At 50.2% G+C, this 144,179-nt stretch overlaps 1 protein-coding gene across 1 annotated transcript; it reads right to left on the reverse strand.

Annotated features, from left to right (window-relative positions):
- Positions 1-13,494: 13,494 nt before the first annotated feature.
- Positions 13,495-110,605, reverse strand: LOC144732312 (RNA-binding Raly-like protein). Its single transcript, XM_078613782.1, has 9 exons — positions 110,153-110,605; positions 107,171-107,333; positions 49,223-49,301; positions 40,723-40,773; positions 29,526-29,710; positions 28,003-28,116; positions 16,908-17,086; positions 16,333-16,386; positions 13,495-14,895 (listed from the first exon to the last, which is right to left on the reverse strand). The coding sequence occupies exons 1-8, from the start codon at positions 110,255-110,257 to the stop codon at positions 16,348-16,350; spliced, it is 915 nt and encodes a 304-aa protein (XP_078469908.1). The 5' UTR covers positions 110,258-110,605; the 3' UTR covers positions 13,495-14,895; positions 16,333-16,347.
- Positions 110,606-144,179: the final 33,574 nt, after the last annotated feature.

The following is a 144,179-nucleotide window of genomic DNA, read 5'->3' on the forward strand; positions in this document are numbered from 1 at the left end:
AAAATTAAAATAATAGAAATAATAATAGAAATAAAATAATAAATCACGACGTTTCGGAGGCAACACAAGCCGCTATTATTAATTTATTTATGTGATTATTATTTTATTTACAATTTTATTTCTATTATTACTTCTATTAATCTTATTTTTATTTTTTACCTACGTGACTTTACCGAAAAAGCCTAAGAGTTATGAATCCTTGCAGTCACGAAAGCTTCAAATCGAGAATTAATACCCCAACAGTCTGTTGAGACTATATGGGAGATCTTCGTGATTTTTTAGTTGCATGCGACCAGATTTTTCATAACTTTATTGACACCAGAAACGGGTTTGGGGCGCGGCTCTAACTTTCCGGCTGTTTGTAATCCCAATCGAGTAATTTTAAAACGTTGTGGACCCTAACGCCAGCACACTGCGCCACGTAGTATGACAATGGTCACTGCACGCGCAGGAATAATCAGGGCAGTCGCTGGAATTCGAACCCTGAACCTCTGCAGCAAGTGCTACCGCAAGGCAATGTCCCCCATCCAAATCCGGAGGAATGCGGTGAAGGGAATTCAGAAATATATTTTTGGTAAGGGGCCGTCTATAAATGACGTCACGCACCTAAGGGGGGGGGGGGTCAGACATTTGTGACGATGTGTGACGAGGGGGGGGGGGGTGAGAAATGTGACTTCACATCAAAATGCGCAACTTTAAATAAATCTTGACAACACGTTCTACTTAATTGAATGGACTTTTTAATAAATGTTTTCTCCTACAACATCAAAGTGCTGCGCCACATTAAATACGCACTACAATGACAATAGTTTAAAGCGATTTGATGCATGTTTTATTTTTTGGGGGGGCGGGGGGGGGGGGGCAGAGTTTTGTGACGTCATATTTGAGGGGGGGGTCTGACTTTTTGTGACGCCGTGTGACGAGGGGGTAAAAAATCGTCAAAAATCGCGTGACGTTATTTATGGACGGCCCTAACGTCGTCTTCTGGGGTCGTTTTGTGACACAAGGTAGTTCGCCGCTAGCTGGCGAGAGATCCGCGTGGATTTTTATATTTTATAAACTCTTGCCATGTCATTTGGAGAAATAAGTAACACATAAAAACAACAGAAAGTCTGAATGTTGTTTTGGATTTCGATTTAAAGCTTTCGTGACTGCAGGGATTCATCTTCTTGGTTCTTTCGGTAAAGTCACGTAGAAGGGAAGTAATAAAATAATAAAAATAAAACAACAAAATAATTCTCACGACGTTTCGGCCACAACGCAAGCAGCCGTCCTCAGGTGAAAACCAGGTCTGTCGAGGCGATAGCGTCTGAAACGTCGTGAGAATTATCTTGTTATGTTTTATTTTTATTGTTTTATTACTTCCCTTCTACGTGACTTTACCGAAAGAACCAAGAAGTTGTTTTGGATGTTGAACTTCTTTCGCACCGTACGTAGCCAACCACTCTAATCCGAGGTGCGGGGCGGGGGGGAAGACAACAAACTGAACACAAAAAACAGTTCTAAAGAAACGAGTTTTCAATCGAGATGATGATGATTTCAAAGTGCATAGCTCCAGTGGCTTCTTAATATCGAAAGCAAGAGCGTTCCAGACGGCCGCAGAAGTGTCTCTGATAGCGCGCAATGCCGGTTGACCGCCTTTGCTCCATGGCCAGCGATGCAAAGTGTAAAGACGCTTTGTGGACAGACGGGAAGAAACACGCGCGCACACATACACACACAGTCAGCGCTAAAAAACCCATCCTGACGCTAATTGAGTTGCATGCCCACCCACAAATGCAATTTCATCAGACACAGCCCCACGCAGAGACTCAATATTGTCGGGGCTGTAAGCTGCAGGGGCGGATGCAAATTCTTAGAATTGAGAATTTTTATTGTTTATGTTATTTGGCGGTGGGGGTGGGTGGGTGGGGGGGGCTGCGGGGGGCGTGCAATGTGAGTGGGTGGACGAGCATAGTGGAGCATAAATAAAACCCCAGAAAATGCAACAACAAAAAAACTGCAACATTTAATAAAGGCAGTTTGAGAACATCTGCCTCGTGGCGAGCCGTGCTGCAGAGCTTGCATATAAACACGATGCGCCGGCAATGCGGCGTGACAAACGAATTAATAAACATGCGACGGCGTATACATTTCGCCGGCGCGGGTGTTGCTGCTGCTGCTACTGTTGTGGTTGTGGTAAATTTTCTTCCGCAAGCAAATTTTCAATCATTCCGACGGCGGCAATGACCCGTTAAATTTGGTGCGGGTCACCGTTGTCGGCCGTGGTCAATCGACGCGGCTGGATGGACGTGTCCCGCGATGTGCGAATCCACTTGGCGCCACACTGCGGCACGCAAAAAATAAAGGGCTCGCCGCAATTGACGTTCGAAGCGGCCCCGGTGAGCACGGTTGGATACGTATGGTGTGAACGAAGTTCAGCGTAGGGTACATGCAACTCTAAATGTTTGTCAGAAGCACCATGTGTGGCCTTGAAAGAATGCATACAGTATATGGCCCTTTTCATAACAATAGCCCTGGTGCTGTGAAGAAGGGTTATTGCCCGAAACGTCGCCGATTATATGATTTTTGTGAAGGCCACACCACGTGACAGTGTGCAATCTTATTGAAGAGAGTCTCATTGTCTCGCGAAGTGACTCATTTCCGCGTGCATTGAAGAAAAGGGACATTACTTATGTATAGAAAACAATCGTCTAGTGTTGTTTTCTTTTTAAGGCCTTGGTGTTGTTTACAAATGTGGAGTTGTGTGTTTGTTTATTGTGCTTCTGCACCACTGCCAACGCAGCAGCAGCACATCGCGTGTTTAGCTATGAAAAACACGGGTTGTTTGTTTGGTTAATTTTAGTTTTAGAGTTACTTGAGTTGAGTCGTTTGTTTAGTTACGAAACGCAGGTTGGACTCTGCAAGCAAGACAGAAGGGCCAACGGACGAGACTGAGGACTGAATCGCAGGCAAAGGTGCAACATCTCGCGCTTCAGATGCGCTTCCGCGGCCGTCTGGAACGCTCTTCCTTCCGATACCAAGAAGCCACTGGGAGCTGTGCACTTTTAACATCAAGATTGACAAACTCATTTCTTTAGAGCTGCCTTTTTGTGCTCAGTTTGTTGTCCTTCACCCGTACCTCCGATTAGCGCGGTTAGCTTCGTGCGATGCTAAAGAAATCCAACACACGCGCAAATGTCTCACCTGAGAATACAAGTTATGTCCACACCGTTGAGACGGGACCGGCTTGTGGGTGTCGGAGCTGGATCGATAGTTGCGTCGTATGACCACGGAATTAACACAGACTGCGTAGGAGGCTTTTATTCAGTACTGGATCGATCACAGATGATGATGATTATTGTGATGCAAAGGAATATTACGTTTCAACCGTGTAATTCACACGAATAGAAATCAAATGTCTTGAATGAATGGCTTGTACCTCTATGGACGCCGCAGTCGAATATAATCACCTTGATGTCTGGGCATACACGTTAGGGGCCGTCCATAAATGACGTCACGCGATTTTGGACGATTTTTTACCCCCCCCCCCCCTTCGTCATACGGCGTCAAAAAAAGTCAGAGCCCCCTCAAATATGACGTCACAAAGCTCTGCCCCCCCCCCCTCCCCCCCAAAAATCAAGCATGCTTCAAATCGCTTTAAACTATTGTCATTGTAGTGCGTAATTAATGTGGCGCTGCACTCTGATGTGTAAGCAGTCACAGTTTTGGTAAGCCCACAGGTTGACCCCTAGCCAAAATGAGTAAAAAATAAACGTCGCTGGTGAGCTTCTTTGAAAAGGGAGAAAGACCCAAACGATGAACCCCCCCCACCCCCGGTCCGTGAAAAAAATTGTCTTCCACGAAACTTTAACCGAAAACTTTTCACGAAATTTTCTTGTCATGACAATATATATGTACCGCCTCACTCGCACCTCCAATCGGCACGTTTGGGCTACGTACGGTGCGAAACAACACAACAACCGCCATTCGCCACTAAGTGGCGGTGACGTCACCACTACGCTTGTGCCAGGCTAGGTGCACGTTGAGGCCACGTGAAGTGTCGAACGCCCGTCGGCAGGAGGTCACGGGGCAGACCCAGGTGCCACGGGTCGACTGTCTGAGATGACAGATGAATGACTTACTGACGGTGCGAAATAATTTCGACGCACATACACACGCACCCGTTGCGAAAAACATTGCCACTGTTTCCGTGCGGCGTCTTGACATGTAGTCGCATTTAATAACAATGTTGTTGTTATTATAATGATGCACATTTGTGTATGGGGAGCCAGGAAATGATCAGAATTGCAGGGCACACGGTCTTTGCTAGGCAGCAGGGGGTAATGGCCTGGTTAGAGAAGTGAGTTTCAAGACAGACTTAACTCTTCCTAACGACTCTGGCTTATTAGCGAAAGGCACAACGTTGTTCCAAAGCCTCGGAGCTGCACCGGCAAAAGCCCGATCACCCACCCACAAGACATGCTTAACGATATCTAACGACTCCGATTGTCTTATTAGCAAAATGCAAAGTGTTGTTCCAAAGTTTGAGAGCTTCACTGGCAAAATCTCGATCACTCCGGGAGGAGAGGCTTGACCTCTGAGTCCTTGGAAGACGGCGATCCCGAGATCTCTTGACACCTCGTCGGGGTATAAAGATGGATCAGTTCCTGCGAATATTGCTGGGGCTAACCCGTTCAGTGCCCTGTAGGTCAAGCAAGACGGCCCAACACCATTCTTCACTCTCTCTCTCTGTGTATGCCCGTGGCTACTGACCAGACACGGAGTCGCCTTGCGCTCCGGTCTCTTTGAACAGTGACTCGCAAGAAACAAATATCGAGTAAAAGATGTGAAGCCCCAGCGTTAAGACGCCATACCGATGCAAATTGCTGCGTTGTGTCGTATAAATAAGCATCCATTATTTTCATCAAATCGTTACTTTCCTCCCCATCCCCTAATAAATGTCTACAATTCATCATCGAATAGCGGGGAAGCGAGGGAGCAATCATTGCACGCGACAAATACGATTCAGCAAAGGGAGGCGAGACGGTGGCGACATGTATGCACGTTGAACTTCTTTCGCACCGTATGTAGCCATCGGTGGTCACAGTGGGGGAAGCAAGGAGGGGGGGGGGGCTAGGGGAGGGAGTATTGGTTAGAGGGGAGGGGAGAGAATGGAGGGCACGTTTCAAATCGGACGAGCGTCCAGGAATGATCGATGGCCGGTGCGGGGTCAAATCACGCCGTGCTATCTCCCCGGCGATCCTTGCCCACCGCGCGCGCTCTCTCGCTCTCTCTGTCTCTCTCCACTTGAGGGGGGCTGGGGGGTAGGGGGGCAGCCGCCACTTTGATTCATGAGAACACGCGGCACGTGAGCGCGCGCCCAGTCGGGCTGATTGGCCAACCCCATTAAGAGTCGCCCGCCGCGCACGAGGTAAATGGTGGCGTGGGTGGTGGTGGTGGTGGGGGGGGCAGCCTTTTCTTCATCCATTCCTCATCACCGGGCGACGCCGTTTTAGTTGCAGGCGTCCAATAAGCCGGTGCACGGGGTCCTGGTTGTGGAGGCGGACACATCGTGCCCCGGTCTAATGGGTCTTCCCGATTTGCTGCGACAGCCGGTCGGTGCCGAATTTATTTTTTTTATTAAAAAAAATGTTTTTGCCGTGACACCGTTCTGGTGTGGTGGCAAATTGATGTCCTCTCGCGTGGGTTCCAGAGTGAGATTGGGAGGGAAGGATTGGGCAGTGTTGCTATGGGTTACTCTGTATTAATAATGGAGTACTTTAGTTATGGGTTTGGAGCGGAGGCGCAGCGGTTTCGCGATTTTTTTTTTGCCGCGATGAACTCAAAGCGAGTGGTGTTTCTTTTTTAAATCGCCGACGACGGCTATCGTCAGTGGCGAGCGATATCTCATCCGGTTTTCCGAGCACCCACATTCACATCTGCCTGCACTCACTAGCGTGCTACCCCGTACTGACCAGAGTGGTGAAGTATGGCCAACAACACCCCCCTCCCCCCCAAGAAAAAAATCCAAAGACCTCCCGTATAGCCTGAACAGACTGTAGGGGCAAGTGCTGTTAGCGGGCACCTATGAAGGCCGGCACGGCACACGAGGGGGTGGGAGGCCAACACCACATCCGGCCGCCTTCATCTCCCTAGTGGCAGAAGCCAACAATTTCCCGAGCTCTGCGGTCTTCTATATTAAGGCGTTCATCGGTCCAACGTGCGGAAAAAACTCACGCGTGCAAGGGGGAAACGCGCTATCCCCAATTCTGACGGAACCGATGGTGGGGGGGGGGGGGGCTCCACAATGTTGCTGTGCTGCAATCCTCCTGTCGAGTCAGGAGGATGATGACACCTCGGCGGTCACGGGGAAGGGAGTCTCGCAGACGAAATAAAAACCCCTCGCTGCCCTCCACGAGATTGCTCAGTCACAGACCACCGTTCGACTTTGTCCACATCTGGGCGAGTTATTTGCACGACAAACACGGGGTCGTGACGAGCGGCGATCGCATTTGCGCAGATGCCGTCGTGCGGCGATGAAACGCCTACATATGTAACAGCTGCATGTGTAGCAGCTGCATGTGTAGCAGCTGCATGTAGCAGCTGCATGTGTAGCAGCTGCATGTGTGGCAGCTGCATGTAGCAGCTGCATATGCTACGGGCCCCGCACTTTCAAGGGCCCCGCCTTAAATCCTTTCAAGCTATCAATTCCGGTTCAGTGTTTCTGCACTTGCTCTATTACTGTAGTACTATACCGCCTTCAACTTTTATGAACGACTGGGTGTTTAAAGTTAGCGATTTATCGTATTATCTGGCTGTGTAGAAAAGAAAATAGAGAGGTGGAGGGGAGGAAGGGGGGTGGGAGTGGAGGAAAGGGGGGGGGTAGAGGCAAAGGAGGGGGTGGGGGTGGAGGGGAGGGAGGGGACCGGGTAGGGGAGGGGGGAGCAGACAACCGGCGCAAATGAATGAGGGTGACACGTGGCGCGTCGCGCGCCCGTTGGGGTTAGTAAATTATTGAATTTATTTGAAACGTATTTACGACGCATCGCCCCGCTGGGGCGCATACGTCTCGTGGTCGAGGGGGCACGTGCCTGGGTCCCCGCGGCCCGGGGTAGATCTCTCCCCGGGGCGGTTTGTGAATTATTCACGAGCCGGCGAAAGCGGTGACGCCAGGAGACACCTGGCGAGACTCGAGGGGAGACGCGGTGGAGCGAGTCGCCGTGAACGCATCGGGACGTTCTCTCTCTCTCTGTGGAACGGCAGAATCACAGTGAGAGCGGCGAGAGGTCTAGAAGTGATTTCTTCCTGCACAGATGAGCGCAAGAGGCGATGCTCATCGCCCCTTCACTGCCCCCGAGCCGGTGATGGGAATTCCACATTCCTTCCGTCACTATCTTAAAGATGACCTAAGCTACGAACTAAACAATTTTTTTTATTTTACCGGGTAAGGCCCACTGAGCTATGTAGCTCTATTTTCAGAAGCCACCTGGCCACAAATGATAGCCCAACGAAGTGGCTTATCACGTGGACATTTTTAGCAACCAAATACTCAGAACGCGTGTCTCTGAATGCGGAGGGAACAATCGGACAACCCGGATACCAAAATCCACGCGACCACGGGGAGAACACGCAGATTCGAATCAAAGTCAGGATCGAACCCACGACCTCCTGTATACCGGGCGAAGTTGTTAACATCTTGCCACCGTGAAGCCCCCTTCTCTATCGCCCATTCTCATCCCTCCCCTCGTCCCTCCACTCCTTCCAGTCCATCTCATACCCTTTCGTGATCCCTAAGTATCGCTGTCACTCATTCCTCAATTCTTGTAGCACGCCCCTGGCCTACTACATCATGTAATGCTGTCACCGTTTTGCAAGCCGTGTCAAGCGCCATGGGTGATATAAATATAAATTAGATAGGACAACCACCGTTGCCTTTCACAAAATGTATTTCTTCCTGCGCCTGGCGCGACCGTTACCATCGCCAATGAAATACAAAAGGCGTGTCCGCAAAGTGTAACAGGATCCATGCGTGCGTATGATTTTTCGTACTTAAAAATATATAATAATCAGACATCGCCAACGATGGTTTAGATCATCGTAACCCTCCACGATCAATCCACTGATGGATAAAGAATCCCCCGGCGATGAAATACAAATTTTCCAGTTTAACACGGAGGCTTTCGCGACCAATATTATTCATAATAAAGTTTTTGGGTTAGATCGCGTTATTTATAAATGTGTCGTAACCCTCCACCACCCGACACGGCCAATCAGCAAAAAAAGTGTCACGTTGACAAAAGACAAATAGTTCACTACTTTAGCCCACCAGTGAGTTGAAGCGTGAAACCACAACATTTTAAATTTTTGATGACGACGTTTCGCTGGTAATTGCACCCAGCATCATCGGGCAATTCGCCAGAATGTTGAGGCTCTGCTCTTGCTCCCGGTACAAATTATCCGTGAACGCACCCTGCGCTAAGAAGCCATGCACGCGGGCACGATTTGTCGTCCTCGTGTTTGCTCGCTGCGCGCAGCTTAGGAAAAGTGCCCGCGGGATTCTGGATGCATCGTCAAAGACAGACAGCTTCGTTTGCATAACGAAGTGGGGGGGGGGGGGAAGTTGTGAAACCTACGCGCGGAAGAGGCCCTCCTACTAGGCAACATCCGAGAGCAGCCACCCACGGAGACCTCATTTCGTTAGTTGTCACCCATCCGCGTGCGAGCCAAGCCCGATGCTGCTTAGCTTCAAGCGAGCTGACAAGGCGACGCAGCAGGAGGGGAGCTGTAATGAAGCCACGGGACGGCATCCCGACCATGCCTCAACCCCTTGCTCGCTTTGACGTCTGTGGCGATGCATTTCTTTTTTCAGTAAAATATTTCGGGAGGTAACGAAGAAGAGAGTGTTTGCTTCATTTTTAGACTTAAAACTTTCGTGAGTGCAGGAATTCTTGTTTCTATCGGTAACGTCACGTGATTTTGCCGAAAGAACCAGGAATATGTTTGCTTCATCGCAGAAGTTTTCCGCTTTTGTGTTTACTTGAGTTAACTCAATTAACGGATGTTCTGTTTGGGAGCGGTGGTGCAGCGGTGGAACGAACTGTGCCACGAACCGCGTGATCCGAGTTCGATTCCTGGCCACGGCTACCATCGGTGATATTTGAACTTGTCCTGGGCTCCTCCCCCTTTGCTTTCTTTACCCACCGTGGTGAAGTATGGTCAAACACGCCCCCCACGACCCAGTGGCATGGCTGTGAGTGTGCAGGCGGTGCAACTGCAACGTGCCCGACGGATCGGAGGCCTCGCCAGCCACGAGGCACCACTGACATGACCCACACGGCGCGAGGAGACATTCATCTAGCAGTGGATTGGCAAAGGGTAAACAATAGTACCGTAAGCCTGGGACGATTAGTCAATGAAGTTGATTATTCGATAAAAAAAAAATTGAGATCCAGAATTTTGTAGAATTTACTTGGGCTCCTTTAAAATAAATAATGTAAAAAAAACTTTTTTTTTAACACGCTTTTATGAAATGTACTAGTAATGGCAGAACTCCACGACTCCAGGAAGTGGCCCCGAAGCTTGCCATAACGTAAGAGACCGTGGTGATCTACAGCCAACGTTATTTGAGCGTGGACAACTAGACCCAAGCCGAAACATAACATATACAAAATAATGTTAACAAAAAAATGTTTTATGATAGAATATAGTATTGTCATCAGTATGACATAAGTATACCAAGTTTGCAGTCAATACCACATTGGGAAGTGGGTTAAAATTGAGTTACAAGATTTGAGGATACAACAACAACAGAGTGAGTTTAAAGAAAGCGTGCAATCCAAAAAGCCCCCGGTGGCTCGCCTCCGAAGGCAGGAAACCCCCAACCGCTCGCCCCGGCGTGACGCCGGTGACGATGTGGACGACGTCAGCCCCGCCCATTACCTCCCGTTCAGCGGCACACGTGGGGGGAGGGAGGGATGCGCGACTTTACCCCACCCCGCCCCCACAATCATTGTCGTGTTTTCCGATTTGTTGCGAGTAACGGAACCCCCCACCCCACCACCACCCCTAACCCCGCCCACTTCTCCCCCCACCCCACCCCCTCTCTTTACCCCGCCCACTTCTCCCCAACCACACCCCCTCCTCTTCCCCCACCCACTTCTCCCCCCACCCACCCCCTACCCCGCCCACTTCTCCCCCACCCCCTTCCTTTACCCCGCCCACTTCTCCCCAACCACACCCCCTCCTCTTCCCCCACCCACTTCTCCCCCCACCCACCCCCTACCCCGCCCACTTCTCCCCCACCCCCTTCCTTTACCCCGCCCACTTCTCCCCAACCACACCCCCTCCTCTTCCCCCACCCACTTCTCCCCCACCCCACCACCACCCCCTACCCCGCCCACTTCTCCCCCACCCCCTTCCTTTACCCCGCCCACTTCTGCCCCCTCCCCCTCTCCGCAGGGAGGGACGCGAATTAAAAAATGCGCGTCGGTAATTAAAACAAAAAAGGCACATGGCAAATTGGGTAATTAAACCAAGGCCGTAATTATAATAGATTCAAATATGCTCAAAATGTCCCCCCAAATATGTTGCTATAAAATAGATTTTGTTTAATTGATTGTTATGGTTGTACTTTATTCATCCCTAATCTCTGCCATTACATATAATGAAAAAATAAAAGGTAAAAAAGAAAAAAACAGAGCAATGTAATACAATACACTATTAGACATTATTGTAAAAAATAAATAAAAGTCCATCCCATGTGTTGGTGATTTTTTTATATTTTAGGCAGGAAATTCGTTTTCAAATTTAGATATTTTTTTTCTGAGGTTGGACCCCCACACCTTCTGGAAGATTCGGTCCCCCCCAATGTTGACTCCATGGCTACGGCCTTGAATTAAAGGCCGTGCCCCATTTGCCTCGCACGTAACGCTATTCGCTATGTATGTGGGGAGCGGTGGTGTAGCAGTTAGCGCGCTGCGCTATGAACCCGGCCACCCGAGTTCGATTCCCGCTCAGCGGCCAATAACCACCAGTGACGATTATCTGAATCGGTCCCGGGCCTCCCCTAGGTCGACTCAGCCTCAAAATAAGTACCTGGTTGCGGTGTGTAAACATCGCGTGGTGATGGCCACCCACCCCCTCGTGTGCTGTGCCGGCCTTTATAGGTGCTCGCTAACAGCAGCAATAGCCCCAAACAGTCTGTGAATACTATACGTGGGGATATTTTATAGCAATGGTGTTTGATGAATTGTTACGATTTAGAGAGTCGTGATTTCATAAAAAAAAATATATATATTGCGTGAAATTGTGGTGCTTCGAGTGGGCCGCGCGTAAATTAATTACAAGGCGAAAATGAGAATAGGGTTTACCCTTTCTGCCGATAAAACAGCTGTTCAAACACCAAATAGAAACATTTAGCAAGGAATCAAGTGTGCCGTTAATGACACACGGTCGTTGTGGTGAACATGCATGCAAACAAACATTGTCTCATAATAGCTGCCATTGTCTTTCAAACTGATTGGTCTACACCAGAGGCGGCTTTCTCTAGGACACTAGTGTCAGATGAGAGAGGCGAACAGTACAAAGGGGCCGTCCATAAATGACGTCACGCGATTTTGGACGATTTTTTACCCCCCCCCCCCTCGTCACACGGGGTCACAAAAAATCAGACCCCCCCTCAAATATGACGTCACAAAGCTCTGCCCACCCCCACAAAATATAAAAATGCTTCAAATCGGTTTTAAACTATTGTCATTGTAGTGCGTATTTAATGTGGCGCTGCACTCTGATGTTGTAGGAGAAAACATTTATTAAAAAGTCTATTTATTTAAGTAGAACGTGTTGTCTATATTCATTTAAAGTTGCGCATTTTGATGTGACGTCACATTTCTCAATCCCCCCCCCCCTCGTCACACATCGTCACAAATATCTGACCCGCCCCCCCCCTAGGTGCGTGACGTCATTTATGGACGGCCCCAAAGACAATGCACTATCAGGACATTTATAACTCGAGGTGAGCAGCTCCAAAATTAGACATTTTTTGCAAGTATCAAAGTATGAAAAATCATCGGTTTTTACTCTTTCTAGCAATAAAACAGGTATTCAGATTTCGATTTAAAGCTTTCGTGACTGCAGGGATTCATCTTCTTGGTTCTTTCGGTAAAGTCACGTAGAAGGGAAGTAATAAAATAATAAAAATAAAACATAATAAAACAATTCTCACAAATTGTTTTATGTTTTATTTTTATTATTTTATTACTTCCCTTCTACGTGACTTTACCGAAAGAACCAAGAAGAGGTATTCAGATGTTTGGTGTTTGAACATCTGAACACCAGTTTTATTGCCAGAAAGGGTAAAACCTATTCTTAGTTTTAATACTTTGATACTGGCAAAAAAGGGTTCCGTATTATTCTCTTTGGTTCTTTCGGTAAAGCCACGTAGGTATTAAAAAATATATATTTTACTGGTAGGAACCTCCTGGTTACACCAGCCCACAGGGGATTATTGTGTCCGTCCGTCCGTCGTGCAGGGAGGGGCTGGGTGGGGAGGGTGGGGAGGGGCTGGGTGGGGAGGGTGGGGCCGGGTGGGGAGGATGGGGAGGGGCTGGGTGGGGAGGGCGGTGGGAGGGGTGGGGTTGAGTGGGGAGGGGCTGGTCACCTCGTGGTGCCCTTATAAAACTCAACGTTTAACCTACTCACGCCGGCTTGTGCCCGCCCTCACAGTCGGGCATATTTGCGGAATACACCACGCCGCCGTTGACCCTGGACATTGACAGAGCAACCCAACGTTCCTACCAGCTTCATACGTACGTGACTTTACCGAACAAACCAAAGAGTATGGATTCCTGCAGTCACGAAAGCTTCAAATCAAGGTTCCATTTTAATTATAAGGCAAGTTGTAAATATGGAAGATCGTTTTTTTGTTGCAGGCGCGCGATTTTGCTGCGCCCATCTGTGCGGTGTTTTTCTACGCCAGAAAAATTGTAAATTTAATTGTGTGTGGTTGGGGGGAATATATGAAATAAAAAAGTGTGTATTTTAATTGATTGACACATCGTTCGTAATTTTTACAATAATCTGAGCTTAAATAAACAAATGAAAATGAGAAATGCACAGCCCTTGATTAATCCAATGGCCTATCCACGGCATGTCTGTTATGTGGGTTATTTGACCATACTTCACCACGCCTGGTCAATGCGGATTGGTGAAAAGTTGGGGGGGGAGGGCGAGGGATGGTTCTGATTCACATTTCACTTCGCCACTGATGGTAACCGTGGACGGGAATCAAACTCGGGTCACTCGCTTCAAAACGTCTTGGGCTAACCGCTTCACCACCGACTCTTTGCCCTCACACTGAAAACTGAAATGTAATCGTTTTAGCTCAGACGATGTACTTGTGTGTGTTCACAAATTGCTGCCACCCCCCCCCACCAAAAAAAAAAGTACACACTTAATGAAACGCACACTCCCGTGTCAAAATACCAAATAAAAACGCAATCAAAATCACTCGTGTTTTATTGTTCACGTTTGTTTTTATTATAAGTTGTTTATATCATCGTCGTTATGAAAGGTTATAAATACGTGGTGGGTATGTTTCAAATACAGCACACACACACACAAGTCGCACATAGTCATGAATGAAACCCAACTAATACCATATTTTTCCACTGCATATCCGAGCCATGCCAGGGTCCCTGCCAAACTAGCCTGGTGCAGCCAGCATGGTTTTTCCACTGCACAACCGAGCCATGCCAGGACACTGCCAAGTGAGTTTGGTGCTGCCAGCATGTTCTTTTCCACTGCACAACCGAGCCATTCCAGGGCCCTTTGGCAAACTAGCCTGGCACAGGCATAATTATTTTTTTCCACTGCAGAAGCCGAGCCATGCCGCAGAGAACACGTGCGTTGAACGGGCACTCGACGCCTTTCCGTGTTGTTTAGAACGTAGTAGTAGTAGGGCTTTGGCGAGCAATATTATTCATAATAAAGTGTTTTTTTTTTGGGTTAGGTACTTTAAAAATAACATGTGTCATTAAAACCGCCACCACCCGACCACACAGCCAATTAGTAAGGTTTGTCACATAAACAAAAACGTGCCAATTATTTGCTACTCCAGCACCACAGGCGTGCTTGAGGACTGTTACTCCAAAACATTTACAATTGTTGTAAATGTGTGCACGAGTGGTGGCGGGTTTAACGACACGGATTTATATTTACGTGATCTAACCCCCCACCCTACCCCCAAAGAAAGAAAGCAAAACCTTTATTAATTCTGAGTTGTACTTGACTGACGTCTCACGCACTTGCACACGTCATTAGCCCCGCCCCTGGCCCTGCTTGGCCACCGAACCAGATTGCAGATGTCTCTTTTGTGAGGCTGGCATTTCAATGTGTTGGTTGCCTCGTGCTGGTGTGGTTCGGGTGTGGCCGGTGTAAAAAGTGTTGCGTACGGAGGTGAAGAATTATTATTCCCTTAAAAAAAAAAGGCTAAAGGATGTGGATAGAGCTTTGTGGCGCCTGGAATGAAGAAAATAACCCGTGGAAATGTTAACACAATTCTAAAGACATCACACACACACACACAATGTTGAGACTACAGTTGTCAAAACCGTAAGAAAAACAATTTAGAATGTAATAAAAAAAAACTGTGCCTCCTTCTGTAAGAAAGTAATTCTATCAAGTTATTGTTTTTACGACTCAAAAAAAATCTTTGTTTTATTCGTGTATCTTGTTGCTGCTGTAGTTCATCTTATTTTTTTACGTCAATGTCTGCTTTTTTCTATTGGGGCCTAGTCACGTGGTGGTATTTTGCGCCGAGTAATCGACGTTTTCCATTGGCGACGTGCCCCCCAAACCCCCCCCCCCAACCCCCCCAGGTCTTGCGCCGGAAAATCGTGAACCTCGGGCGCGGATCTGTAAGGGAAGTACAAAAGAAAAAATAAGTTGGACACGCGAGCGAGCGGCAGTCAGTCAGAACGCGTTCCCGTTTCACCTCGGGGAGAGACACTTTTTTTTTACTGTCGATCGCAGACGACACAGCGGCCGTTCGCTCCGGCCGCTTTAGCGCTCGCCGTACGGCTGCGCCGGAGCTTCTCGCAGCGAAAACTGCGGACGATGTTGCCCAACGACCGTGGCACGACCCCCAAAACAAACAACACCTTTGAGCGCAGAGTAAGAGGTTGATTAAGAAACGTAACGACGGCACCGTCGTTTTAAGCAGCGGCTTTTTTGGCTGCCGATCGAACAAAGACGGACGCCGCATCGCGCGCTCTCAGATGCGCTTCCGCGGCCGTCTGGAACGCTCTTCCTTCCGATATTAGGAAGCCACTGGAGCGATGCACTTTTAAATAATCTGGATTGAAAAGCTAATTTCTTTAAAACTCAAATGACTATCTAGTGCGGTGTGTAAACTCAACCACCGGGGAGACAAAGGCGGTCAGGCATGGTAGTGTTTACACACCGCACCGAGTACTCATTTGAGGCCGAGTCGACCTAGGGGAGGCGCAGGACCGTGAGTGGGAATCAAACTCGGGTCACCGGGGAAACGCAGCGCGCTAACCGCTACACCCCCCCCCCACACACGTGCGCACACACACACACACGTGTGCACACACAATCACACGTGTGTGTGCGCGCGAGTCTAATTGACACATACTCGCTGGACACAAACCATCAGCCGACCCTCCCTCCCTGTAGAGGTTGCCCCCTTCCTTGCGCCCCTCCCCCCCTCACTTTCCATGCCACCCACCGCGCCTCCGTAGAAGATGTCACTACGTGCAGTGCCGGCTTAAGCTAGTGCGGGGCCTGTAGCATTTGTTATATAAAGGGGCGCTAGCTAAAAACAACCCCACAAATATTAAAACACACATTTTTAACTTTCATAGTAAAGTAATTGTATTTTTTCATTTGCTATACAGCCAGATAATGAAACAAATCGCTAACATTAAACACCCGGTCGTTCATAAAAGCTGAAGGCGGTATAGTGCTATAGCAATAGAGCAAGTGCAGAATCACTGAACCGGAATTGATAGCTTTCAAGCATTTAGCGCGGGGCCCTTAACACATAATCCTACACCGTCTACGATGGCCGTTTAATGTTGAAACGCCGCCGACAGGTGTCAAAAATGTACCAGTCGCGTCCTATTAGATCAGCGGAGGAAACTGGAAACTTTGATTGGCATGGCAGGCACGACGAGGCCATGTGGCATTTGCCTTCAGCTGCCACTTCTGCTGTTCATAGCTGTGCATACAAATGCATTGCACGCGTGCGCGGGGGTGGGGGGGGGTGAACTATAACGTATACGCGGTGATTCATTAACGAATGCAATGAATCGGACGTGATCCGTTTACCCGGAATCGCAGCGGTCACTGTATTCCATCCTGGTCGCATGTGTGGCTGTTCGTCTGTGAGGAGGAGATGTAAAACAAAAAGAGGGTAACGATTAGCAAATGCAAGCGTGGACAAAATATACGAAGGAAAAAGGTTCGCCCACGGCAGCCTGTTTTGGGGGGGTCGGGGTGGGGTGGGAAAAGTGCCGTTAGCGAGCAATCGATGAAGGTTCGATTATGGTACACGTGGCCGGTGGCTGGGCAGCACCACGCCCGGCCACTTTTGCCCCCCCCCCCATCGCCGACGTTTGCCATGACGCACCGGGCGCTCGGTTAATGCTGAGTCGACCTAGGGGAGGCTCAGGAGACGTTCGGATAATCGTCAGCGGTGTCGTGGAAACAATTAAGGAGCGCAAATCAGAACGGCGCGCGATGTAAAGGCGCTGGCGTGAAAAATAATTAAAGAAAAAAACTACCGCTGACAATTAACTCGCAGAAGCTGCAAACTTTTGTAAAAAAAAACATTCTTTGGCAGCGCATCGCAACACGGACTTGATAGGGGTCGTCCATAAATGAGGAGCCGCGCGTCACCGCACCAGGCGCTGCTCCCCGGAGGAGCGAGGCTCGGCGAGGCCGTGGTCCTCTCCCTCCGCGACCGCCGAGTTCGCGGCGTCGCCGTCGCTGCGCGCTGCCGCCGGCGCGTCCGCGAGCTTGGAGGCCCCAGCGGTGCCGGCGGCGGAGGCGGCTCCCGCGGAGGAGGAGCTACACGACAGCCCTGCTCGCACGCGCACACACGCGCATGCACACACACACACGCGCACGCATATGCGCACACGGCAACACGCGCACACACGCACACACACACACGCACACACACGCAAGTACGCACACACGTGCACACACACACACGCGCACGCACATGCGCACACGACAACACACGCACGCGCACACACGCACGCGCACACACGCACGCGCACACACGCGCACACACGCACACACACGCGCACACACACGCGCACACACACACACGCACACAAACGCGCACCCACATACGCGCACGTACAAAGATAACAAAGATCCCCCGTATAGCCTTAATAGACTGTAGGGGCAAGTGCTGTTAGCGAGCACCTATGAAGGCCGGAACGGTACACGAGGGGGTGGGTGGCCAGCACCACGCCCGACCGACTTTGTCTCCCCAGTGGCGATGTTTACACACCGCACCAGGTACTCATTTAAGGCTGAGTCGACCTAGGGGAGGCCCAGGACCGGTTCAGATAATCGTCACTGGTGTTGGCCGTGAGCGGGAATCGAACCCGGGTCGCCAGGTTCATAGCGCAGCGCGCTAACCGCTACACTACCGCTCCCCATCACACCGCGCCAGGTTCTTATTTGAGGCCGAGTCGACCCTGTTGGACGCCCAGGACCGGTTCAGATAATCGTCACTGGTGTTGGCCGTGAGCGGGTAATCGAACTCGGGCCGCCGGGTTCGCAACGCAGCGCGCTAACCGCTGCACCACCGCTCATCTGCCCGCGCGCACGGGGATCGTGAACGAGGTGAGCGGGCAGCAGTGTTGCCGAAACACTCGACAGCGGAAAGTTACGAAACACAATCTCGCTGTACGTCGCGAAAGAGACCTTCTACAACCCTTGTATCAAATGCGCTGCACGTGGAGATTCTGTTGAGCCTACTTCGCCACGCTGGGTCGGCGCGGGTTGCTGAACGGGGTGCGTTGCCCCAGGACCTGTTCACATGTCAACGCGCTATCGACGAAAGCCGAGGATGGGATTCGATCTGTGGCCACCGCGTCGCCTTCTGAGCTAGCACCTCCGATGAGCGCGGTTGGCGAGGTACGGTGCGACAGAAGTTCAACACGCGGTGCCGTAACACACGAGACAATTCTCCGAGAATCGCACAGACGGGAAAAAAACAACGAAACTGATCCGGGAGCCTCAACACACAAACCCGGACTCGCTTCTGAATCTGCACAACGATGTCCGCGTCACATCCCAGAGAGTCGGAGGATTTGTGGCGAGTTGCTCTGGCAAAGTGTTTTGCGAGAAAATGTTTTTAATTTTCGATTTAAAGCTTTCGGTAAATTCACGTAGAAGAGAAATAATAAAATAATAAAAATAAAACATAATAAAATCTTTTATTATATTATTTTATTATTTTTATTATTTTATTATTTCTCTTCTACGTGACTTTACCGAAAGAACCAAGAAGATGTTTTTAATTGTTGTTGCTAGTTTCGGTGTGAGTTGGTGTGTGTGCAGTGTGGGGGGCGGGGATGCGGGTGGGGGGGACTGGAATGACCACCTGTTTATGGGCCGTCCATTAATGACGTCACGCGGTTTCGGATGATTTTTGACGAACCCCCCCCCCTTCGTCACACGGCGTCACAAAAAGTCAGACCCTCCCCCTAAAATATGACGTCACAAAGCTCTGCCCCCCTCCCTAAATAAATAAAACATGCTTCAAATCGCTTTAAACTATTGTCATTGTAGTGCGTATTTAATGTGGCGTATGCACTCTGATGGTGTAGGAGAAAACATTTCTTAAAAAGTCTATTTCATTAAGTGGAATGTGTTGTTCATATTTATTTAAAGTTGCGCATTTTTTTGTGACGTCAAATTTCTTAACCCACCCCCCCCCTCGTCACACATCGTCACAAATGTCTGACACCCCCCCCCCCCTAGGTGCGTGACGTCATTTATGGACGGCCCCTTAGCACTTAGACGGTCGACGATACGTTACCGCCCGTCAACTACAAGTCCAGCTCCTGGTCACCGATGACCACTCTGGCCACATTCAATTTGATCCGCCACTTGATTTGGCGAAATGCCACCTGCGAACATTTACGAATCTCAGTTTGCCAAGTGTGGGAGAAGTACAGCCACCTCCGGCGTGAATATGTGGTGACATGTCAAGCCGCCTTTCGAAAAACAAAAACAACAGATGTATGGCTTCCTGTGTGATATTTACATTTTTCCACGGGCCGAATTTATAAACAAGGGCTTATCCACTACTCTGCTAGCGTGCCAAATAATTGCTTTGTCTCAAGACACAATGCCAGTTGAACAAATTCAGGATAATATAACAGGATGTATATATATATAAATACATTTGTGCTTGACCTTGGGGTTCTGAGTGGATGATTTGTCTCATTAAAATGATTCCGAAGCACAACTGGGGCGAAAGTGGAGGAAAACACTGGGAGAATAGCAAACATAAAAACAGCTACACGACCGTGTAATTTAAATAATTTCAGATGCTTAATTGACTAGGCCATTAAGCAGACTGCATCGCAGCTGAAGGCTAACCTACATTTTGCACGGAAGATTAAATTGCCGACCCAAAAAAGGCTTGGATTTACTTTTTCTTCGTGTTGAGCAGTTTGGCAATCGAGAGGAGCTGCTGTATCAGCAGGAAACAAATAATAATAATAAAACAACAGGTAACCATGCAAAATGATTCCCTTCACATTACAGACGAGTTGTTCTCATTACGCTTTGCGGCTGAGGGTTGAATACGCGCGAACGCTTTAGCGCCGTGAGGACGTTTTTTAAAAATACGATCCAAAATGAGCGCAATTTGAGCGTGAAAGTTCCGTCGCCCCATTGAAGACCGGGCCACACTCATCAAAAGGCTTGCCCAAAACACGGCTGATCAACAACAACAAAAAACCAGCACTAAAAGGTTCGGCCTTGCAGGACGCGCGCCCAATCTGCCAGCGACGACGCCGTCGCACGCGACGGGCGTATTGATCGTAACGTTAACTGCGCTTTTAATGTGTCCATCTGTGAGGCGCCCTGTGACAATGCATTGTGGGCGTCGAGTGGGAGAAGTCAGTGCCGCAAAAAACGTTTGACTCGACCCGTTCTGTCCGTGCGGTATCGAGTGTTTGCTCACCGCATGCTTGGTTTTTTTGCCGGGTTTTCAGGGTTCCACTCACACGGCCGATAACGCCTTAATATATGGAGGACTGCTGAGCTTGGGCATTTTTGGCGTCGATTCAAAACGCCTGGCTGCCATCCAGCCCGTCTGTGGTTCCTCACGCCTCCGAATGATTCCCTCTGTTCTAGAGCGAGCGAATGGACACTGCGCACGTTCCAAGTTGAAATCATAACAACAATTTTTGTTCCGCCTGAGGACGACCGCTTGTGTTGCGATCGAAACGTCGTGATTTATAACCGAAGAGTATGGATTCCTGCAGTCACGAAAGCTTCAAGATTGAACAATTATAATTATCTGATGATTCACTGGTGAATCAAAAGGATAATCAATGAAATGTCAATAACTTAAAACGAATCGAATCGGGCAGCTCTTGACTGCAAACGCGAAACAGACCTGGGCACTGGTGTTGTTAAAGTGCCGTGGTTCGTCTCTTCGTGAATTTAGCAGTTTAAATTTTGCAGTTTTATTTTTTTTAAATACCAGTGAAGGGTCCTCGGACGGGCAAAGGGACAAATTGACACGATGTAATATTTTAAATCGGGCACAGAAATAAATAATCTATTGGCACCACCGAACAAAAACGAGCGTCAGCATCCAAGGATGTCTCCTGCAACGGTCACACGCTCGCCGACTTTCGCTGCAAAGTTTCAAAATTGGCACTTTAAACAACAACAAATGTAATTAAAATGTGATTTCAGTGGCTACGAAGCACCCTATTTTTTTGTTTTGTTTCTAAGAATCGCCGGGGTAATGTGGATTTACGCGTGAGAAGTGTTTTTGTCGCCGCAGTAAAAATTGCGTCTTTCGGCCGTCAATTTGTTTTCGTCGCAACGGTGAGAAATGAAGGCGGCAATATCAGCAGCTCTCGCGAGTAAACACAATTGTGGGGGGAGAAAAAAAGTTACATCAAATAACGAAATATATATTTAAAAAAAAACGGTGAAGAGAAGAAAATAACTGAAATAATAAACACCGAAAAAGAGACACTGCGCTATTCGGCATCTCAAACCGACGTGATAAATAAGAAATAAAATACGTGGATGTCTGTTTTGCTGCCAAAACAAAATAAAATGTAATTTACTGTCCTTCGGCCCACGGGCCCTGCTGGCCCCAGTGTGTTCCAGCGACGTTCATGGGACGGTGACACGGCCCAAAGACCAGCGCGCTTGCCCTGTGCCATTGCAAGCGTGATGCAGTTCGAGCCGGCGACCGACCCTGGTTAACCCTTTCCCGTTCAGAGGCAAATGCAAGTTGCGGGGTGCGGGTCCCGTTAACCTCTGAATCTCGGGAACTCGCAAGCGGCTCGGCGTTGATTCAATTTTTTTAGAGGAGGCGTAGTAACGCCGTTGTTTTTAAAGACGTTGCTACTCACCGCATAGAGCCACAGTGACACGACCGCAACTCTATGATAGCTGGCAACAATCTGGGCCACACGCCCCTCCCCGCTTGGCCTTGTGGGAGCCTCGGTACCGATAAAGTGACTTTATTTTCGTTTTTCTTCCGGTTTCGATTTGACGATATGCACGTACGTCGTCGGAACTGAAGGGGAAGAAAAGCTGGCCAACCGAAGCTAAACTCCGTCTGTTGCATAGTGGACGAAAAACAGTACGGTCCATATTTTGCCAAATATTATAAGTCACTCAGAAATGACCGATTTACTCGAAAGATTATTTGATTTGATCTCACGGCGTGGCAATTTCTTAAATCCGCTCAGCCACCTCCGTCCACCCAAATCCATCAGCAGGTCACGTGCAGTGGAGTTCAATGTGGGTGTATACTCCCGTTACTTCTAAGGCGTCTCGCCATCGTGGGAGAGGCGACCCAAGTAACTCCTCTGGAAGGAGGGGGCCTTTCTAGAGCTCGTCCGAGTGAAGATCCTTCTGCCAGCATGGAATGCAATCGGGCCACTGCAGGGCTCCACCTTTGCCCACATTTTACGACCCAAAATGCACAGCGAACCACGCATGGGGCAGCGGTAATGACCGGCACGGCTCTGGAGAATGTTATTCCTTGCCTCATTACTCCGGGGCTGCTTGGGAAATTCCTTTGTGCCTCGATTATAGAAAAAAAAATGTTATTAGACTGGGGCTGCATGGTGCTTTGTGCCTAATGGCTCACCGTTTTATTATATTTCATGGGAGCTTATGAGAACCGGGAATTCGATCATGCCACACACACACACACGTGTGTGTATTGATATACGGTATACACATATATCAAAGGTTCATTGCTGACTTGCATGGCATACCGAGCTTGTGCGTGTGTGTCTATCATTGTGAAGCAGTGGTGTCGCGGTTGACTCATATCTGAGCCGGTTGTGGGCCTCTCCTAGGTTGACGCGGCCTCAAATGGGTACCTGGTGCAATGTGTAAACATCGCCACTGGGGAGACAAAGGCGGTCGAGTGTGGTGTTGCCCACCCACCCCTCCATCGTGTGCTACGCTGGCCCTCATACGTGCTACTCGCTAACAGCACTTGCCCCAAGAGTCTGTTGAGGCTACACGGGGCATCTTTATCTTTGTCTATCATTGGAAGCAAGGAGTCGTTCGCATTCCGTACAGCTGTGGAAAAAAAACCACTGCGCCGGGAACTTCTTCCTTCAAAAGCACCAGGGCGAAAAACGTCGGGCGCCAATCGGATTAGCAACACGCGCTCACTGCCCGAAAACGAATGGCAGACAGCTGTGGAGCACACCCGCGACAACCTGCGCAACGGCCCGTTAGGACCGTGCATAATTTTGACCTTTCGAGGCATAATCTGCAATTCAATGTATCCGCTGATGTCAACCTATTCATAACGTCAACTGCGGTGAAAATGTACCCCCACCCCCACCTCCGCCGACTCGAAGTATTCCAAGCGCGAACTCTCCAACTGCGAGTCAGTCGGTCTCTCTGCCATTTCTCTCTCTCTCTCTCTCCATCTCCTCTCACTCGAGGAGATCGCATCGCTCGAAGTGCCGGGCCCCTGCAGCGACAGCGCAAACGGCTCAACCACGACAAATGCGACGCGGCACACCGGCGGTGTGCTATGCGCACTCGTCAATGAATCAACGATGTCGTACTTTCCGCGACACCGATTCGGGATCGCAATGAAACGTGCGTTCGGAGTATTCGGCCGCTGTGAATTTCCACACGATCATCAGCCGCCTCTCGTCGGGCGATCGTGTGCGATGGCCAGGACGATCCTGAACAAAGAGCTGTTCAGTGGGGCTTTACCTGCTAAAATAATTAAAAACGAATTGATAATTATTTTTTTTACCCTTCTATCTGGCAACAAAACTGACACCTTTTTTTACAAGGAGTCATGTTTGCATAGACCACAATACCTGCAGTCATAATGCAAACAAAAAACACAACTCTGATAATGTATGCACTGTCCTTGAAGTTGATTAGTCCACACCCGAGACAGTATTCCTTAGAGCCTAGTCTCACATGGGTTGGACCAGATGACGCCAAAAGGGGAAAAAACTAATTGTTAGAAAAGTCAACAAAAACCTTGACGCTGTGGCACAACGAAGCACGAACGGGTGGGGTTTTCACACAATACCAGTTTTCTACCCACAACGCCATGCTTTGTTGATAACATCATCATGCCGAGGGGTGGGCATGGGGGGATTATTTGCTTCAGGCCGGACAAAGCGCGTTTGTCTGCGCTGATCGTTACACCCCGACGCAAACTGAGCGCGTTCGTGTGTGTGTGTGTCTGAGAATGGCGCATTAGAAATCCAATTTCCTGACGATATTGTGTTCGTTTGGACGAAACGTATGGGCATTTTTATTCCACTCTCCCCTCTCTCTCTCTCAGTTCTCCCTCTTTCATCTTCTCTTCTGCTTTCTTCGAATAATAGAAAATACATCTCTTTGCGGGGTGTTTAGAATTTCAAATTTGTAATTCATATTCATACATTGAATTAGAATGTTTTCACATTTGTTACGAACGAGCAATTGCATTCATCTATCCAAGGAGTATAGAAGCATTATTGACAAACAACAATAACTAAAATTTTGATTTAAAGCTTTCGTGACTGCAGGGATTAATATTATTGGATCGTTCGGTAATGTCACGTAGAAGGGAAAAACCGCCACTTTAAAAAAAAATTCTTGCTGTGGATTTCACACCTGATGATGATTGCTTGTGTTGCAGTCGAAACGTCGTGAGAATTTTTATTGTTTTATATTTGTATTATTTTATTATTTCCCTTCTACGTGACTTTACCGAAAGAACCAAGAATAACAATAACTCGCTATATCTCGATTTATATCTGTCGTATGTTTGGATGGAGAGCCTCTTTCGCAGCCGCACTATATCCGAGGTCATTGACGCTCTCGTGTTATATATATTAGATGGTTTGGGAAATGGGCCTTTTGCACATTAGTACTCTCTTTTAGACAATGGACACTGATGATGGGTCAATGCCTGAAACGTCGGCCTATTTTATGTTTGCCTGCGCAGCGGTGGTATTCGCGAGGAATGTGGCGAGTTGATTTTTTTTCTAATTCGTGCTTGCAGCCCACTGCCAATGGCAGTCCCTTCACTTGTTAATTTTTGTTTCTTTTTAAATTGTATTTATTAATTCCGGAATTCCAGAATTGACGTTACAATCTCACACTGCGGCACATGCCTCTTGCGCATGCAGGAGGCTGACAGAGGTCCGTGCCTCTGCGTATCTATAGTCAGTATTACAACAACAACAAGCTACGCAAAGGTAAATCAACAAGGGCAGGCCACTCCGGCAGAACACACCAATGCATACATATTTTTTAAACAAATTTGGCTCCTATTGATTTCAGCACAACATGCCACAGAGGTCATTGGTGGGAATAAACATAGCAATTTCTGTCCACAGTCATACGATCCTAATCGTTTACGGTAAAAAAAAAAATTAATTTTTTCCCCCCTTCAGGTGTGGCTATGGACTATGGGGAGGGCAGGCAATCGTGCGGGAGAGAGAGAGCCGGGCGCGTTGTTGTTGTTGTTGTTGTTGGGGCGAAAGAAAAATGACCAAACGGGCAAGCCGGCCGTGTCCATTTTTCAAACGGTGGTGGGGGGGGGGGGGTCAAAAATGAAAAAAAAATCATCATTAAGAAATGAAATCGATGAAATGACAGCCGTTTAATCAGCGTCGCCCGAGGGCCTCGTGTTTCCCCCGTAAAAGATTGACAGGAAATTTAAAGGGGTCGCTTGAACCTCTCGCAATGAACTGAGAAATGGTAAAAAACAAACAAAGACAAAGATACCCGTATAGCCTGTGACAGACTGTTTGGGGGCAAAGTGCTGTTAGCGAGCAGCGCCTACGAAGGCCTGGACGGCACACGAGGGGGCGAGTGGCCAGCACCAACGCCCGGCCGCCTTTGTCTCCCTCGTGGCGATGTTTACTACACACCGCACCAGGTACTCATTTGAGGCTGAGTCGACCTAGGGGAGGCCCAGGACCGGTTCAGATAATCGTCACTGGTGTTGGCCGTGAGCAGCATCAATAACCGCAACCGCTCCCCTCGCTAGCCTCTACGATAGCGGTTAACAAAAAACACACGCGCACATGCACGCACGCACGCACGCGCACGCCACCTTCAAAAGAACACAAAACCACCAGGAGGCCTTTCAATTTAAATATGCTTTCACAATGAATGTTCTTGTTTGCGAGCGAACTCTTTTCGTTTCGTCTCCTGGAGTTGCTGAGCATAAAAATAGGCGACGACGTCGTGTCGTAATTCTATCCAACGGAGAGAGACGAAGATTGAAAGCTTTTTCTTTCACGTGCGTACACCGGCTTAAATCCCAAGTCTCCTTTAAACAAAAAGAAAAAAAGATGATTACGATTTCTATGGGCACTTTTAATGTATCCTCATCATGTGCCATGATTAATACGCTGCTGGACGTGGACTTCCACTGATTTCGCTGATCCTTAAATTGTGTAGCTTAAAATAAGATATGAATAAAAAATATATATAATATATGTGTAATGACAGTTGAGTCAACCTACTGTGCGAATGGACTAGTGGCCACGGGAGGTGATGACAGGGGAGTCAGCCTGCAGTGCGAGTGGACTAGTGGCCACGGGAGGTAATGACAGGGGAGTCAGCCTGCAGTGCGAGTGGACTAGTGACCACGGGAGGTAATGACAGGGGAGTCAGCCTGCAGTGCGAGTGGACTAGTGGCCACGGGAGGTAATGACAGGGGAGTCAGCCTGCAGTGCGAGTGGACTAGTGGCCACGGGAAGTAATGACAGGGGAGTCAGCCTGCAGTGCGAGTGGACTGGTGGCTACGGGAATGATCGTGAATTGGAGCATGACCAGGTGACGGAAGAGGACGGTGGAGTCTGCCGGTGGAGCGAGCGGTCTAGAACCAGCGAGAAGGTTCGGGAATAGGGGCGTGGCCTCGGACCGTGTATAAGGGAGAGTTGCGTGGGAGACTCGGGGATGTTGCAGTGGGGGTCTCCGCCTGTTCGAGTGTGAGCACTAAAGAAACCATCTCAAGACAATTGCGTCCAAGTCGCCATCACAATTGTATTTGATAATCCACCGTCGGATGAAGGTCTCTCAACGCTGTGTGGCTCCAATTGTTTCTCCATAATCTCACCAATGCTCGTCAGTGCAGCCGGGTGGCGGTGGTGGCGGCTACGCACGCCTGTAAATCCAGCGCTGTGGAGGACGAGGAGTTGGTGGGTCGCACAAAACGTTGCGAAACTCCATTCCCGTCGGGCACCGAGGAGGAAACCGTACTCTGGCTCGCCAGGAGAAGGCGGTACGTGCGGTGAAGTGAGGACTAATATCATCAAGTTCCTTCTCCATTGGGATCGCGTGTTTCCACCCTCACATGCGTTGGTTTTCTCGGGGCTGCTCCGGTTTTCTCCCACGTGTGTGATTGGCTGAAAACATCTTAATGTGGAGAGGACCGTAAAACTTGGGCAATTGACTCGCCTCCTGGCCGCCACCTTCGCGCTCGTCTGTGCATGAACGATTACGCTTTATATTTACGGAGATAAAACAAAAACTAAACATGATGTAGGGATGCCAATTTCACATCTGCTTCGAATCACTTCCATCCTGCTCACGTAATATGCCTTTGTGACACACGTCGCTTTGTGATGTCAATATTTCTGGGACAATCATACATTCCGTAACGAGGCCAGATTTTCGGATTCATCCGTAAATGGGGGAGGTGGGGGGTGCGCATCAACATAACATCAGCATCCCATTTTCATCGAGGATCAAATCCAATCCTCGCAATCGCAATCCGATGCACGCACGGCGAACACGAGAACCGATTACTCGCGGTGAATTCGAAACGTCGTTTTTTTTACACGCTTTTATTTAACTCACTCTGTCTGTTGTATCCTCAACTCTTGTAACTCAATTTTAACCCACTTCCCAATGTCGTATCGACTGCAAACTTGGTATACGTATGTCACGCTGATGACAATACTATATTCTATCATTAAAAATAATATATATATATTTAAGCAATGTTTGTATATCTTATGTTTCGGCTTGGGTCTAATAGTCCACGCTCAACTCACGCTGGCTGTAAATCACCACAGTCCCTTACGTTATGGCAAGCTTCGGGGCTACTTCCTGGAGTCGTGGAGTTCTTCCATTACTCGTACGGTACATTTCATTAAAGCGCGTTTTAAAAAAAGTATTTTTAAATATTACTTTTTTCTGTTTGCCTCGTTTATCGCGAGTTTAGTTTTTTGCGTCGCCTTTCGGAGTCGGCCACGCGCGAACCAAACCCACCGTTCTGAGGTCTCTGCTCCTTCTCGATCTTCTCCAGATTCTCCAGGAGCGAATCGATGCGGAACTTCACCTGCCGCAGCTCCCCCTTGATGGCCTGCAGACTCAGGGCCCGCACTGCCAGAGGCGCGCGACAGAGAGAGAGAGAAGCAGCAGGGAGGCCACGGCAGGGATTACTCAGACACCATTTGTACCGACGGCGAGGCACGGCGCACTCGCGGCACAAGCGGCAGAAGTCGCAACCGGGTACCCAATACCCCTACCCGATACCCGGCTACCCGTACCCGGCCGGGTAAGGGTACGGGTACCCATTTGCGACCCTGGTGCATCCGGGTACGGGTATGGGTAAGGAATCAAAACCCGTTTGCGAGCTCTGACGGGCGGTTTCCCCACCGGGATATTTGCCGGTTCGAGCCGTGGAATAAAACAAAACCGTGATGCGCCAGGCCTCACAAGACATCGGAATCTGGCACAGGGGCTGGACCGATTGGAGCGCTCATTTGCGTGTGACGCCACCAACGGCACGGCACGGGCTTCTGCCGTGGAAAAAACAAGCCCAGCACGCCTCTTTTGGACCCGTGCTGAGCTAGCTTGGCACAGCCCAGGCGTGGCTCAAGCAGCGTGTCAGCAAACAAAGGGGTAGAAACTCACACTGCCACCCACCACCCAGCCGCTTGCACTCCGTGTGGTTTGGCTTCCTGGAAAGTGAGCAGGACCAATCGAGCAATCGACGGACCGACCGTCCGATTGTGCCACGGTGGCGAGATATGATCTCTCGCGCCTGGTATGCAGGAGATCGTGGGTTCAATCCCGACCCTGACACCTGCTGTATATTTGGGAGTTTGCGTGTCTCTCTCACCGTTGGTGGCGTGGATTTTTCTCCGGGCCCACCAGTTTTTCCCTCCACATTAAGAATCAACGTGCGTTAAGAATATTTGTCTGTTATACATTTCCACGCGATGAGCCACTCCGTTGAGCTACCATATGTGATAGCCAGGTAGCTTCTGAAAAAGATCTATAGCAGCTCAGTGGGGCCTTACCCGGTAAAATAAAAAATTAACCCGTAAAAACAAAGTTTTTCACTATAAATCCTTTATATGCGTGGCGGCTAGAGTCCTCTCGTCATCTGGCTTGAGATGGCTGCCACCATTAAGCAATTGGTAATTAAATATACAATTTTTGTTTCCTAAAATGTTGAAAATTTTGGAAAAAAATTTTCACGAAAATAAATAGTCACGCACAACGAGTCTGTGTGCAAAATGTCAGCTCGATTGGATCGCGGGAAGTGGGTTAAAAAACGACCGAAATATTTGCACGGTCGTAAGCGCACAAGCAAGTGAACTTAATATAAAGGATTTAAAAATAGTTTCATAGATCGGATGACCGACCGACTGACCAACTGATCGGCCAAGCATCTGCTGCGTCGACAAAGAGAGAAAGAAAGACAGCGCTTGCTGCTGGGGGCCAGGGGGGTGGGGGTTGCGAGGGAGGGGGGAGGGGGCGGTGGGAGGGGTGGGGGTGCTCACGTTTTGGTGCGGGGGCCGCGGTGCCAGTGATGGTGGAGCGTGGGCCGCCCTTCATGGGGAAGCCGCCCTTGCCCCGGCGTGGCGGAGCCGGCGCCGAGATGCGGGGCCGCTTGGCCGGCAGCAGGGCCAGCGGGGGCAGCGGCGGCAGCGGCGGTGGCGGTGCCCGCACGGGGAACTCGTAAAGCCTGGCGGGGCGGCGGACGGACGCAGCGGCTTTAACAACGGCGGCAGCAGCAACCGTCAAACCCGGCGAGAGCTTACCGAGCGAGCCGAATGCGGCGACTTGATGAAAAAAATGTAAGCAACATTTTTCTATTTATTTTGCCAGGTAATGCCCCTGCTGAGCTGTGGACTGTAGCTCTCATTCAGAAGCGACCTGGCCACAGATGTTAGCTCAGAGAAGTGGCCCATCACGCGGACATTTACGGCAGGCAAATACTGGAAACGCGTGATGTTGATTCTAAATGTGGAGGGGAAAACCGGAGGACCTGCAGCGAAATCCACGCGGCCACGGGGAGAGAAACACGCAAACACCAAATATACAGCAGGCGTCAGGGTGGGGATCGAGCCCACTGCCTCCTGTATACCGGGCGAGGTAGTTAACATCTCCTCGCCACCGTGGCGTTTAACAGCAGCCTCCAGCGCAGTGATGCCGCACGTGGCCGTTACGAAGCCCTTTGTGATAGGGGCGCAGCCCCGCAAACTGCCGGCTTACGCCACCCGCTGGCGGAACGGACTCCACTACGAGAGGGAACTCAAGAGAGAGAGAGGAGAGCGCTTCTAAAATGCGCATCGGAAGACGTTTTGAACGGAGGTGTGAGTACCCATACTTTACCCCACCACGTGTGACGACTAACTGTGGTGCACTCTTCTTGTTTCTTTCGGTAAAGTCACGTAGAATTGAAATAATAAAAGTAAAAATAATAAAATAATTTATTTTATTATTTCAATTCTACGTGACTTTACCGAAAGAACCAAGAAGATGAATCCCTGCAGTCACGAAAGCTTTAAATCGAAATTGTGGTGCACTCATTTATTCAGATGCGAGGTGGGGGGCGGGGGGTTAACTGATGCACAGTGTGAGCAAAGCAATTGCAGGGTTGCACCTTTAACCTCATCCAATTAACAAAGCCAATATTAATAGGCAGAATATGCTTCTTTGGAATGGCGGTACCCGCATATAAGTGGTACACACCACGTGCATAAGATACTCTTGAGTTAAAGAATGTTGTTAAATTAAATCTAGAAATCTATTTATTATCTTTAAAATATATATTAATTCGTAAATGTGTTTTTGGTGTGAACACACTGACATATTTAAAATAACCCCTTTTCAATGATTTTTAAAAAAATATTAATTTAATAAGTTGCGTTTTTGGGATAAAACAATTCCTGGAATCTACGACACCTTGAGACGACTTGTGAAACACGTTATGTAAGTTTTAATTGTAGTTCCGGGATTATTAGCATTGTCAACCGTGAACGACAAAACAACACTAAGAAAACATTAATATCTAATAACAACGTTTCTGGCGATGACCCTTCTTAGACAATATCTTTCATAGACTTATTTGCGACATGCTCATTTATTTGGCCGAGGCGTTATCTCCCCCGCCTGCGAGGCAGCCTTAACAGACTGTTGGGGCGAGTGCTGTTAGCCAACACCGAAGGCCGGCACGGCACACGAGGGGGTGGGTGGCCAACACCACGCCCGGCCGCCTTTGTCTCCGCAGTGTCGATGTTTACACACCGCACCAGGTAGTCATTTGAGGCTGAGTCGACCCAGGGGAGACCCAAGACCGGTTCATATAATCGTCACTGGTGTTGGCCGTGAGCCGGAATCGAACTCGGGTCGCCAGGTTCGTAGCGCAGCGCGCTAACCGCTTCACCACCGCTCCCCACGTACACACACAAACACACGCCAGGTACACACACATCCCACGTACACACACACAACCCACGTACATACACACACACACACGCGCGCGCGCGCAGACGCACACACCCCACGTACACACACACACACACACCCCACGTACACACACACACACAACCCACGTACATACACACACACACGCGCGCGGGCAGACGCACACAGACGCGCTGCGTGCAAACACGGCGGAGGGCCGAGCCGCCCCTAATTTAAATGTAAATCTCCTGCTCGCCTTCTTCGCGTGCCGAGCGAACCAAACAAAACGGAGGGAGCGCGCCTTCCCGAACAATGGGAAACGCGGACCGCGAGCGAAACCGCGAGACTCACCGCCGCCGTCGCGAAACGCAAATTATTTCTTACAATTGTGTACCGCTCGGGCGCAAGAGAGTTCCAGAAAAAAATATAAACAATCGAGGAGGAAGGAGGGAAATAAGGTGCGTGGGTTGTTGTTGTTGTTGTTGTGGCTGTGATGGTGGTGGTGATGATAGGTGCTGGAGAAGAGACGGAGCTGATGTGGTACAGGAGGATGTGGGGCTGGGTGGACCAGCGGTGTCAAGGTCGGCCTCTGTGGAGGAGGAGGCTCGTGAAGGACGCCGCTACTGGGCAGTCGGGAGGCAGTCGCCCTCCAGCAATAGCGGAGGTGCCACGCTCACAACAACGACCGAAGCACCGGGCGGCTAAAACGGTGCAAGTTTGGCACAGTAGGGGGACACAGGTGGTGCATCTGCCAGTTATCTCCGTGAACCCGTGGAAGCAGGATCTGACCTGTGACCTGTCAGCAGCAAATCATCGACACTTCACGTGGCCCCAAAGTGCTCCTCGCCTTGCCAAAGCGCCGTGGTGGCGTCACCGCCACTTAGTGGCGGTTGTTGTTGTTGTTGCTGCTGCTGCTGTTGATAGGGATGCAGCGGTGAAGGCTGGCTAAGCTGGCTGTCCCCGGGAGCCACTCTCCTGCCAGTCCGGGAAACTTTTAGACTCTTACCCACGCCAGGTGTGCCAATTAGCGCCGGGACTCGACGGCTCGCCAATTAACCACCTCTGTTCGCCGCACCCGGCGCGTGGGCTCACGTAGCCCGCCCCCCACCCCGTCATCCCACCTGTATAGGGTCATCCTCCACGACCCTGATGCCTGCTGTATATTTGGAGTTTGCGTGTCTCTCTCTCATCATCATCACGGTAGCTATGATATGTTAACTACCTCTCCCGGTATACAGGAGATCGTGGGTTCGATCCCGACCCTGACGCCTGCTGCATATTTGGAGTTTGTGTGTCTCTCTCATCATCATCACGGTGGCTAGAAGATGTTAACTACCTCTCTCGGTATACAGGAGATCGTGGGTTCGATCCCGACACTGACGCCTGCTACATATTTGGAGTTTGTGTGTCTCTCTCTCATCATGATCACGGTAGCTATGAGATGTTAACAACCTCGCCTTGTATACAGGAGGTCGTAGGTCCGATTCCGACCCTGACGTCTGCTGTGTATATTTGGAGTTTGTGTGTGTCTCTCTCCCCGTGGTCGCGTGAATTTTTCTCCGGGTCCTCCAGTTTTTTCCCTCCACATTTAGAATCAACGTGAGTTCATAGTAATGTGGCTGCTATAAACGCGCACGTGATGATAGGCCACTTCGTTGAGCTATCATCTGTGACAGCCAGGTCGCTTCTGAACAAGAGATAACGCAGCTCAGTGGGGCCTCACCTGGTAAAAAAAAAAATTGTGAATAGTTCATGTACCTCTTAAATCACGTGTGTCGTAGAATGCATCATCGAGCAGTTCGGCTGCTTGCTGCGCCTGTGCGAACGGAGTTGTGATTCTCTTACTGCCGTACAGTCAGTCCTTTGTCACTCCTGTATCGCCACTACTTATTGTTCTGATCGACGTTGTGCCTCGATGCCTCCGCCCATGTCACGCGTTTGTTCCACTAAAACCGACTCTTTCACACTCTCACCCGTCCAGTGTTCAACCACCGCTCTGCAGAACCCAGCAACTTCAACGCCATTCCGCTTGCTTCGCACTTGCCCCGCTCAATTCCCTCGAGTCCCAATAGCCTTGCTCAGTTAGACAAACGTGCTTGTTCGCTTTGGAACTTTCCTCCCATTAGCCTCACGTCAACATTCTCCCGTAACCTGGCTCAGTTCAATGCGCGCGCGAGCTTTAATTTGCCGTACGATAATAATAATCATTGCTCTCCGTCATTGGCCACGCCGCATTTGTTGACCTATGACACCCGTGCTCGCACCTCCGATTAGCGCGGGTGGCTACGTACGGTGTGAAAGAAGTTCAACATACATATACGTGCAAACATTTGTGCTAACAAAACTTAAAAACGGCACCCCTTGGGAAGGCCTAAGCAACGTTTGCGGCACTCAGCATCCGGAGCGCTCCGATTTGGTGTTCGGTTCGGGTCGTAGTAGCGCGCGTTGTTTGGCGCGACGTCTGACGTTTCGCTCCACATTATGGGAGCCTCCTCAGGACCCAAATGCAGCTATTCGTTCTGAATTATGCGCCCGAAAAAGCTCCCGGCACGTGGAGCGAAACGTCGGTCGTCGTGCCGAGGAGCACACGCACGGTTCGACCTTAGAACGCACCGCAAGCATTGAACCGTTCTGTTCCTAGACCCCACCGCAGCATTGTATCGTTCTGTTCCTAGACCCCACCGCAGCATTGTATCGTTCTGTTCCTAGAACACACCGCAGCATTGTATCGTTCTGTTCCCAGAACACACCGCAGCATTGTATCGTTCTGTTCCCAGAACACACCGCAGCATTGTATCGTTCTGTTCCCAGAACACACCGCAGCATTGTATCGTTCTGTTCCCAGAACACACCGCAGCATTGTATCGTTCTGCTCCCAGAACACACCGCAGCATTGTATCGTTCTGCTCCCAGAACACACCGCAGCATTGTATCGTTCTGTTCCCAGAACACACCGCAGCATTGTATCGTTCTGTTCCCAGAACACACCGCAGCATTGTATCGTTCTGTTCCCAGAACACACCGCAGCATTGTATCGTTCTGTTCCCAGAACACACCGCAGCATTGTATCGTTCTGCTCCCAGAACACACCGCAGCATTGTATCGTTCTGCTCCCAGAACACACCGCAGCATTGTATCGTTCTGTTCCCAGAACACACCGCAGCATTGTATCGTTCTGCTCCCAGAACACACCGCAGCATTGTATCGTTCTGCTCCCAGAACACACCGCAGCATTGTATCGTTCTGTTCCCAGAACACACCGCAGCATTGTATCGTTCTGCTCCCAGAAGGTGCCCAGCATTTCGCTGCACGCGCCGTGAGCTTATTACCCTTTCACAAAATCAGAGAGCTTCCTTCCCATTCATTCCCCGAAGAAGCTGCCGGCACGTGGTGCCAAACGTCGAACTTCGTGGCGAACAACTTCTACGCGACTGCACGACCGGACAGCGCGCCGGAGCGCTGTGCTTTGAGGGCTGCACCACCGGGGAACATCCTGCGGCTTGGCGCAGTCTCATTTCATGGTGACCCCCGCGTAGCCGAATGGCCTCGATGCTCTCTTGGCCATTAAACACGCGGCACTCCTTCCCAGAGAGGCGATGCTCTCGCGTCTACGAGGCTGCTGCTCGGCTTTCAATTTACGAGCAGCACGCCGGGTTAAGTGCGCGCCCACGCTTTGCGCACGTGTAGGCTGGGATAGAGTGCATGGGGGTCTGGGCGAGGCGGGGGGGGGGGTATCCGAGTGGGGGGGGGGGGGTATCGGGCTGATCGCGAGCGAGTTAGATTTGCAAAATCCATCATCGCGTGAACTCCGGTGCTCATCCACGACGCAGCAGCAGCAGCGGATTTTGGCTCAGCCATCGAACAAAGGTGGTGGTCACCGCATCGAACGCCGCTTTCCAGACGCGCTTCCGCGGCCGTCTGGAACGCTCTTCCTTCTGATGTTATGAAACCACTGGAGCAGTGAACTTTTAAATCATCATCTAGATTGATGGACTAATTTCTTTAAAACTACTTTTTGTATTTCGTTTGTTGTCCATCCCTGGCACCTCCGATTAGCGCGGTTGGCTACGTACGGTGCGAAAGAAATTCAACACACACGCAGTACAACCGCGTGTGGAAGGACCCTTCACCGTCGGTCGTAAACGCTACGTACATCATGATCATTGTTCGCACTTTCGCTCATCGCCCGTTGTCAATCCACTGCTGCGTTAAGGCCTCCCCCCCACGCTGCGTTACGGGGCCGTTGTTTGACCATACTTCACCACGCTGGTCAGTGGGGTTTTGCAACAAACCAGAGAGAGTCACGTGCCCGCAACGTCTGGCAAGTCGCTAGAATTGGTTCAAGCGAGTCTGGACTCTTGCTGCTGATGATGATGACGATGATGAGACACTACGTCAAAACCGATACAGAGTTTGCTTGTACTGAACAAATAATGAAAATTATGAACCACAATAAGAAAGGCTCTGTGGCTGACAGGATGTGTAGAAAAAAAAACTATTGTTGATGTGCGCTGATGAATTAACACGGGGCAAGGGTGAGCGTCAGACTGCAATGGAAATAAATTCACCTTCCCCCCCCTCACCGTGATGAGTCTGTACCATTACCTAACTCAAGAGGTGGCAACGCCGATTGGCCACGGTGGCTAGGAGATGTTTACTACCTCGCCCGGTACACAGGAGGTCGTGGCTACGATCCCGACCCTGACGCCAGCTGTATATTTGGAGTTTGCGTGTGTGTCTCTCTCTCTCTCCCGGTGGTCGCGTGGATTTTTCTCCGGGTCCTCTGTTTTTTTCCTCCACATTTAGACTCAACATCACGCGTTTAGAGTGTTTGGCTGCTGCTATACATTTCCACGTGGTGCACCACTTCGTTGAGCTATACTCTGTGATAGCCAGGTCGCTTCTGAAAAAGTGATGTATAGCTCAGTGGGGCCTCACCCAGTAAAATGAAATAAAATATGTTTTTGTTTAATAGTTTATAGTTTACAGCTCCCCGCAGTTTGGGTTTGATAGTTGGCATTGGGGAGGTGGGAGGGGGGCAGGTGGGAGGAAGGGAGGGCACTGATGCATGGAGGAGAGAGAGAGCGAGATATCTTTCGTTTATTGTGTTACCAAATACGTCGTCGGCCGTAAACGTGCACGCAGACACATCTCCCATTCTCCGCGTGCGCGCGCCATCGTCAACGCCGTAAGAACTCGCGCATCACGGCGAGAAAGCGCCTGGGTTTGATTCCAGACCAGGGGCGCCTTTCCGCGTTGTGTTTAAAAAAAAGAAAATTTCGTATTATCTTATCTAGGATTTTAGACAATAGCGCTTTTGTCAAAGCGTTCGTTTCTCCATTTCAGTCCGCTTGTCCTGGTGATGGTCGCAGTGGCAGCGTGTTGAGTAAGGCTGTCCAGACCTCCCGTTCCCTGGAGACAGACTCCAGCACGACACTACGAGGAACTAAGAGTATGACCATCCCACTCCCTGCCACACCGACATCGCACCTGCCACTCACACTTTGTCTTGCGGGTGGTGGTGGGCCCACAGTATGGTGCCACGAGGCTGTTTCGAGCCTGGGCCCGACCGGGTTGCGTGGGTCACCCGCCCACTAGGCGCTTGCTTGCGACCACCACCCCCCCAGGCCTGACTCCAGGAGTGTGATGTTTGTATTGTTTAATCATTCGCGAGAGGATTTTTTTGGCCCGTTATTTTTCTGGAATCTCCCCATCGGACCTGTTCGCCAAGGGAGACCCTACCGGGAGTACACGGCTCCAGGCGACGTACGTCTGAGGGTCGTTGGGACACACAAACCCCACCATGAAAGTGATAAATTGTACATTAATATCGTCTGATGGGGACATGCGATGGGGTTTGAGTGTTGGGGGGTAGGGGTAATAGATGGCAAGGATGGGTGATGATAGGGAAAGGGAGGGGCGAGGTTAGGAAGGGAAAGGGGGAGGATGGTGAAGGGTTTAAGGATGAGGGCAGGAAGTAGTAGAGGGATACGCTATTGAAAGAATACGAGCCTTTTTGTATGGTTTTCCCCACCTGTCCCACGTGAGTTTCCTCTGATGGGGTTCTCCGGTTTCCTCTCATTGCTAAAACACCCCCCCCCCACCTCCCTCCTACCCACCCACACAACTTAATTGGTGTTGGCAATACATCCCAATGTAGCGGGACCTTCCTGAAAAAAATTATCTTCTAATCTTTGAGACTCAGCGTGGCTGTCCCGGAATGAATAAACAAACGAGCAAATATGTATTGCGCTAACACAAGAACAACAAACAACATCAGTATTTGCCAGGCGCCCAAAAGAAATAGCGGCCTATTTCCTCTCGCTCACGTGAAACATCAGCCAATTTCAGCAACGGCCTTAAGAGAGATAAAAAAAAAACCCACACACATTCAGAACAATTTCATCCGGCACCAGTGCTAATATAATTGCTTAATTTCTGCTAATGCACTGGGGAGACCATTTATTGCACGATTATCTCAGGAATGACAAAACGTTCCGATCAGTCGGCCGAAGCGATTTCCCCACCTCTGCGTTGCATGCAGCGTCGCTCTCCGCAAAGGGCGAGCGCGTTGGGAACGCTTCGCCCGTGCCGGCCGGGGCAGGGTTGCCTTTGGGTCGACCGCCCACACACCGCCCCTCCGATTAGCACAGTTGGCTACGCACGATGCGAAGAAGTCAAACATACATACACACTGCTACCCATAGATTAACACTGCCTATAGACTCAACTCTGTCCATAGATTAACACTACCTATAGACTCAACTCTGCCCATAGATTAACACTACCCATAGACTCAACACTGTCCATAGATTAACACTACCCATAGACTCAACACTGCCCATAGATTAACACTACCCATAGACTCAACTCTGCCCATAGATTCAACACTGCCCATAGACTAACACTACCCATAGACTCAACTCTGCCTATAGACTAACACTACCCATAGACTCAACACTGTCCATAGATTAACACTACCCATAGACTCAACACTGCCCATAGATTAACACTACCCATAGACTCAACTCTGCCCATAGACTCAACTCTGCCCATAGACTCAACACTGCCCATAGACTCAACACTGCCCATAGATTAACACTACCCATAGACTCAACTCTGCCCATAGACTCAACTCTGCCCATAGACTCAACACTGCCCATAGACTCAACACTGCCCATAGACTCAACACTGCCCATAGACTCAACACAGCACCTCTGATTAGCACGGTCGGCAACGTACGGTGCGAAAAAGTCCAACCATAGACTCACATCGACATACATACACATACCCCGTCCACCCGTGATATATTTTGAATCTCGGCTCCTCCGCTAGCAATCTCCTGGAGTGCCACACCAAGACGTTCTCTTGCCACTACTCTCACCGTGTCTCTCTCCGCGTCATTCCCCCCAGCGTGCATTGCGCCTCCACGCTTCTTTGTGCACTTTTCATTTTTTCCCGTTGCACCGACTTTGTCACCATCTGCGTTTTTTTTTCTCCCCGACGGAATTCTGCCACGTGTCATTATAATTATACACCGTCGTTGTAATGGGGATGATAGCTTACAGCGCCTCTATCGATCCGTTGCTGGATGAAGGCCTACCCACGCCTCGTCGGGCACGGTGGTCGTTTGACCATACTTCACTACGCTGGTCCGTGTTGGGTTGACGAAGCGGAGGGGGGGTGGGAGGCCAGGACCGGTTTTCAGACATCACATGCCACTGAATTAGCCGTGGCTGGGAATATCATTTTTTACCATTTGTATGTTGCCAGCTAAGGCCCCACCGAACTATGTAACTCTTGTTCACTTGACACTCATCATTTGTGATAGCGCAACGAAGCGGCGTATCACGTGTGGATGTAGAGCAGCCAAATACTCTAAACTCACGTTGAGTCTAAATGTGGAGGGAACAACTGGAGGACCCGGAGAAAAATCCACGCGACCACGGGGAGAGAGAGAGACACGCAAACTCCAAATATACAGCAGCAGGCGTCAGGGTCGAGATCGAACCCAAGATCTCCTGTATACCGGGCGAGGTAGTAAACATCTCCTAGCCACCGTGATGATGATGAGAGAGAGACACGCAAACTCCAAATATACAGCAGCAGGCGTCAGGGTCGAGATCGAACCCACGATCTCCTGTATACCAGGCGAGGTAGTTAACATCTCCTAGCCACCCTGGAGCCCGTTTTGGTAGCGCGGTTGCGCAAACAGCTGCGCCACCGCTCTCGAGAAAAACAAAAGCGTCGAGCGACTCCGCAGGACGCAAGCATCTCGCGGGGAAGATTGCTCGCCATTAAAGTAATTTCCTCGGCGAGGAACGCTGGCGTCTCCAAATGCTCCTGCCATAGAGGAGGCCAAATGCACCCCCCCCCCCCCCAAGATTGCCTCCTGAAAGCTCCCTCTCCCTCTCTCCATCGCTCTCTCTCATGGAAACCCTTCTGCCGGCAAGAAATTGCAGGGCTGCACCTTTATGCTTATTTTGGAGAAAGAAAACAAAACGAGGGGCTGCTGATGATGATGAGACGGCTGTGAACGCGCGGCGATCTGGAAGCATCGGCGGCCGAAAATACTCCACACGTACAACAGGGTCGCCGAAGTGCAAATGTGAGAATATATATTTAGCATGGATGATGGAGCGTAATGATAGCCGCACATACATGCATGCATGCTGTCAATTAGCCAGCAGTTGACTCTAATTCAGCAGGGTCCCGCATTGGAATGTTTGGCCAATTTCAAGGTCTTCCAAAGACAGGCGAATGCCTCCCTCTCCCTTCTCATCTCACTCGACTCCCCTCCACGCACTCTCCTACCTCTCCCCTCTCATCTCACTCTACTCCCCTCCACGCACTCTCCTACCTCTCCCCTCTCATCTCACTCTACTCCCCTCCACGCACTCTCCTGCCTCTCCCCTCTCATCTCACTCTACTCCCCTCGACGCACTCTCCTACCTCTCCCCTCTCATCTCGCTCTACTCCCCTCCACGCACTCTCCTGCCTCTCCCCTCTCATCTCACTCTACTCCCCTCGACGCACTCTCCTACCTCTCCCCTCTCATCTCACTCTACTCCCCTCCACGTACTCTCCTACCTCTCCCCTCTCATCTCACTCTACCCCCATCATCACCCTCTCCGCTTCATAAACCAATGCCTTTTGTCAAGAGCTTGGTTGAATGGAGATTTGAGCCGTGAGCGTCTGAAGAGCCGTGTCAGGTAAGTGTCGGATCAGCTCGCCCGTAGGATAGTCTGCCCTCGAGTCTGCACATTCACGGCCGCGTTGATTTCTCACCGATTGTAGAAATCCTCTCGGTAGTAGTCGTAGTCAAAATCAAAGCTGCTCCTGCAAATGGAGAAGGGGGGAGGGAGAACAAGATTACAAGCCTGTCCCATTAGACACAAGCCAATCCACACAGTGAGCCCACGATTCGATTCTAATGGCATCATGTATTGGAGAAGGGGGGAGAGAACACAATTACAAGCCTGTCCCATTAGACACAAGCCAATCCACACAGTGAGCCCACGACTCGATTATAAGGGCATCATATATTGGAGAAGGGGAGAGAGAAAATTACAAGCCTGTCCCATTAGACACAAGCCAATCCACACAGTGAGCCCACGACTCGATTCTAATAGCATCATGTATAGGAGAAGGGGAGAGAGAAAATTACAAGCCTGTCCCATTAGACACAAGCCAATCCACAGGGTGAGCCCACGACTCGATTATAAGGGCATCATATATTGGAGAAGGGGAGAGAGAAAATTACAAGCCTGTCCCATTAGACACAAGCCAATCCACACAGTGAGCCCACGACTCGATTCTAATAGCATCATGTATAGGAGAAGGGGAGAGAGAAAATTACAAGCCTGTCCCATTAGACACAAGCCAATCCACAGAGTGAGCCCACGACTCGATTATAAGGGCACCGTGTACATAGTTCGTATGACGGATCACGGCTCGTACCAATTACTCGGACGAACTTCGCGCAGTCCAACACAGCCCAAACAGCACGGCCAGGAGCTGAGCCAACTTATAATGCGTCAAATCCACGAGATAATGACGTATTCACAGCTGCCGTGTATGTATAATGTATAGGGTGTCCGAAAACGAAAATGCAAAAAATAACATTTAATCGTTTTTATTGTTATTCGAGATACTGACGTAAATGTAATATGAATACATGTAATAGGAATAAGTTTAAGTTTATTTTTTTGTATGGTATTAATTAGATATTCTCAAATTAGAAATAAACTTCTACATGTGGTCCATTATTCACTATAATTAATCTAATTCCGCGTTCAAACTCTGAAAACATATTTTGTAACGCAGCTTTAGGGAAGGGTGATGATACAGCACTAACAACAATGCGATGTGTAAGTTCTTCAAGGTTCCTTGGTTTGCTGCTGTAGACTTCACTTTTTATAATAACACCAGAGATTTAAAAACCCTCTAATAGTATTAAGTCGGGTGCACGGGCGGACTCCGCTGTTCTGCATGACGTCCGACGTTTCGCTCCACGCGCTGGGAGCTTCTTCAGGAACTGAGTGGCGCGTGTTCTCTCTATCACTTCGTTAAAAAGGCGCGCTGCGGTGGTGAGATGTTAACTACCTCGCCTGGTGTACAGGAGGTCGTGGGTTTGATCCCGACCCTGACGCCTGCTGTGTATTTGGAGGCTGCGGTGTCTCTCTCTCTCATCATCATCGCGGTGGCTAGGAGATGTTAACTACCTCGCCTGGTGTGCAGGAGGTCGTGGGTTCGATCCCGATCCCGACCTTGACGCCTGCTGCTGTATATTTGGAGTTTGCGGTGTCTCTCTCTCTCTCTATCTCTGTGGTCACTTAAAATTTTCTCCGGGTCCTCCGGTTTTCCCCTCCACATTTAGAATCAACATCACGCGCTCAGCGTATTTGGCTGCTGCTTTAGATTTCCACACGACGATAAGCCACTTTGTTGAGCTACTACATAGCTCCGTGGGCTTGACCTGGTAAAATAAGAAGAGTTTAGTTTAAGTCTATATATCTACGTGTGTGTGTATGTGCGTAAGTGTAGCGGTTAACGTGCTGCGCTACGAAACTGGCGACCCGAGTTCGATTCCCGTTCAAGGCCAACACCAGTGACGATTATCTGAACCGGTCCTGGGCCTCCCGTCAGGTGGACTCAGCCTCAAATCAGTAACATGGTGCGATGCGTAAACATCGCCACTAGGGAAACAAAGGCGGCCCGGCGTGGTGCTGGCCACCCACCCCCTCGTGTGCACGTGCCGGGCTTGCGAACAGCACTTGCCCTCAACAGTCTGTTACAGGCTATACGGGTGTTCTTTGTCTTTGTTATAGTGTGGGGCACGCAGGGCCACCTCGTGACTTGCATTGCACAAAGGTAAAGGGGCGGCCCCTGCAATTGCCCCGCGAGCGCCACTGCCGCGACAGAAGGGACTCCTCCACTCGGGAACTCCTCCTGCTCGAGGCGGCATCTGGCCTGAAGGATGTTTGTTGCGCAGCAGCGCTGGGAATGTTTGCACCTCAATTGGATATCGCGCGCCGTAGAAAAACGGAGGTGGCTCGTGAACACGCAGCGGGGGGTCTGTTCGTGTCGTTCGCTGCTCGTTCTGCATCCGGCGATCGCGCGCGGCGCGTCTGCCGCTTGCGAAGAGAAACGTCCACGCGTTCATCCGTCCAGTGTCTCCATATCGCCGTGCCCCCCCCCCCAGTCTCTCTATACTGCCGTGCCCCCCACACCCCCCTTCTCCCCCCCCCCTCTACGGCTTACACACACGTGTCGCGTGCGTCACTGCTCCTTCCCAAACTCACCCTGCACCCCCCCCACCCCCCCCACCACCCTCACCACCACCACCACCACCACCCCCCCAGCACCACCACCCCCAGCACCACCTTCCTCCCACCACCACTCCCAGCACCACCACCACCACCCCCACGGCGCGCTCGTCGTTACGCCAGGACGCGAGCCGCGCACAATCGCTGCTCACTCGAGTGAAGAATCACTCTCGTGCTGGCGCGTGCGGCCCGGCGCCAGCTGTCGAGCGCACAGGGGGTGGTGGTGCTGAGGTGGTGGTGGTGGTGCTGGGGGTGGTGGTGGTGCTGGGGGTGGTGGTGGTGCTGGGGGTGGTGGTGGTGCTGGGGGTGGTGGTGGTGCTGAGGTGGTGGTGGTGGTGTTGGGGGTGGTGGTGGTGCTGGGGGTGGTGGTGGTGCTGAGGTGGTGGTGGTGCTGGGGGGGGGGGGGTGGTGGTGCTGGGAGTGGTGGTGGGGGTGGTGGTAGTGCTGGGAGTGGTGCTGAGGTGGTGGTGGTGCTGAGGTGGTGGTGGTGCTGGGGGGGGGGGGGGTGGTGGTGGTGGTGCTGGGGGTGGTGGTGGTGCTGAGGTGGTGGTGGTGCTGGGGGTGGTGGTGGTGCTGGGGGTGGTGGTGGTGCTGGGGGTGGTGGTGGTGCTGAGGTGGTGGTGGTGCTGGGGGGGGGTGGTGGTGCTGGGGGTGGTGCTGAGGTGGTGGTGGTGCTGAGGTGGTGGTGGTGCTGGGGGGGGGGGTGGTGGTGGTGGTGCTGGGGGTGGTGGTGGTGCTGAGGTGGTGGTGGTGCTGGGGGTGGTGGTGGTGCTGGGGGTGGTGGTGGTGCTGGGGGTGGTGGTGCTGGGCGTTGTGGTGGTGCTGGGGGTTGTGGTGGTGCTGGGGGTGGTGGTGGTGCTGGGGATGGTGGTGGTGGTGCTGGGGGTGGTGGTGCTGGGGGTGGTGGTGGTGCTGGGGGTGGTGGTGCTGGGGGTGGTGGTGGTGCTGGGGGTGGTGGGGGTGGTGGGGGTGGTGGTGGTGGTGGTGCTGGGGGTGGTGGGGGTGGTGGTGGTGCTGGGGGTGGTGGGGGTGGTGGGGGTGGTGGTGGTGGTGGTGCTGGGGGTGGTGGGGGTGGTGGTGGTGCTGGGGGTAGTGGGGGTGGTGGTGGTGGTGCTGGGAGTGGTGGTGCTGGGGGTGGTGGGGGTGGTGGTGGTGCTGGGGGTGGTGGTGCTGGGGGTGGTGGGGGTGGTGGTGGTGCTGGGGGTGGTGGTGGTGGTTCTGGGGGGGGGGGGTGCTGGGGGTGGGGGGGGGGGGTGCTGGGGGTGGTGGTGGTGGTGCTGGGGGTGGTGGTGGTGGTTCTGGGGGGGGGGGGGGTGCTGGGGGTGGGGGCGCGCGGCTGCCGAGGGGACGCGGCTGATGAGATCGTCTCACGTGCAGCTTGCCGAGTGGACCGTGAACATCGCAGAAGCGCGAAGTTCGCCGATGATGATGATGATGATGAAGATGATTGACGAATGTTCAATGTGAAAGTAATAATGCCGTCTTATTTACGGGGGACAGCCTCGCTGAGTCTCAAGAATTGCTGCAAGGAGAGTTCCTGCTACATTGGGGATGTTTTGTCAACGGCCCTAATGAGCGTAGTGACTCATCAATCACAGTCATCGTTAACACGGCCTCATATCAGCAGCGGCAGCGGCAGCAGCATCATCATGGGGTGGTGGGGAGGCGGTGGATCGGCGTTCGAGTCGCCCCAGCCTCCAACCCCGTCAGCACCGTCGCCCCCGCCGACCGACCGGGGAAGATGATGATACGACCGGCGGAGCGAATTCTGTCTGCGAGTTCCTTCTCTCCGAGTCCCGGTGTCAAACGTTGAATACATCTTCTTGGTTCTTTCGGTAAAATCACGTAGAAGGGAAATAATAAAAGAATAAAAATTAAACATAATAAAATAATTCTCACGACGTTTCAGCCACAACGCAAGCAGCCGTCCTCAGGTGAAGACGCTGTTTTCCCGACAGACCTGTTCTTCACCTGAGGACGGCTGCTTGCGTTGTGGCCGAAACGTCGTGAGAATTATTTTATTATGTTTAATTTTTATTATTTTATTATTTCCCTTCTACGTGACTTTACCGAAAGAACCAAGAAGATGAATCCCTGCAGTCACGAAAGCTTTAAATCGAAATTTAATTATTTTATTATGTATTATTTGTTATTATTTTATTATTTCCCTTTTACGTGACTTTACCGAAAGAACCAAGAAGATGAATCCCTGCAGTCACGAAAGCTTTAAATCGAAAGTTGAATACATCGGCAACAGCAGCGGCATCAGCCGTCTCCATGATCTGGCGAGTGCCGAATCAAAATGACCGCTCACGTGTTTTTTGACTCTTTTGTTGTTGTAAGATGTCTGCTGTTCAATGTATCCACGAACGGAGAATGTTTTTTTACTCCAGGTTTTTTCGGTAAAGTCACGTAGGTAAAAAATAAATAATAAAATAATAGAGATAATAATATAAATAAAATAATAAATCACGACGTTTCGGAGGCAACACAAGTCTCCGTCATCAGGTGGGACCGTCACAGCTAAATTTACTGTATCAAGGGATAATGTTTTTTTTTTTTATAACGCCAATACGGGACTTCCTTTGTCAACTTTGGCACAAAATTCCATCCGGTTTTATCATGACACCCGCGGTGGAAAACGAGTTATCAAACTACAAGTCGATGTCTCTGCCGCATCCCTCTCCACAGGGCCATCGTTACAAAATTCCTTCCTTACCGCATCTGCCCTCTCACTTAAAAAAACACAGGCGAGGAACTTCCGCGGATTTCTACCGGCGAATTGCAGCAGCGGCAGTGGTGGCGGTGGCAATGAAAATGTGTCATTGCTAAACTAAACTTAATCTATTTTTATTTTATTTCACCAGGTAAGGCCCCCGCTGTGCTGTGTAGTTCTTTTTCAGAAGCGACCTGGACACATATTATAGCTCAACGAAGTGGCTTATCAAGTGCAAATTCACAGAAGCCAAACACTCTCGAAACTCGTGTTTCTAAACGTGGCAGGAAAAAAAAAACTGGAGGACCTGTAGAGAAATCCTTGCGGCCACAGGGAGAACATGCAAACTCACAATTATACGGGGGCGTCGGGATCAAACCCACGAACCTCCCGTATACCAAGCGAGGTAGTTAACATCTCGTCACCGTGGCACCACCAATGCCCACCCTGCAGCAGCTGCCACACTCACTCAAGGGAAAGGGACTTGCGCGGTTTGCTACCGGCGACTCGCGGGAGCAATCGTGGCAGTGGAGGCGGCGGTGGTGGTGGCGGTGGTGGTGGCGGTGGTTGTGGTGGCGGCGACGGTGGTGGTGGCGGCGGTGGCAGTGGAGGCGGTGGTGGTGGCGGTGGTAGTGGTGGTGGTGGTGGTGGCGGCGGTGGTGGTGGTGGTGGCGGTGGTGATGTAACCGCGACGTGCTGGGGGTAAGAGTTCGGTCGGACTCTGCGTCCCGTCGTCCTGTGCGTGACGGCACACACAGGCTCCACCACGCGCGCACGCGGGGTTAACTCATTATTTCACAAAGAGCCAACCTCTCACTCCGCCGCCAAATTACTTCCCGGGGCTGTGCAGGGGGAGGGGGTGAGGGGGGGGGGGTGAGGGGGGGGTGAGGGGGGGGGCTGCTCCCCGCGCGCGCCACGCGTCGGGACGCAGCTCTGGCGACTACTAATTTGCTAAAAAAATATTACCCACGAACTCACACTCCCCCCAACTCCACACACTCACTCACTCACCCACCTGGCTACGTACGGTGCGAAAGAAGTTCAACATGCATACACCCAAACCAACAACTTACTCACAAACTCATCTTCAGCTGACTCACCAGCTCACTCACCAGCTCACTCACCAGCCCACTCACCAGCCCACTCACCAGATCACTCACCAGCTCACTCACCAGTTCACTCACCAACTCACTCACCAGCCCACTCAGCAGCTCACTCACCAGTTCACTCACCAGCTCACTCACCAACTCACTCACCAGATCACTCACCAGCCCACTCACCAGCCCACTCACCAGTTCACTCACCAGCTCACTCATCAGCTGACTCACCAGCTCACTCACCAGCTCACTCACCAGTTGACTCACCAGCTGACTCACCAGCTGACTCATCAGCTCACTCACCAGCGCACTCACCCACCCACTCACCACACTGCAGGCCACGTCATTTCTCTTTCCATGTTTTTCCGACTCACTGCCCCACACTTGGGAAATCCGTGGTCATCACCTTAGTTTTCCTCCACTAGGTTTTTTAGTTTTTTTGTTACACACCATCGCCCAATTAAAACGTCTTAACGCTTATCCATTACACATGCGGCTCTGCTGTAAGTTGCCGGTCTGCTCAGCATTTTTTAAAAGACAACAAAATAAAGCCACCCCCGTATTATTCACAAAGCGCATCGTGGCGGGGTCGTTGTGGTTAGTGGTGGTTAGTGGTGGCGGTTGTGGAATGGCTCGGTGGCTTATCTGTATCCACGGAAATTGCTGCGCTGCTGCTGTTACTGGCCCATGACTCACGGGGTTACAAATCGTTGGGTGCTCTGGCCCGGACCGGGCTCCAGCCGTTAACAATAATCACAGGGCGGCGGCCGCACGATTTCCCTCATTTAACGCCGCGTGTCGCTCGCGAGACGGTAACGTCTCATCTTCTTGTCGTTATGTTTATCGTATTCGAGCCACGACGAGCGGCGTTTTTCCTCTTCGTTTAAACGGGCGACTTACACGGCGAGCGCTTCGTTACTTGCTTATGACGCTACGTGCGGGGGTTGCGAGTCACGTGGTCTCTTTTTTGGGGGGGGGGGGGTGGATTTGTTTTTTTGAAATTTGCTAGGGAGCCGCTCCGCTATTTGCGAGTCGGAGTGGATTGGGGGAAGGGGGAGGTCGCTACGAAGCTTTCGGGACACCGTTGACTGTTTGCTGCGTTTTAATTTTCTCGTCGTAATCCTCCCTCCCCCACTTGCTTCATCGCCGATTGCGCGGCGAGGCGTCAAGTTCCCCCGCAACCTCCGACGAGCACCGTTCGCCAGAGGTCGCAAACGGGTTTTGATTCCTTACCCGTACCCGGCCGCACCAGGGTCGCAAATGGGTACCCGTACCCGTACCCGGCCGGGTACGGGTACCCGTTCCCTACCCGTTTCCGTACCCTACCCGAAATGAGTGACAAACGGTTACTCACCAGTGACTCACGGCCTACCCGTACCCGCACCCGGCCGCACCAGGGTCGCAAACGGGTACCCGTACCCGGCCGGGTACGGGTAGCTGGGTATCGGGTAGGGTACGGGTATCGGGTACCCGGTTGCGACCTCTGCCGTTGGCTACGCACGGCGCGCAAGAAGTTCAAGGTGCGTTCGAGACACTTCATTCTCTCGCTTGAGCCGCGTCACCCTTCAAGGATGAGCCGCGTCACGACCACGGGACAAGAGGTCACTGGGGCCCCTGGGGCAGGCCATCCAAAACAGCCGCTCCTCTGCGGCAATTGTGGATGTGATTTTTTTTTAAATAAAAATAAGCTCCTTTAAAGCATTGCATTTCGCGTCTTCAACAACGCTCAGAAATAACTAAACAAGGCGAAACGGGATCGACGCAATCGCAAGAATTTAGATGGGACTCCTGCAGCCCCCATTTGTTGTGTATCTGTGAACAAATAGAAACGCAGGGGGAGGGAATGGAGTGAACAGAAGACAGGCAGGAGAGAGAGAGAGAGAGTGGATGTTTAGATGTATATCGAGCCGTAGCACCGCTGAGAAGATGAGTGGTCCTTGCTGCACTCACCGCTGTGGCCAAACCCAAGCGCTTATTTTCATTTTAGATTTAAAAAAAGGAATCGGACAAACGGGATCATCCGCACGTTCAAACATCAGCCACGGCCGTGGCGTGATTCAAATCCGTCGCTCCAAAGTTAACCGGCCCCAGTGTGACACTGATGATGGTGGTTGTGGTGGTGGCGATGACAGTGACGTCGGCTTTACCCGTAGAGTGCAGCGGCTGCCCTCTTGCCGCCTCCTGGCTTGTGGCGGTTTGGCTTTGGCTCCCCGGCCATGTTGATGTCTGTCAGAAGAACCACACGGACATGTACACAGAGAGCGAGAGAGAGAGAGACGGAGAGGGAGATTGACATGAATCAGATAGGGTGTATTTATACCGGAGCTTCCGAAGTTATGTTTTCACCGATGTCCCAGAAAGTGTTCACAGATGTCCTGTGGAGATAGGAGTGGGAGACGGAGAGGTGGACACAATCACAGTCAGAATATTTATTTATTTCGTTTAACTAAGTAAAATTATTTAAATTGTTATTTTTATTTCACCAGGTAAGGCCCCACTGAGCGATGTCACTCTTGTTCAGAAGCGACCTGGCCGCAGATGATAGCCCAACGAAGTGGCTCATCGTCATGTGGAAATATATAGCAGACAAATAATTAATCTAAACGCACGTTTCTAAATGTGGAGGGGAAAAAAACGGAGGACCCGGAGAAAATTTCACGCGACCACGGAAAGAGAGACACGCAGAACTACAAATATACAGCAGGCATCAGAGTCGGGATCACACCCACAACCTCCTGTATACCAGGCGAGGTAGTTAACATCTCACAGAGGTACCAAGCCATGCTGCTACGTCCTGGTTGGGGCAGAACTGGTTCACAGATCGCTCACCGATGACGTTAGCCGTGATTGGCAATTGAACTCAGGTTGTCGGGGTTGAGTGCGCCAGTGAGCGAACCACGCTTGCCGGTCACCCGCGCTCCAACGACCGATGCATTTTCCCCTGGCCGTGTCGCTTCTGCTGTGCGTAAAAGTTCGTCGCACGCCAAGTCAAACCCAATTTGATCGAATTCTCTTTCGAAAGTTGTAATCTAACGGGATTAAGTGGTAAAAGCACTTAACGCGATAAAATATCTGTGGAGCCATTGGTGGCCTGGGCTGAGATCACCAACTCGATACAACTTTGAGTCGCCGGTTTAAAATCACCCAAATGCAGAAACTCATCCCGGTATCTCAGCGGTGCCGACACGGCGGCGTCTGACCTCTGCACCACACGGCCATTCACACCAGCGCCCCGTTTAATATACAGGGTGGCCCAAAAGTCAGGACACACAATTTCGTTGGTTGGTTTCTGAATCCGCTTGAACTGGTGAAGGTCGCGGGGATAGCATGTTGAGTCGGGCGGTCCAGACTCCCCTTTCTTTGGTGACAGACTCCAGCCCTACACCACTATACACTACTACACACTACACTATTATACACTACTATACACTTGCACTATACACTACTACACACTACACTACACAATACACTACCATACTACACTACTATACACTACACTACTATACACTACACTACTATACAATACACTATACACTACACGACTATACACTACTACACACTACACTACTATACACTACACTATTATACACTACACTACTATACACTACACTATACACTACACGACTATACACTACTATACACTACACACTACACTACTACACACTACACTACTATACACTACACTATACACTACACTACTATACACTACTACACAACTATACAATACACTACTATACACTACACTACTATACACTACTACACACGGCACTATTATACACTACACTACTATACACTACACTATACACTACACTACACACTACACTACTATACACTACACTACTATACACTACACTACTATACACTACACTATACACTACACTACACACTACACTACTATACACTACACTACTATACACTACACTATACACTACACTACACACCAGAGGTGGGACAAAGTCATTGTTATGCAAGTCACAAGTAAGTCTCAAGTCTTTGCTCTCGAGTCCCGAGTCAAGTCGAGTCAAAGATGAGGCAAGTCCAAGTCGAGTCTGAAGCCATCAAAATCATGACTCGAGTCTGACTCGAGTCCAAGTCGCATGACTCGAGTCCACACCTCTGCTACACACTACACTACTATACACTACTATACACTACACTATACACTACACTATACACTACACTATACACTACACTACTATACACTACACTACTATACACTACACTATACACTATACACTACACACTACACTACTATACACTACAATACTATACACTACACAATACACTACACACTACACTACACACTACACTACACACTACACTACAACACACAAACTCTAGCTCTTGCTGGGGAATTCCCACGCGTTCCCAGGCCAGCCGAGCGACACAGTCCCACCAGCAGCAGCAGCAGCGTGTCCTGGGCCGGCCCCGGGGTCTTCGCCCAGTGGGACGTTGCTGCTGCTGCTGCCCGCTAGAGTTCCAGGGGGAGTCTACGAAACGGGCATCCTTTACCAGGTGCCCGAGCCACCTCAACCGGCTCCTCTTGATCCAGAGGAACAGCAGCGGCTCGACTCCAGAGGTCGCAAACGGGTTTTGATTCTTTACCCGTACCCGGCCGCACCAGGGTCGCAAATGGGTACCCGTACCCGGCTGGGTACGGGTAGCCGGGTATCGGGTAGGGTACGGGTATCAGGTACCCGATTGCGACCTCTGCTCGACTCTGAGGCTCCCCCCGGTTAACCGAGCTCCTCACCCGGTCACGGAGAGTGGTGAGCCGGGAAACCACGCGGAGAAAATTCATTTCGGCACCTTTTTACCCGCGACACACAAGTGACCTTACATTTATCTTAACACTGGTATTAATAAAAAAAAATATTCATTGTTATTTTCTAAGTAAATATTTTATCTATTTTCATGATTAATATATACGTCTTCTTCCCGTGTGGGTATTAGGAAGCCACTTGAGCAACGCACTTTTAAATCTAGAGTTGTCAACTAATTTTTGTAGAACTTATTTTTGTGTTTAGTTTGTTGTCCTTCGCCCGCATTTCCGATTAGCATGGTTGGCTACGTACGGTGCGAAATAAGTTCAACGTACGCACACCTCACAACTGTCGTTTTTTTCAAAACTGCACCAGCAAGGAACATTTGTGAATGAATTGAGACGTAAATCATAATTGACGAACGTTCAAATAGAACGCATGTGCCCTTAAAGCAAGCCCGACATTGTCGAACGAGAATTCATCCATCATGCATGAATATTAAATTGCAGTCGGCTCGAACATTTGCTAGATTAAATCACCCTACGCGATGCGTTACGATAAAGATTGCGTGCGTCCTGACTTCAGGTCCACTCTGCACGTAACAGACTTCTACGGGACCCCCCCCCCCCCCGAAAGGCGAAACGGGTCGGCAAATACTCGGCAGCCCCCCTAAAAAGGGAAGTCGGGATTTTGCTGAATCGTGAAGCTGGCGTGATGATGGGGGAACCATTCGATTCCGTGGGATTGTTATCGCGGTCCTAATTAAACGTCTCCAAATGAAATCGCGTATCTTAATCAAACACTGCACGTGGATTTTTTTGGGTTTGTTTTGCCTTTAAAATAATCCTGCCATCTAAATTGTTTTTTTTTTGCGTGTGGCTCACACGAACGAATACATACACACGCAAGCACAGACGAAGATCCCCCATGTAGCCTTTGACAGACTGTGGAGGGTAAGTGATCGTAGTGGGTGGCCAACATCGCGCCCGGCCGCCTTTGTCTCCCCACCGCTGATGTTCACACGCCGCACCAGGTACTCATTTGAGGCCAAGTCGACCTAGGAGACGCCCAGTACCGGTTCAGATATCTCACCACCGATGTTGGCCGTGTGCGTAGCGCAGTGCGATAGCAACTACACTGCCGCAACCCAGAGACAAAGGCCGTTCTTCCCCCTTATAGCATTAACAGACTGTTGGGGCAAGTCCTGTGTGCGAGCAGGATCTCTGAAGGTCGGCACGAGAGGGTGGGTGAGCCAGCACCACGCCCGGCCGCCTTTGTCTCCCTCGTGGCAACATTTACGCATCGCACCAGGTGCTCATTTGAAGCCGAGTCTACCTAGGAGAGGCCCATGATCGGTTCGGATAATCGTCACTGGTGTTGGTGGCCGTGAGCGGGAATCGAACTCGGGTCGCCGGGTTCGTAGCGCAGCGTAGCGCTAACCGCTCCACTACTGCCCTCTCCAACCACAGCGACACGCACAATGAGACACGCACACACACACACACGTTCATCCGAACGCACACATAACAAACGCATACATAACAATGGCATGCACGTGCATGCCATTATACTTTAAATCCTCTGATTGCAGTGATTGTACTGCGGGTAAAAAGATTATCTGTAAATTGAAACGGCCGACTATTTATGACAATGATAACAATCGTCGAAATCAAGGGATAGCTTTTGTGAAAGCCGGGTGAAAAAAAAATAAGAAGAAAACAATGAAAGGAGCACGTTCATTGATTAATTTAGTTTGCTCTGTCTGAGCTGCTGCGGAAGAGAATCCTCAAGGAGCAGTGCGTGTGACAGCCTCGGCCTTATATTGGATTAACTGCCGCATCAAGAAAAAAAATACAGGGACTCGTTTAAAGACAAAGGTGCCACCAGCTGTAGCATTTCAGCAAAGTGGGCTCTTGAAGCCAAGAATGATTTTCGGTCAGGTGCGCTCCATAACAAGATTAATATACAATATACACGGTGCGGTTATTTATGTAGGAGGGGATGGACATGGGTTTGGAAAGTTGAATTTTAAATCGTTTGGCAAATGTATTTGTAATTTCTGTTCACAAAAAAAACTTGCATTGCGTAAAATGGAATAAATGCAGACCGTGCAATTGCCTGCTCACGCCACCGCTGGTGAAAGAGCTTCAACGACCGCGAGCTGTAAACAGCCGCCCGCCTCTGAATGTGTATTTGGCCTACTCTTCCACACTGGCCAGACGTCTCGGAAGAGGTGGCGCCGGTTCACAGGCGAACTGCCGGTGAGACTCGTTCGTCCGACTGGGTGGAAAGGAGGCCAGAGGGTGGATTAGAAACTAAAAAATTCGCGCCATGGTTTTGACTGCCGCGGCAAGGAAATAGAATCGAAGCGGCCACCTTCAGCATTGCAAGTGCAGTCTGACGAACAATCATCCCACGGCAGCGTGTTGGGGGGCAGGGGGGAGGCAGAGAGGGGGGGGGGCGGCGATGTTTTATATTTATGAAAAATGTATAAAGGAAAAAAAAGAGACTTTCAAAATTGAAGTATCCACGTGATTTGGTGGCGGTACACTCAGCTGTGAGAGTAGAAATCATGAGAAAGCCTTGGAGTGAGAAGTAATTTGTCAGTTCAGTAGGCGTCTCATCCCGGCGACGGACGGGACAACGAACCCATGCGCGGGGTGGATGGTGCGCGGCGCGGAGAGGTTCTGGGAAGGGGGCCTTTCACGCGGCAAGGGCACGCAAAGCGATTCGGAATTCCAGAAGAGAGGAGGACACTGCGGGTTAGGTGCCTCCGTTAGGGCTGCGCTACGAACCCGGCCACCCGATGTTCGATCCCCCCCGCTCACGGCCGCCAAGACGGGTGACGATTATCTGAAGCGGTCCTGGGCCTCCCCTAGGTCGACTCGGTCTCAAATGAGTACCGGGTGCGGTGTGTAATCGTCGCCAATAGGGAGACAAAGGCGGCCGGCGGGATTGCTGGCCAACCCACCCCCTCGTGTGCCGTGCCAGCTTTCATTAGGTGCTACTCGTAGAGAAGATTTCTCGGGGGGGGGGGGGGCATTTGGTCTACTCTTCCAAATTGGCCAGAGTGGGAGGACCCGCACTTTACCCCACCGTGCACGGCCTCTGGTGAACCCAATACATTGTCTACTGCTGGATGGACACAAGCAGCGCTGGGAGGGAGGGAGGAGAGGGCGCTATGGCATGGCCAGGAATCGAACTCAGGCCACTGGTTTCCACTGCAACGCCGCTCCTGATCAAGGCTAAAAATGAGCACGCGTGGAACATTGCACCCCCCCCCCGCCCCCAGGATATTTAACAAAAAAATCCATCCTACTTTGTCTCGTCTTGACCCAGCGGTGAGATCACTTCTCGTGCGGCTTCCGCGTGGATCTTTGCATCACAGGATCGTGAAGAATGTAGCGGAGGCTTCATCCAGCAGTGGATCGATCATGGACGACGACGACGATGAGTTGCCATCTTCGTCTGTCGTTAATGTTTGTACGCTACAACTGTGATCAGCCGCGTTCGCCGAAAAGTATCGTCGGCATACGATTAGCATGCGATTTGCATACATTGTAAATAACCCATTATCACGCGTTCAATTGTGTCCGCACCATTAGCCGAGATGTAACGTTTTGGTATAATTAGCATACGATTTGCATAAACCATAAATAATCGATGCGCGTGTTCCCGCACACTAATTCAATGTACGTCTCGCAAGCATTGCCAATCGAATTGAATGAATGAATCGAACGTGATTATACGGCGAAAAAAAAAATTGCCATCAACAATTCTAACCGAGTGGCGGCCACGGACTGGAACGCATCGAGGAGCACGTCCGGCATGGAGATGGAGCGATGTAAATCAGCTCGTGCGGAGGCGCCAAGCGGAGCATGAACACTGCCGTAACACGGAGAAAGGCCGACGGCCTGGCAAGGCTTTCATTCAGCAGTGGATTGACCATGGCTGATAATGTATTTACACGAACTTTGAACGAGCCATTCACGCATGTACCACCATGCTGTTCACTTCACTCGCCTAGACGCAACTTTGCCGTACAATTAACGTACATCAGTTACTTAGCCTAATTACATTTTTAAAGCGCTGTCCAGTCAATTATCGAAGTGCATGAGTTTAAAGTAACCCATGTAAACGGAATCTATTTCCCATCGACGAATCCGTTGCATCACCAGATTCATAGGAACGCATTGCGGCACGGGGATCGGGGATGCGTATTTCTCCTGGAGGAATCCGATGAGCTATGAAGCTATTTTCTTGGTTCTTTCGGTAAAGTCACGTAGAAGGGAAGTAATAAAATAATAAAAATAAAACATAATACAATAATTCTCACGACGTTTCGGCCACAACGCAAGCAGCCGTCCTCAGGTGGAGAACAGGTCCGTCAAGTAGACAGAGTCTGAATTGTTGTGGCCGAAACGTCGTGATAATTATTTTATTATGTTTTATTTTTATTATTTTATTACTTCCCTTCTACGTGACTTTACCGAAAGAACCAAGAAGATGAATCCCTGCAGTCACGAAAGCTTTAAATCGAAATTTAATTATTTTATTATGTTTTATTTTTATTATTTTATTATTTCCCTTCTACGTGACTTTACCGAAAGAACCAAGAAGATGAATCCCTGCAGTCACGAAAGCTTTAAATCGAAACTATGAAGCTATTTTTCACAAGCGCCCAGCAGTCGAGAGATGACTACTGGACACGGTCGTCACGGATGTTCCAGTAGTCGAGCGACAGATCCGGGGGGGGGGGGGGGAGAGGCCTCCATCCAGCAGTGAATTTACCATGACGAGGATGATCGTGAAGGTGGCGATTTCTCCAAACGCTCAAGGTCATTTGCGTCGGCCCGTCAAGTCGCCCGTCAAGGTCAAATTTTGTCACGTTTTTTTGTTTGCGCGACAAACCGTGTCAGGTGGTGGTGGGTTTCACGACACATTTTACATTTAAGCGATCCAACCCTCACGTCCTCCGCGGTCCACCACCCCGCCCAACAACAACAAAAAAAACTCTATTATGTATAACTTTGCTAGGGTCACCTTATGATATATTTTCTAAACTTACGCTTCAAATGGATTGGGCACCGACTGCGTTATCGCGCTGCGAAAGTTGACGATCGCCCGTAATCTTCTCTCCGCAGCCGCTCGGCTGTGGCAGGCGGCTATCCCCTGAGTTACACTTTGTTCTCGTGTGCTTCCGTGGCCATAAACTTTGCGAACGCCTTTCAAACTACCCACATCCTCACCCACATCCTCACCCACTTCCTCACCACACACTCACCCACGCCCTCACCCACACACTCACCCACGCACTCACCCACAATCCTCACCCACGCCCTCACCCACACACTCACCCACATCCTCACCCACGCCCTCACCCACATCCTCACCCACGCCCTCACCCACACACTCACCCACGCCCTCACCCACATCCTCACCCACGCCCTCACCCACACACTCACCCACATCCTCACCCACGCCCTCACCACACACTCACTCACACACTCACCCACATCGTCACCCACATCCTCACCCAGGCCCCCACCCACATCCTCACCCACATCCTAACCCACGCCATCACCCACATCCTCACCCACTTCCTCACCACACACTCACCCACACACTCACCCACATCGTCACCCACATCCTCACCCACGCCCTCACCCTCACCCACATCCTCACCCACTTCCTCACCCACTTCCTCACCACACACTCACTCACACACTCACCCACATCGTCACCCACATCCTCACCCAGGCCCCCACCCTCACCCACATCCTCACCCACTTCCTCACCCACTTCCTCACCACACACTCACTCACACACTCACCCACATCGTCACCCACATCCTCACCCAGGCCCCCACCCTCACCCACATCCTCACCCACTTCCTCACCCACTTCCTCACCACACACTCACTCACACACTCACCCACATCGTCACCCACATCCTCACCCAGGCCCCCACCCTCACCCACATCCTCACCCACTTCCTCACCCACTTCCTCACCACACACTCACTCACACACTCACCCACATCGTCACCCACATCCTCACCCAGGCCCCCACCCTCACCCACATCCTCACCCACGCCATCACCCACGCACTCACCCACGTCCTCACCCACACACTCACCCACATCCTCACTCACGTCCTCACCCACTTCCTCACCCACGCCATCACCCACGTCCTCACCCACGCCCTCACCCACATCCTCACTCACGTCCTCACCCACTTCCTCACCCACGCCATCACCCACATCCTCACCCACATCGTCACCCACTTCCTCACCCACGCCATCACCCACATCCTCACCCACTTCCTCACCCACTTCCTCACCCGCGCCATCACCCACATCCTCACCCACTTCCTCACCCACTTCCTCACCCACGCCATCACCCACATCCTCACCCACATCCTCACCCACATCCTCACCACGCACTCACCCACTTCCTCACCCCACCCTCGTCTACAACCCCACTCGGCAGGGAGTCGCGAGCAGATATGTTTTTGTTTCACTCAGAACAACTTTAATGTTTGTGATGATGCTGACGCTACCGCTACTGCCCCTGCTGCTTTGGCGAATGGTGGACAAGCAAACAACAACAACAACAACAACATCCGTCAATAACACTGTCGGCCCCACAAGTGGGGCGGGGGGGGGGAGAATATAAAAAACAATATGATAGGTGATGTTTTCGAGCAATCGGTTTTCATAGCAGGAGAGACTATAGACATTGACCAAACATATATACAGTGCACTGATATGTCAGCTGTGAAGAAGGGCCGTTGGCAAAAATGTAACAAATCGTACGTAATTTCCCTCTTCAAATCGGGTCGTTATTGACTGCGTTGAGTTTGTGGTATTGTTATTCTGCTCAGGAAAGCTTCAACGACACTCAAGAGCCATGGCTCAGAATCGGAATCTTTATTTATGCTGGAGAGGAATCCGATGTGCCATAGAAGTAATTTTTCACAGATGGCCAGTAAGGGTGTTGGTCAGAACACGCGATGAGAGCGCCATTATGGGAAACGTAAACACATCACAGACAAATACTACATTAACTAACCCTTCGCGTTGTCGGAGAACGGCTCGTAGAAGCGGATATCACAGAGTTACCTCCTGAACACCGCCCTGTTTATTTTACCACGTGAAGCCCACTGAGTTATTAGCTTCTTTTTTCAGAAGCGACCCGGCCACAAATACTAATCTTGGGATATTTGCCTCATGGGACCTCCCTTGCCAGCATAAAAATATAAGAATAGGCAATTAAACATACTCTTTGGTTCTTTCGGTAAAGTCACGTAGTTAGAAATAAAATAAAATCAAACAAATCACGACGTTTCGATCGCCTGACGACGACCGCTTGTGTTTGCGGTCGAAACGTCGTGATTTGTTTTATTTTAATTTATTTCTAACCACGTGACTTTACCGAAAGCACCAAAGAGTATGGATTCCTGCAGTCACGAAAGCTTCAAATGAAGGTTGAGGCAATAACACAGTTGTGTTAAGATGTTAAAACACCAAACAGAAACCTTTTTACGAAAAAAAGACCTCATTGCTGTCTCCACAGTCTGGGAACTCACTTCCCCGGGTGTTCGTGCTGTTGTCTCCCCGCCTCTGTCCACAGAGTGGGTCTCAAAGTGCTGCCTCCGACCGTGTGTGGACCGGAGGTCACTGAAAGGGCATGTTCTGTTCAGGAGGTAACTCTGTGATATCCGCTTGCACGGGCCGTTGTTCCGACAACGCGAAGGGTTGCACAGTTCTGCGAGGGTTCCCAACGGACACTTCTTCTCGTGCAAGATGGGCAACAATGAAAGATGGGTAATGATGAAAGATGGGTAACATTGAAAGATGGGTAACAATGAAAGATGGGTAACAATGAAAGATGGGTAAACAATGAAATATGGGTAACAATGAAAGATGGGTAACAATGAAAGATGGGTAAACAATGAAATATGGGTAACAATGGAATATGGGTAACAATGAAATATGGGTAACAATGAAAGATGAGTAACAATGAAGTATGGGTAACAATGAAAGATGGGTAATAATGAAAGATGGGTAAACAATGAAATATATAGGAAACCATTAAACATGGGTAACAAAAAGAGAATGGTTAAACAATGAAATATGGATAACAATGAAAGATGGGTAACAATGAAAGATGGGTAACAATGAAAGATGGGTAACAATGAAAGATGGATAACAATGAAATATGGGTCACAAGGCAATATGGGTAACAATGAAATATGGTTAAACAATGAAATATGGGTAACAATGAAAGATGGGTAAACAATGAAATATGGGTAACATTGAAAGATGGTTAACAATTAAACATGGATCAAAATGAAATATGAGTAACAATGAAATATGGGTAACAATGAAATATGGGTAACAATGAAATATGGGTAAACAATGAAATATGGGTAACAATGAAAGATGGGTAAACAATGAAATATGGGTCACAAGGCAATATGGGTAACAATGAAATATGGGTAACAATGCAAGGTAGGTAACAATGAGATATGGGTCACAATGCAAGATGGTAACACTCGGTATACCATTGCGGAGAAAAAAAATGGACAAGGAGTAAAATAAGAACAGCACTGACGAAGAGATGTCACCTTTTTAACCGTTCATTATTTTATGAATTTTGTAGCAGCGGTAGTCGCAGCCGAGGATGAGATTGGCACTCGTGCCTCCTGAAAAACGATTGAACGATTCCAGCGGCCAGGATGATGTTGCTGAAAAATATCCCGACAGGATTCAGGAAGTCTGCCGAAATCCCAGCAGGGATTTAGAACCCCTACTGGGCTTCCACGAGGCTTCCTTTCGGGTTCCTTGAGGATTTGTTCAAATTTCCAGGGTGATAATATCGATCCTTATTTTTACATATATGTTACGCTACATGATTATTTGGGGAACAGAGGGGGGGGGGGGGTTAGATAGCCTCCAGATGGGGGTATTGCCAATAACACAATAAGGGCATTCTCAATCCTCCACAGGACCTTGACTACTCTTTGGTTCTTTCGGTAAAGTCACGTATAAAGAGAAAATAATCAATTAAATACTTATTATAATATATATTTATTATATGTATTATTTTCTCTCTATACGTGACTATACCGAAAGAACCAAAGGGTAATTCCTGCATTCACGAAAGCTCCAAATTAAGTAGGACCTTTACTGTACATTTGCTACAGCACCGTACCAATGCCATAATCTCCGGAGAAAGGCTTCGCTTGTTTTCGGTTCGCAGACAATATTCCCAATAAAGGACACGGAACGGGCACTTTGTGGAAGGCGTCATTGGACCTCCTCCCCCGATTCCCGATCGAGATAAAATTCGTTTTGTGTCTGACTAGGAGAGGCTGCCGCGGGTGTCACGTTTGGAACGTCGGACTTGCCACACGTAGGTGGCCGATTCGATTTGATCTCCCGGCGCGGCAGCTGAAACGACGTCGCAGGTTTCTAAAATCCGCTCCCCGCCTGGCGGCACGAGTTTGGAGGGGAGGAGGGCTGGGGTGGTAACACCGCGGCCAGACGCTCGGTGAGGTTTACGCTCGGTGGAGTAAAAACAGAGAGCCAGTGTGGAGGAGCAGGCCAAGAAACCCTCCAGAAGGGGTTCTCTAGGGCGCCGTTTAGTGAAGGCCTTTCTGCTAACAGCAATTAAAGCCATGCGAAGTATGACGGTGACGCTGCTGCGTCTGCCGCGATGAGCAGTGGTGCAAAGCACTTTTAACGTAAATAAATCACCGACGCACCGATGTACCCGTAGCCGGTCTGAAACATGGGCACTCGTGAACAAGAAAAAATACACAAATGCTGAGAAATCTTGCAAAGCTCACGAAACAAACGTGGAGAGAAGCGCGCTTGGAATTTGCATTCCAGATGCACGTGCACCACCACCGCCACCACCATCGTTATCGTCCAAAACACAGGGAGGACCTTTTCCCGTACAATGCGTCGACCTGCAAACGCTCGCGAGCGCTCGAGGCAAGGGGGGAGGGGAGAAGGGTTAATGGAGTACATTATTTGTTCCTCCAAAACGCGTTTACCAACGCCCCACCCCGCACCGCACCGCAAGCTTTCATAAATTACTCCGCGGGACGAAGGCAACGGTGAATGATGAACGCACAGCGGCTTCGGTGTGTGTTGTTCAATAGAGCCGGCGACAGATGGGCAGGGCACTTGGAACAGACGTTGATTTATTGTCGCAACGCCTCTGAAGACCGGCAGTGATAATGCGACCGTTGCAACGCTGCGTTATTTCAAAACACTCGAGGCTTAAAAAATAAAAATAAAAACAAACACGCCGTGTTGGGTTCAATTTTTTTCGTGTGTGTTGTTGTTGCTGCGGCGCAAGCAACGCATCCTTTGTTAAAACTTCATAAATCAATAACCGCGTGCGAGCGAGTAAAAGCGAGCCAGCGAGCATTCACGAGTCTCTTAACGCCGCTCACTGCACGCCGAAGGTTAAACAACAGCGCTTGGCGTTGCGGCAAAGTGGCCTCTAAGAGCCAGGGACGATTTCGAAAAACCAGCTTACGCTTCAACGAGATGAATAACAAAAAGTTTGTAAACGTATTTAAAAAAATAAAATTCTACGTTTGCCGGAATTTCATCGAATATCATCATCACCATCATCACGATCCACGGGGCAGATCGCCCGTACTGCACGTTGTTTGTTTCCACCTGTCCTCTCTGTCTCTCGTGCCAAGATGCTCAAGGAGTGGTGCATCTTGCTGGCACCAATGTCTTCCGTCGTCGACAAGCCATTCTCTCGCTCTCTCTCTTAGGTCTTCCTCGCTACATTTCTCGAAATCAAACAAACATTTCGCGAAAACGTCTCCACTTATATATTCTTTGCTCATCGCCACCGCTGGTGGAAGAGCCTCCAACTACCTCGACTGTGTCAAATACCTCCACCACAACCATCACAACCACTACAACCACCACAACCACTACCTCCACCACAACCACTACAACCACTACAACCACCACAACCACTACCTCCACCACAACCACTACTTCCACTACCTCCACCACAACCACTACAACCACCACAACCAATACCTCCACCACAACCACTACAACCACCACAACCACTACCTCCACAACCACTACAACCACCACAACCAATACCTCCACCACAACCACTACCTCCACCACAACCACTACAACCACCACAACCACTACCTCCACTGCCTCCACCACAACCACTACCTCCACCACAACCACTACCTCCACCACAACCACTACAACCACTACCTCCACCACAACCACTACCTCCACCACAACCACTACAACCACTGCCTCCAACACAACCACTGCATTCACTGCCTCCACCACAACCACTACCTCCACCACAACCACTACCTCCACTACCTCCACCACAACCACTACAACCACTACAACCACTACCTCCACCACAACCACTACCTCCACCACAACCACTACAACCACCACAACCACTGCCTCCAACACAACCACTGCATTCACTGCCTCCACCACAACCACTACCTCCACCACAACCACTACCTCCACCACAACCACTACAACCACTACAACCACTACCTCCACCACAACCACTACCTCCACCACAACCACTACAACCACTGCCTCCAACACAACCACTGCATTCACTGCCTCCACCACAACCACTACCTCCACCACAACCACTACCTCCACTACCTCCACCACAACCACTACAACCACTACAACCACTACCTCCACCACAACCACTACCTCCACCACAACCACTACAACCACCACAACCACTGCCTCCAACACAACCACTGCATTCACTGCCTCCACCACAACCACGGGGGGGGGGGAGGAGCTCTCTGGAGGCCCCTCCCCCCTGGGGCTATTGTTTGGCATCTCCTTTCACGCGAGACTCGCGCGACTCGGGAGAGAGTTCTCAGTGGCCACACGTTGCCCCGCCGCTCGCGACAAACTCTGCCGACGAACCCACCCACGCTGCCCAGGTTGGACAGAGGCGGCGGTATTAGTGAGGGGTTAGGGGCTGGGGAGTGGGGGAAATGGGGGTCGGGGGGGGGGGTGGATGTAAGAAACGCGTGCTCTCGGTTCATGCTGCCGAACCGCCGGGAGATGGAATCGAACCGGTGCGACTTTGGCTCGTGAGTTCCGGTGAGCGCCGTCCACTCCACCACCGTGGTAGCGTCGGCTGAGACTCCCCCATTCCCCACACCCAGCCCGCCCGCCCGCCCGCCACACGGAAACAAGGCAGCGACGTTGATGTCATTTAATTATTGAACGATATTGTTTCACGACTGACCTTCCGAACACGCCTCTATAGTCGCCGTGTTGTTGCGTTTCTGCCGAGCGGTGACGCCTAGGGGGGTGGTGGTGGTGATGGTGGTGGGGGGGGGGGACTGGTTATTTCACATATTGCTATTATTATTGCTATTATTATTGCTATTATTATTGCTATTATTATTGCTATTATTATTGCTATTATTATTGCTATTATTATTGCTATTATGATTGCTATTATTTTTCAGGGTCGTCGGGTTTGTTTTGCAATCCCAGACCACAACGGTCCAACCTCATTCCCACCCAGCCTTTCAAGGACATTTTTGTATTTATTAAAATATTTTTCTCATATATATAAAATAACCGACAGGCAGCCTGTAGGGAAATAAAAGAAAGATCCCAGAACAATCCGACCGGATTGTAAAATACATTTCTGATATTCCCATTGGAAGGGGGGGGGAGATCTCCGTTACATTTTGTTCTTTGAAATCCCCACTGGAATTGATCTCTGCGTGCGCGTTTGGCCCAGAACACACCTGACGGACACGGCGGGGGATGGGGGGTGGGATATTGACAATCCCCCCCCCCCCCGAGACACCCGCGCAGCCAATTTTGGAAGTCTCAAATTCCAGGCCATGAAACCACGGGAGCTCTTTGAAAGGGGGCTTAGGGATCCGAGTTCGATTCCTGCCCGGTCATTCCTCTGTCCGACCTCCCCGCTCAACGATTGCGAAGGGATTTTCTCTCTTTTTTTTCGCGCATCCGACAAAAAATGTCGTGAGCCGGAGCACGACCTGAGAAGTTTCATTTTATTCGAAGCGTAGCAATCTCCATCGTTTTCATCTTCGCCTGCTTGGTCTCTCCTTCTTTGCCGTCCCCTTCGTCCGTACGGCCGCTGATGTTCGATGCAGAGGAACAACCACGATGTCACATTCGGCTGGTCAAGGCAGCGGACTACCGCGCCAGGAGACGTTGTATCACCGCAAAGTCTCATTCGCACTCGTCGAAACACGCACGAGCACCCCGCGATGAAAACAGATTCCGCAAAAGCAACAAAAAAAAACAAGAAAATGCGCGACTCCCGATCATTGGCGAGAGAAAAAAAATTAAAACCACGAAGTGGCCAAAAAAAAAAAAGTCTTCGCCACGATTGTCTTAGCGTCGTCAAAATAACGAGAGAGAAAGCGAGAGAGAGCGGAGCCCGGGGGCGACCGGCCGCTTCGAGCGAGCCACTGTGAAGGGCACGTGGTGCACTCCTCTAATGGAACCGCTCCTCAGGAAAATGAGATGCGCGACGCGGAAAATTGCCAGAATTGGATACTCCGTAGCAACCGGGGCCGTAACGACCTTTTTTTTCTTCTTCCTCCTCCTCGACTCCCATTGCCAACCACCGCCGCCACGGCCACCGCCCGGGGGCTGTGGCAATCGGAACTCCGCGGGCCACTTTCACCGCCGTGGAGACGCGGTCCATTATCGCGAGCAATCTCGCTCTCTCTCTCTCGCTCTGCTGCGCGATGGCGTTGCGAGCGACGACTTCCTCCGAGCGTTTCCCCTCTCGACGCGACGCGCGCGCCGCTCTGCGTCTTGCAGATTGCCAGGCGAGGTGCCATCGCGGCACCCCGTGTAGCCTGAACAGACTGTTGGGGCAAGTGCTGTTAGCGAGCACATATGAAGGCCGGCACGGCACACGAGGGGGTGGGTGGCCGATACCAAAGCCCGGCCGCGTTTGTCTCCCAAGTGGCGATGTTTACGCACCGCGCCAGGTTACTCATTCGAGGCCGAGTCGACCTAGGGCAGGCCCTAGACCGGTTCAAACAATCGTCACCGGTGTTGGTCGTGAGCGGGAATCGAACCCGGGTCGCCAGGTTCGTAGCGCAGCGTAGCGCAAACCGCTACACGACCGCTCAAGCACATACACACATAGACACACAGACACACACACACTAACAGACACACACACACTAACAGACACACACACAGACACACACACACTAACAGACACACAGACACACACATTAACAGACACACACACACTAACAGACACACAGACACAGACACACACTAACAGACACACAGACACACACACACTAACAGACACACAGACACACACACAGATACACAAACACACACACATTAACACACACACAGACACACACACACTAACAGACACACACACTAACAGACACACACACACACACAGACACACACTAACAGACACACAGACACACACATTAACAGACACACACACACTAACAGACACACAGACACACACTAACAGACACACAGACACACACTAACAGACACACAGACACACACACACTAACAGACACACAGACACACACACAGATACACAAACACACACACACATTAACACACACACACAGACACACACAGCTCCGAGCAATCACGATATCCCTGTGTTTATCCAGCAAGCACAATGACTGATTTATCTTTGCAATCTACACAGATACTCTGCTGCATCTCTGGAAGGATTTGTTGTTGCCTCTTTCTTATTTCTGCTTCCACCGCACGATTGGCGACGAGTCGCCCGAGACAAATCTGTCCGATCGGAAAAACTCTCGCATCGAGGACAGCGCCGTCGCCTCGGGCGACAGGGAACGGCCCGCAGAAGGAGATATCGCAGAACTACCTCCAAGAACATTTAGAGTATGTATGTTGAACTTCTTTTGCGCCGTACGTAGCCAACCGTGCTCATCGGAGGTGCAGTGTTGAGTCTATGGGTAGCATTAGTCTATGGGTAGTGTTGAGTCTATGGGTAGTGCTAGTCTATGGGTAGTGTTGAGTCTATGGGCAGTGTTGAGTCTATGGGTAGTGTTGAGTCTATGGGTAGTGTTGAGTCTATAGGTAGTGTTGAGTCTATGGGTAGTGTTGAGTCTATGGGCAGTGTTGAGTCTATGGGCAGTGTTGAGTCTATGGGCAGTGTTAAGTCTATGGGTAGTGTTGAGTCTATGGGCAGTGTTGAGTCTATGGGTAGTGTTGAGTCTATGGGTAGTGTTGAGTCTATGGGTAGTGTTGAGTCTATGGGTAGCATTAGTCTATGGGTAGTGTTGAGTCTATGGGTAGTGCTAGTCTATGGGTAGTGTTGAGTCTATGGGCAGTGTTGAGTCTATGGGTAGTGTTGAGTCTATGGGTAGTGTTGAGTCTATAGGTAGTGTTGAGTCTATGGGTAGTGTTGAGTCTATGGGCAGTGTTGAGTCTATGGGCAGTGTTGAGTCTATGGGCAGTGTTAAGTCTATGGGTAGTGTTGAGTCTATGGGCAGTGTTGAGTCTATGGGTAGTGTTGAGTCTATGGGTAGTGTTGAGTCTATGGGTAGTGTTGAGTCTATGGGTAGTGTTGAGTCTATGGGTAGTGTTGAGTCTATGGGTAGTGCTAGTCTATGGGTAGTGTTGAGTCTATGGGCAGTGTTGAGTCTATGGGTAGTGTTGAGTCTATGGGTAGTGTTGAGTCTATAGGTAGTGTTGAGTCTATGGGTAGTGTTGAGTCTATGGGCAGTGTTGAGTCTATGGGCAGTGTTGAGTCTATGGGCAGTGTTAAGTCTATGGGTAGTGTTGAGTCTATGGGCAGTGTTGAGTCTATGGGTAGTGTTGAGTCTATGGGTAGTGTTGAGTCTATGGGTAGTGTTGAGTCTATGGGTAGTGTTGAGTCTATGGGTAGTGTTGAGTCTATGGGCAGTGTTGAGTCTATGGGTAGTGTTGAGTCTATGGGTAGTGTTGAGTCTATGGGTAGTGTTGAGTCTATGGGTAGTGTTGAGTCTATGGGTAGTGTTGAGTCTTTGGGCAGTGTTGAGTCTATGGGCATTGTTAGTCTATGGGTAGTGTTGAGTCTATGGTGCAGTGTTGAGTCTATGGGCAGGGGTAGTGTATGGGAGTGTTGAGTCTATGGGTAGTGTTAGTCTATGGGTAGTGTTGAGTCTATGGGCAGTGTTAAGTCTATGGGTAGTGTTGAGTCTATGGGTAGTGTTGAGTCTATGGGTAGTGTTAGTCTATGGGTAGTGTTGAGTCTATGGGTAGTGTTAGTCTATGGGCAGTGTTGAGTCTATGGGTAGTGTTAGTCTATGGGCAGTGTTGAGTCTATGGGCAGTGTTGAGTCTATGGGTAGTGTTGAGTCTATGGGTAGTGTTGAGTCCATGGGTAGTGTTAGTCTCTGGGTAGTGTTAGTCTATGGGTAGTGTTGAGTCTATGGGTAGTGTTAGTCTATGGGCAGTGTTAGTCTATGGGTAGTGTTGAGTCTATGGGTAGTGTTAGTCTATGGGCAGTGTTGAGTCTATGGGCAGTGTTAGTCTCTGGGTAGTGTTAGTCTATGGGTAGTGTTGAGTCTATGGGTAGTGTTAGTCTATGGGCAGTGTTAGTCTATGGTCAGTGTTGAGTCTATGTGTAGCGTTGAGTCTATGGGCAGTGTTAGTCTATGGGTAGTGTTGAGTCTATGGGTAGTGTTAGTCTATGAGCAGTGTTAGTCTATGGTCAGTGTTGAGTCTATGTGTAGTGTTGAGTCTATGGGTAGTGTTAGTCTATGGGTAGTGTTGAGTCTATGGGTAGTGTTAGTCTATGGGCAGTGTTGAGTCTATGGGTAGTGTTGAGTCTATGGGTAGTGTTAGTCTATGGGTAGTGTTGAGTCTATGGGTAGTGTTAGTCTATGGGCAGTGTTGAGTCTATGGGTAGTGTTAGTCTATGGGCAGTGTTGAGTCTATGGGCAGTGTTGAGTCTATGGGTAGTGTTGAGTCTATGGGTAGTGTTGAGTCCATGGGTAGTGTTAGTCTCTGGGTAGTGTTAGTCTATGGGTAGTGTTGAGTCTATGGGTAGTGTTAGTCTATGGGCAGTGTTAGTCTATGGGTAGTGTTGAGTCTATGGGTAGTGTTAGTCTATGGGCAGTGTTGAGTCTATGGGCAGTGTTAGTCTCTGGGTAGTGTTAGTCTATGGGTAGTGTTGAGTCTATGGGTAGTGTTAGTCTATGGGCAGTGTTAGTCTATGGTCAGTGTTGAGTCTATGTGTAGCGTTGAGTCTATGGGCAGTGTTAGTCTATGGGTAGTGTTGAGTCTATGGGTAGTGTTAGTCTATGAGCAGTGTTAGTCTATGGTCAGTGTTGAGTCTATGTGTAGTGTTGAGTCTATGGGTAGTGTTAGTCTATGGGTAGTGTTGAGTCTATGGGTAGTGTTAGTCTATGGGCAGTGTTGAGTCTATGGGTAGTGTTGAGTCTATGGGTAGTGTTAGTCTATGGTCAGTATGTATGCGTGTTGAACTTCTTTCGCACCGTGCGTAGCCAACCGTGCTAATCGGAGGTGCGTGGGGGTGGGGGGGGAAATAATCTAAACACGAAAAGCAGTCCTGAAGAAATTAGTTTTCAATGTAGATTTTAAAAACGCATAGCTCCAGTGACAGTCTTATCCACACTCGATCATGCGCTCTGCTTTTGTAGAGATGCTTCGTCACGTGAGAATTAACCCAAATTAAAATACAATATATTTTTTTCTCTCTCTCATTGCTGAAATTCATCACGCAACAAAAAAGCACGCGCGATATTTTGTGTGTGCATTTGTTTCCGTGCTGGGCTGAGACGACCAAATCTCTACATTTGAGAACCCGCTGGACAAACACGGGTGGCTAAACCCCAGTTTTGAACCAATTGTCTCTGCGGGCACGGCTCAGCGGGTCACTGACTAGCGAGCCACAGTGAGTTTTGACGCAAACTTCACTGGAACTTAAAGCTACGAACAACCCTCCGATGCATTTCCCCCAGAGTGTTTTTTTTGGCTGCGTTTCGTAATGGATTAACGGATTAACCATGACATTCCTACCACATGCACAGTTAACGATACGTCTCACGCCATTGTCCTTAGCCGCCCGTAGCGCGAATTAAAAACTCTTTCTAAAAACAAAAAAAAAATCGAGACACTTTAATTGAGTATCGACAATGTAATATTGTACGGATAGTAAAGGGAAAAAAATCTAAACATGCGACGCTGCAAATTCTAGCCGATACTGACACCAGTGCCCTTGCAAAGAGAGCTCCAGGCAGCCCCTTTCGATGGCATTTGGCCTACTCTTACAAGCTGGTCAGACGTTTTGGACGAGGTACGTGTACCCACGCTTTACCCCACCACACCCGATCTGCAGATTGACCAACTGCAGAAGGGAGATTTAATAAAAATGTAACAATTTTTTTTTATAGACCAGGTACGGCCCACTGAGCTATAGCTCTTTTTCAGAAGCGACCTGGCCGCAAATGATAGCCCAACGAAGCGGCTTATCATCGCGTGGAAATGTATCGCAGCCAAATACTCCGAACGCGTGTTTTTATCATCAACACTAGCACCAGCCTTTCAACTGCCACGCCCGGAGATGCTTTCGAACCGGCGACCTCCGGATCGCTAAGCCCGGTGTGGTAACCGTGACCCTGCCCAGGTGCCCGTCGAGACTCGGCAATTCACCGCCGCGGTGAGACCTTCGCGTTGAATGAAGACCGCATCGATCACCGATGCGGCCTCGCGGGGATTAGCCGCAAAGGGGATCAGCCGCCGAACGCGGTGTCCGTGACTCGCGTTGTTGCGGGGTTGGACCCGATGGGTGGCAGCAGGTCAAGGGTCATCTCATAACGAGCGGTCAGCGGGTTCCGAACGACAAACCAAACTGATTTCACGTTACCAGCTGAAGCCTATCGAGCGTTGGCCGCACGTGACGGCAGCTCGTCATCGAAGTGGCCGATATCATCATCGCACGCGCGATTTTTTTTATTTATAATAATCTAAACGCGTGATGTTTCTAAATGTGGAGTTGGGAACCGTAGGATCCCGGAGAACACATCCACGCGGCCACCACGGGGCGAGCGAGAGAGAGAGCGAGAGCGAGAGCTTGCACGCGAACCACAAATACACATCACACGCATCGTCACTGTCGGGGCATCGAACCCACGACCGCCTGCGTGGCCGGGCGAGGGCGACAACAACGTGGTCGCCGACTCGGGGTTGAACACGCGGTCACGACCGCTCGCGAGCACCGCCCCGGCACGCCACCGATTTATCGCCGTCCGCGAGACGTGTTTTTTTTTTTTGGGGGGGGGAGCGCCGCGATCCATTTGGGCAGATTAATTCCTTCGGCAGAGCCTTTCACCTGCGGTAACTATGAGGAGTGGAATTTTAAGTGGATTGGTCGTCTGTGTGTGTGTGTGCTTTCGTGTGGAGCGGTGGTGGAGCGGTTAGCGCGCTGCGCTATGAACCCGGCGACCCGGGTTCGATTCCTGCTCACGGCCAACACCAGTGACGATTGTCTGAACCGGTCCTGGGCTTCCCCTAGGTCGACTCAGCCTAAAATGAGTACCTGGTGCGGTGTGGAAACATCGCCACTGGAGAGACAAAGGCGGTCGTGCGTGGTGCTGGCCACCCACCCCCTCGTGTATCGTTCCGGCCTTCATAGGTGCTCACTAACAGCACTTGACCCTACAGTATGTGTGCGCTTGTGTGTGCCCCAAGAGTCTGTGAATCTTTGTCCCCGTATGAATGTTGAACTTCTTTCGCACCGCACGTAGCCAACCGTGCTAACATCGGAGGCGCGACCCCAGCTTCCATTCCCGCTCACAAAACAACGCCAAGTAGTGACGAATATCTGAACCCGGTTCCCTGGCCCCCGCTAGGTCGACTCAGCCTCAAAATGCGTGGCTGGTTACGGGGCGTGAACATCGCCACTGGGGGACGCGACGGCCGGCCGGCCAGCCATGGTTCGGGCCGCACCAGCCTCTCGTGCACCACGCCAGCCTCCAACAGGAGCTCGCTAACAGCACCCGGCCCTCCCGACGACAGCCCGAAAGCCGCCGTGGAGATTCAGCGGCCGAGTTTCGCTCGGGGAGCGCGGCTGGACCCCGTTATCCCGATAGCCTCGCTCAACGTGAGCAACGCGTCGCATCGCGAGCGGTGCGAGACTGTTGCTGGCGGCCCCTGGGCGTTGTTGCAACTACGGGGCACTGCGCTTAGCGATTGTGATTTTAACGAATGAATGCATCACGCCGCCTCTCCCGTTGTCTCAAAGCCGCCGGCGGCTTTCGCGCGGCAAGGGAAACCACAGCTCAGTCCCTAGGCACCACCACCAACGCCAGCTCCATCACCACCACCACCACTACCAGTCTCTATATCACCACAACCACCAGTCTCTACCATCACCACCACCAGTCTCTACCATCACCACCACTACCACTACCAGTCTCTATATCACCGCAACTACCAGTCTCTACCATCACCACCACTACCACTACCAGTCTCTATATCACCACAACTACCAGTCTCTACCATCACCACCACTACCACTACCAGTCTCTATATCACCACAACTACCAGTCTCTACCATCACCACCACTACCACTACCAGTCTCTATATCACCACAACTACCAGTCTCTACCATCACCACCACTACCACTACCAGTCTCTATATCACCACAACCACCAGTCTCTACCATCACCACCACTACCAGTCTCTATATCACCACAACTACCAGTCTCTACCATCACCACCGCCACCGCTACCACCAGTCGACATCACCATGACCATTACCAAATCACCACCACTGCCACCACTACCAGTCTTTACCATCACCTATAAAGTGGAGCGGAGTGTTTTTAATAAATTGTTTGCCGTCCTCCCGGTCGGTGGGGGGCCAGCGTGCGGTAATGAAATGGCCTGGCTGACAGCTCGTGATGCCTCCTCCGCGAGGTTTATAGATGTCCACTTTACAACGGCGAGCGATGTCTGTCCTCCCAGAAAACGCTTTAATTAAAATGGAGAACGCACGAACTTGTCTGTATATATGTCTACAATACGAGGTGTGTGTGTGTGTGTGTGCGTAAAAACACAAATGCAGGTACGTGTGTGTGTGTGTGTGGAGCGGTAGTCTGTCCTCCCAGAGAACGCTTTAATTGAAATGGAGAACGCACGAACTTGTCTGTATATATATCTACAATACGAGGTGTGTGTGTGTGTGTGCGTAAAAACACAAATGCAGGTACGTGTGTGTGTGTGTGTGGAGCGGTAGTGGCAGCGGTTAGCGCGCTGCGCTACGAAACCCGGCGACCCGAGTTCGATTCCTGGAGAAAAATCCACACGACCACGGGGAGAGCACGCAAACTCCAAATATACAGGGGTCAGAGTCGGGATCGAACCCACGACCTCCTGTATACCACAGCTGCTGAAGCAGCCGTCTGGAATGCTCTCTCGGAGGAAGCCGAACTCGCTCCCTATTTCGATGAACGCCGCGTTCAGCCCACGCATGTTGCTTATGTCATTTATTGTGAAAATTCCGTCACAGTTCCTATGATCACTGTTTCATTGCTTTCATGGCTTTATTTTGGTGATTTCGAAAAGTGTATTGGTTTAGACATGTTTGTTTGTTGTAGTACAGAGTTAGACTGATGGCCTTAATCTAAGTTGTCTTGTAGTTGTTGTTGTTTGACTTGCATCCCACTGGGATTTCTGCACACAGCGTTGGTGTACGGTGCTTTTTCTGCAATATTTTGTTGTCTTTTCTTGGATTTTCTGTTTGCACTCAGTCACATATTCACTTTAAGATGTTTTTTTGTTCAATGTTTTAGTTTTTTGTTTGTTGTTTGTTGCGGTTGCACCCGATTCAAGAGCCGAATGTCTCACAGGGCTATACCTAATAAAAACATGAACTTGAACGCACACCTCAAGCTCCCGTGCTCCTGATTTCCCAGCTCACGGTGAACGCGGCGGCCTCAACAAACCCGGGCAGCCGTCAAGCCGCTCGAAGCAACTAACCGGTCGATTCGTTGTCCTTGAGCGGTTTTTTGGAACCCGACGCGTGCGTCAAACAAGGCCACGCCGCCGTCACGGCGTGGCCCTGACTTTTACTGGCGAAGTTAAACCGGGGCGGAGAGTCGGAACGGTCACTGGCACGCGGCGTTATTGATATTGTTATTATTTTTGCGAGGCTACTTTTTATTTCATGTTTAGTGACTCACTTACCATTTTACTCTACTGTGCACTCCTATCGTTGGTTTTGTTGTTGTTGTTGTAACTCGCTGACCCGCCCACACCTGGGACATCTGTGCAAACGAGCTTCGTAGCTCATCGGATTTCTTCCTCGGGTCCAAATCAAGATTTTGAGATTCTGAGACTAACATCAGCGGTCGCGGGCGATGAGACATCATTTACCGGTCCCGCACGGCATCATTACTCCCCCCCTCACCACTCCGCACTGACCGGTGCGGTGAAGTATGGTTAAAAATTAAAAAACCACCCACGGCTCGCACGGCATTGTGGGAGACTCTCATCCAGCGGTAGTCTCACAATTGGGCCGCACTGCACTCACGAGAAAGGTGCCCCGCCGATTCTTACAGCACCACGCCCGGCCGCCTTTGTCTCCCCGGTGGCAATTTTTACACACCGCAGCAACAGGTAACTCATTTGAGGCTGAGTCGACCTAGGGGGAGGCCCAGGACCGGTTCAGATAATCGTCACCGGTGTTGGCCGCGAGCGAGAATCGAACTCGCGACGCCGGCTTCGTAGCGCAGTGCGCTAACCGCTGCGCCACCGCTCACATGCACGCACGCACGCACAACCACTGCCAATGCGGCTTCTTACATTTCCATAAGCTTCAACCTTTTTCACCCTTTTGTCAGCGTCAAGAGAATTATTTTGCCTCTCAAACCGGGCTTAGGATTAAGTGCGAATTCATGGCACCGTCCCCGAAAAGGTCGTCATGAATCTCCGATCCCGCATCACTCCCCGGGGCGTTTACAAACGGCCGTCTGATTCAAGAATCCCGACGCTAATCTGACAACAGCCTCTGCCCTTCCCCCTCCCTAGCTGCTGTCCCTTCACGACCCCCTTTGTCTTCCCAATGCAACGATGCTTCGTTACTCTTCAGCCCCCCAGCTTTCTGTCGCCCCCCACCCCCCATACCCCAGCTACGACCAGGCCTGTCCCAACATACCCCTCCTTGTCAATCCCTAACGTTGTACCTCTCATTGAAACTACACCGCCACTTACAATAACCCCAAATCTTCATTTCAAATCGTGATTATCCTACGTAAGAAAAAAATATATAATTGCCGTAAAGCGCCTCGGTAAATCTCGAATAAGATATCTAAAAACAACGATGGCGGTTAACGGTGGTGCAAAAGAATAAAATAAAAACGGAAAAAAATATATATATAAGCTATATAAATGATAGCTTAACGAAGTGGCTTATCACGTGTGGATATTTATAGCAGCTAAATACTCTAAACGCGTGACGTCGATTATAAATGCGGAGGGAAAACCCGGAGGACCCGGAGAAAAATACACGCGACCACGGGGAGAACATGCACACTCCAAATATAGAGCAGCAGGCGTCAGGGTTGGGATCAAAGGCACAACGTCCTGTATACCAGGCGAGGTAGTTAACATCTCATAGCCACCGCGGAGCCCTGCTGAAGAATGCGTCTTGAGACTCCGTTGAGGCTTCCCTTGTCTGTAAATAATTGACGTTACTACCATCGTACTGAATGCCCATCGTAATGATGATGATGATGATGACGATGATCATCATCTATCTACTGCTGGATGAATGCTAGGGCAATACCAATTATGAATACCTGGAATTGTATTGCAGCAGGTTGAGGTTTAGTGCCATGAAGTTTGTGTATTTGGCTTTCACACCACGGTCAACAACATTTTTTAAAATGTAAATAGCGAAATATTTGTTGTTTACATATTTTTAATTATAATGCGAGTGAATACTCATTCTGCAGATGTTTTGTGCGCATCAATTTGTTTGCTTATGTCACGAGCAAATTTTTTTAAAATAATAATAATAACGTACCGCCCTTTATTAACCCACTTCTGGAGCAAGAGCTCCCCCCCCACACACCGTGTGAAGTCACGGCGGCTGTTTGACCATACTTCACCCTTTTTGGTCAGCTCGGGTTTGTGCAGCGGGGGGGGGGGGGGGGGGGTCGTGCGTGGGTCACCATTGACAAGGTCACAGATGTCGCTCGGCGCTGGAACTGAAGTCAGGGCACCGGGGGTTCGACTTCTCGTAAAGTCCGTCTCTCCGCAATAGAACACGTAAATAAATATATAAGTGTTTCTTACACAATCCATCGGCCCAATGGTCTTCTGGGAAAGTGTAAAAAATGTCAACAGGCACTGATTCAGTCCAAGCGAACTCTGGACTGCACCGCTTAGTCACTACTCTAGAGAGTGTCTCTTGCGAGCAACTTAGCCTCGTCTGTTTAACACGCCGCCTTTCGCGACCGATATTATCCACGAGCCTTTTGTCTGTCACAAGGACGGGTGTATTGCAGTAAATCTGAAACTTGCAAGCGAAAAGCAGACCGCGACGTGATATTGCATCAATTCGTGTGCAATTTGTAAGGGCGCGGTGACACAGACCTATCTCATTTTAAGGTTATAATTCCTTGTTCATCACGACGTCCTTTTTACTTCGATGTCTCAACAGCGCTACGGAGATCACGTGACGTGAGGATTCTGCCTTTGTAGCGAGGGTTGTGAGTTGACGCCGAGGAGGGGGGGGGGAGGCGCCTCGCCCCCCCCCCCCATGTGGAGTGACGTCAGCCGCTAATTATTATGAATGGGGGGGGGGGGGTGCCCATTTGGAGGACGTCACCTGCTCATGAATATTAATGAGGGGGGCTGGTCGATGTGGAGTGACGTCACGAGCGTTAAGGACAGATATTCCTGGGTAATTATAGTAGGTATAAGAGGTTTTTTTTTTTAGGTTAGGTCGTGTAAATATAAATGTGTTGTTAAACTTGCCACCACCCGATACAGCCAATTAGTAAGGTTGGTCACGTGAACAAAACGTGCAAATTATTTACCAGTCGAGCACTAACCGGGGTGTTGGAGAGTAAACCCACAACATTTACAATTCGAGTACCGTGACGTAATAACAACAACCAGCCTCATCAGGCGGAGAGCCAGAAGTTGTGGAGAAATCCTCCTCCTGCTTCGGCCTACTCTTCCACGCTGGCCGGATTGCCTCCGAAGAGGTGGCAATTACCCGCGCCTTGCCCCAACTGCCGATCCAATGTGGCTCTGGTGGAGCCACCCGTGCCTAGCGCTGGGTGGACAACAAGAGGCCTCGAACAGAATTGGAGACAATCCCCATGCCCCCCGTTTCAACGTCCACGCCAGAAGATCGGACCTGGGAGATGGGGTCGGACCGGGAGATGGGATCGGACCAAGAGATGAGATCGGATCAGGAGATGGGGTCGAACCAGGAGATGGGATCGAACCGGGAGATGGGATCAGACCAAGAGATGAGATCGGACCAGGAGATGGAGTCGAACCGGGAGATGAGATCGAACCGGGAGATGGGATCGAACCGGGAGATGGGATCAGACCAAGAGATGGGATCGGACCAAAAGATGAGATCGGACCAGGAGATGGGAACGGACCAGGAGATGGGATCGAACCGGGAGATGGGATCAGACCAAGAGATGAGATCGGACCAGGAGATGGAGTCGAACCGGGAGATGAGATCGAACCGGGAGATAAGATCGAACCAGGAGATGGGATCAGACCGGGAGATGGGATAGAACCAGGAGATGAGATCGAACCGGGAGATGAGATCGGACCGGGAGATGAGATCGGACCGGGAGATGGAGTCGGACCAGGAGATGGGATCGAACCAGGAGATGGGATCGAACCAGGAGATGGGATCGAACCAGGAGATGGGATCAGACCAAGAGATGAGATCGGACCAGGAGATGGAGTCGAACCGGGAGATGAGATCGAACCGGGAGATAAGATCGAACCAGGAGATGGGATCAGACCGGGAGATGGGATAGAACCAGGAGATGAGATCGAACCGGGAGATGAGATCGGACCGGGAGATGAGATCGGACCGGGAGATGGAGTCGGACCAGGAGATGGGATCGAACCAGGAGATGGGATCGAACCAGGAGATGGGATCGAACCGGGAGATGGAGTCGGACCGGGATATGGGGTCGAACCAAGAGATGGGGTCGAACCAGGAGATGGGGTCGAACCCAGCAACTTCTCACACCTGAGATGGGGGGGGAGGGGGGGTTCCAGCCCCCCACGCTAACTGTTGAGCCACCACGACGAGCAACCCTTTACCCTCATCATCATTCCACCTCGACGGCAGCTTTATACAACTAGGAGCGTCGTCTTCGGTGGGGTCTTGAACTCCGAAGAGCCCACGAGACGCGGCGTGTGCGAGCGAGCGAGCTGCAGCGCTCGTGCCAAGGAAGGTTTCCGCGCAGAGACGCGCTCGTCCGAGCGGGGGTTGGAGACTCGGGCTCGGAGAGAGAATCTTTTGGTCGTTTTTTTTTCTTCTTCCTTCCTCACGTTTTCATTCCGACACAACGCGCGAGCCACGGCGCGGCAACGCCGATCGCCGCTCGAGACAGGAACGGAAACTCCGCGAGGCGGGGACCACACCCAGGTGGGGTGGTGGCGCGTTGGGGAATTGAACTCCTAGATTTGAAGCTTTCGTAACTGCAAGGATTCATATGCTTAGGTTTTTTCGGTAAAGTCACGTAGGTAAAAATTTAAAATTAATAAAAGTAAAATACAAATAAAATAAAAATCACGACGTTTCGGAGGCGGAAGCTTGTGTTGCCTCCGAAACGTCGTGATTTTTATTTTATTTTTTATTTTATTTTTATTAATTTAAATTTAAATGTTTTACCTACGTGACTTTACCGAAAAAACCTAAGAATATGAATTGAACTCCGTTGACCCAGCCGAGTGGAGACCACGCGGTGGGACGTGAGCATTTATACGGGGAGGGAGAAAACTACAACAAAAAAACAACTAAACTTTTTATACATTTTTATTGACCAGGTAAGGCGCGCTGAGCTGTGTAGCTCTGTTTTTCAGTTGGCCACGAGTGATTGCTCAACGGAAGTGGGCTTATCACGTGGGTCATTCAGAGCAGCCAAATAACCTTAAACGCGTGATGTCGAGTCTAAATGTGGAGGGAAAAAACGGAGGACCCGGAGAAAAATCCACGCGACCACGGGGAGAGAGAGAGAGAAAGACAGGAAAAATGCAAATATACAGCAGCAGGCGTCAGGGTCGGGATCAGACCTACGACCTACTGCATACCAGGCGAGGTAGTTAACATCTCGCCACCGTAGCGCACTTAAATACCACGGGACCGGGGGTGGTGGGGAGGAGGGAGGGGGGGTTGGGGAGCTCATAAAGAATCTGAAAGCGTAAAGTGATTACAATTTACAGCCCTCTGTCATAATCCACTGCACATCGGTGAGTCGCGTTATTTTGGGTGGGGGCGCAATGAGCCGCGCAGCTAATTGCTCACCAGTGCCGCGTGTCGTTACATCTGTCTGCCCACCTTCTTTGTCAACCTTTGACCGAATGAGTGCTGTACTGCTATCAGCCAGGCGAGGAGGAGTAGATAGACAGGAAGAAGAAGACGAGGAAGGGGAGGGAGAGAAAGAGGAGGAATAGTCTTAACCTAAGTCACCGATACCACACGGGCAGCCTCCCTTGATACAGCAAATCTGGCTGTGACGGTCCCACCTGATGACGGAGACTTGTGTTGCCTCCGAAACGTCGTGATTTTTATTGTTTTATTTTAATTAATTTTAATTTCCTTTTTTTTTTGCCTACGTGACTTTACCGAAAAAAATGAGTATGAATCCTTGCAGTCACGAAAGCTTCAAATCTAGAATTAAAAGCACAGCGGGACTGAACGGACGGACGGACGACTAAAGCCTCCTCGTGTCGTGTTATCGCTGCAGAATTCATGATTTGTTTGACCATACTTCACCACGTTGGTAAAGGTCGGGGCGGGGGGGGGGTGACCCAGGTTTCACTGATGTTGTCGTACTCGGGTCGCTGGCTTCAGAGCACAGCGCGCTAACCACTGGCGCCACCACTCGTTAACTCAAAAGATATAGTAGTAGTGGTAACAATAATACACCGTGCAATTTTAGACAAACGTTCTGTGCCAAAAAATTGGAGCTAAGACGAAGAAATAAAAAAGCAGCATTCACCGCAAGAGGCGAGAGGGTGAATCGCGTGGCTGTGTGCACGTCTGGGACCTCTCTGTGCACCTATTGGGACGTTATCGCAGTTGCGCTGTTTTAGCTCCACCGATGCGTTATCGGGGGTTGTACCCGTGGTGTCGTTCGCCACGACGTCCGACGTTTCGCGCCGCGGCGGCCGGGAGCTTCGTGAGCCGAATCGCGAGCCGCCCCACTCACTGCCCGCGCCATTCGGCCACGTGAAGAAGGTCCCAGCTCGCGGAGCGGAACGTCGGACGTCGTGGCGAACGAACGCGTCGAAGAGCGTAACACGGTGAACTAATCACGAACGTGCGTTGAACTTCTGTCGCACCGCACGTAGCCAACCGCGCTAATCGGAGGTGCGGGGGAAGGACGACACAAACTAAACACAACACGCAGTTCTCACAAAAACACGAGTTCGTCAATCTCGATGATTTGAAAGTGGCATAGCTCCGTCGACTTCGTAATGTCGAAAGCAAGAGCGTTCCAGACGGCCGCAGAAGCGCGTGCGTAAGCGCGCGATGTGATGACCGCCTCGGCTCAGTGGCCAGCCAAAAAGACGCGAATGGTGATGCTGATCTAACCACCGACGCGTGCGTGCGGATTACACAGGGAGACAAGGGAGAGGAACGCGTGGATTCGAGAACGGCCGCAGGTCAATGGCAACGTCCAAACTCTTAAGCAAAAGTGTGGCTTTGGCAGGACGCGGCCACGGCTCGAAGACACGCCGATGGTCGAGAATGACAACGGCGTGGCAGCTGAGGAATGGAACGCTTCCGAGAGAGATTGGCACGTCTGTTGGGGGGCGGGGGGGGAGACGAAGCGGCGAAATTAGGATCGGGTGCAGGTAAGCGCTGACGGAGGCGCCGACGGCTCGGGGAGGAATTCATCCAGCAGTGGATTGACCACGACTGAAGATGAGGATGATTGTGACAATGATTAACACTGAACGCTAGTTTTTCTTTTAAAAGCAAATTTTGTAAAGCGCTCTGTGATCCGTGGATGAGGTGTGCAAATGTGTTATTATTATTATGACTAACTACATCGTTATCCATAACAGAAGCGGGACTTGAGTAAATGATTAACACTGAACGCTAGTTTTTTTTGTTTAAAGCAAATTGTGTACATCGCTCTGTGATCCGTGAATGAAGAGTGCAAATGTGTTATTATTATTATTATGACTAACTACATCGTTATCCATAACAGAAGCGAGACTTGAGTGACAGCGAGTTGCACTCTACTCACAGCGGTAGTGATTACGCCTGCCCTTGTACATCGCCATGCCTCGGTAGAAATCCAGCTTGGACGCCGGAGTGGGTCTCTCACGTGCGGAGTGGAAAAGCAAAAGCGACTACGACAACACAAATCGCTCTCGCTCTCGCTCGCTCAAGGAACCGCTGAAAGAATTCGCCGCTGCCGCTCCGAGGACGAAGCAGAAAGAGCCGCTTAGCTGACAGCTCCTTATATGAGAACGGGTCGTACCAACTCGAGGTGGCTCCAAGCGGCGGGTGAGTGGGGGGAGGTAGTGGGGAATTGGGTCGTGGATCTGAGAATACTTTTTTTTGTCAAAGCAGGGAAGCAGTGGCGAGTCAAGCCCCCCACCCCCCCCCCGCCGTCCCCACGGAATTATACCCAATGGACAATTCCGCAGTAACGGAATTACGCCCACAATGCAGACAGATTACGCATGCCACGCGTAGAATTGGGACCCTCTGCGTGTGCTGCTAAAGATGCCGTGCAAGCACATTGGGACGCAGCTACATGTCAAAGCGGAGGCTTCGTGATAGTGAAATTCGATATCTTAAGTAGGGTAAATGTTCCGTGCAGTAATTCCATTACTCGATCATTGACACGGTGGTTTTTTGGGGGGGTCTTTCACCAAATAATTACACCAATATTTCCAATATTCATATGGTCTGCTGGCCTGCTCTCTCTTTGCCCTGAAGCAGGAATATTCTCCAATATTTTGGAATACTTAGCTCTCCGATGTACGTCTTTTAGGAATGTACTGCGTTTCCCTTGGTGCGATGTCCAACGTTTCGCTCTACGTGCCGGGGGGGGGGGGTGGCTTCTTCAAAGGAATTGAATTGAATAATCTCGCGGCACGTGGCACGCGGTTCGGAACGTCGGGCATCATGCCGAGCAGCCCCAACTGTGAACAACCGACACTGTTTGGCGTTGGAACACTGAACACATTTCTCATTTGAAGGCATCTTCGCGTGCGGTCTGTCGGTGAGTCTCAAACATTGAACTCGAGCCGGCGAAGAATCACCCTCGCATCTGGCCACCAATTCCAAATGGCCCACACGGCGGAGCCTGAACACGGACGGGAGGCAGGGCGAGTTTCGGACGATGCAACTCTCTCGTGAAAGCGTGGGCAAGATTCTGGACATCAACCCAACAATCAGTGCCGGACGAAGCGAGTGCGGGGCCTGTAGCATGATGTTATCAAGGGGCCCTAAATAAATAAAAAAACATATTAAAACACGTACATGTTTAACTTGCATAGTAAAGTAATTGTATTTTTTCATTGGCTATATAGCCGGATCGTAAGACAAATCGCTAACCTTAACACCCAGTCGTTCATAAAAGTTGAAGGCGGTATAGTACTATGGTAATAGAGCAAGCGCAGAATCACTGAACCGGAATTGATAGCTTGAAAGCGTTTAGCCCTTGAAAGTGCGGGGCCCGTAGCTACTACATGTGTAGTAGCTACTTGTGTTCCTGGGATAATCCGGCACCGCCAACAATGCACTTGTCGAGAGAAGCAAACCACGCAGGGCCATCTCCCGAGATGCCCTGCGGCACCGTAGCGGCACTCGTCAAGATGACGTCGTAATGCCAACCACCGGAAGCGGTGGCCTGCACAGAATATTTGGGGAAAACGACTGACGTGCAGGATGGACAGGAGACACACGTCGAAGACTCGATCACTTCTTATTGTAAGATCAAGAGTGGGGGGGGGGGGGGGCTCTTTCTGACTGGTAGAAATCCGGGGGAGGGGGGGCAACCGATGATATCGATGACCAGCCACGTGCACGCCCCACGTGTGTGTGTGACACGTGGTCGCGGTGACAATAAAACAGCAGCGAACTTTTTCACCGTTACAACGAACAAACAACCACCACCCCACCTGCTAGGAGTGGTGGCGCCGCCTGGCGGACAAAGCCACGGGTACTGCAACTCTTGCACATCTATCTATATATATAGAAGGGAAATTTGTGAATGTCTTTTCTAAATATTTAGCGTACTTCCCGACATGCAACAAACTTGAAAATTGCCATGTGGGTACTTTCCAGACTGTACACCATGCAAAATGATCAAAATGCACTTATTTTTTTGTGGGGGGGGGGGGGGAGCTCAAAAATGCATGTTTTTTTGCACGGCAAGTGAGCTGTGACGTCAAATCTGTCATGTGACCCGCGCATGTGAAAGCATAACACATTGAAGTGTAGTGGTTAGCGCGTTGCGCTACGAACCCGGCGACCCGAGTTCGATTCCCGCTCACGGCCACCACCGATTATTTGAACCGATCCTGGGCCCTCCCCTAGGTCGACTCAGCCTCAAACGAGTAACTGCTGTTGTGTGTGAACATCGCCACTGGGGAAACAAAGGCGGCCGGGCGTGGTGAATCCAAGTCCCGGGCGAAGCCGGGTAGTCAAGCTCGTAATAATTTCAAAGTGACAGGGGCGCTGGGGAGGGTTGCAGCCACCTGCACCGAGTATAATGAAGCTTCTTGGTCACTCGAGCTAACCCAGAGCCGGATCATCAATCACGTAACCAACCCCCACACGGTGCCCCTCCTTGCTCCGTCGATTCACAGACCGCGGCTCGCGTGCTCCAACACTCTGCCTTCGCTGCTGAGCCTCGCTGGCATTCACAACTGCAGGGCTTCCCTCGCTCTACGCGGCAGTTCGTGGTCGTGGTAGCAGTGCCGGACTAAGCTAGTGCGGGGCCTGTATATATAAATAGAAAAAAACACGTAAATATTTAAACACGAATGTTTTACTTGCATTGTGAAGTAAATGTATTTTTTCATTTGCTATACAGCCGGACGATACGACAAATCGCTGACCTTAACACACGACCGTTCGTAAAAGTTGAATGCGGTGTAGTACTATAGTAATAGAGCAAGTGCAGAATATCCTTTGGGTCTTTAGGTAAAGTCACGTAGATAGGTTAAAAGAAAATAAGAAAAAAACTACGACGTTTCGATCGCAACACAAGCGGTCGTAGTTTTTGGTTATTTTCTTTGAACCTATCTACGTGATTTTACTGAAAGACCCAAAAAATATGAATTCCTGCAGTCACGAAAGCTTTAAGTCAATATTCAAGTGCAGAATCACTGAACTGATAGTTTGAAAGCGTTCAGCGCGAGGCCCTTGAAAGTGCGGGGCCCGTAGCTACATGTGTAGTAGCTACATATGTAGCTACTACACATGTAGCTTCTACACATGTAGCTACTACACATGTAGCTACTACACAAGTAGCTACTACACATGTAGCTACTACATATGTAGCAGCTAATTTTGCTACTCGGATAATCCGGCACTGAGTGGAAGTAGTAGATGCGTTTAAAAAAAAAAAGACAAAAGCGAGACTGCACGAGGAGGCAGCTGCCTTGATCTAAATAAAGATTCTGATCTGCCTGCCGAGTAGCGCACACAGTACGCAGACACACAATGTTGAATCTCCATCTGTGTATCTCTCTGTGTGTGTATCTCTGTGTGTGTGTGTATCTCTGCGTATGTGTATCGTTGTGAGTGAGGCAGCTGTCTGCCGAGGAGCACACACAGTACACACAAAATGTGTTGTATCTCTGTGTATCTCTCTGTGTGTATTGCAGTGTGTATCTGTGCGTGTTTGTATCTTTTTGCGAATGTATGGGTAGAAAGAGGTTTAGCCGCATACACATCGCGAAATCGCACAGACCGAAACCGCGTAGAAGGGAGAGAGAGAAAAACCCTGCATTTTTTTATCTTCAAAATTGCGTGTCAATCCTATATTTCACGTGTGTTATGCTGTACGCAAATACCGTTCATCTTAATAGTTTCACAATGTTTTATGAAGGTATCGCCAGTGTTAATACAAATTGCCCTCGGGTTTGAAAATCTAATTTCGTGACATTTCTCAATTCTTCTCCGTTATTTTTTTTTGTTAGGAAATAAAAGGGCAAAAAATGAAGAAATTAATGAAAAATCTGCGTTTCAAATGTCCACGCTTGAACAGACCACGGAGTAGAAAGTGTCAGATTCAATTCGAGGCGACAGATCGTGCGTCGCACAGCCCTGATACCATCGCTGTTACCATCGTCATTATCAATACCATCGTCATCACAATCGTTAACATTGTCAATACCATCATCGTCACAATCATTATCAATACCATTGTCATCATCGTCACAATCATTATCAATACCATCGTCATCATCGTCGTAACAATCGTTAACATTGTCAATACCATCATCGTCACAATCATTATCAATACCATCGTCATCATCGTCATCATTATCAATATCATAGTCATCATCGTCGTCATCATTATCAATACCATCGTCATCACAATCGTTCACATTGTCAATACCATCGTCATCATCGTCGTCATTATCAATACCATCGTCATCATCGTCGTCACAATCGTTAACATTGTCAATACCATCGTCATCACAATCATCAATACCATCGTGATCATCGTCGTCATGATCAATATCATAGTCATCATCGTCGTCATCATTATCAATACCATTGTCATCACAATCGTTAACATTGTCAATACCATCGTCATCGTCGTCATCATTATCAATACCATCGTCATCACAATCATTAACATCAATACCATCGTCATCACAATCATTAACATCAATACCATCGTCATTGTCGTCATCATTATCAATACCATCGTCATCACAATCATTAACATCAATACCATCGTCATCACAATCATTAACATCAATACCATCGTCATTGTCGTCATCATTATCAATACCATCGTCATCACAATCGTTAACATTATCAATACCACCATCGTCACGAGAGTTACCATATATTCTATGGGTCGTTCGGTAAAGCCACGTAGATAGGTAAATAAGAAAAATATCACGACGTTTCGATGGCAACACGAGCAATCGTCGTCATTATCAATACCATCGTCGTCACAATTGTTATCATGATCAATATCATCGTGATCGTGGTGTTCATCATTGTCAATATCACTGTCATCGACGTTGTCGTTATCATCAATTTGGTCATCATCATCATGATCATCATGATCATCATCATCCACATCATCGACTTCATTAACATTATCATCATCAAGATTATCATCATTATGGTCATCATCGCCATCGTTATCATCATTGTCAGTGTAATGATAATGATCAATTTCACATCCTAATCATTATCAATATTACCGCTATAATTATCAGCAATACCATTGTAATGGTTCCTATCAATATATTTCCTAACCATTATCGATATCATTGTCATCATCAGTTCATTATCGTCATGATCAATATCGTGATCATCTTCATCATCGGTGGTCTAAGGAGAAGATGCAAAAACATTTGTCAGGAGAATTAAAAAACAAAAATGCAAACCCTCACGAGCCAATGCCTCTGGGTGGGAGTCACTGCTCAGGATCTAAACGTCCACGGCGGACTTGAAAGCTTAGAGACGAAATAAAAACAAATACCAACACCCCACCAGTCGTCAAGAAGTGACGGGGACGTCACCACGGCGCCTGTGCCAGGCTAGGTGCACTCTGAGGCCACGTGAAGTGTCGTTGAGCTCGCTGACAGGAGGTCTCGGGACAGACACAGCGGACGCCATGGGTTGACTGACCCAGATGACCCGTAGATGCACCACCAGCTGTACCCCCTACTGTGCCAGGCTAGGTGCAGGAGCTCTCGGGACAGACCCAGCAGGTGCCATGGGGTGACTGACTGAGATGACCAATAGATGCACCACCAGCTGTACCCCCTACTGTGCCAGGCTAGGTGCAGGAGGTCTCGAGACAGACCCAGCAGGTGCCATGGGTTGACTGACTGAGATGACCGGTAGATGCACCACCAGCTGTACCCCCCTACTGTGCCAGGCTAGGTGCAGGAGGTCTCGAGACAGACCCAGTAGGTGCCATGGGTTGACTGACTGAGATGACCGGGAGATGCACCACCAGCTGTACCCCCTACTGTGCCAGGCTAGGTGCAGCAGGATGTCTCGAGACAGCCCCAGCAGGTGCCATGGGTTGACTGACTGAGATGACCGGGAGATGCACCACCAGCTGTACCCCCTACTGTGCCAGGCTAGGTGCAGGAGGTCTCGGGATAGACCCAGCAGGTGCCATGGGTTGATTGACTGAGATGACCGGTAGATGCACCACCAGCTGTACCCCCTACTGTGCCAAGCTAGGTGCAGCAGGATGTCTCGAGACAGACCCAGCAGGTGCAATGGGTTGACTGACTGAGATGACCGGGAGATGCACCACCAGCTGTACCCCCTACTGTGCCAGGCTAGGTGCAGGAGGTCTCGGGATAGACCCAGCAGGTGCCATGGGTTGATTGACTGAGATGACCGGTAGATGCACCACCAGCTGTACCCCCTACTGTGCCAAGCTAGGTGCAGCAGGATGTCTCGAGACAGACCCAGCAGGTGCAATGGGTTGACTGACTGAGATGACCGGTAGATGCACCACCAGCTGTACCCCCTACTGTGCCAACACGGTGTGATGGACATTTATCTCGGCATGAAAAGCGAAGATTCTCATTCCAAGACTCCTGCGAGGAGGAGTACCCAACGCCTCCACACCCCCATGCTTTTTTTTATTGCCCATCATGCGACCGACGTTGACTTCGCACGGAAAAATTGTCAAAAGAATTTGGCGCGTGCCAACTGAATCAAAGCGGACGAGATCTGACTGTGGGTGCGGTGGGTTCGGGGGGAAGGGGGGCGTCAAGGAGGGGAGCCGGGCCAGAAAAGAATTCTATCGATGGCTCTTTGATATTAAAAAAATATAAATATATTTCTCTAGAGCATCGCTTCCCAACCTTTTCGAGTGTGCCAACCGCTTTTTCAAAAGCATTTCACGGGTCACATTGCACGCTGCCACAGTATTAGTGATTTGAAATCGCACATTTCTTTGGCGAGGATGTTATCATTATTACCACTCTATGAGGAAGCACTTTGAAATCTCGATTGAAAACTAATTTGTTTAGAACTGCGTTTTGTGTTTAGTTTGTTGTCCTTCCCCCGCACCTCCGATTCGCACGGTTGGCTACGTACGGTGCGAAAGAAGTTCAACATACATACATGTCAAGCTTAGGGTTCGTAGCTCGAGAAATGCCTGTATATTTGTTGTCTTATCAGAATTTAAATAACCGTTATAGAGTTATAATAATAGGGGTTTCCCATTTTTTCTGGCAACAAAACTGCATTTTTTTTTACAAGGATTCATATCTGCATTAACCACAACGCGTTACAGCTCGAAGACAATGCACTATCAAGGCGTCCTCTGGCCGAGCACCAATAGGGACGAGGCTCAAAAGAAAGCCGTCCCTTGGTGTGGACCAATCAGTTTCAAGGACAATGCATATATTATCATAGTGTGTTTTTTGTTTGCATTTTGACTGCAAGTATTGTGGTTAATGCAGACATGAATCCTCGTAAAAAGGTTTTAGTTTTGTTGCCAGAAAAAAGGAGAAAACTCTATTATTATATTTTGGTACTGGCAAAGGAGGTCTAATGACGTTTTAGAGTACTTTCCCCCACCCCCTATCTCCTTTATTTTTCAACCGATTATGTAACACTTGAAACTTAGTACCATTGTTTCGTATTTAGATGCCCCCGTCAATGTGAGGCCCTACGCTTGTAGCTTACTCAGCTCAGGCCTAAATCCGGCACTGCTGCTGCTTCGTCACGTGACACCTTACTCCAGTCTCCGGGAGGCCCGGGACGATGTTGAGTGAGATTAGAAGCCCTGGATGTTGGCACTATCTCGACGGGAAAAGATTAAACTTAACAAGTGAGAATATTGTTCAGCAAGGGTCGCAAATATTCTCGAGGTCATGGGAGCGAGACTTTGATGGTTTGGGCTTGTATTGGGAAGAGGCATAAAGATGCAATTATAAGGGCTATGGGGTCGTCCATAAATGACGTCACGCGATTTGGGAAGATTTTTTACCCCCCCCCACCCTCGTCACACGGCGTCACAAAAAGTCAGACCCCCCCCCCCCCCCTCAAATACGACGTCACAAATAAAACATGCTTCAAATCGCTTTAAACTATTGTCATTGTCGTGCGTATTTAATGTGGCGCTGCACTCTAATTCGGTAGGAGAAAACATTTATTAAAAAGTCTATTTAATTAAGTAGAACGTGTTGTCTATATTTATTTAAAGTTGCGCATTTTGATGTGACGTCACATTTCTCAACCCCCCCCCCTCTCGTCACACATCGTTACAAATGTCTGACCCCCCTCCCCCAGGTACGTGACGTCATTTATGGACGGCCCCTATGGGGATTAGAGACCCACATAATCACAAACAAAGACGCAGACCCACCGTGCAGCCTTAACAGACTGTTGGGGCCAGTGATGTTAGCAAGCACCTATGAAGGCCGACACGGCACACGATGAGCTTTGTGGGCAGCACCACGCCCGGCCGCCTTTGTCTCCCTGGTCGCGATGTTTACAGAGCGCAACAATCTTGCCGGGTTTGCACCGCAGCGTGCTCACCGATCCACTATCGCTCCCCATCCACACAAACACAGGCCGAGAGAGCGAGAGAGAGAGACACACGCAAACTTGCGTACAGAGTGATAATGAAAACTGCCATAATTTCCGAGCCTCAACTCTAATCACACCTTTAAGAGCCCCATTTAAAATTAATCTATTAAGGCGATGTCATTTCCTAACCCAACTGCCGGTAGCACACTCAGAATACCAATACATCTTGCGCTGCCCCTGGCTTCTCAGCAGCTCACAAGAACTCCGCCGTAATGCCTGCCATGAGAGCACGGCACTGTATATACGACACGGAAATCCTTGGGAGGACTTCGCTGCAGTTAAACCGTGGCCCATGGACACAAGAAAGAAACCCAAATATGATTTTAACGCCATGTGATAAGGCCACCTCGTGGATACGTTGTGTTTTTTTTTAGGATTCCCAATTGAGTAAATGTAATTTCTCCCGCGATCCTTCAGGGCATTTTTAAAAATTAAGTTTCCTCCCCTTTTGGTTTCATATAAATACGACTTGCACCACCGAAAGTTTAATCTTTAATCCCTCGCTTTTCCAACCGATCCGCCGAGTTCCATCGGCTCAGGGCCACCTCCAGCTGGGCTGGCCCACCTCCGACACACAAACAAATTCACCAGAGACACTTGACGGGGAGATGAAGAACATATGATGATGGTGGGAAGAGGTGACCAATGAATTTGGTTCGAGTGTATTTCTCTTCATCAAGGTGGGAAGTCAAGGAGACGATGATAAGCGGTCACTTGTAAGAGTGAGTTAAATACGTGATTTGGTGGGTGAGCAAATGAATGGGTGAGCGAGATGGTGAGTGAGCGAATAATTAATGAGTGGATGAGTGAGAGGGTGGACGATTGAGTGGATGAGTGAGATAGTGATTGAGTGAATGAATGAGCGGTTGAGTGAGATGGTGGGTGAGTGGTTAACTGATTGAGTGAGATAATGAGTGAGTGAATGAGGTGGTGAGTGAGATGGTGGGTGAGTGGTTAACTGATTGAGTGAGATAATGAGTGAGTGAATGAGGTGGTGAGTGAGATGGTGGGTGAGTGGTTAACTGATTGAGTGAGATAATGAGTGAGTGAATGAGGTGGTGAGTGAGATGATGGGTGAGTGATTAACTGATTGAGTGAGATAATGAGTGAGTGAATGAGGTGGTGAGTGAGATGGCGGGTGAGTGGTTAACTGATTGAGTGAGATAATGAGTGAGTGAATGAGGTGGTGAGTGAAATGATGGGTGAGTGATTAACTGATTGAGTGAGATAATGAGTGAGTGAATGAGGTGGTGAGTGAGATGGTGGGTGAGTGGTTAACTGATTGAGTTGAGATAATGAGTGAATTAAAGTTTCAAGTTGATTTTGTTGTGACCAGGTGAAAACGCAAGAGACCAGGATGAGTCTCATTTGCATGAGTGACCCGGGTCAACCGAATGGCAATTGACGGATATTTACGGCGAGAGAAATAAAACAAGAATCAAAACTACCGTATAAATATATACCAACATGAAATGCAATGTCCTGTAAAACATGTTGTCGCGGTTGAATTACCTCGTAATTACGCATAGTACAACGAGGTGAGAGAAAATGTCACACAGTTAAAAGGGAAAGTAATTGAACTATTAGGCAAACAGGCCAGGATGTGTATGAGATCCGCGCCAATGGAACCACGTGGAGTGGGTTTTATTTTATGATGCAAACGACAGAACAAAAACTAAACCAGAGGGACATTTCCCAGGACCGCTCCCTCTCAAAGGGCGGACGAGGCTGAGAAAAACCCAGATAACAAACAACGGGAACGCATTTGTCAGCAACACTGCCCTAATAGGATTAACATTCACTGCCCTAATAGGATTAACATTCACTGCCCTAATAGGAACAACATTCACTGCCCTAATAGGAACAACATTCACTGCCCTAATAGGATCAACATACACTGCCCTAACAGGAACAACATTCACTGCCCTAATAGGAACACCATTCACTGCCCTAACAGGATTAACATTCACTGCCCTAACAGGAACAACATTCACTGCCCTAATAGGAACAACATTCACTGCCCTAACAGGATTAACATTCACTGCCCTAACAGGATTAACATTCACTGCCCTAATAGGAACACCATTCACTGCCCTAACAGGAACAACATTCACTGCCCTAATAGGAACACCATTCACTGCCCTAACAGGAACAACATTCACTGCCCTAATAGGAACACCATTCACTGCCCTAACAGGAACAACATTCACTGCCCTAATAGGAACACCATTCACTGCCCTAACAGGATTAACATTCACTGCCCTAATAGGAACAACATTCACTGCCCTAATAGGAACACCATTCACTGCCCTAACAGGAACAACATTCACTGCCCTAATAGGAACACCATTCACTGCCCTAACAGGAACAACATTCACTGCCCTAATAGGAACACCATTCACTGCCCTAACAGGAACAACATTCACTGCCCTAATAGGAACACCATTCACTGCCCTAACAGGATTAACATTTACTGCCCTAATAGGAACAACATTCACTGCCCTAATAGGAACAACATTCACTGCCCTAACAGGAACAACATTCACTGCCCTAATAGGAACACCATTCACTGCCCTAACAGGAACAACATTCACTGCCCTAATAGGAACACCATTCACTGCCCTAACAGGATTAACATTCACTGCCCTAATAGGAACAACATTCACTGCCCTAATAGGAACAACATTCACTGCCCTAACAGGATTAACATTCACTGCCCTAACAGGAACAACATTCACTGCCCTAATAGGAACAACATTCACTGCCCTAACAGGATTAACATTCACTGCCCTAACAGGATTAACATTCACTGCCCTAATAGGAACACCATTCACTGCCCTAACAGGAACAACATTCACTGCCCTAATAGGAACACCATTCACTGCCCTAACAGGAACAACATTCACTGCCCTAATAGGAACAACATTCACTGCCCTAATAGGAACACCATTCACTGCCCTAATAGGATCAACATATACTGCCCTAACAGGAACAACATTCACTGCCCTAATAGGAACAACATTCACTGCCCTAATAGGATCAACATACACTGCCCTAATAGGAATAACATTCACTGCCCTAATAGGATTAACATACACTGCCCTAATAGGAACACCATTCACTGCCCTAATAGGATCAACATTCACTGCCCTAATAGGAATAACATTCACTGCCCTAACAGGAACAACATTCACTGCCCTAATAGGATCAACATACACTGCCCTAACAGGAACAACATTCACTGCCCTAATAGGATCAACATTCACTGCCTTTCTTCACGCCGGAGGGAATTCTGATTGTCTTTAAAGCGTCCCCTGCAATTTATAGGATAAGTAACTTAAAGTAACTTACCCCATTACATATATTCTCACTGCCATGAAAAAGGGGGCTCTGCTCGAAACGTCATATTTTCGTTGCAGGCCATTGTTATGTACGTTGCGTGCAGAGGTCGCAACCGGGTACCCGATACCCGTACCCTACCCGATACCCGGCTACCTGTACCCGGCCGGGTACGGGTACGGGTAGCCGTTTGCGACCCTGGTGCGGCCGGGTACGGGTACGGGTAAGGAATAAAAACCCGTTTGCGACCTCTGGTTGCATGTCTGCTAAACTTCTTTCGCACCGTACATAACCAACCGTGCTAATCGTTGGACGTGTTGACGTGTTTGTTCGTTGTGCTTATGCAGCGCTCCCAAGTAATTTTTGAAAATTATAATTATGACAAAGGAGGGGGAGAGAGAGGGGGGGGTGAATGAAAACAAATAGGGACGTTTGGTAACGCCACCGCACCACCACCCCCCACCCCCTCCGAGCGGGCACGAACGGGTTCATTGACCGCGCTCCGGTAACAAGCTACACCCCCCACCCCCCTCCGGGGCGTTCTGCGATCGGTGATGCCACCGCTTCCGTAGCTGCACGCCGGACGTCACAAAGTCAACTTCAAGAGCCTCCACGGAATGGGATTTTTCTCTCTCTCTCTCCTCTCTCTTTCTCTTTTCTCGCTCTCTTATCTCTCTCCTTCTCTTCTCGCTTTTTTTTTTTTACGATCAGTGGAAACAAGAAGATGCTCGGTGTAGTCGGCACTGTGCTTCGTTCATCATTTCGTATTTTTTTTTTTACATTTTTAAACTTTGCTTTATGTAAACCCCCACCTCTCGCTCACTCTCTCTGTCACTCTCTCTTCTCTCTCCGTCCTCTCTCTTGTTTTTTTTTGTTTTATTCTTATTATCCTTTTGGGGAACATCTTCAGGAAACTGGGGGTGCCCTTCTACAACAGCAGCTTCGTATATGGGGTGGTGCCTTACCTGGCTAACAAGCGCCATGACCTCGCCAACTTCGCCTGTGCTCAGGCGAAGATGGCGGTGTATAAGATGAGAAAAAACATGCTGGAAGGTGACACTGACGGCTGCTCTGTGTCTCCAGTGTTCAGGGGCCTGCTCAAGGCGCGGCTCCGGCTGGAGCACGCGTACCACACACATGTCGGTGATGTGCAGCGCGTCTTCTTCGAACGCTGGGGGGCCGGACAAGCTCCTCTCTGTACCAGCGTGGACGGCACCCTCGTGTTCACCTTCTGAAGCGCTCGCTCGTCACCGTGGCGTGCGCGATGACCACCACCACCACCACCACGTGGCTTTTCTTTCGTGTTGTGCGCGGTGCATTTAGCGCCACAGCGCGTGGATGTATCGTGTTGGTTATTTGTTTGCTGATGACTTTGTGTATTTCGTATCGGAATCGCCTCCAGTGCTGTTGCTGCTGGCGGCAATAAAAGTTGTTTAAAAGTCAAAAGTCTCTTCTCTCTCCTACCGCCGTTAAGGCACGGCGGCCGACGAGGGAAATCACACGAAGCGTCCCACGCAAACGGATGAGCGATGCAAGCGGCAGCCAGGCAGCCTCAGCTCAGCTCATCCCGACCGTGGCTGGGCCGCCCTGCCTGGCTCGGCCTGTTAATAGTAACGTCCATTCTCGGGGACGAGTTAATAAGGATCTGAATAGTAATAGGTGTTTACCCTTTTATCTGGTGCAAAAACTGACACCTTTATACAAGGGATCATGTTTGTAATAACCACAACACAAGTAGTCAAAATGCAAACATAAAGAAACAACTCTGATAATGATATGCACTGTCCTTGAAGTTGATTGGTCCACACCCGAGACAGCTTTTCTTAGAGCCTAGTCTCCATTGGTGTTGGACCAGGTGACGCCAAAAGGCACACAACTCAAAAACAGCGCACTATCAGAGTATTGAGAGCTCGGGGTAAGCATTTACACTATGAGACCTCCTTTACCAGTGGCAAAATATAGTAACAGGTTTTTTACCCTTTCAATGTTGAAAGGGTAAAAAACCTATTACTATATTTTGCCACTGGTAAGGGTAAAAATCTATTACAATATTTTGCCACTGGTAAAGGAGGTCTCATAAGGATCAGAATATTTTTATGAAAAGCAAAAACACATTGTATGGTCATGAATTTGAACAAAACATTATTCCGTTGTCAAGCTTTCCACTCCCCCCTCCACCCCACGCAAGATGCGAGGGCAATTTAACATTTAAATAAAGTACGTACCGGAGGCGCTTTCATTGTGCGGAATACTGTGATTGGTGCGCGGTGGTGCGCAACATTGATCTGAGTGCGACGAGAAAGAGGTTGTCAACAACAGCCACAACAGCAACAACACCACGCACTATTCGCGGCGCTTGTGCCAGGCTAGGTGCACTTTAAAGGCCACGCGAGGTGGCACGAGGTCACGGGACAGACCCCAGGTGCCATGGGTTGACTCGCCGAGATGATTGGCCGACCTGCCCACGTGCTGACAGCAGTGACGTCACCCGATGTCACGTGACACTGGGCTCAGGCGACAAAAGAGCGGAATGCGACGTTTTAACAGTGACGTCACATCCCGTTTCTTTTGTTTTATTTTTAAGAGAAACGATCCAAAACATTGCGTACGCTTCGGATGATCCCCGAGGTTTTAACTCTCACATCGTTCCGATTTAATGGCGGCATCGGGAACGCATCCCCTCTGAGTTCATGCCTCAGTCTCTACGAACGGCTCTCCGGGTCGTGATTTCACGTTTTTTTCTTTTCTTTTGACGCCCATCAAGGAGAGTTCCCATCAAAAGCACTGCGTGATTTTAGCAATCAAACGACCGCTTGAACACCAACAAAGTGTTCTCTCGTTGCGTGCTGATTTATACACACAAAGATCCCCCATATAGCCTTAACAGACTGTAGGGGCAAGTGCTGTTAGCGAGCACCTATGAAGGCCGGCACGGCACGCGAGGGGGTGCATAGCCAAGCATCAAATATCGTGGCGATATTTACTCATTTTGAGGTTGAGTCGACCTAGGTGAGGCCCAGGACCACACACCCCACAACGCGCAGTGCGTACGAGAGAGAGCAAAGAAACCTGAGCAGCTGCGCCGTGACACCGCTGCCGGCGATGAACTGGGGCGCGACCGCATGGCTCACAGACATCAACTTGGACGCGTGATTTGGGGACATCCATTGAATAGGTTCGCAAAAAAATCTGTCAAACCTTGACCCCCCCCTACCTGTAGGCACACGCAGGCAAGCCACGCGTTCATCGCCACAACAATAGGAAGCCGCTGCGGCTATGCACTTTTAAGCCTTCGCGATGGAGCAACTCATTTCTTTAGAACAGCTTTGTTGCGTTTTGTTTGTTGTTCCCCCCACCCCTCCTCCGCCGTACCTCCGATTAGCACGGTTGGCTACGTACGGTACAAACAAAGTCAACATACACACGTAGTCCGGCTGCTGCGTGTGATCCTAATCGACAGGGCCGTGCGGGGCCCCGGGGAAAATCACGCCGCGTGGGGCCCCCCAAAGCGCGGGGCCCGGGGCAGTCGCCCCGATTCGCCGTACCCCTCGGGGACGGCTCTGCCGATCGAGTAACATGCAGATTATGTTTCAGCATTGGGATCCGTTTGCACTCTGTCCGCTTGATCATAGTGTGTATATATATACTGTATCAATACAGCAATGTCTATGTTCTGCTGATATTCCGTACTGTATCTGAGAATATAAATGCCAGGACGGAACGCTCCTGGCGCGGATTGCCACGACGCGACATGAAGCGATGACAAATCAGCTGAAGCGCAGGCACCAGATGGATTGTTACAATCGCGGGATGAGTGAGGTGGTGGCGACTGCTCTCGGTGAAGTAAGACCCTTCACGCAGCAGTGGATTGAACATGACCGAAAAGATGATGATAACAGCGGCAGCGGTGGTGGTGTTGGTGGTGGTGATGATGGTGGAGGTGATGATGGTGGTGGTGGTGATGGTGGAGGTGATGATGATGGTGGAGGTGATGATGGTGGAGGTGATGATGATGGTGGTGGTGATGATGGTGGAGGTGGTGATGATGATGGTGGTGGTGATAATGGTGGAGGTGATGATGGTGGTGGTGGTGATGATTGTGATGGTGGTAGTGGTGATGATGGTGGTGATGGTGATGGTGGTGGTGGTGATGATGGTGGTGGTGATATTGGTGGTGATGATGGTGGTGTTGATGATCGTGATGATTTGTGTGGGTGATGATGCTTGTGGTGATGATGGTAATGACGGTGGTAAAGGTGGTGGTGATGATGGTAGTGGTGGCGCTGCTGCTGCTGATAATGATGGTAAAATCGCAGGCGATAATACGCGCGCGTCTCTCCCCCCGGCTGTAAATGAAGGACACGGGGCATTGTGTTCCCACCGCACGAGTAAGCGAAGGCTCGAAACATTAATAACAATAATAAAAACAATATAATAACTTGAAATAACGTTGACACGTTCCTAATTGCGGTGCGCGAGGCTGTGAACCGAGCGCCAGCCCCTAAATAACGGGGTGGTGGGTGGTGGTGGGGGGTGTTCTTTCTGGGACGCGCTGCTGAAGGGCAAAACATTACGGCAATTACATGAATTAATTACATCGCCGCCTGGCAGAGCGACGGCGTGACCGAAGTGGTAACGAGATGGAGGTGGTGGTGGTGGTGGGGAGGCTGCTGAACCCCCCCCCACCTCCACCCTCTTCTCTCTCTCACCGGGGCGACAACGGTCGTCATTTGGTGTGGAGTTGTTCGTGGACCCGAGTTCGATATCGGGGCAGGGCTGACGCTAGCGATTTCAGTTTCATTTATTTTCATTCATTCATTTGGTATAATTCTAGATTTGAAGCTTTCGTGACTGCAATGATTCATACTCTTAGTTCTTTCGGTAAAGTCACGTAGGTGAAAAATGAAATTAAAATTAATAAAAAAATAAAAACAATAAAATCACGACGTTTCGGAGGCAACATAGCCCTGTGAGCCATTCGGCTCTTGAATCGGGTGCAACTGCAACAAACAAAAAACTAAAACATGAGCAAGAAAACATCTTAAAGTGACGATGCGATGTTGATGATTCGCCGTTCCTGGGCCACCCCCCCCCCCCCCGCTCCCATCCTGTCATCGGCCAAGCCACAATGACCAGAGTGGTGAAGTATGGTCGGACGACCCACGTGACCTACGCAGCCGCTGATAGGGGCCTGCGACCAGCAGTGGACTGAGGGTCGTTGTTAATGGCCGGCCTCACAGTCAGAATGGATGCCCTCATGATGGCATCGACGCAGGGACAGCGGGAAGGATTGTTGGATGGATTGTGAATGGGTCGTGAATAGATCGTGGAATGGATCGTAGATGTATTCTGAATGTATTGTGAATGTATTGTGGATGTATTGTGAATGTATTGTGAATGTATTGTGAATGTATTGTGGATGTATTGTTGATAGATTGTGAATGGATCGTGAATGGATCGTGGATGTATTGTGAATGTATTGTAAATATATTGTGAATGTATTGTTAATGTATTGTGAATGGATCGTGAATGTATCGTTAATAGATTGTGAATGTATTGTGGATGGATTGTGAATGTATTGTGAATGGATCGTGGATGTATCGTGGCTCCGTGCCCAGGAGGCTAACGAACGAATTCCGTGTCGTGTGCGCGAGGAGCGGGCGGGGGGGGGATTGATTGAGGATCTGGAATGCGGTGGCAGTGGCTTCATCGCCATCGTCACCATCGTCACCATCATCGTCGTCGTCTTCGTCGTCGTCATCGGCGCTATCTCCGGCACACGGGCAGCGGGAGTTTAACAAAATCTGTACCGCGCCCTTGCATCCTCATCCACCCATCGCACCCCCCAAACCCTCTCAACGCTCCGAGGCAAAACGAGGCACCCTGCCCAGCTGGCGCTGCGGCTTCCGAGGACAACCTCCTTGGAAAGGAACGTCGCCTCCACTGTCTGGAACTCGACTTTGCCCCGTGGCCGTACGGGACGGGTCGACCGCAATTTCCAACGCTCAGGCTCAGGGCTTAAGGGCACACCGTGAGTCCTCTGCTCAAAGCCGATCGTTTAAACAAAACGAAACTCGTTGTTTCATCTTACCAGGTAAAGCCCCACTGAGCTATGTAGATATTTTTTTTCCAGAAGCGACCTGAAAAGAAATGAAAGCTCAACGAAGCGGCTTATCGCGTGTAAATTTATAGCAGCAGCCGATGACTCTGACCGCGTGACGTTGATTCTAAAAGTGGAGGACCCAAAACAGAAATCCACGCGACCACGGGCAGAACATTCAAACTCCAAACATACAGCAGGCGTCAGGGTCGGGATCGAACCCACGTCCTCCTGCATACCAGGCGAGGTAGTTAACATCTCCTAGCCACCGCCGCGCCTTTCCACCCACCCGAAGCGTATTATCGATGAGCACTAAAATACAGGCGTTGTGTTCTTCCCAGCTGCCTAATTATCCGTCACATTACGTAGCACGTTTCCCACGCGCGTGTCTCCAACTTGCGAGCGTGTCCGACTTGCGAGTGCGGGGACGCTTAATGCCAGAATTCATTCCCAAAGTCGCAACGTTCGAATTGTTCCCCGCGCGTGTCGTTCTGCGCGATTCCTTCGATCGTCGTGGCCGCAGAGCCGGCCCAGCCACTAAGCGACCCTTGCAATTGCAAAGGGCCCCGTGGCCAGCAGAGGGCCCCCTAGAGTCACTGCTAGCTGGTGGGTGAAAAAAATCATACATCAAAGGGGCCTCCAACCAAATTTTGCTTAGGGACGGCTCTGCGTGGCCGCTTTGCAGCAGGGCTGCTCCTAAATCGAGTCAGAACTTGACGCCGGAGTTTCGCTCGAATGGGACAATCTTCACGGGAGTTGGGGCGCGTCCCCACCTCCGACCCCGCCACAGACAGACGGACGGAGCTGCTGCTGCATCGATGATTTCAACGACGGGGACATTAAACTGCAGACGACATCGAAGCACTCCACTGTAAGGTGTACGGCGTGCTGAAACGTGTTGCGCATCTCAGTAAACGCGCCACGACGTTGGGCCGACGTTGGCATGCGGTTGGAACTGTTGTGCTGCCAACGTTGGCTCGACGTTGAGACAACGTTACTTTTTTTTTTACACTGGGAGAAGGTGGGGCGCATCGCTCAGAGCTGTGCACAGCGCGGGGTAGGCTCAGTGACGAGTGCGAGGCGTCGTCAAAATCCGTCGTCAGTTTGTCTCCATAGACGAACGTGACGTTAATGACTAGCGGTCCCCACGTGAATGCTCGATGATTTAACATCGTGATTGCAGATCGCGCGAACGCCGTTGGGCGCGCGAGCGCGTTTGTTTAGGAGCGGCGACGCAGTGCCATCTGGTGGATGGGAGTGGGGTTGCGTGCATGTGTGTGTGTGTGATAAGAGTCTATGTGTGTGTGTGTATTTGTGTGCGTCTGTGCACCTGCCTGGGTATTTTGTACCATCGGACACTCCACCCCCACAACTCCCAATTGGTGATAGGGCAGTTGTGGAGAGAGGGGAGAGTTTCCCATACCTGGGCAGTGTGCTCATGACCGGCTCCGGTTTGAGAGCAGAGGTCTCACTCCGAATCAGTCGAGAGGCATTATCTTTTCATCGGTTACGTAACGCTGTGTAGAAGCTACCTGGTCTGTCGCTCCGCACGAAGCTACGAGTCTTCTCGGCCACAGTCATTCCCTACCTTCTCTACGCTTGCGAAACGTGGACCCCCCTAATGGAGCATCTTCGCCGGTTAGAAACATTTAGGCTGACCTGCCTACGATCCATCCTGGGTTTAACCTGCAGGCTGGATTGTGTGAGGAGCTCGCATATCCTTGAAAGATCTGGACAAAGTCCCTTCGGTGAGCTCCTCCGGCAGGCAAGGCTGCATTGGCTGGGTCATGTAGCCCGCATGCCCAGCCACCGCATGCCTAAACAACTTTTGTTCGGCCGGATAGAGGGGGCTAAACGGGCGCGGCACGGGCTAGAGAAGAGATGGAGTGATGTGGTACAGGAGGATGTGGAGCTGAGTGGACTTGCCGATGACTGGTATCAGCGGTGTCAAGATCGGCCTCTGTGGAGGAGGCTCGTGAAGGACGCTGCTACTGGGCAGTTGGAGGCAGTCGCACTCCAGCAACAACGGAGGGCAGAGAAGCGACGCTCACAACAACGAACGAAGCGCTGGGTGGCTAAAGCACAGCAAGTTGGCATAGTAGGGGGCACAGATGGTGCATCAGCCAGTCATCTCAGTCAGTCGACCCGTCGCACCTGGGTCTGTCCTCTTAGCGCAGTGGTGCGCTAATTGCTGCGCCACCACTCTCCTGCACGTGTAACCATGAAGATCCGCCAGTGCATAGGGTCCACATACAGCCACTGCTTGCGCAGTGTGATCCTCCAGAGGAGATAAGACATCCTTAGCGTGAGTGCCGCCACACATTTGAAACCACTGGGGTGTTTGACAGCAGCACGATGATGGGGGTTGTTTTCACTTTTTGTGTTTTGTTGGGGGGGGGGGGGGCGCAAATAAAGGCCACCACGTGCCGCCCAGTGGGCTCGCGGGCCTTGCAATGACGACCACGGTCCTCTACATCAGGGGCCCCCAACCCCCGGGCCGCGGACCGGTACCGGTCCGTGGCCTGTTAGGAACCAGGCCGCACAGCAGCAGCAGGAGGTGAGAGCGGTGAGTCCGCGCGTGGAACCCACCCCCATTGTTTTATTATTCACCACTTCCATCCGCGCCTCTTTCACGCACTGCGCAATTGTCTCAGCAGTCACAGTGTTGGTAAGCCCACAAGCCAAGGCCGTAATTATCATATATATATTGGGGGGGACACATCCCCCCCAATATTCAAATATGCTGAAAATGCCCCCCCCCCCAATATATTGCTGTAAACAATACTTTTAAAACATAATAATGGCTATGCTATGTAAATAAAAACAACAATTTGCTAAACCTTGGCCACAATATCTGGACTTGTCTTCATAAAACAATGCATAGATTTATGTTTATATGATTGTGGTTATGGTTGTACTTTATTAATCCCTAATCTTTGCCATTGCATACAATGAAACAAAAAAAGGTAAAAAATAAAAAAACAGAGCAATGTAATACAATACACTATTAGACATTATTGTAAAAAAATAATTAAAAGTCCATCCCATGTGTTGGTGAATTTTTTAATATTTTAGGCAGGAAATTCGTTTTAAAATTTTAATTTTTTCTGGGGATGGGGGACCCCTAGACCCCCTGGAAGATTTGGTCCCCCCCCCCATGTTGACTTCATGGCTACAGCCTTGCCACAAGCTAACCCCTAGTAGCCAAAATGAGTAAAAAACAAACGTCGCTGCAGAGCTTCTTTGAAAAGGGGGGAAAGACCCATTGATGACCCCCCTTTCCCCCCGCTCCGTGAAAAAAATTTTCTTCCACGAAACCGGTCCCTGGTGCCAAAAAGGTTGGGGAACGCTGCTTGAGTTTGACGATGAAAACTCCGCGCGGAGTTTGTCTGCGCGCCGACGCGGCACGGGCGCTAGAGGGCAGCGGTCGATCGTGCGCGCGCGTGGCGGTCGGGCCCAGGGTCCAACACAGAGGTTGCAATCGGGTACCCGATACCCGTACCCTACCCGATACCCGGCTACCCTGGTGCGGCCGGGTACGGGTAGACCGTGAGTCACTGGTGAGTAACCGTTTGTCACTCATTTCCCAACGTCTTGTCTCTTCTCACAATTCAAGTTCCTAGAATCAACCCACCCGCGCCTGCAACATGGCTTCATCCCAGAGGTCTTAATCGGGTACCCGATACCCGTACCCGGCCGGGTACGGGTAGCCGGGTATCGGGTAGGGTACGGGTACGGGTATCCCAATTGCAACCCTGGTGCGGCCGGGTACGGGTACGGGTAAGGAATCAAAACCCGTTTGCGACCTCTGGTCCAACAACGACGACTGCCGCGGTCGGTCATCGACACGGAACGCGCATCGCTGAATCGTCGTCGTGGCGGTCGTCGTGGTCGTCGTCAACGTCGCGAACGGACGGTACCTGAACCTGGAAGTCCACCGTTTCCCGAACTCCACCCCTCGCTATTGGTTGTTGTTGTTGTTGTTTTAGAATCATCAAGCGCAAGAACGGATTATACCTGATCCTTGCGAATCTTGAAAGCTAATCGGGTTTTAGCCTTGCTTGGCACTTGCATGGGAGCCCACCTGGGAATTGCAGGCAGATGTTTGTAGTACGCCTGGGCTGCGTGGTGAGCAAACAGTGGTATTCTTGAATCTATCTGTACGGCGCTTCTGATTTTTCTCTGGGTTCTCCGGGTTTCGTCATGAAGTGAAGCCACAACTCCGATTGGTGGAATTCATGGTCCAACGTCCCAATGTAGCAGGAAACTCGTGAAGACATTTCTTTATACTCAGCGAGACTTTCCCGTCTAAGTAAATGGTATCATTGTTATTATCGTTAACCAGAGACGCGTGTGGTGTAAAACGAACAGCAACTGTGGTTATATCTTGATTTGAAGCTTTCGTGACTGCAGGAATCCATACTCTTTGATTCTTTCGGTAAAGTCACTTAGTTATAAAACACAATAAATCACGACGTTTCGGGCGCTTGTGTCGCGCCCGAAACGTCGTGATTTATTTTGTTTTATACCTACGCGACTTTACCGAAATAACCAAAGAGTAACTGTGGTTATCATGCATTTATTTCATTTCTTGGGCTTGACGTTAATTAAATGACTGCTGTGACCAAATCTCAACGATTGCATCAGATCTGCTAAGCTAAGCAGGGGGTTGAGTCTGGATAGTGCTTTGGTTGGGCGACCAGCATTCACGGCGACATAAGCAGGCTGACGACAGTGCACACAGAACCCGACTACTGCCACACTTCCCGCAGCGTCTACTCCAGACGAGCAACAACACTGCTGGGCCGGTTTAGACACTCGGTTTAGACACTCGGTTTAGACACTCGGTTTAGACACTCGGTTTAGACACTCGGTTTAGACACTCGGTTTAGACACTCGGTTCAGACACTCGGTTCAGACACTCGGTTCAGACACTCGGTTTAGACACTCGGTTTAGACACTCGGTTTAGACACTCGGTTTAGACACTCGGTTTAGACACTCGGTTTAGACACTCGGTTTAGACACTCGGTTCAGACACTCGGTTCAGACACTCGGTTCAGACACTCGGTTTAGACACTCGGTTTAGACACTCGGTTCAGACACTCGGTTTAGACACTCGGTTTAGACACTCGGTTTAGACACTCGGTTCAGACACTCGGTTTAGACACTCGGTTTAGACACTCGGTTTAGACACTCGGTTTAGACACTCGGTTTAGACACTCGGTTTAGACACTCGGTTTAGACACTCGGTTCAGACACTCGGTTTAGACACTCGGTTTAGACACTCGGTTTAGACACTCGGTTCAGACACTCGGTTCAGACACTCGGTTCAGACACTCGGTTTAGACACTCGGTTTAGACACTCGGTTTAGACACTCGGTTTAGACACTCGGTTTAGACACTCGGTTTAGACACTCGGTTTAGACACTCAGTTCAGACACTCGGTTTAGACACTCGGTTTAGACACTCAGTTCAGACACTCGGTGTAGACACTCGGTTTAGACACTCGGTTTAGACACTCGGTTTAGACACTCGGTTTAGACACTCGGTTTAGACACTCGGTTTAGACACTCGGTTTAGACACTCGGTTCAGACACTCGGTTCAGACACTCGGTTTAGACACTCGGTTTAGACACTCGGTTTAGACACTCGGTTTAGACACTCGGTTTAGACACTCGGTTTAGACACTCGGTTCAGACACTCGGTTTAGACACTCGGTTTAGACACTCGGTTTAGACACTCGGTTTAGACACTCGGTTTAGACACTCGGTTTAGACACTCGGTTTAGACACTCGGTTTAGACACTCAGTTCAGACACTCGGTGTAGACACTCGGTTTAGACACTCGGTTTAGACACTCGGTTTAGACACTCGGTTTAGACACTCGGTTTAGACACTCGGTTTAGACACTCGGTTTAGACACTCGGTTCAGACACTCGGTTTAGACACTCGGTTTAGACACTCGGTTTAGACACTCGGTTTAGACACTCGGTTCAGACACTCGGTTTAGACACTCGGTTTAGACACTCGGTTTAGACACTCGGTTTAGACACTCGGTTTAGACACTCGGTTTAGACACTCGGTTTAGACACTCGGTTTAGACACTCGGTTTAGACACTCGGTTTAGACACTCGGTTCAGACACTCGGTTTAGACACTCGGTTTAGACACTCGGTTTAGACACTCGGTTTAGACACTCGGTTCAGACACTCGGTTTAGACACTCGGTTTAGACACTCGGTTTAGACACTCGGTTTAGACACTCGGTTTAGACACTCGGTTTAGACACTCGGTTCAGACACTCGGTTTAGACACTCGGTTTAGACACTCGGTTTAGACACTCGGTTTAGACACTCGGTTTAGACACTCGGTTCAGACACTCGGTTTAGACACTCGGTTTAGACACTCGGTTTAGACACTCGGCCCTCTCATCAGCAGGCACACGTTGGCTGCGCGGCGGCTACGTTGTGGATTTCAGGTAAAGGTCCCCCGTGCAGCCCGAAGTGGACTTGGGGCAAGTGCCTGTGAGCGAGCGGCGTCTATGAAGGCCGGCATCAGACGGCGGTGCCGCGACATGAAATGCATTGCTATACTATGCTACCCAGCAGTGGATAGATCGTGACCGACGGGCCAGTACATATTACAGTTCGCGCAAAATGATTTTTTATTTGAGAAAAAAAAAATACGCAACAACTCGCGGGACAGGCAGCCTCGCGATTTGCATAATGAGCGCGGGCGATCATTAATTACCGAGTCTGTCCACACCCCCAAGCGCTTCCTGCCCCCCCCCACCCCCTCCAGCCCTCCAGCTCCCCCCCCCAGCCCCCCACTGCTCCTCCACTCCCCCCAGCCCCCCCTGCTCCCCCAATCCCCCCCAGCCCCCCCTCTGCTCCCCCACTCCCCCACTGCTCCCCCACCCCCCACTGCTCCCCCACCCCCCCACTGCTCCCCCACTCCCCCAGCCCCCCCCCTGCTCCCCCAATCCCCCACTGCTCCCCCACCCCCCACTGCTCCCCCACCCCCCACTGCTCCCCCACTCCCCCCCAGCCACCCCCTCTGCTCCCCCACTCCCCCAGCCCCCCCCCCCCCGCTCCACCATCCCCGCCGCCCCCCAGGGCCACGCAGCTGTTGTGCCGAGGAGGCTGCGAGTCGTGCGGTGGTGGTGGTGGTGAGTGCAGGGAGCCTTGGTGGTGGTGGCGATGGTAGGGACGAGTTTAGGAGGAGGAGGAGGTGACGACGACGGAGGTGGGACGAGGTGGGGTGAGATAGAGGGGCAGTAGGTGGCGTGAGGAGGTCACGAGGGGAGGAGGAGAGACGTGTGAGCCCATGAGCACGAAGAGGTGAGGGGTGTGAGGAGGGGGGGGTGTGAGGAGGGGGTGCTGCGCGTGAGGAGGGGGGGTGCGGGGGATGGGTGGGGCGAGGAGGGAGGGGGGACGAGGAGGGTGACGGGGGGACGAGAAGGGGGGGGGGGGCAAGTAGGGATGGTGGGTGGAGAGGAGCGTGGGTGCGAGGGGGGTGCGAGGGGGGGGCGAGGAGGGGGGGCGTGAGGAGGGGGGGGGGCGTGAGGGGGGGGGGGCGTGAGGAGGGGGGGGCAAGGAGGGGGGGGCAAGGAGAGGGGGGGGGGCGAGGAGGGAGGAGGGGTGAGGAGGAAGGGGGGGTGCGAGGAGAATGGAGGGGGGGGGGGGGCGAGGAGGGAGGGTGGGGGGGGGGCGAGGAGGGTGAGGGGGGAGGGGCGAGTAGGGAGGGTGGAGGGGGCGAGGAGGGAGGGAGGGAGGGATGGTGGGTGGGGTGGGGCTGTGTGCGAGTCGTACCCAGGGTCTGCCCGGCGAGAACGCGGCCGTTGACGGCGGAGACGGCGAGCCGCGCGCTGCGCGCGTCCCCGTACTGCACGAAGGCGTAGCCTCGGTGCAGCGACACCCCCAGCACGGGCCCGTACTCGGCGAACAGCACCTCCACCTCCGAGCGCGACACCTGCTGCCGACGAACCGCCGGTGAACGTTGGATAAGCGACGTTCGGGACCGGACGTTAGACTCCATCATCATCACGCGTTGTTTTGCGGTCCGTTGCCGCGGGGGGTCAGTGCTTTGGCCGCAGAGTTAGCCGCGGGTTTGATTTGGGGTTACGCCGCTGTGAGTTTGTTATTTGACGTTGCGGGGATTTGTGGTTTTGTGGCTAAAAAGTTTCGATTGGTCACGTGGCCGCGCTTGCGTCTGTGACGCTTTGTGTTTGCCGCGTTCACGGTGGTGCTTTATTGTTTGGGTTTAGATTTTTTGTAATGTTGGTGACACATGGTATCTTAAGTTATATTCTTAGGTTTTTTCGGTAAAGTCACGTAGGTAAAAATTTAAAATTAATAAAAGTAGAATTAAAATAAAATAAAAATCACGACGTTTCGGAGGCAACACAAGCCTCCGTCTTCAGGTGGAACCGTCACAGCACGATTACTGTATCACCAAGTGAACTAAAAATAAAGTTATTCTTGAAAATAAAGCAGCGTGTTTATTAGTCATCACGACTAAACCTACACTTTTGTCACGGTATTTTTTCCCCCTAGAAATTGTTGTTACATTTTAAAATAAATTAAGTGTATCGTATCTGCAAGTGTGTGTGTGTGGCCTCAAGGTGCACCTAGCCTGGCACAAACGCCGTGGTGACGTCACCTCCACTCCGTGACGAATGGCGGATGTTATCATTGTTGTTGCTGTGTGGCGTCGTGTGTGTGGTTCCATGTCTGGAGAGTCCGACTTGTATAAAATAAATATTCCATGTAAAGTATTGTCTCTGCTTAATATCAATATAATCATAATAATATTCAGGGTCTTAAGGGGCGGGTGGTTCCCACAAAGACACCCGCCCACACCAAACCCAAATTGGATCTGGCACTGTATGCAAACTGAGCTGGTTTATTTATCGTTTTTATTATTTTGTTGTTGTTGCCATCGACATCATCACCGTAATCACAACAACCATTATCATAACCACCATCATCACCACCACCATCATCATCACCACCACCACCATCATAACCACCACCATTTTCATCATCATCATCGCCACCGTCAACATCATCATTTTCATCACCATAACCAACACCGCCGTCATCATAGACTCCATCATCATCACCATCTCTCCTGTGCATCCAAACGTGTCCGAGGACAGTAACCGTATCATTTTTCCTGCTGATGGAAGATTGTGCCTCGCGTAAGTTGAAAACCGTGCGCGTCGTGGCAACATCCTTCAAACTATTACTGGAATTCCCAAGGGACTTCCACCTCGTGCAGCGATCGTCACCAGAGGTCGCAACCGGGTACCCGATACCCGTACCCTACCCGATACCCGGCTACCCGTACCCGGCCGGGTACGGATACGGGTAGCCGTTTGCGACCCTGGTGCGGCCGGGTACTGGTAGCCGGGTAGACCGTGAGTCACTGGTGAGTAACCGTTTGTCACTCATTTCCCAACGTCTTGTCTCTTCTCACAATTCAAGTTCCTAGAATCAACCCACCCGCACCTGCAACATGGCTTCATCCCAGAGGTCGCAATCGGGTGCCTGTACCCGTACCCTACCCGATACCCGGCCGGGTACGGGTAGCCGGGTATCGGGTAGGGTACGGGTACCCGTTTGCGACCCTGGTGCGGCCGGGTACGGGTACGGGTAAGGAATCAAAACCCGTTTGCGACCTCTGATCGTCACCAGACGTCCGCTGCACGAGTCCATGCCTCTTTACAAAGAGGAAGTCAGCGCACGCGTTACGTGTCGCTTATTTAAATGTTGCTCCGAATGTACCCCAACAATTGTGCTATCGGCATCATCTCAGAATCTTCATTCATACCGGGGGAATCCGATAAGTCGTAAAGCTCTTTTTTTTTAACGTACGTCTTGCAGAGCAGTGCAGAGCAGTGCAGTGCCCTTATTATTCACGCTGGAGAATTGCCCCACGCGGAATCGGGAGTCAAAATTCTGGGGTCCGTTCGTCAAGAGGCTTCCAGGCCATCAAGAATAAAAGTGGCAGCACTTCCCCTTCTACTCCCCCCCCCCCATCTGCTCTGCATATGGGAATAAGTGTCATTACATGACAGTCGAAAACTAAAACATGTTTAAATTGTCGGAGCTGGAAATTAGCCAAATTAAGTTTGAAAGTGTAGAGAGTTTATGTTGGCCCAGCCAGCAATGTCTGGACAAAAACACTGTCTATGAATACAATAGAAATAAATAAATTGTGTTATATACATTTTTATGAAGACACTTTTTTCCATGGCTTTTTTGGTAAGGGGGGATGGGCCTACTCGCAACATTTTCGAACTAAATTTGGCTCAATTCCAGCAGCTCCGAAAATTAAAATACAAAAACCCATCACGGTTTGGAAGCTGATCTCAGCCGTACCGGCTCGGCTGTCTGACCTCCGAGCCCCCGGGGTCACCAAACCGACCCCGCGTGGACAAAGCAGCAGCACCACCACCACGGCGTTTCTGTGGCCGTCTGGAACGCTCTTCCTTCTGATATTAGGAAGCTACTGGAAGCAATGCACTTTTAAATCTAGATTTTAAAACTCGCTTCAGAACCGATTTTCGTGTTCACCTTGTTGGCCTTCCCCCGCACCTCCGATCAGCACGGCTGGCTACGTACGGTGCGAAAGAAGTCCAACACACCACGCGACATCACTCAAGCGGAGGAGTTGTCGCTGCGGCTCCGCGTCCCCTGGATTCCAAACCCGGGCGTCAGCGCCTCGGCGGTCCCGGCCCCCTACCCTGCCCTACCCTGCCCGTCGCCTCGTCGCCGCGGGATCCGCACCTCGGCCGTGTTGAGGTTCCCGATGAAGACGCGGGAGTTGACAGAGCGCGGGTCGCTGCGGTTTGTCACGCTGCCCGCGTGAGCCTTGCTGGCGGCCGTCGCCATCGCTGCCCTCCCACCCGGTAGAACTGACGCCAGGCTCGCTCGCCCACCAGGGTGCTGCCCTCCCGCCTGTCCGACGAGGCCTCCCCTCGCCCTCTCCGCGCCGTGCTCTCTCTTCCCCCCCCCCCACCACGTGGTGGGGGTGAACTCCGTCAGCAGCTACCCCACTGCTGGGGGATCACCAGAGGGGTGTGATGGAGAGATGTGACAGTGGGGATGTGATGATGGTGGGAGTGTGATGGAGAGATGTGGTTAGAGGGATGTGATGGTGGGAGTGTGATGGAGAGATGTGACAGTGGGGATGTGATGGTGGTGGGAGTGTGATGGAGAGATGTGGTTAGAGGGATGTGATGGTGGTGGGAGTGTGATGGAGAGATGTGACAGTGAGGATGTGATGGTTGCAGTGTGATGGAGAGATGTGGTTAGAGGGATGTGATGGTGGTGGGAGTGTGATGGAGAGATGTGGTTAGAGGGATGTGATGGTGGGAGTGTGATGGAGAGATGTCGCTAGAGGGATGTGATGGTGGGAGTGTGATGGAGGGAGATAGGGAAGGCAGAGTGGAGGGGAGACAATGGGGGGAGCGAGGATATGAGAGAGGAGTGGTTGAGTGGAGGGGAGACAGACAAGAACGAAACTCAGTCACAAAAACATCAGCGAAACACAATCAGCCAACGGAGAATATCCACAGTCAAGTTAAACAATTACATTCTTTGCAAATGACCAATATTTGTTGGAATTACTTGGCCAACAACTCGTTTTTTTTACGAAAAAACTCAGCACATGCAACAGTATTAAGTTTATTCCATGTTGTTACACGGATGGTGATGATGATGATGGTGGTCTCGTTGAGCCGGTTACCCGGCTATCTTACACGGGAGATCCGTGGCCTCGCTGCATCAGCACAGCAACAACAAAGACAAACACGTCGGCCGGAAAAAGTAAACAAATATATAGCAGACAACGTTTCGGGCTCTGGCCATTACTTCGCAGCAGAGAGAGAGACGAGCGTTCGTGATAGAATCCGAATAATTTTTTGTTAACAATCCGATTCGCTACTTTTTCGTATTTTGCCAGGTTAGGCCCACCGAGCTGCGTAGATCTCTTTTTCACAAAGCGACCTGGCCACGATTGAGCGTCCAACGAAGTGGCTTATCGCGTGGACATGTATTGTAGCCAAACACTCTAGACGCGTGGTGATGTCGCCTCTAGATGTGGAGGGGGCAACCGGAGGACCCGGAGAATAATCCACGCGACCACGGGGAGAGAGAGACACGCAAACTACAAATATACAGCAGCAGGCGTCAGTGGTCGGGATCGAACTGACGACCTCCTGTATACCAGGCGAGGGAGTTAACATCTCATAGCCACTGCGATGATGATGAGAGAGAGAAAGAGAGAGAGACACCGAACACTACAAATATACAGCAGCAGGCGTCAAGGTCGGGACCGAACCCACGACCTCCTGTGTACCAGGCGAGGGAGTTAATATCTCATAGCCACTGCGATGGTGATGATGAGAGAGAGAGACACACACAAACTCAAAGTATACAGCAGGCGTCAGTGTCGGGACCGAACTCACGACCTCCTGCATCCCGTGCGAGGGAGTTCACATGAACGTGACTAAATATGACGAAACGACACTCCGTAATATTTTTCATTATTCGTGCTTTGAGTCAAAATAATTTCTGACAGTATATGTTCAAAAGCTAACACTACCCCCACCCCGCTGCCCTGCCCCCCACCGCATAACCATATCTCACGCTGTCCTTAAAATAACCTCCCGGTGTCATTCTTCCAGCGCGCCGACCAACGCCTGCTCAACGATGTTAGGTCCCTTTAAAGATTTCGTGACTGCAGGGATTCATCTTCTTGGTTCTTTCGGTAAAGTCACGTAGAAGGGAAGTAATAAAATAATAAAAATAAAACATTTCTTCACCTGAGGACGGCTGCTTGCGTTGTGGCCGAAACGTCGTGAGAATTATGTTATTATGTTTTATTTTTATAATTTTATTACTTCCCTTCTACGTGACTTTACCGAAAGAACCAAGAAGATGTTAGGTCCATCACGCACCTCCTCCTACACCACCACCACCGCCGCCAAAGACAAAGACTCCCCATATATCCTTTAACAGACTGTTAGGGCAAGTGCTGTTATGTGAGCACCTATGCAGGTACTTGGGGGCCGTCCATAAATGACGTCACGCGATTTTGGACGATTTTTTACCCCCCCCCCCCTTCGTCACACGACGTCATAAAAAGTCAGACCCCCCCTCAAATATGACGTCACAAAGCTCTGCCCCCCCCCCACAAAAAATAAAACATGCTTCAAATGGTTTTAAACTATTGTCATTGTAGTGCGTATTTAATGTGCCGCTGCACTCTGATGTTGTAGGAGAAAACATTACAAAGTCTATTTAATTAAGTAGAACGTGTTGTCTATATGTATTTAAAGTAGCGCATTTTGATGTGACGTCACATTTCTCAACCCCCCCCCCCCCTCGTCACACATCGTCACAAATGTCTGACCCCCCCACTAGGTGTGTGACGTCATTTATGGACGGCCCCTTGGCTCAAACGTCTATTAAGGATATGCGGAGGATCTTTGTCTTGTGTGTGTTGGCACCGCGGGCGTGGTGCTGTTGACCACCCATCCGCTCGTTTGCCGTGCCGGCCTTGATGGGTTCTACTCGCTAACAGCACGTGTCCCAAAAAGTATGTTAAAGCTGTACGGGGGACTTTCTGGGGGCAAGTGCAGTGAGCGAGTACTACATATGAAGGCCGCCACGGCACACGAGGGGGAGGGCTGTCAACATCACGCTCGGCCGTCTTTGTCTTCCAAGTGGCGATGTTTACACTCCACACTGGGGACTCATTTGAGGCTGAGTCGACCGATGGGAGGCCCAGGAACGGTTCAAATAATCGTCCCCGGTATTGTTGGGCGTGATCGGGAGTCGAACTTGGGTGGCCGGGTTCTTAGCACTGCGCGATAATTAAAACTACGAACTAAACTATTTTTATTTTATTTTACCAGGTAAGGCCCACTGACCTATATATATATCTTTTTATTAAATGCGATATGGCCACAAATGATAGCTGAACGAAGTGGCTTACCACGTGGAAATGCATAGCAACCAAATACTCTAAACGCACGTTGATTCTAAATGTGGAGAGAAAAGTCGGAGGACCCGGAGAAAAATCGCAAACTCCAAATAAACAGGCGTCAGGGGTCGGGCTCGAACCGACAACCTCTTGCGTACCAGGCGAGGTAGTAAACATCTCGTCACCGTGGCGGCCAACACCCCCCCACCACCCCCACCACCCCTACCACCCCCACTGCCACCACTACCCCCACCACCCCCACAACCCCCACCCCCACCACCCCCACAACCCCCACCCCTACCACCTCCACAACCCCCACCCCCACCACCCCTACAACCCCCACCCCTACCACCCCCACTGCCACCATCACCATCACTCCCACAACCCCCACCCCCCCCCACCCCTACCACCCCCACTGCCACCATCACCATCACCCCCACAACCCCCACAACCCCCACCACCCCCACAACCCCCACCCCTACCACCCCCACTGCCACCATCACCCCCACAACCCCCACCCCCACCACCCCCACAACCCCCACAACCCCCACCCCTACCACCCCCACTGCCAACCATCACCCCCACCACCCCCACAACCCCCACCCCTACCACCTCCACAACCCCCACCCCCACCACCCCCACAACCCCCACCCCCACCACCCCCACAACCCCCACCCCCACCACCCCCACAACCCCCACCCCTACCACCCCTACCACCCCAACTGCCACCATCACCATCACGCGCCAGCGCCGGGCCGAGGGCGCCACTTAGCATGGGACAGCGCGGAGCGAGATAAAAGCGCGCATGGTGGCGCGTGACGAGGATCGCGGCATCGAAGCGCCTCGCGCTCGCGGCCAACGGAGTGTGGAGGGGGGCGGGGCGGTGGCGAGCGAGGGGGGGGGTGCGTTTTGGGGAGCGGTGGCGCAGCGGTTAGCGCGCTGCGCTACGAAACGAGACGAGCAGATTCTTAGGTTAATTTCGGTAAAGTCACGTAGGTAAAAAAATAAAATTAATAAAAGTAAAATAAAAAATCACGACGTTTCGGAGGCAACACAAGCTTCCGTCTTCAGGTGGAACAGTCACATCACGATAGCTGTATCAAGTGAGGGAGACGAGCAGAGTTCGAGATTTCCTGCTCACGGCAAAAAAACAAAAAACATCAACATCGTTGACGATTATCTGAACCGGTGAGTGGCCGACAGCGGTAGGATCCTGGCAGTGAGGCAAAGGGCCCGATCGTTGATAACGAGACCCCCCCACACACTCTCCCATTGTCTGCACATCGCGCTACGCGTAATCAGGGCCGGATTGAAAGTTGTTGTAGTCCGCGAGGCACTTCTGTTTGACAGGCCTTTGAGTGGTAACTTCATTGATGACGCTTGTCTCGCCGTGCACCACGCTCGATTGAGAATGAGATTGTGAGAGGGATCAAAAACACCACTTGGAAATGCTGGTGATCATTTTTGCAACGAACAAAAATCTCTCAAAGTTTCATCTCCCGTGTTAATTTCTCTCACCTTATGAAACAAAACAAAAAACTATTGACATGACTCTGCCTCTTTGTATATACACTGTGTCTACCATTGCTATATAAATATATTTATTAGAGAAGATATCTTGGTAAAAAAAATTGTAGCATGCAAACAAAAACAAAAAAACACGGTCAAAGTTTGTGTTTTCGTAGGGCCCTTTTAGTTTTCGTAGGTCCCAGCCACGGTGCCAACTGCATGAAAGCACGGAGAGATGCCGTGCGTGGAATTACACCGAGACAATGACATCGAGACACATACACACAACGACAAAATACAACTTGAATTCATACTAATAATACACTAGGAACTTAAAACTGTACGTTTTCATTTTGAAATAAACGCTTACTGTTGCGGATGATTTGACGGCATGGCGATTAAATGACGTAATAATTCTCGTAATTGTTACGCTATTAAAGAAAAATCTACTTCGCTATAACTGGCAGCATTCAGGGTAGAAGCGTTATGGGTTGTAAAAGTTACAACGATTCGAAGTGTTGAAGCAGGCTTACGCTGAGCTCTTCAGAGGAGAACGCTAAGGTGACATTTACCCACTGCACTGGAATCGCACTTGGGCACAAATCAATGCCATGTATAGTTTAAAAAATACACGAACAAAAATTATTATCGAGTTATGGGAAAGCCATATTGCGATAATCGTCTCATCGCGATATATCGTGACCTTGTTGGCCAGCGCTCCTGACTCGATCGCCTTTGGGTTTGTTGACTGGACATGTGTGAAAAAGAGCTTTATTGCTCATCGGATTCCTGCAGTACGAGTAATGATTCTCATTGTTGTGTCCCTCTCGTGGAGCTGTGCTCGGGGTGGTGGGGGTGGGGGCTCGGGAGAGGTTTCTCGCTCGCTGGGGGCAGCCACGCACGCTGAGCAACTCTCTGTCGTGGTCACGCCGCCTCCACTCGTTCAGTTGGCACGCGGCCACCGTCACCATCGACAACACCGCCAAGCACTTCCCACAACCATCACCACCAATACCCCCAACAACCGCCACAACCATCACCACCAACACCCCAACAACCGCCACAACCATCAGCACCAACATCCCAACCACCTCCACAAACATCGCCACCAACTTCACCAACCACCCCCACAACCATCACCACCAATACCCCAACCACCGTCACAACCATCAGCACCAACATCCCAACCACCTCCACAAACATTGCCACCAACATCACCAATCACCGCCACAACCATCACCACCAATACCCCCAACCACCGCCACAACCATCACCACCAACATCACCAACCACCGCCACAACCATCACCACCAAAACCCCAACCACCGCCACAACCATCACCACCAATACCCCCAACCACCCCCACAACCATCACCACCAACACCCCAACCACCGCCACAACCATCACCACCAACATCACCAACCACCGCCACAACCATCACCACCAACATCACCAACCACCATCACAACCATCACCACCAACACCCCAACCACCGCCACAACCATCACCACCAACACCCCAACCACTGCCACAACCATCAGCACCAACATCACCAACCACCGCCACAACCATCAGCACCAACATCACCAACCACCGCTACAACCATCACCACCAATACCCCAACCACCACCACAACCATCACCACCAACATCACCAACCACCACCACAACCATCACCACCAACACCCCAACCACCGCCACAACCATCACCACCAACACCCCAACCACCGCCACAACCATCACCATCAATACCCCAACCACCGCCACAACCATCACCACCAACATCACCAACCACCTCCACAACCATCACCACCAACATCACCAACCACCGCCACAACCATCACCACCAATACCCAACCACCGCCACAACCATCACCACCAATACCCCAACCACCACCACAACCATCACCACCAACATCACCAACCACCACCACAACCATCACCACCAACACCCCAACCACCGCCACAACCATCACCACCAACACCCCAACCACCGCCACAACCATCACCACCAATACCCCAACCACCGCCACAACGATCACCACCAACATCACCAACCACCGCCACAACCATCACCACCAACATCACCATCCACCGCCACAACCATCACCACCAATACCCCAACCACCGCCACAACCATCACCACCAACATCACCAACCACCGCCACAACCATCACCACCAACATCACCAACCACCGCCACAACCATCACCACCAATACCCCCAACCACCCCCACAACCATCACCACCAACACCCCAACCACCGCCACAACCATCACCACCAACATCACCAACCACCGCCACAACCATCACCACCAACATCACCAACCACCATCACAACCATCACCACCAACACCCCAACCACCGCCACAACCATCACCACCAACACCCCAACCACTGCCACAACCATCAGCACCAACATCACCAACCACCGCCACAACCATCAGCACCAACATCACCAACCACCGCTACAACCATCACCACCAATACCCCAACCACCACCACAACCATCACCACCAACATCACCAACCACCACCACAACCATCACCACGAACACCCCAACCACCGCCACAACCATCACCACTAACACCCCAACCACCGCCACAACCATCACCACCAATACCCCAACCACCGCCACAACCATCACCACCAACATCACCAACCACCTCCACAACCATCACCACCAACATCACCAACCACCGCCACAACCATCACCACCAATACCCCAACCACCGCCACAACCATCACCACCAACATCACCAACCACCGCCACAACCATCACCACTAACACCCCAACCACCACCACGAACTACCGCCACCACCACCCCAACCACCGCCACAACCACCCCAACCACCACCCCACCGGGGGGGGGGGGGTGCACAAACACCGCGGAGCTACGGGCGCATAAATCACGAGCGCTCTCCCCCATAAAATATTCCAGAAATCGCCGTCGCTCGCCTCGCACCTCCGGCCTCCCCCCTCCACCCCCAATCCTCTCTCCGAGTGGCAAGCGGCACAGCGGGAGCGAGAGTGGGAACGCGAGTGAGAGTGGAGGGGGAGAGAGTGCACAAATGTAGTTTAACGGCACGAGGGTGGATTTATGCGGGGACCTTTCTGCATTTCGCCGTAAATCAGCAGTCCCCCCTCTCGCGCCGATGACCGTTTGCGATTAAATATTCTGCCCCCCCCCATCCTCCCCCAGCTCACAGGTCAAGAGCCATTAGATGTCCCTTTCGCTCTGCTCTCTCGCTCTCTCTCCACTCCCTCGGGGCTTCGAGCCTCACCGCCCTTTATACCCCCCCCCCTTCACTTCTTCCCCACCCCCACATCTTCCCTTGCGTGCAAAGAAGTCTTCGTCGGCGACTTGTGAAGTGGAGGCAAAATCGACGTTTTGTGTCATCCTATTAGGGTGATCGGACATAAGCATGCGCCGTGGGTTGACTGATTAAGATGCGGCGCCATGGTGGCTAGGAGATGTTAACTGTCTCGCCGGGTATACAGAAGGTAGTTGGTTCGATCCCGATTCTATATTTGGAGTTTGCATGTTCTCTCTGTGGCTGCGTGGATTTTTCTCTGGGTCCTCCAGCATTTCCCTCCACATTTAGAATCAATATGCGTTTAGAGAGTATTTGGCTGCAATACATTTCCACATGATAAGCCACTTATTTGAGCTATCATTTGTGGCCAGGTTGCTTCTGAAAAAGCTATACAGCTCAGTAGGCCCTGCCGTCCATAAATGACGTCACGCGAATTTGTATGATTTTTGACCCCCCCCCCTCGTCACACGGCGTCACAAAAAGTCAGACCCCCCCTCAAATATGACGTCACAAAGCTCTGCCCCCCCCCCGCCCCAAAACCATATTTCCATTTTGAAAATAAAACATGCTTCAAATCGCTTTAAACTATTGTCATTGTAGTGCGTATTTAATGTGGCACTGCACTCTGATGTAGGAGTGTTGTTAAAACAATTAGTGTTGTTATAACAATTCTATATTTATTTAAGTTGCGCATTTTTATGTAACGTCACATTTCTCAAAATCCCCCCCCCCCTCGTCACACATCATCACAAATGTCTGACCCCCCCCCGTCTAGGTGCGTGACGTCATTTATGGACGGCCCCTAGCCTGGCACTGCCTCGTAGCATGCTTCAATAAACCTTTCCCACAGAGGCCCATCTTGATGCCGCTGGTGCCAATATTCGGCAAGTCTAATCAGCTCTACATCCTTGTGTACAACATCATCCCATCTCCTCTGCAGCTGGTGCCGTGCCAAACAGAGCCGCATGGGCATGCGGGCTACATGACACGGCCAATCCAACCTTGCCTGCCAGTGGAGCTCACTGGTGGGACTGTTTCCAAATAAGCCCGCCAGCTCTTCACACAATCTTGTCTGGTTAAACCCAGGATGGATCGTAGGCAGGCCAGCCTGAGTGTTTCAAGCTGGGCAGATGTTAATTTAAAGGGCTCCACGTTTTGCAAGCGCTATACGCACACACAAACACATAAACACTCATACCACGCACGCAACACGTTCCCACATATTGCATTCATACACACTTATCATGTCCACAAATATAAAAAAAATCTTACTCGGGTGGCCGGTATCGTAGCGCAGCGAGCTTACGGCCACACGCACGCACCCAAATATTCGCAACCTAAACCCCACACACCATGTGGACAACCCATTCGCATGCTCGCACATACCTACACGCAGCACGCTCGCAATCTGAAACGTATCACCCGCGTGGCTTTCATCTCAAGAAGACGAGAGAAAAAAGTTCTAAAAAAAACCAACACTCGCTGAGCATAACTCAACACCGGCTTGAAAAGCACCGAGGCATTCGAAAAACGTTAAACGGACACCTTCCCGGCCACGGCTCCCTGGGTTCGTGCCACAGTGCGAAAAGGCAACGCATCCCCACGCCTGTACACACAAAGACACTCCACTCGATACCAACACCATACTACACCGGTGGTTCTTGTTAACCTGGGAGTGCACGCTGCACCTACTGGGGTTGCGAGATGCCCTTTCTGGGGGTGCGAGACACAGACAGATTTTGTTTAGGAGGTAAATCACCGACACACAAATGAAGCAAGGGTACTTAACAACTTACTTTGTTTCATACTCTTAGGTTTTTTCGGTAAAGTCACGTAGGTAAAAATATATAATAAAAATAAAAAATAATAGAAATAATAATAGAAATAAAATAATATAAATCACGACGTTTCGGAGGCAACACAAGTCTCCGTCATCAGGTGGGACCGTCACAGCTGAATTTACTGTATTGATACATTAATACTGTGATTTCTTATTTTATTTATATTATAATTTAAGTAAATACTAATTAAATATTATTATTCTTTTTTGCCTACGTGGTTTTACTGTCGTGATTTATAATTGAAGTTATTTTATTATTTTAATTATTTATTATTTATTTTACCTACGTGACTTTACCAAAAAAACATTTTTTTTAAGGGGTCCAAGGCTGCAGCGAAGGTTAAGAGCCACCTTCCCCGACACCACGTGGCCCACTCCACTCGCAGGCTCGCACGCAGTGTAACCCACACGACACGCAGCACGCTCGCAATGTGCAGCCCATCACCGCCGCCTTCAAGAGCATCGAAGCGTCTCCCCCCCAAAAAGAAAATCGTCCTCGGGACGCCTCCCCCCGGCCACGGTCTCGCACCTGTAGCGGATTTATAGCGGGGAGTGGCGACTGCCCCTTGCAGTTTGGTAGGAGAGAGAGGAGGGTTGGGGGGCAATTGAGAAGCCGAGTGACCCCGTGGGGGTCGCAACAGGGGGGCACTCCTACACGGCTCCCCACGGGCGGAGTTTGGGGGGGGGGTCAAGTCCACCCCCCCCCTACAAACTGGACACCTTTATTAATTCACTTTCATTAAGTCGATGGGTAGTGTTGAGTCTATGGGCAGTGTTGAGTCTATGGGCAGTGTTGAGTCTATGGGTAGTGTTGAGTCTAAGGGCAGTGTTGAGTCTAAGGGCAGTGTTGAGTCTATGGGTAGTTTTGAGTCGATGGGCAGTGTTGAGTCTATGGGTAGTGTTGAGTCTATGGGCAGTTTTGAGTCGATGGGCAGTGTTGAGTCTAAGGGCAGTGTTGAGTCTATGGGCAGTTTTGAGTCGATGGGCAGTGTTGAGTCTATGGGTAGTGTTGAGTCTAAGGGCAGTGTTGAGTCTAAGGGTAGTGTTGAGTCTATGGGCAGTTTTGAGTCGATGGGCAGTGTTGAGTCTATGGGTAGTGTTGAGTCTAAGGGCAGTGTTGAGTCTATGGGCAGTTTTGAGTCTATGGGCAGTGTTGAGTCTATGGGTAGTGTTGAGTCGATGGGCAGTGTTGAGTCTAAGGGCAGTTTTAATTCATGGGAAGTATGTACGTGTGTTGAACTTCTTTCGCACCGTACGTAGCCAACCGTGCTAATTGGAGGTGCTGGGGAAGGACAACAAACTAAGCACAAAAAGCAGTTCTAAAGAAGTGAGTTTTCAGCAAACGCAACGTTGGAGCGGTGGCGCAGTCTGTCAGCGGACTGCGCTTTCAAACCAGGCCACCTGAGTTTGATTCCCATGCAGGGTCAACATCAGTGACGGCGAGTGATGGCTGCCGAAGCTCTTCCCCCACCTCGCCCAGCAACCCGCATTGACCAGCGTGGAGAAGTATGGCCAAACAATCACCGACGATCGACACGACGTGAGCCCACCTTCGTCCAGGAGTGGACGCACAAAGGGGCTGTAACAAATAAAATAACCAAAAAAACCCATGCGACCTGAATAATGCATGAGGTGGGGTTTTTGTTTACGATCTCTGTTGGTGAGCCAAAGACAAAGATCCCCCGTATAGAATTCACAGACTGTTGGGGAAAGTGCTGTTAGCGAGCAGCACCTATGAAGGCCTGCACGGCACACGAGGGGGTGGGTGGCCACCACCGCGCCGGGCCGCCTTTGTCTCCCTAGTGGCAAAGTTTTTTTTTACACCGCACCAGGTACTCATTTGAGGCTGAGTCGACTTAGGGGAGGCCCAGGACCGGTCCAGACAATCATCACCGGTGTCGGCGAGCAGGAATCGATCCCGGTTCCCCGGGTGTCTAAAGAGCACGCGGCCGAATGCGCCCGCGGCCTCTCTCTCCTCCGGATATCGGGGCTCTAGTGGAAGCGGGGGGTGGGGGAGGTGACGACGACGAGGAGGGAGGCATTCCTGCTGGAGCAATCAAGGACGCCGCCGTAACCACCATCAACCCTCCTGGCAGACGCCACACCGCGCCATCCCCCCCGCTCCCCGCGAGGCTGAAGCTGCCCCACCACGCCATCGCCGCGCGTCGCTGCGGGGAGGCCCACGACAGGTTCAGATAATCGTCACTGGTGTTTGCCGTGAGCGGGAATCGAATCCGGGTCGCCGAGTTCGTAGCGCAGCGCGCTAACCGCTGCACCACCGCTCCCCGTATTTCTCTGCACACCTACAGTATATAATGAATTTCGTAATTATCTGGATGGTGATCAATTGCACCCCCCCCACCACCACCCCTCACAGTATCACCATACTTCACCATGCCGGTCAGGGCTCGGCATCGAACTCGGGTCACCGGGTTAATAACAGCACAGTGAGCGACAGCGTTGCTCCCACCTCTCCACAATAATTGTTTAAAAATACTCGCCGAGTCTCAATACCCTTGTCCAGAGCCGGCCCAGCCACTAAGCGACCCTTGCAAATGCAAAGGGCCCCGTGGCCAGCAGAGGGCCCCCTAGAGTCACTGCTAGCTAGTGGGGTGAAAAAAATCATACATCAAAGGGGCCTCCAACCAAATTTTGCTTAGGGCCCCCAAAGGTCTAGGGCCGGTTCTGCCCTTGTCGTTTATGTTATATACGAGGAATCTGCGATGTCACATCTTGTCCGATCCCGCGCGTTGTTCAGAGTTCGAGCGTGTGGCGCTATTAATACCACAGGAGGGCATTTATCTTTGTGTGTCACGGTGTCCTGCAACGCATCTACCGACGACACAGGGCCGTCTAATCGGAGGTGACACCCAGCGGCAGCCGAAAGGCAGAGAGGGCCCGCACGGGTGGCTTGACTATCTGGGGCACAGCCACCACCACCACCGCCACCACCGCCACCGCCGCCACCGCCACCACCATCGCCACCACCACCGCCACCACCATCACCACCACCACCGCCACCGTCACCGCCACCACCGCCACCACCACCGCCACCACCGCCACCACCACCGCCACCACCACCACCGCCACCACCGTCACCGCCGTCACCACCACCGCTACCACCGCAGTCACCACCACCGCAGTCACTACCACCACCATCACCGCCACCACCACCACCACCGTCACTGCCACCGTCAGCGTCACTGGCCGGCATGACACACTAGGGGGTGGGTGGCCAACACCACGTCCGGCCGCCTTTGTCTCTCCAGTGCCGATGTTTACACATCGCACCAGGTACTAATTTGAGGCTGAGTCGACCTAGGGGAGACCCACGACCGGTTCAGATAATCGTCACCGGTGTTTGCCATGAGCGGGAATCGAGCTCGGGTCGCCGGGTTCGTAGCGCAGCGCGCTAACCGCTACACTACCACCGCCACCACCACCGTCACCGCTACCAGAACCATCAACGCCACCGTCATGCAAACTCCAAATATACAACGGGCGTCAGGATTGCGATCAGACCCACGGCCTCCTGTACACCAGGCGAGGCAGATAACATTACATCTCTCCACATCCTAACACCTCCTCCTGTAATTCTTGCCGGCGATTTTTATTTATTTCACCACAGTTTGTTTCGGGTCAACCCACGTGGCTCAAGAGCCATCAGCTCCTTGACTTGATCCAAGTGTGCGGCCGTGGGTCCGCAACGCGCAACTGATTTACGATCGCAGCCGACAAAACAAACCTGCGCTGTGATTTTAAGCGACCATGCCCCGTTACCCACTAACACTGCCCCCCTCCCTCCCGCCATGGCCCCAGCCCCCTCCTCATCCTCAAAGTCTTTAATGGACCTTGTAAATCACGCATGCTACTCCGTACGACGTCCTCTCGCGAGGCGCGCGTGTGGGTTTTTTTATGACAGTGATGGACCGATTCGTGTTCACGCCGCAGGCTCCGACGGCAGGGATGCTGCTGCTGCTACTGCTGCTGTTGCTGATGCAGCTGCTGCTGCTGCTGTTGCTGCCGCTGCTGCTGCTGGAAGCAAGCAAGATGCGTAAACGCGACCACCCACCACATCGTCACGCACAGTCGCCGGAAGGCTGTTTCCATCGTTTTGCTTGCTGCTTAATGATGATGATGATTGTGCAATAGCTGCAGCGAATTCCCAAACCGGGCCGAGCTGCAGAAATTACGGAACGGCCAAATAATCCCACTCCCCACCACCCCCCCCCCACCCAAAAAAGCAGGAGCCTCTTGAATATGAGTCTTTGCAACACGCACCCGAAGTAAACCTAGAACGATGTTTGCCCAACGTTGGGATAACGTTGGGTGAACGTTTGCATTTTTACTGAGACGTTATAAAGCTGATACAGGCGCAGAGCCCTGCAATTCATCTTCTTGGTTCTTTCGGTAAAGTCACGTATAAGGGAAATAATAAAATAATAAAAATAAAACAATAAAATACAATTATCACGACGTTTTCGGCCACAACACAAACAGCCGTCCTCAGGTGAAGAAACAGAGCTGTCGGAAAGACAGCACTCCACCTGAGGACGGCTGCTTGCGTTGTGACCGAAACGTCGTGAGAATATTATCTTATTATGTTTTATTTTTATTATTTTATTATTTCCCTTCTACGTGACTTTACCGAAAGAACCAAGAAGATGAATATTCATATTCTTAGGTTTTTTCGGTAAAGTCACGTAGGTAAAAACATTAAAATTAATAAAAGTAAAATAAAATAAAAATCACGACGTTTCGGAGGCAACACAAGCTTCCGTCTTCAGATGGAACCGTCACAGCCACGACAGCTGTATCAAGGAAACGTCGTAATTGTTATTTTAATTTACTTTTATTAATTTTAATGTTTTTACCTACGTGACTTTACCGAAAAAACCTAAGAATATGAATCCTTGCAGTCACGAAAGCTTCAAATCTAGAAGAAGATGAATCCCTGCAGTCACGAAAGCTTTAAATCGAAAAGCCCTGCAATTGTTGGCTCACGCAATTGCCGTTGGAAGGACCTCCGCTACGGGGCGCGCCTGAGCTCTTCAGATGTTCAGTAGAGGGCCTTTGGTCTACTCTTCCACGCGGACTTAACCGTGGTTACACCAACTCAATACTGCCGGGTGGACAGAGGCAGTGATGGGTGGGTTTAAAGAAACTTGCCACATCTCCAGCGTGATAGCCAGTAACCGCACGACGGCATCCACACGATGACAAAGACAAAGATCCCCCGTGTAACCTTGACCGTCTTTGTGGGGTAAGTGCTGTTAGCGAGCGTCTTTGAAGGCCGGCACGGAACACGTGGGAGTGGGTGGCCACACACACACACACACATTTACCTAACACTCATCAATAGAGGTTGCAATTCAATTCAAGAGTCGATTGACGCGATGAACATTTCCGCGAATGGTAGCGCCTCCAGTGCCTGCAGGGGTCACGTGAACCCCATTAACAAGAGAGACAAACGGAAATATATCGATTCTTACAAATGCATTTCGATGCATGTATCGTGCACGTAAGAGTCAATACTGATCGATTAATCAATACAGAGCAATCAATCAACCCTCACCTCATTGAAGCCGGGCGGGGAGGCTATGCACGTGGTTGCCTGTAATCCAGTAGTGTGGAAGCAACGAGGGTTGGTGGACCACACAGAGATGTCGTGATGGCGTCAAGTGTTCCATATTGTGGTAGAGTAGGCCAGATACCCTCTAAAAGAGGGGCTCTCTCGAGCTCCCTTCGAGAGGAGGCCCCTTCCGCCAGCAGTGACGTGAGCAGTCAATTTCAGGGCTGCACCTTTATTAATTCTGCATGGCCTCTACCCCAGCACTGCGCTGCACGTGACTGTCTAATATCCAGCAATTGTGGAGGCAGCAGCCATGGTTGGTGGATCACACACGGATGTCGTGGAACTCGCTGCCCGTGAGCGTCGAGGCGTTGCTGTAATTCCCTGGCTCGCCAGGAGAAGGGCAGTACGGCAAATGGGCCGACCGTCATCTGTCCGTTGCATTCGAACAGGGATCGAGCGTTGTCCCCTCGCACAACGCGTGGGGATGTCTCCGCGTGTCTCCAGTTTTCTCCCCACGTGGGGAATAATAATGACTCATCATTAATTGGCTGAAAACATCTTACAAATAGAATTAAAACCCACGTGTGACAACGGGACCCTCCCAATAAGGTGTCGTGCGACTTGGCGTGGCTCTGCTGGATGCCGAAGTAGAAGTAGATCTTCATCAGTGATTGTCGTGCTGAGTTTGTGGTCCTTCTCCCGCCGCACCTCCGATCAGCAGGCTTGGCTACGTACGGTGCAAGCGAACTTCAACGTACAAACGTCAAAGTAAAAATAAGTAGAACAAAGTCAAGCAGACCAGAGCGTCGAACATACGACGCCTCGATCAGGCCAGGTTCTCAAATACGTATGTATAAAAAATTAACCCGTAAAAAAAAGTTTTTCACTATAAATCCTTTATATGCGTGGCGGCTAGAGTCCTCTCGTCCTCTGGCTTGAGATGGCTGTCACCTATGGGTCAGATGATTGCCTGCCACCATTAAGCAATTGGTAATTAAATATGAATTTTTTTTTCCTTAAAAGTGGAAAATTTAGGAAAAAAAAATTCCCGAAAATAAATTGTCACGCATAAGGAGTCTGTGTGCAAAATGTCAGCTCGATTGCATCACGGGAAGTTGGTTAAAAAACGACCAAAAAGATTTGCACGGTCATAAGCGCGCAAGCAAGCAAGTGAACTTAATATAAAGGATTTAAAAATAAAACGCGCGTACCAAGTTTGTCAGAACTCACTAACAATAGGAGGCGTTTATAGTCATCTCATGTATCCGGCAGTGGTCTTCATCAGAGTGGAGTGAGCGGGGAAATACAGATTCCCACTGACATTTTCTCTCTGCTCTGAAGAAGAGCCATTGCTCGAAACGTCAGACAATTATATATTTGCCTGCTAAAAGCTCTGTATGTTGAACTTCTTTCGCGTCGTACGTAGCCAACCGTGTTTATCGGATGTTTAGTGTTGAGACTATAGGCAGTGTTGAGTCTTTGGGTAGTGTTGAGTCTATGGGTAGTGTTGAGTCTATGGGCAGTGTTGAGTCTATGGGCAGTGTTGAGTCTATGGGTAGTGTTGAGTCTATGAGTAGTGTTGAGTCTATGGGTAGTGTTGAGTCTATGGGCAGTGTTGAGTCTATGGGTAGTGTTGAGTCTATGGACAGTGTTGAGTCTATGGGTAGTGTTGAGTCTATGGGTAGTGTTGAGTCTATGGGCAGTGTTGAGTCTATGGGTAGTGTTGAGTCTATGGGCAGTGTTGAGTCTATGAGTAGTGTTGAGTCTATGGGTAGTGTTGAGTCTATGGGCAGTGTTGAGTCTATGAGTAGTGTTGAGTCTATGGGCAGTGTTGAGTCTATGGGCAGTGTTGAGTCTATGGTAGTGTTCGGTCTATGGGCAGTGTTGAGTCTATGGACAGTGTTGAGTCTATGGGCAGTGTTGAGTCTATGGACAGTGTTGAGTCTATGGGTAGTGTTGAGTCTATGGACAGTGTTGAGTCTATGGACAGTGTTGAGTCTATGGACAGTGTTGAGTCTATGGGCAGTGTTGAGTCAATGGGTAGTGTTGAGTCTATGGACAGTGTTGAGTCTATGGGCAGTGTTGAGTCTATGGACAGTGTTGAGTCTATGGGTAGTGTTGAGTCTATGGACAGTGTTGAGTCTATGGGCAGTGTTGAGTCTATGGACAGTGTTGAGTCTATGGGTAGTGTTGAGTCTATGGACAGTGTTGAGTCTATGGACAGTGTTGAGTCTATGGGTAGTGTTGAGTCTATGGGTAGTGTTGAATCTATGGGCAGTGTTGAGTCTATGGGTAGTGTTGAGTCTATGGGCAGTGTTGAGTCTATGGGCAGTGTTGAGTCTATGGGCAGTGTTGAGTCTATGGGCAGTGTTGAGTCTATGGGCAGTGTTGAGTCTATGGACAGTGTTGAGTCTATGGGCAGTGTTAGTCTATGAGTAGTGTTGAGTCTATGGGTAGTGTTGAGTCTATGGGCAGTGTTGAGTCTATGGGTAGTGTTGAGTCTATGGGCAGTGTTGAGTCTATGGGCAGTGTTGAGTCTATGGGCAGTGTTGAGTCTATGGACAGTGTTGAGTCTGTGGGTAGTGTTGAGTCTATGGACAGTGTTGAGTCTATGGACAGTGTTGAGTCTATTGGTAGTGTTGAGTCTATGGACAGTGTTGAGTCTATGGGCAGTGTTGAGTCTATGGGCAGTGTTAGTCTATGAGCAGTGTTGAGTCTATGGGCAGTGTTAGTCTATGGGCAGTGTTGAGTCTATGGGCAGTGTTGAGTCTATGGGCAGTGTTGAGTCTATGGGCAGTGTTGAGTCTATGGGCAGTGTTAGTCTATGAGCAGTGTTGAGTCTATGGGTAGTGTTGAGTCTATGGGCAGTGTTAGTCTATGAGCAGTGTTGAGTCTATGGACAGTGTTGAGTCTATGGGCAGTGTTAGTCTATGAGCAGTGTTGAGTCTATGGACAGTGTTGAGTCTATGGACAGTGTTGAGTTTATGGGCAGTGTTAGTCTATGAGCAGTGTTGAGTCTATGGGTAGTGTTAGTCTATGGGTAGTGTTGAGTCTATGGGTAGTGATGAGTCTATGGGTAGTGTTGAGTCTATGGGTAGTGTTAGTCTATGAGCAGTGTTGAGTCTATGGGTAGTGATGAGTCTATGGGCAGTGTTGAGTCTATGGGTAGTGTTGAGTCTATGGGTAGTGTTGAGTCTATGGGCAGTGTTGAGTCTATGGGCAGTGTTGAGTCTATGGGCAGTGTTGAGTCTATGGGCAGTGTTGAGTCTATGGGCAGTGTTAGTCTATGAGCAGTGTTGAGTCTATGGGCAGTGTTGAGTCTATGGGCAGTGTTAGTCTATGAGCAGTGTTGAGTCTATGGGCAGTGTTAGTCTATGGGCAGTGTTGAGTCTATGGGCAGTGTTGAGTCTATGGGCAGTGTTGAGTCTATGGGCAATGTTAGTCTATGAGCAGTGTTGAGTCTATGGGTAGTGTTGAGTCTATGGGCAGTGTTAGTCTATGAGCAGTGTTGAGTCTATGGACAGTGTTGAGTCTATGGGCAGTGTTAGTCTATGAGCAGTGTTGAGTCTATGGACAGTGTTGAGTCTATGGACAGTGTTGAGTTTATGGGCAGTGTTAGTCTATGAGCAGTGTTGAGTCTATGGGTAGTGATGAGTCTATGGGTAGTGTTAGTCTATGGGTAGTGTTGAGTTTATGGGTAGTGATGAGTCTATGGGTAGTGTTGAGTCTATGGGCAGTGTTGAGTCTATGGGCAGTGTTGAGTCTATGGGCAGTGTTAGTCTATGAACAGTGTTGAGTCTATGAGCAGTGTTGAGTCTAAGGGCAGTGTTGAGTCTATGGGCAGTGTTAGTCTATGAACAGTGTTGAGTCTATGAGCAGTGTTGAGTCTAAGGGCAGTATGTACCTATGTTGAACTTCTTTCGCACCGTGCATTGCCAACCGCGCTAATCGGAGGTGCGGGGTAAGCGCAGTAAAACCAAAGCACAGTAAAACCTTGGATTGCGAGTAACTTGGTCTGCGAGTGTTTTGCAAGACGAGCAATTTAAAAAAAAAAATATTAGTTTGATAAACGAGCGAGGTCTTGCAATACGAGTAGTACGTGTTTACGCTTTGTCTGCCAAGCGTCACGTGATCACAACTGATATACGAGTGCTTTGATATACGAGTGCTTTGGATTACAAACACGTTTCCGGAACGAATTATGCTCGCAATCCAAGGTTTTACTGCACACAAATACGAAGGAGGAGGCATCGTCACAGCAGCGATGCCCTCTGCTACTCCAAATGCAATAATCTGGCTCATCCACCTCAATGTGGCACGGCAGCTGTTTCCCCACACAATCAACATCGGGGCCAAGCGAACGGAATGTCGGGGAGATTAAAGCGATCATAGCCAACGCGTCTTCACTTCCAAGGTGCTGTTTTTTTTTAAGGAAGTGTTGAGTAGTTGTTGAGTAGTAGACGGAGGTACTCGGAGACGGAGGTGAGTTAGGGGCTTCCGCCAGGGTTTATTAACACACATCACTATCCCTGGTTCCCTCTTCACCCCTTCTACTATCCCCGTTCCTCCAGTGACCCCGCTTACGTCACGGGGTCTCCTTTAAATACCCTAGGAGGGGTGACGTCACGTGCACTGCCCAGCGCGCGCGACCCCACGTCCCGTGATGTCACCGCACCGGACAGCGCACGCGACGCCACCACTCTCCTCTCCTCCTCTACAGAAGTAAGAACATAGATCGAGGAGGCCTTCCCGGACATGTTGAACAAATTATTGTTGTGACTTCTCACGGCAAAGAAAAAAAAACAAAAAAAGAAAAGTGGATAAGCGTCGATATTTTGTTTCAGTAAATGCTTTCCTTTGGGGGGAGGTCTGTTATTGTTAAATAGAGTTTCGGCCCATTTGCCACCCGATTTTAACGATTGCGTGAACATTTACGGTGCGTCTGCTTGAAGTCGTAAATTGCACTCACCTCCCTCCCTCCCCCGTCAACTCCAACACCCCCCCCCCCCACTGATTCGCTCGTTGCTGTGGTTTACGCGCACGCAATGCGACAGGTGTGCGTGGTGTTTACCACGCACACGCCGCCTCTGGAATAACGATGAGGTGTTTACCCACCCACTCACTCACTCATTCACAATCACTCCCATCAACTCACCCATCCACCCACTCATTCACAATCACTCCCATCAACTAACTCACCCACCCACCCACTCACTCACTCATTCACAATCACTCCCGTTAACTAACTCACCCACCCACCCACTCACTCATTCACAATCACTCCCATCAACTAACTCACCCACCCACCCACTCACTCATTCACAATCACTCCCATCAACTAACCCACCCACCCACCCACTCACTCATTCACAATCACTCCCGTCAACTAACTCACCCACCCACCCACTCACTCATTCACAATCACTCCCGTCAACTAACTCACCCACTCACTCACTCATTCACAATCACTCCCGTCAACTAACTCACCCACCCACCCACTCACTCATTCACAATCACTCCCATCAACTAACTCACCCACCCACCCACTCACTCATTCACAATCACTCCCGTCAACTAACTCACCCACCCACCCACCCACTCACTCATTCACAATCACTCCCGTCAACTAACTCACCCACTCACTCACTCATTCACAATCACTCCCGTCAACTAACTCACCCACCCACACACCCATTCACTCACTCACAATCACTCCCATCAACTAACTCACTCACCCACCCACTCACTCATTCACAATCACTCCCATCAACTAACTCACCCACCCACTCACTCACTCATTCACAATCACTCCCATCAACTAACCCACCCACCCACCCACTCACTCATTCACAATCACTCCCATCAACTAACTCACCCACCCACTCACTCATTCACAATCACTCCCATCAACTAACCCACCCACCCACCCACTCACTCATTCACAATCACTCCCGTCAACTAACTCACCCACCCACCCACTCACTCATTCACAATCACTCCCGTCAACTAACTCACCCACTCACTCACTCATTCACAATCACTCCGTCAACTAACTCACCCACCCACACACCCATTCACTCACTCACAATCACTCCTATCAACTAACTCACTCACCCACCCACTCACTCATTCATAATCACTCCCGTCAACTAACTCACCCACTCACTCACTCATTCACAATCACTCCCGTCAACTAACTCACCCACCCACACACCCATTCACTCATTCACAATCACTCCCATCAACTAACTCACCCACCCACCCACTCACTCATTCATAATCACTCCCATCAACTGACTCACCCACCCACTCACTCACTCATTCATAATCACTCCCATCAACTAACTCACCCACCCACCCACTCACTCATTCACAATCACTCCCGTCAACTTCAATTCATTTCATTTCATTTATTAGGTATTGCCCTGTGGGCCATGTGGCTCTTGAATCGGGTGCAACCGCAACAAACAAAAACATGAACAAGAAACATCTTAAAGTGACAACGCGCAAACAGCAAAATCCAGGAAAAAAACAGCAACGTCTTCCAGAAAAAGCACCATATATCAATGCTGTGTGCAAAAATCCCAGTGGGATGCAAGTCAAACAATAACAACAATAAGACATGAACAAGAAACATCTAACTAACTCGCCTATCCGTCCACTCATTCATCCACCCACCCACTTGCTCACCCACCCATCCACTCATTCACTGGCCCAATCGCCCGTTGGCTCACTCCCTGACAAACTGGCTCACGCATTAATTCATTCATTCACTCACATACTCAAACATTAATTTGCCCACTCCACCCATACGCTCACTCGTTAACCGATTTACCCACACATACGCACTCATTCGTTCACTCACTTTCTCACTCAGTCACTCACTCAGTCGCTCAGTCGCTCACTCACTTGCCCACTCACCCACTCACTCACTCATGGGGTGGTCGAACAGCAGGGTAGCCCTGCAATAAATCTCGCCATTACCAAGGTAATTGAAACAAAATAAAATAAAACATCGGATAAAATTTTCACAGCTGTCATTAATAAAGCCAGTTTCCACTTGCCTGACAGGAATAAAAAGTCAAAGTGATTTTCTGCCTTCCAACCAGCGGTTGACATTCTGCTATTCCGCTGTGGGGGAGGCGAGTTTACCCATTGAACAACCTTTTGTCTCAAACATCGCATATCTTATCAGAGCATGTTTTGTTTGCATGTTCACCACAACTACCGTGCGTGTTTAATGCAGTAACTTTATTATTTGCAAAAGGTTTCTTCTATTTGGTGTTTGAACACCACCTTAACGCACCTGTTTTATTGCCAGGAAGGGTAAAACTTATTCGTATTTGTTTATACTTTGATACTGGCAAAAAAGGGTCCCAGTTTGTAGCTGCTCATACCGAGTTGTAAATGTTGTGATTGTGCATTGCCCTTGCGCTGTTCGCATTTTGGCGTCCTCTGGTCTGACACTGGTGGTGAGACTAGGCTCTGAAGCAGGCTGCCGTCTCTGGTGTAAACCCATCAGTTTCAAAAACAATGCAGATATTATCAGAGCACTTTGGCTTATTCCATGCAAAATGTTTCTATTTAGTGTTGACCATCTTAACACCTCGTGTTTTATTGCCAGAAAGGGTAAAACTTCTTCTTATTTGAACAAGAACCCTTGACTTCCGCACGAAGTGGTTCTCGATTTAGTCACCAACGGAGGGATGATGGGCTTGGGTCAACCCCCAAGCAGGATTTGACTTCGCAACGATCAACATTGCGAGCTGCTGAGACCACGAAGCCGGATTTCACTCGACAGAACACAACGCAAACTTAAACTATTAGTTTTTATTGTAAACAGGCAAGGCCCACTGAGCTATACATGTATGCAGTGTATAGTGTAGTGTAAAATAGTGTAGTGTAGTATGTAGTGTATAGTGTAGTGTATACTAGTGTAGTGTAGTATGTAGTGTATAGTGTAGTGTATAGTGTAGTGTATAATAGTGTAGTGTAGTATGTAGTGTATAGTGTACAATAGTGTAGTGTAAGTATGTAGTGTATAGTGTAGTGTACAATAGTGTAGTGTAGTATGTAGTGTATAGTGTAGTGTATAATAGTGTAGTGTAGTATGTAGTGTAAAGTGTAGTAGGTATATGTGTATGTATGTCGAACTTGGCACTTGTACGTAACCAACCGTGCTAATCGGAGGTGCTGCTGCTGCTTTTATTTTATTTTAATTGGGAGGGGTGGGGGCGGCACATGGAAGCAATAAACTTGTGAATTTTAAAACACGCCACACTGCGCTTTTAAACTAAATAAAACATGCACACGCCTGTGTAGTACACCCATGCCAGCCAGCCATCGAATTTATACTTCACACCGCAAAAGTCAACGTACTGCTGAAGGGTGTTCAATTTAAGGTAATTGGCAGCACCTGAGTTGTTTATCCATCTGGCCGCTACGTGCCTGGATTTCCTAGGCGGTTGCTCATGCGCCGCCGCGCATGCGAATGCTCTCCAGTGAACGGACAAAGACCTCCTTGGCTGTGATCCGCAACCTTCCCCACGGCTCTCCTTCCCGGTAATTATTATTATCACTAAACAACCTTTGTTTCTTTTACCAGGTGAGGCCCCAACTGAGCAAAATTGTAGCTTTTATTGTCCTTTTTGTCAGAAGCGAGCCGGCTATCACAAATGATGACCCAACGAAGTGGGCCTAGCGCGTGGAAATGTAGAGCAGCAGCCAAACACTTTTGACCACGTGTTTGTGCGCGCGTGTGCGCGTGTGTGCGCGCCTGTACGTGCGCGCGTGCGTGTGCGCGCGTGCACGTTAAAATGAATCATCGAGCGCGTGAGGTTTGCAATAAAACGGCCACGTCTTCATAAACCTCCGACGATTCCTTCCGCCAGCGATCCCAGTCACGCAAAAAAAAACGAACCGCGTGCACCACAACGCCACCACGTGAGGCGTCAGAATCAATCGCGCTAACTCACTCAAACCGCCTCCGACACGACGTCGTTTCCAGCAATAAACCGCTCTTAAATATTTACCCCGCGTGGCCGCGGATTCATTTCGTTTTTTTGCTCACCACCCAAACACCACCTAACCCACACAAACAAACAAACAAAAAGAGAAAGTAAAAAAAACATTAAGTTAAATTATTTGCACGCACCGGATGAGAATACACTCGGGACATGAGCTCACAATCACGACCGGTCCTTTCTCTATCACTCTCTGCCTCTCCCTCTTTGTGTCACATCCTTTACGAAATTTATTCCTCTCTTCCTTTAACACAAAAAAGGAAAAAAAATATCTCCTTCCAAACTTTTTAGTTTTTCGTTTTTTCCCTCCTCCCGAGCCTCTCCACATTTGGATAATTGGCTGCGCCGAGGATTTGGAGCTGAGCCGCTCAACTCTCTGGGCTGAGCCCCCCCCCATCCCCGTCAACCCCCAACCCCCCTTAACGTCCGCCGATGGGCTCTGTGATGTGAAGAACTCCCTGTGTCTCCCGCCCGGGAGGGGTCGTATCGGCCCAGCCAGCTCCCAGCCACGCACCTGGCTCCGCTGACCTTTGCCTTGTAGAGCACGCGGTCTGTCCGTCCGTCTGTCTCTCTGTTTACTCCCACCGCCTCGCCTCGCCTCTCTCACCCCGTCACCCACCCCAGCCTCCCTCACACGCCATAATTCATGGCTTCTGCGCGCGTTAACAAAGGCGAAGATCCCCCGAGTAGCCTTTCGCAGACTGTCGGGGCAAGAGCAGTTAACGTCCTGACGAAACCGGGCGCCCATTCGGGTTTCAAATTTCAAATTCTTAGGTTTTTTTTTCGATAAAGTCACGTAGGTAAGAAATTAAAATTAATAAAAGTAAAATAAAAATAAAATAAAAATAACGACGTTTCGGAGGCAACACAAGCTTCCGTCTTCAGGTGGAACAGTCACAGCACGATAGCTGTATCAAGTGTATCACAGTCACAGCACGATAGCTGTATCAAGTGTATCACTTGATACAGCTATCGTGCTGTGACGGTTCCACCTGAAGACGGAAGCTTGTGTTGCCTCCGAAACGTCGTGATTTTTATTTAATGTTTTATTTTACTTTTATTAATTTTAATTTCTTATCTACGTGACTTTACCGAAAAAAAACCCCTAAGAATATGAATCCTTGCAGTCACGAAAGCTTCAAATCTAGAATTTCAAGTTTCAAGTGTAATTTATTAGGTATAGCCCTGTGAGCCATGCGGCTCTTGAGTCGGGTGCAACCGCAACAAACAAAATATGAACAGAGAACATCTTAAAGCGACGACGCGCAACAGAAACATCCTGAAATAAACCAGCAAATCTTCCAAAAAAAAAAACTCCGCTGTGTGCAAATATCGGGTTGAGACGGCCGACGTTTCGCCCCGTTGCCACGGCCAGCTTCTTCGGGGAACGGGAATGCTTGATGCGCAAGCTAGCTTCCGTGGGGGAAACTGAACAAGCTATCCAGGGCGGTGGGCGCGAAACGTCTGACGCGGTTGCCGAACAAGTCGCGGTGCCATCCGGAGACAGCCACGGAGAGCCGTGCGGGCACAAGCTCGAACATGGGCGGCACCGGAGAGACACTGGGAAGGCTTCATCATGCCCTTGTGTACACACACACATACACAGTGTACACACACACACACTGTGTACACACACACTGTGTACACACGCACACAGTGTACACACACATTGTGTACACACACAGTGTACACACACACACAGTGTACACACACACTGTGTACACACACTGTGTACGCACACACACTGTGTACACACACACAGTGTACACACACACACTGTGTACACACACTGTGTACGCCCACACACTGTGTACGCACACACACTGTGTACACACACACACACACTGTGTACACACACACAGTGTACACACACACACTGTGTACACACACAGTGTACACACACACATCGTGTACACACACACACTGTGTACACACACACACACTGTCGACACACACACACAGTCTTCACACACCCAGCATTCCTGACAGCATCAGAAAGGGGAAGGGGGCAGGTGGGGGGGGGACCGAATATTCCCATGGGGACATGAAATTTAAATGTGTAATATCGATGATTTATGCTGGGAGTATGACACTTTTATGAATGCGCCTGACAAGAGGTGGAAATGATGGGCAGGAGCGGAGGAAAGTGTTACGAATTTGTGCGGCTGTGAGAAAAGGGAGCGTTCGGGAAAAAAAAAACGGAAGGAACTGGAAAGAGAGACAGACCCAACAGGGGATGGCGTGACGACGACATCGTAAGAGATTGGTGCCACAAAGATGCGGCCGCGACTCGAGCATATTGGCACTGCAAGACAGGAAGTACAGCGGTAACGAATGACGAGACGGGGCGATCTGCCCATGGATTGTGGTGATCGTGGGGAAGGGAGAGGCTTGCGTGGAGAGCGGAGAGTGAGCTGAGAGATAGCGAAGGGGTTCGCTCGGAGCAAACGGGGAGACCTCCACTTTCACCACCGCTAGCAGCCAGCCGGCGTTGAAAGTGGATATTTTTTTAAAAAGAAACAGTGATGTCTCCGCTCCAATGATCATTCAGGCTCACTCACCCACTCACCCAATCATTCATTCACAAGCTCACTAATCGACTCACGCACCTCAACCACTGGTTCACTCCCCAACAAACTCACTCACGCACTCATTCACTAACTCAACCGCTCACTTGCTCACTCACTTAACCATTAACTCACTGACCAGCTGGGTCACTCACACACTCACTCCCACACTCGTCCACGCACTCACACACACACTCACCCACCCACTCATTCATTCGCAAGTTCACTAATAGACTCACGCACTCAGCTAATCGTCCACTGGCTCACTCCCAAATAAAAACTCACTCACCCACTCATTCACTAACTCAACCACTCACTGCGCGCGCTCCCAACACTCACTCGTCCACCCCCCCCCTCCACCCCCGTGGAAGGAGCGTCCTTCGGAATGAATGTTCACCTTCTCTCTTATTTGAAACGGCAAGAAAGATCGTGCGTACGCAACAGAGTCCGAGACGCTCTCCAGCAAAGCGCCTTCGGCGTCTGAAGCATTCAAATTCGACTCGCGAGAGGACAAGGAGGCGTTCCAATCAGCACCGCTGGTCATCTGTAAAAATAAAAAAAAACATTAAAAGCTTCGTAGCTCATCGGATTCCTCCAGAATATACAAATATCCCGATGCTGATTCGATCCTCGCACACGCTGGGAGGCGGACGCGTGACGTCGCGGGACGACGTCACAGACGCCCGGTGACGTCATCAGCTCAGGCCGCCAGGTTGAATCGTTCGCAGTGCCAGTTCGTCATTGCCAAGTCTCTTTGGGGGAGCTCGATGATGATCAATTTGGCCGCATTTCTCTGACAGCTGAGCCCACCACTCCCCACCCTACTCCCTTCCTAAACAGCAACACGACTATGACATCAGAGCGTCGTTCATCTTGGAGCGTATGCACGGGAGTTACCGTGACAAATCCGAAGAGTTTTTTTTTAATTCGTGGTGGGGGGAGGAGGTGAGGGGGGGGGGTGTTGTATCGCACGATGTCCGACGTTACGCTCCACCACCCTTGGGAGCTTCTCGAGCACACAGCCGAAAACACGAACCAAGGACAAAGATCCCCCGTATAGCCTGTAGCAGACTGTTGGGGCAAGTGCCGTTAGCGAGTAGCACCTACGAAGGCCGGCACGGCACACGAGGGGGGAGGGAGTGGCCAACACCACGCCCGGCCGCCTTTGTCTTCCTTGTGGTGATATTTGCACATCGCACCCAGGTACTCGTTTGAGGCTGAGTCGACCTAGGGGAGGCCCCAGGACCGGTTCAGATAATCGCCACCGGTGTTGGCCGTGAACTCGTGTGACTGGGTTCCTAGCCGAGCGTGCTAACCACGTGTTCTCTCCGACTTACCCAGATTACCGGGTTTGTCCAACCACGGGGTCTGCTGCATGGGCAGACGAGGCCAACGAGATTGAACGTAAGCTCGGACGTAAGCTCCCTCTGCAAGCCGTCGGCCTGACACGAACGTATAAGGAACTTGCAGTCGTATATAGAGATATAGGTCACGGAGACGAAAGCAGCACCCGTGGACTAACGTAGGGCCCATAGACTGCATGCGTGTGTAGTGAGCGACTTCACGTGTATGTTGAAATTTTTTTGAATCGTACGTAGCCAAACCATGCTAATCGTAGATGTGGACAGTAATGCATATGCTTACATAGGGATGTATAGACTTTCAATTATAACTTGTGAACTTACAATGGAACCCATAGGCTGGCATAGGAACGCAAAAAACTTACATAGTAACACAAAGACGTGCAATCGGAACCAGAGACTGGCAGAGGAGTCTCTTTGTGCGTGTATCTCTGTGTACGTATGTATCTCTGTGTACGTATGTGTGTGTGTGTATCTGCGCGTGTATCGCTGTGTATCTCTGCATCTATGTGTATCTCTGTATATGTATCTCTGTGTGTATCTCTCTCTGCCTGCAGAGTAGCGCACAGTGCACACACAATGTTGTTTCTCTGTGCGCGTGTCTCCGTGTGTGTCTCTGTGTATCAACACACGGCACCAACGAACACCTCCACAAACGCTGCAGAAGGTCGATCGACAAAAAGCAGGTGTCGTGCAACATTTATAACATTGAATGAATATTCTCGAGACAAAAATCCCCCAGTAAAGCGTTAACAGACTTTTGGGGCAAGTGCTGTTAGCGAGTAGCAACGATGAAGGCCAAAACGGTACACGAGGGAGTGAGTGAGCGGTGGCTGTATCCCCTGTGCTGATGTTTACACACTGCACCCGGTACTCGGTTATGGCTGAGTCGACCTAGGGGAGGCCCAGGACAGGTTCAGCTATGCGTAACTGATGTTGGCCGTGAACGGGAATCGAACTTCGGTCACCGGTTTCATAGCACAGTGCACTCAGCACTGCAGCACACACAGACACGCGCACGCATCTCCGTTTAGCAGGTTGGCTACGTACGGAGCTAAAGAAGTTCCACATACACACATACCTACTGCCAATAGACTCAACACTACCCACAGACTCAACACTACCCACAGACTCAGCACTGCCCATAGACTCAACACTACCCATAGACTCAACACTACCCACAGACTCAACACTGCCCATAGACTCAACACTACCCATAGACTCAACACTACCCACAGACTCAGCACTGATCATAGACTCAACACTGACCATAGACTCAACACTACCCACAGACTCAGCACTGCCCATAGACTCAACACTACCCATAGACTCAACACTACCCACAGACTCAACACTGCCCATAGACTCAACACTACCCATAGACTCAACACTACCCACAGACTCAGCACTGCCCATAGACTCAACACTACCCATAGACTCAACACTACCCACAGACTCAGCACTGATCATAGACTCAACACTGACCATAGACTCAACACTACCCACAGACTCAGCACTGATCATAGACTCAACACTGATCATAGACTCAACACTGACCATAGACTAAACACTGCCCATAGACTCAACACTACCCATAGACTCAACACTACCCACAGACTCAGCACTGATCATAGACTCAACACTGATCATAGACTCAACACTGACCATAGACTAAACACTGATCATAGACTCAACACTGACCATAGACTAAACACGGCCCATAGACTCAACACTGCCCATAGACTCAACACTACCCACAGACTCAGCACTGATCATAGACTCAACACTGATCATAGACTCAACACTACCCATAGACTCAACACTACCCATAGACTCAACACTACCCACAGACTCAGCACTGCCCATAGACTCAACACTGATCATAGACTCAACACTGACCATAGACTCAACACTGCCCATAGACTCAACACTACCCACAGACTCAGCACTGATCATAGACTCAACACTGATCATAGACTCAACACTGACCATAGACTCAACACTACCCATAGACTCAACACTACCCACAGACTCAGCACTGATCATAGACTCAACACTGACCATAGACTAAACACTGCCCATAGACTCAACACTGCCCATAGACTCAACACTACCCACAGACTCAGCACTGATCATAGACTCAACACTGATCATAGACTCAACACTGACCATAGACTCAACACTGATCATAGACTCAACACTGACCATAGACTCAACACTGCCCATAGACTCAACACTACCCACAGACTCAGCACTGATCATAGACTCAACACTGATCATAGACTCAACACTGACCATAGACTAAACACTGCCCATAGACTCAACACTGCCCATAGACTCAACACTACCCACAGACTCAGCACTGATCATAGACTCAACACTGATCATAGACTAAACACTGCCCATAGACTCAACACTGCCCATAGACTCAACACTACCCACAGACTCAGCACTGATCATAGACTCAACACTGACCATAGACTCAACACTGATCATAGACTCAACACTGACCATAGACTCAACACTGCCCATAGACTCAACACTACCCACAGACTCAGCACTGATCATAGACTCAACACTGATCATCGACTCAACACTGACCATAGACTCAGCACTGATCATAGACTGATCATAGCGCGGTTGGTTACGTAAGGTGCGAAAGAAGTTCAACACACATACACACTTTGACACAATGTACACGTGCGTGTGCACTCTAAGCAGTTCGTGTGAAAGTAATTGCAATTAATTTGCAGCGCACGCGCGGCAAACGCACGGATTTTAAAACCCGCGTCTCTTACAAGCGATAGTTTTACAGGCGCCGGGGAACAGATGTTAGCGTTTAAGCGCAATTAATTTCAATTGCGATCACGATTTATTGCCATTGTGCAGATTATTCTCGTGATTTTAAAACAAATATTTATATTTTCCGGTCTTCGTTTAGAAAGGACACGACGATCGGAGTTACTAATTTGATTGTTTCGTTCATTTGACCCCGTTGTTTTATGGGATGGACTTGCTCCCTTCCAGAGGAATGTGCAATTACGCAAGCTTGATCAGGGCCATCATTGGACTCGTTTCTTTTAGAATTGCTTTTATGTGTTATGTTTGTTGTACCCCCCCCCACACCGCACGGTTGGCTACGTACGGTGCGAAAGAAGTTCAACATACAACACATTCCTGCGGAGGGAGCTGGTAGGAACGTTGGGTTGCTCGGTCAATGGCCAGGGTCAACGGCGGCGTGGTGTATTCCGCAAATATGGTCGACTGTGAGGGCGGGCACAAGCCGGCGTGAGTAGGTTAAACGTTGAGTTTTATAAGGGCACCACGGGGTGTCCAGCCCCTCCCCACCCAGCCCCACCCCACCCTCCCCACCCAACCCCTCCCCACCCAGCCCCTCCCCACCCAGCCCCTCCCTCCCCACCCAGCCCCTCCCTGCACGACGGACACAATAATACCCTGTGGGCTGGTGTAACCAGGAGGTTCCTACCAGTATAATTTGGGCATGAGCACTGCCTCTTGCGTCTGAAAGCAGGGAGCCGGTTTATTTTATTTTCATTATCCATGGAGAGCCACGCTGAGTCGTATGGCTCTTTTTCAGGAGGGTTTTTTTTTTTAACACGTAGGCTTTCGCGACTAATATCATCCATAATAGAGGCTTTTTTGGGGGTTAAATCGTGTAAATATATACATGTGTCGTTAAACCCGCCACCACCCGACACAAACAACTAGTAAGGGTTGTCACGTAAACAGAACGTGGCCAATTCGTCACTCGCACAGCACTAACCGGTGTGTTGGAGAGCCAAGCCACAACATTCACAATCTGAGTCCGACGTTTCGCCAGTAATTACAACCAGCTTCATCAAGCGATAGCCAGATTTGTGTCTTGGCTGTGTCGGGTGGTGGCGGGTTAAACAAAAAAAACCCTCTATTATGGAGGAGGGTTTTGATTCGTAAGAAGTTTTCAGCTAATCAATGACGAGCTGCGTTTATTGTGATTATAATTCACGTGGGTTAGAAAACTGGAGGCACCCGGAGAAAACCCCACGCCTTGTGCGAGGGGACAACGCTCTATCCCCGTACAGATGGAAACAGATGGCGATCGGTCCACTCGCTGTACGGCCCTTTTTCATAGAAGGGAGCTTCACAACCCGTCTGTGCGGTGATCCACCAACCCTGGCTGCTGCCTGCACAGGTGCCGGAGTTAGAGGCCAGTCACGTGCAGCAGTAGTGCTGGGGGAGACGCCACGCACAATAGATAAAGGTGCAGCCCTGCAATCGCCTGCTCACGCCACTGCTGGCGAAAGAGACCCCTCCACCTTCTAGAGCAGTGGTCTTTAAACTTTTCTGCAGCCGTGCACCCCGAGTGGCGATGTTTACACATCGCACCAGGTACTCATTTGAGGCTGAGTCGACCTAAGAGGGAAGCCAAGGACCGCTTCAGATAATCGTCACGGGGTGTTGGTGGCCGCGAGCGGGAATCGAACTGGGGGGGGGGGGGGTCTGCAGGTTCGTGGCGCAGCGCGCTAACCGCTGCACCACCGCTCCCCACGACATATCACGCACTGGGAACAAATAAACACACACACTCACACACACTCACACACACGCTCACACACACACTCACACACACACTCACACACTCACTCACACTCACTCACTCACACACACTCACATACTCACTCACTCACACTCTCACACACTCACACACACTCACACACACACTCACACACACACTCACACACTCATTCACTCACACACACACTCACACACACACTCACTCACACACACTCACTCACTCACACACACACACTCACACACTCACTCACACACACTCACACACTCACACACACTCATTCACACACACTCACACACTCACACACACTCACACACACACTCACACACACTCACACACACACACTCTCACACACTCACACACACTCACACACACACTCACACACACACTCACACACACACTCACACACTCGCTCACACACTCACACACACTCACACACACACTCACACACTCACACACACACTCACACACTCACACACACTCACACACACACTCACACTCACACACTCGCTCACACACTCACACACACACTCACACACACACACTCTCATACACTCACACACACACTCACACACACACTCACACACTCATTCACTCACACACACACTCACACACACACTCACTCACACACACTCACTCACTCACACACACACACTCACACACTCACACACTCACTCACACACACACACTCTCACACACTCACACACACTCACACACACACTCACACACACACTCACACACACACTCACACACTCGCTCACACACTCACACACTCGCTCACACACTCACACACACTCACACACACTCACACACACTCACACACACACTCACACACTCACACACACACTCACACACACACTCACACACTCGCTCACACACTCACACACACTCACACACACACTCACACACACGCTCACACACTCGCTCACACACTCGCTCACACACTCACACACACTCACACACACACTCACACACTCGCTCACACACTCACACACACTCACACACACACTCACACACACACTCACACACTCGCTCACACACTCGCTCACACACTCACACA

This window comes from Lampetra planeri, chromosome 42 (assembly GCF_965212315.1).
Source record: "Lampetra planeri chromosome 42, kcLamPlan1.2.h2, whole genome shotgun sequence".
In the NCBI taxonomy this organism is placed as follows: Eukaryota; Metazoa; Chordata; class Hyperoartia; order Petromyzontiformes; family Petromyzontidae; genus Lampetra; species Lampetra planeri.

Bases quoted from the DNA above. Each gene is read 5' to 3' on its own strand.
- LOC144732312 (XM_078613782.1), bottom strand. From the start codon at position 110,257: ATGGCGACGGCCGCCAGCAAGGCTCACGCGGGCAGCGTGACAAACCGC. The intron at 49,302-107,170 runs GTACGACTCGCA...TTCTTCTGACAG, and splicing joins TCTCGCCGGGCAGACCCTGG to ACATCAACATGGCCGGGGAG. The intron at 28,117-29,525 runs GTGAGCACCCCC...CGCCTCTGGCAG, and splicing joins CGCGGCCCCCGCACCAAAAC to TGCGGGCCCTGAGTCTGCAG.